This window comes from Lonchura striata, chromosome 6, assembly GCF_046129695.1.
Source record: "Lonchura striata isolate bLonStr1 chromosome 6, bLonStr1.mat, whole genome shotgun sequence".
Taxonomy (NCBI): domain Eukaryota; kingdom Metazoa; phylum Chordata; class Aves; order Passeriformes; family Estrildidae; genus Lonchura; species Lonchura striata.
Window position 1 is genome coordinate 48,693,551 of NC_134608.1, and position 106,490 is coordinate 48,800,040.

At 37.6% G+C, this 106,490-nt stretch overlaps 1 protein-coding gene across 1 annotated transcript; it reads right to left on the bottom strand.

Annotated features, from left to right (window-relative positions):
* Positions 1–13,522: 13,522 nt before the first annotated feature.
* On the bottom strand, positions 13,523–103,321 carry OTOG (otogelin). The gene is made up of 55 exons (XM_021525661.1): positions 103,295–103,321; positions 103,146–103,200; positions 101,874–101,964; positions 94,795–94,887; positions 94,416–94,570; positions 93,894–94,012; positions 93,314–93,519; positions 91,625–91,755; positions 90,663–90,769; positions 89,645–89,754; positions 88,803–88,928; positions 87,549–87,657; positions 86,681–86,727; positions 86,075–86,220; positions 81,524–81,656; positions 80,367–80,544; positions 78,415–78,539; positions 77,471–77,683; positions 75,719–75,884; positions 75,131–75,205; positions 72,617–72,660; positions 71,963–72,116; positions 63,096–63,203; positions 58,886–59,024; positions 58,516–58,650; positions 57,292–57,438; positions 56,563–56,682; positions 55,618–55,734; positions 54,601–54,757; positions 53,591–53,617; positions 50,761–50,928; positions 48,450–48,728; positions 41,282–41,399; positions 40,526–40,605; positions 36,407–40,116; positions 35,603–35,771; positions 34,626–34,762; positions 33,354–33,443; positions 32,806–32,989; positions 30,016–30,236; positions 29,015–29,153; positions 27,914–28,108; positions 26,831–27,043; positions 26,030–26,134; positions 25,579–25,689; positions 24,262–24,363; positions 23,666–23,764; positions 23,275–23,315; positions 22,600–22,675; positions 21,928–22,106; positions 21,032–21,136; positions 20,505–20,624; positions 19,652–19,697; positions 14,988–15,067; positions 13,523–13,723 (listed from the first exon to the last, which is right to left on the bottom strand). The coding sequence occupies exons 3-55, from the start codon at positions 101,923–101,925 to the stop codon at positions 13,523–13,525; spliced, it is 10,407 nt and encodes a 3,468-aa protein (XP_021381336.1). The 5' UTR covers positions 101,926–101,964; positions 103,146–103,200; positions 103,295–103,321.
* Positions 103,322–106,490: the final 3,169 nt, after the last annotated feature.

Consider the following 106,490-nt stretch of genomic DNA (forward strand, 5'->3'; position numbering starts at 1 on the left):
CAGCATTCCTCCCTCACCGCTGACACGTTGCTCCCACTTGGCCGTAAGCCGCAGGCTAAACCCTTTCGTGCTGTGGAGTTTGATTCCGGCAGGAGGAACAGCCCAGCTCACGTGCCCCTCTTGGAAGTGCACAAGGCTGCGGTTGAACATCTTGTTTTTTCATTTGCTATAGACATTTGTTCTTGCAGCTGACCATGTGCAGGAGAATTTGCTCATGTTCCAGGAAAGGACAGCTGCACCACAAATTACCTTAAACCTCCTTGCTCCAGGGATTATCTGGGTACAGTGAAGTGTGTGTATCCTAGGGCAGGGGTCTTTTCTTACTATAAACAGAGTTATTAACCTCTTATTTACCAAAAGTGTTCAGTAATGGAGACAGTTTGGATATCAGTAGTGACTTCTTCCTGGTAATAATTTAATAATTTCTTGGAAAGTCCATCCATTTGCACTCACAGGCTGGTTTTCTTAACTACTTTTTTTTTTTTTCTGTGAATTACATCTACCACTAGCTACCAGTTCTTAGGGGACAACATGCACCTGATAAGGAGATAAGGATGACTGCATGCAGAACTGATGGCTCCAGCCCCTCTTTGCCATGTTTCCTTCTTGGATCCTGCTGCAGTAAGCTCACAGAAGTCTTCCAGCACCCTTATTGAGCTAACTCTACAGTAACTATGCCAAGCTTGTCTTGGCTTTCAGCATACTTATCTTGGCATTTTCAGGAGACAAAGGAGCACCATTAAAGCCAAAGACAACCCAAAGAAACATTTCCACCTCTAAATTTGTAAGCATCCCTCCAGCAAGACTGCAGCTACAGAAAGAAATCTAAGTGCAGGCAGCAAGCACTGTCACCAGCTGACTGCTGAGCTCCAGGTGAGGAACCAGCCAAGGGAAAGGCCAAGACAAAGCTGTGGATACAGGTCCAACCAACTTTTCACAAATCTAAGTTATGATGAAGACATAGCTCTAGGGACGTTCAAGACTTATATTCCAGCGATTTGAAATCAATTCCTTTAGTCTTCTGTTTTTCTCCTTTTATGCTTTCCCTTAATGCAGACATTTTCAATGCAAAGAGGCTTTGCACATGTAGCTCATGTAAAACTGATTTACCTGCCCTTGGCTGAGATCCATGTACTACCTTTTCAGTCCTGCTCTAAACCCAGTTCCTGCACTTTGACACTGCAGCAAATGCTCTGCTACTACAAACAGCCCTATCCATTCTCAAGAGCAGGGGTCCTGGCTCACTCCCCTCCAAGTTCTGCTCTCTATTTAAAGCATCACAATAAATGAGAAGTTGACACTCATGCACAAACACACTCACATGAATCTATGAGTAATAAAGCTGAACCAAGAATTAAAATAATAGAAAGGGAGGTCCTTTAGTGGGATCCTCCCACAGAGAGTTCCCTGTTTTAAGATCAAAAATGCATTTGTGCAACTAAAATAGGTATCTTCAGTCTAACATCAAAAAGAACTTGAGGGGAAATTTCATGCATTCTCCAGCTCTTCATTTGTAACTGGATGCCAATAAAAAGGTTTGGAAGCACATGCCAATTGAAAACCTGAACTGTAAGAGATACCGTGCAAATAAAAAAAATACTAAATTGAATATACACTCATATCTTTTCATAGGCATCTCTTTTAGTGTGCCTATTAATCAGTCTCAAATTTTTTTAAAGACACCTAAAATCTCATCTGTAGACACCAACAGACAGCCAAACACAGGATAGATTTAGGAAGACATTTTTTAAATGCAGAAAGCACCCTAGCTATATCCTCCTCAAAGTTAGAAATTAGATTCCAGCTGTCAAGACAAAAATTAATGACATCTTCTTTTAAAAGAAAAAAAACAAGCAAACAGACAAAAAAACAAACTATAAAACAAACCCCAAACCAATCCTACTCAGCTTCTTACCAATGGAAAAAGCTGTCTAAAGTGGTTTCCAACATTTTTAATCATAAGCTGCCCTGATAAAAGTGACCCTCCATGTTCAGTGCCACAATGTGATTTGGCAACAAATAAACCTGTACTTAATTCTTAGGCCACTCTTCCATTCATAATACTCATTAGCCATAACTTTGAGCTATTTGCATACATTTCACAGTTTCAAGATCTTACCTAATAAAAGTAAGGCTATGATTTATTTCATCAAAGCTTTTGCAAGTACAAGCTGTAGCATCTTTCTAGGAAGTGTTTCCATTTGTTCCATAACTTTCACTCTGATTCCAGGTTGCATTATCACTGTGATGTTTTTATCTAGGATGTATATTGTATTACACTCCTAGGAGTCAAGGGTTAGATATTGCTGGGAAAACTATGCAGCACAAATTCCTGAAGTGTACTGGCAGCCCACAGCCACATCAAAACCAGTCTAAAAATAAGTCAATTTGCTTTGGTCCAGAAAACAAAGTACCAGCACCAGCTCATTGAAACAATCTTCCTTCCATGATACCAAACAAGCCAGAATCACTATCTGCCAAAGAAGAAAGCACAAATCTTGCTCTCTGGTATAGTAGTAACTTATGAACTTGAACGCATATTTGAAAATAAAGTGTCAGCTGTGCCTCAGATGTTAGAGTGTTAGTTTGTTTTTATGTCATCACAGAGTCCTGTCTCCAAGTGTCTTAGGCTGTTTGTAGTGTCTGTAAGCTGCACACAAATTTCTCTCTCAAGATATCACAAAAACCAATCTGGTAACCACTAGATCAGACCATTTCTTTGTCTCTTAAAAAAAATCCCAAGCAAAACCAAAACCAAACCAGACCTCCAAAAAACAACCAACAACAAAACAAACGACATTTGTTTTAAAGAATGCTAGTATTCTTTTGTACCATGTGAGCTAATCTTCAATTTTTCTCATCACTGTTTTCCACTACAGCATGTAGAGAAGTCCAAGACACTGAGAACACCAGCTGTGTTTGCATTGCTTTGGAACAGTTTCCTTTTCACTGGGCAGTATGGAACAGGCAATATCTTCTGACCTGGAGCAGATGTACCCACCACCCTTGCCAAAACTACCAACAACTCCATTCTTCTACCACCAGAGCAGAACGTCTGCAAGGAGACCAAGCTGTATCTATTCTGCCTTTTACCTTTTAAAGACTTTTTCTCCTCAGGTAAGTTGTACTGGTCTAACAGGGATCAGCCAATGTTTTTCCAAACAAAAATAAATTTATCATAACTGATTTGATACACACCATAATCTGGGGATGGGGAGGAACTATCTGCAACCTGGCAGTCCTTTCATGGTGGATCAGATAATTCAGAAAAGAAGTAGTATCTTATACTGTAATGGCTACATTTGAATTGGAATCAGTCTTTGTACAATCTTCGTGTACTTTAATCACATATTCTCAGACTTTTTTTGAATACTGCACTTGTGAACTTACATATTACTTGTGAAAATACATATTTCCACTTGTGCTGGAAATATTAATTGATCAGTCCACTGTTTCCCACAAGCCTCTATGCTATAAAAAGCCCACATCTCTCATTCTGTCAGTCTCAGTTTCCCTTTCCCTCTGTACAAGAAAGGACCCCCCAAACAGCTGGCACAGACTCCCATTTCCACATACTGTATTTCCATACAAGGGCCCAAAAGCAGGGAGAGGACAGAATGTCCTCAAGCTCCTGCAGGAAGGGGAAAGGCTGTATTTCACCAAGGAACATATCATGTCCTCCACCCAAGGCAGAAAGGGACATGAGACTTCAGCAGCTGGGGGGAAATCACTGTGCCTGAATGAGACTGGAAACCTAAGGGAAAGGGTTTCCTAAGTCTTCTGGGGTGAGGGAGAGGGAAGAGATGGAGATTAAATTTATTTTTCCCTCTCCTAGAGACTTTGGAGTTAAGAAGAAAACATTTGTTCAACTGGGATGACAAAGAGCCTGAAGCCATGCTGTAGGTGCATTTGTTCCATTAAGAGGCAGTTTCATATTTAAGAAGCAGAAGCTATAGAATGAATAATGACTTTTATTCCCAGGAAGGAGCATCAGGAGGTTAATGACCCTCACAGACAGCTCTGGTGGAAAACAGTGGGAGAGGCTCCTCACATGCACATCCACAGGGAGTAGAGCCCTCACACTGAGGCAGCCAAGGGCAGAATTCACCTTCCTGATATCCCTGTGGTTATCTCATTAATGTGGTGCAGCAAAACAGAAAAGGTGCCACTTACAACTTCCAGAAGAGTCATTTGAGGAGAGCCTGAAGCACACCTCAGAGCCCATTTTGAAATACTCACCTTTGGATTCACCAGCATCTGACAGGACCCTCTTAACCCAGGGACACAAGATGCCACCAGGCTGCTCAGTGACAGCAGGGCATCCAGACCTTCCCAGCACATCCAGCACATTTCAGCAAGACAGACTGACTGGGGCTCTCCACGTCTCTCAAACAGTTAAACAAATCAAGACTCAACAACTCCATAGTGTTAATTATATTGTTTTCTGTTAAAACAATAAAATGTGGTACACTTTCAGTCTTTCTTAACATGCATTAGTTAAGGAAAGAAGGCACTGTGCCACTACAAAGCATCTGAATCCACAGAAGAAATTCCTATCAAAATAGCATCTCTCAGCTTTTATCTCCTTGCCATCACTAGGTCTAAAACAAAGATCCATTTTCAAGTGTTTAGACTCTCTGAAGAGAAAAAAAAAATAGGGCTGAAAGAGTTAAAGTGTTTATTGTGCTTTTACACATTTTAAGATATCATCTTTCTACAATGGCAGTAAAATCAGCATGTAGCCTTAATTTTCTATGGTTGAACCTTGAACGTGAATCATTATATTACAATGTACTTATTGATTTCAACAGGAAGAGGATTAAGCCCAGAAAATCAGGTTAGGAACCTGAAACTGGACTGAGGAAAATGGAATTTTTCTGGTACTAAAAACTTCTTATGTTATGTAAAATACATTAGAATTTTAAAGATGAGATTTGGCCATTTGGAAAATATTCTTAACATCTTGAACTCAGCAGAGATGTGACAAGGTCAGTGAACTGAAAATCCAATTAGTAACCAGTGCTTTGAATAAACAGCCTATTACTACACTTATTAGATGTCAATATCTGATTTTATCTATTTGCACAAACATTCATATATAATATGAAAGGTGCTTAAATGTAATATTGAACAGGTATAAAGAGAAGACATTTGAACACTGAGTGCTGCTTTTTGGCCACCAGTATCACATATACCATTGGATGCATATATATGCATTATATATATGTATATAATATAAATGCACACAGAATACACACAGTGTAGAAAAACTTCAAGTACAACCAGGACATCAAATTGAAATTTATTTTTCATTTCCCTGTTTTTATGAGCCTTTTCAGTTACCTGTTTATTGGAAGTACCAGGCTAACTTAGCTATAGGTGCTTAATTTATGGGAGGGCAAGTAACATAAATTTCAGCTGCACATCCATTAACCCTCAATATATTACTATTTGCTAGAGCTGGGGACAGAAGCCCACCTCCCACATAACTTACCCAGAAAACCTCCCTTGTAAAAATTCTTATTTTGAAAGTTTACAGTTTAGACAACCAAATAATTTGGACAGAAATTTTCTGTAATGGACATTATCTTCCCTAAGTGTGTGCTACCAAATATTCCACCTTCAAAAAACATTTCTCAGTTACTCTAAGGCTTTTCTTGCATAGAAAACAGCAGTATCTCAAAGACTGCTGCAAAGCTCTTCAACTACTTTGAACTTCAAATGACCTAGTAACAAAAACAAGCTCTGTAAGCACTGAGCAAGTCACATACTTCGGTGAGTAGGCACACAAGTCACTGGAATTTCCAACTTATTGCAAATACTTAAATCAGAATGAGCTTTGCCTGAGAAGAGAAAAAATAATTAGTTAAACTTTAGCAAGAACACAGGGATGCTGGTAGCACATTGATGGAAATCACTCCTGTCGTACTTTTATTCTTATTTGGAGCAGTTTGGGGCAAACATAAAAGGCTGATAAAATATTTTGAGCTATACAAGGAGATTTGAACTGGAATATGAAAATACTGAAAGTGGCAAACCTTTCATCAGGCAAGAGAAATACTGCAGCAAGCATAGGAAATTAATCCAAACTCACAGTCACAAGGCATCTCTCCCCGTGCTCCCCTTCCCAGACAGCCTCCAGCTACCTGAACACTGGTGCATCAGTGAATCACAGAATCACAGAGGGGTTTGGGTTAGAAGGGATCATCTCATTCCAACCTCCCTGCCATGGGACACCTTCCACTATCCCAGGCTGCTCAGAGGCCTGTCTCACCTGGCCTTGAACACTTCCAGGGATGGGGCATCCACAACTTCTCTGGGCAACCTGTGCCAGTGCCTCACCACCCTCACAGTAAAGAATGTTTGTCCTAATATCTCATCTAAATCTACTTTCTTTCAGTTTGAAGCCATTACCCCTTGTGCTGTCACTCCATTCTCTCCATCTGTTTTGTAGGCTCCCTTCAGGTACCAAAAAATCACAATTAAGTCAACTCAGATCTGTCTCTCTTCCAGACTGAACAAACACAAATTTCTCAGCCTTTCCCTGTAGGTGCTCCATCCCTCTGATCATCTTTGTGGTCTCCCCTGGACTCACCCCAGCAGGTCCCTGTCCTTCCTGTGCTGGGCCCCCAGAGCTGATGCAGCTGCAGGTGGGCTCTGAGCGAGAAGAGGGGCAGGACCCCCTCCCTGCCCTGCTGCCCACGGGGCTCTGGGTGCAGCCCAGGACACGTTTGGCTCTCTGGGCTGGGAGTGCCACGGCTGGGTCGTGTCCAGCCTCTCACCCACAGCACCCCAAGCCCTTCTGGGCAGGGCTGCTCTGGATCTGTTCATACCCAGCCTGTGCTGGTACCAGGGGCTGTCCTGGCCCAGCTGCAGCCCCAGCACTTGGTCTGGTTAAACCTCATGAGGTTGGCATGGACCAGCTTCTCGAGCTTGTCTGGGTCCCTCTGAGTGGTCTCCTGTCCTTTGCATGTGCTGACCACACCACTCAGCTTGGTGTCATTGCAGATTTGCTGAGGTGCTTTGATCTATCCTTGGTGGGTCACAGGCTCTTCTTTGTCACCCCACCCCGTGTCCAGCTACCTGGCTCTCTACCAACCCTTACACAGGGGGAGAAACAATTCTCTTTACTTCCAGCCCAGCAGTGCTTTGAGAGATCAAGGGAAATAGAGCTATAGGGTTCACACTGCTTTAAAAAATACACAATGAGGGGTGGTGCACGCCCAGGGAGAGCGATACTACCAGAGTACTCCAAGCCACAAGACAGAAGGAAGATTTCTTGTTAAGCTGCAAAAGTTGCTTTGTGGAAGAGCAGATGGCACTAAGTTGGCACAGATGGCATGAAATAATTTAGGGTAAATTGCAGTCTAAGGTAAATATATACAAATACTTTAATTCTGTTTCTAATAATTCCACTGTTAATGGAGTTAATCATATGGTCACTTGGGAATAAGCCATTTGCACTGAATTCAAAAGTTAAAAATTTCCATATGGAAATAAGCAAACATTTCACTACCCACTTCCACCAAGTAATTTCTAAGCCTTTCCAAAGTCAAATTAACAACGTAACCAACAAACCCACAATTTTCCTTGCGTTTTGGCTCTCCAAGGGTTACATGACATGTTTCCAAGGCTCTGAGGCACTGTATTTTACTTGGGAGCAGGCACAAGATAGTGCTGGGGGAACATCAGAGAAGGCAAGAGCCATGAACACCCCAGCACCTCTGTGCTAGCTCCAACCTAGCCAAAGAGGAGGAGAGTGTGGGTCAGGAATGCTGATACCCAGCTTGGGGCACCTATTATCAAAAAGAAGCTTGGTGCAGAGAGCAGAATATCGAAACTCCACAAAGGTGACACCCAGGGCATCTCATCTTTGGGCACAACCACCACGCTCTCCCCACCAGCAGCGAGGCTTCCACTCAAGGTACAAGGCAGCAATAACAGAGTTTGCCACCCATTATTCAGTCATGCATGAAGTCGAGCATCTGAAAAATGTTGCTGCGTTCTGGAAACACGCTGCTCTTACTTGATATTGCTGTATAAGCATCAAACTATTTTGTTTTAAAAGCCATGGTAAATTTATGAATGAAACTGTGCAAGAGGGATTTAATGAGAGATCCATAGCAAGTGTTCAGCGGTCTGGATGTTGCCTGCCACCAGGGTAGCATGAAATCATTTGATAATTAGACCATGGCCATGCAGGATTAGCATACCTTAAAAATATAGGGCTGCATTATTTTTATTTATATAACAGATGGATATTTTAAAAGGTCGTGCATTTTTTAATGAATGCAACATCACGCCAGTGTTGACAGAAGATTTGGAAGTGCTACAATACGGTCAAATCTAAAGCCTAAAATTGATACCTTCCCTTCCCCCTGTGTTCCAGACTTGGAGCCAACAAAAAAATGTGCAAATGTTGTAAATTTCCTTCCAGAGATCAGCTTAAATGCAGCATTTATAGGGCACTAGGTTATATTAACTTTCATTTCATGTCAATTACAGGTAATTACAAGACTCTCATATTAGAGCTACCTGAAGGCCCTACACTTCTCCTTTAGCCTTATGACACGTGAATAAGATAGGAGAGAAAATTCTATTGCCTCCAGGAATCCTACACAAGGGCTGCACTCAAGCCCACTGCCATCAGTAAACACAGAACAAGTCAGTTTTCCTTCATTATCAAGGGAGGGACTTTTTTTCCCACCTCTAATGCTGAAAATCCCAAGAGGCTTCCTTAGGTACTGACTCGCACTTTTCACCTATACAACAACTTCATGATGATTGGGCTGGCCAGTCCAATCTGAGGAGAAAAACTCTTAAATATTTTCATTAAAAACATGATCCCTCATCTCATTTCTACTCCTTTTCCAGAGCAGAGATGAAAAGGATGTGAGTCAGGATCTAAGATATTGGTATTTCAACTAAATATTTGAAAATAAGGAAGTTGCCAGAAAACCATTTTTAGCACTTTAAGGATTTTAACCAAACATGGTGGGGTGTTTTGTTTTGTTTCTCGTTCAAAGTTTACTCAAGTAGATACAATAAGCATTTATTTATATTTCCTAGGGGGATTTCACTATTTCTGAAGAATCACTTTACCTTAAATATCTTGAAAGCCAAAAGCTGAGAAAGCAAGTTCACAAACCACCTGCGGATCTAAAACATTGGCAATAATGAAATGTATATACAACAGAAATATGTTAAAATTCACTCACCTTGTAGATATTTTCCAGACAACAGAAGACATTGTCATGGAAATAAAGACATGACGTCTTTGCAAATTCAGCTGTGCTTTTCCATCTTGAAGGTTTGGCTGATGACGATGTCTGTCTTCAGCTCTACAGATACAGGGATAGTTTTATAGCTGTTATATAAAATAAATACAGTTGGAAAACATACAGGAAACACCAAACAAGACAAATTACAATCAACTTAGCTTCATACAAATCAAATATTACCATTAATCCCCTCATATGAGGTGGTCAGATATCACTATGTTATCAGTATAGCTGATTTTTGATTCTGTTGAAATATCTGTAACCATAAGAGATGAGTTTAATTCCAACTAATTTTAATAGTCCAAAAGTGAATTACCTAACCATATTTACCATCTGGGTTCTCTCCACAGTGAAGAGGCAAGATGGTACATCTGGAGGATAAATCACCATATCAATCTTGGGCACTTATTTTAGGATGGGTTGAGTCACTCTCTGGATGCAGCTCTCTTTGGTGATGGATGAAGCCTGGACACCTGAGTTAATTCAGATATCTATGTTACAAACAGCTGATGTGAGGTGATATGATCAAAGCCTTGGTCAGAAGTCTGTGCAGAAAGCAGATCTGAGGGGGTGGCAGACTGTCAGGTACTATTTCTAAAGAGGTTAGATGTCTTCATCACACTAAGAGGGGATTTTTCCAAAAAATCACCATCTGCATAACAGCTGTTACCTCGTTTTAATTATTCATAGCTAGCCACTTGTACGGGGGAGAGAGATGGTGGTGTGGGCAGAGATAATAAGGGTGAGGGCAAAATTTTTTGAATTATTTTGGTCTGACTTCATGGACTGCATACTTGAGAGCTGTCTGAGGGGGTGTAAGTTATTTAACTTGTGACTAATAGTTCACATTAAACTGCAGCCCAGCAGATGCCAATATCTCAGATTAATTTACCAAACCATCAGGCAGTCCTATCACTAATTAGAGGAAGCATTACTCAAGAGGCCATTATCCTGAGTCCAGATCATGTACTAATAACCCCAGAGAGTGAGCATTTAGAAAACACAATTGATATAATTATATTTCACCTTAAAGGTCTTTCTCAAGGGCCAATATCCATAATATTCAAGAGTCCAGCTGCCAAATCTCATCTTTTCCTGTGAATCAAGGCTGGGTAAGCTTGCTTGAGGTAATGCAAATAAAATGTTTTTTTAAATGAGATAAAAATGGGCAATCAGCACTGTAACAACAAACCAATGTTTCCATACTCAAATACAAAACATTTTATTCAAAGATGGAAAACCACCTAGTGTTAGGAAGGTTTTAATTCCTAGATTTAATGAAACACAAGCCTGTAATATTTCCCTTCCTTTAGGAATCAGTTATGTGAAGAAACTCCATGCATGCAAACACATATAAGGAGACCATGGTTATTGGGGTGGAATAAAGTTCTGTGACTTTCAAAGAAATGGTGAGAAGCCTCAGTTTCAAGCAGGTCAGTTTCAAGCACAGAACTTAATAAAAATAAAATAAAATTTATTTAGGGTTCAGTCATAGTTACAGCCCAAGTACCTCCAGCATGGAAGGGCCAGATGAAATCCACATGGAGGTCCCTTTGGCTTCCAAAGGTGTGGAAGTACAAAGAGGGCACATCTTTTTCCAGCTGAGCTGCTTTGTGCAAATGCAGTGTAAGGTACATACAAGGTAAGGGCCTGGATGGCTTTGAAGAAACACAGATAGGCTGAGGATATGTGAAGAAATTTAACACGGAGGCAGGATTAAAGTAGCTTCCCCTGCCCCGTCAGAGGCAGTTTGGATCTTTCCCGTTTCTGCTAGCATAAGCTTAAAGCCTGCAAAAGCAGAAGTAGGGACTTAGCACAATGTTTATTATTTTACTACTGAAGTAGCAGCAGCAGCAGTGTTTGATTATGGCTACCAGACACACTGCTGTCAGCTTTCTGCTCTCTGCCTGCACTAACTTTTCTCTTCAACCAGGAGCTGAAAGTTTGGATCTCAAATGCTTCTCAGAGTTACTGCCTTGAGCTGCTAGAAACAACAGGCTCTCTGCTCAAGTGGCAAGGGAAGGGACCACACTGCAGCAAAGGGAAAAATGTTGGTTGGTTAGCCTAATTCCTCCTCTAGCTCTGTCCCTCATGGTGGTGTGTGACACTTCACACAATTATCATCTCAGCTGAGAGCAAAAGAACCGTCTCTTATTAATTCAGCATCTGCCAGCTGGTAAACTAAGGAAGGTTGAACTTCTCCTTTGAAAATGCCAAAGCATAAATTTTACGCACATGGCATCAAGGATTTAACTCTGCTCAATGCCTTGTAAACAGCCTTTTTTTTTCCTGGATTTCCATAGGATGAGCTTCTCCCAAATTCTGTCCCTTCTTGCTATTTAGAAGACAGCTTTGAAAAAGGAACATCATCTGCAAAGTGAGCAAGGACTGCACAAACAACAGGTAGTGCTTAAAGAGACATTTAGCCTAGGTACTGAAGAGTGATCATCACTACACAACAATTACTCAAAACACTGTCCACACACATTGCAGTCAAATTGAAGGTTAATTTAGAAAAAATATGGAAAGGGAATGTGCAGAAATTCACGTTCTTTTCCCTCTGTTTTTCCAGGACAAACAGTCTGACAGTGTCAGAGTCGTGTTGTTGGAGTTTGATGAACAAGCGTTTTCCAATTTTTCTTTTGAACAAAATTACGTAAATGAATTTTGCTTTTTTAAGGCTCAAAGTGAACTGTGATGAAATCAGAGAAATATGTAGATCTTAAAAATCCATGAGCAAGTCTTCCTCCTTGATGTACTACTTGTGATACCAGTTAACCCTGAAATTACCCATGTGCACCACTGAAGAAAAATATTTGTAAGTATTGTGTGTTTCATCACATGGTAGTAAGCTGCTCCAGCAATGATAGCAAATTCAATTGTAACAAAATAAGACTTCCTGTTGTTTATTAGATATTGTAAGAATGAAATGTACAGTATACAAAATTAATATCAAAAATGTTCACGATTGATTTTAACAATGCATTCTTCTTTGCATTTACTGCAGACAAGCAGCTTCCAAAGAGGGGTGCTGAGATCTATTTACTGAGATTTCAAGTGTATCACTGCATTCTATCTACGATTTTAATCTACAAAACAAAAGCTACTGCATTTTTGCTTGATATCAGTGGCATTTGTTAAAGAAGAACAGAATAGTAACATCAACTTAAAGAAAAAAATCAGTTCATTACAAAAAAAATTAATTTTTCAAGTTCATAAAAATTGCTTTTGAAATCTCAAACCTTACAATTGTACATTTTGAATTTCAAGCACTTACATAAGAAGTTGCATCTACTATACAGGTGAAAAAGATTTTCAATTTTGTTTTCCTTTGAGGCAGATACATATAATCCTCATTTTTCTTTTTCCTAATGAACTTTCACATCTTTAAAATGTTAAACAATGTTCATTCTCCTAAAGAGACAATTTAAGTATGTTTCATTTTATAAGATGAAAGTTTTCATTTAAGTTATATCTATACAAAGGAATAGAAAATGGTTTTCATTTTTCAATCTGTATTTTCAGTTTATGTCATATTGTTTAGCAGAATGATAAAGTGACTAATGGCTAATCTAGATAGCCTAAAGACAGCAGATCTGTTCCATAAACACATGCTTGCCATAATGCTTTTCACTACAATATAAAATACACTAGAAAAACTGAAATGATTCACAGGGAATGTTACATACAGTTATCGGTATGAATAATGTTTCCCTGACTAAAAAAAAAAAAAATAAACCCTACATTGAATTTCTTTTACATGCTCTACATAGCAACAGGAATATGATTTAAACTGAAAATTGTTCTCATGTTGTCCAAAGAATTTTTCTTAATAGACACTAAACATACTTGCACAATTACAATGCTTTCAAAACAGTGACCTGCTGCCAGGCAAGTTGGGCAGTGATGTAAAACTGGAATGGGGGCTTGACAAAGTGTGGATCAACCTTCCAGAACAAAACAGATGGTGCTCTTTCTCCTTAGATGTCACTAATGTAAATCACCTTTTATGTTGGCACATAACACAAGAGCCTTTAAAAAATCCCTGTGAATGAAGACAAATCACAACACAAATGATGCAAAGCCACTTTTCAGAAATTTAGGAGAATCCAAATGTATTTGTGGTCTTTTGCAGTAAACGGGTGAAATTCAGAGGATTGACTATTATGGTTTTAATAGATAAACTACTATAAAATTACTCTGCGAACAGCTGGGCTTGCTGTTTTATTTCTTTTTTTTTTTTAAGACCATTGGCAAGAGCATTCTGTGGGCTCTTGGATGGAGTAGCTGACCCAGGTTGAGTTGCTGGTGCAGTAGAGCTGCACAGTCCTCCTCTGCAGCCCCAGCTCCCTGCAGCACTTGCAGAAGCGAGCGTAGGTGTTGATGTTGTAGTTGTAAATGCTGGCAGAGGGGCACTTCCCGTCACACGAAACGATGTTCACCTGGCAACACACACAGGCAGAAATTAACAAAAGGGACTTAGGGGTTCTCAAGGAGTTCTGAGGGCATCAGGCACCCAAAGCCAATAGCAAAGCAGTGAGAAATGTGGATGTATTTCCTCTCCCCACTTTAGAAAAATCCCACTACGTCTGGAAATAACCTCTGAAGTACACTGCCCAGACAGGTCTCAATGTCAATATTACTGATGTTAATTATGATTTTTCTGTAAATTTCAGTAACAAATTTGCACTATTTTAACAGACACAAAGAAGCAATTTCAGTTTTGAATTTTAAACTATTCATAACAACCTTGGCTTGAACACAGCACCAAATGTTCTTTCCACAGCTCCCTACAGTATTCATTTCAGTGATACGCTGGTGCAATGTTGCTATACTGGGTATCAGCAAGGAGGAATAAAAGAACCAATCCTTTGGAAAGCCGAGGGGAATTACTACTAATGATACCAAATGTGTAATATTGACTGTAAGACAAATAGGCTTAAGAACCTGATAATTTTTTTTCAAATTTAATAGTCAGGATTTGTGTTTCTGTTCAATGAAAGACTGAGAATAAATTTCCTGGCTGCTCAACAGCTTACTCTACTAAATGTACTCTTGGAGTCATTTTAGAGGCTACAGCTGTTTCCCTACTCTCTTTTATTACAGCTTTTCCAGACGCTCTTACACATCTCACACGAGACATTTGTCTGCACCCTTGCTGCTGCTCTCAGCCTCACTGCTCAGCAGGACATGGTTGGTGTCCTCCAACACTAAATCCTTTGATAGACACACAGATAGTGCCTCATTCTTCCTTCACATTTCACATTGTGCTCATGCTGCTGCCTAAAAAACAGCTTTCAGGACCTAGATTCCTTTCTTCATGAAGCTGGCATTTAAACACCGTCCCTGGGCAGATGAGAAATTACACACATCTGCAGCCGTTTTAGCTGTAGAATATCAGGGCAAAGTTCAGTTATAATAGTTAATTTGCATAGAATAATTGCAGCACAGGGTGAAATAAGACTAAATCAGCATGCACCTAAATGTACGCAAAAAAATAACAGCCTTCTTTTTTATTATTGAGAAGATGACTGCTGAGAATGTAGGAAAGCATTAAAACAGCTCTGTGAAACACAGGAACCTCTGCTTCTGAAACACAGATGGAGACAATGGCTTTGTGGAATCCGAGTTCACTTTCTTCCTTCTTTTTAATATCTCAAAATTTTTCTCCCCTGCTGAGAGAAGCCACAATGGCTATTGACTTACTGGTGTGTTACTCCTGCAGTCATTCTTGCGGATGGTCATCCTGACAGTCACCTTCTTACAGAATTTACCATCTTCCTTACCTGCAAAATGGGCATAGATTTAAAAATATCAGCTCATATTTCTAGCATCACAGAGACAAGAACATGCCTCACCATTTAATGGGTTCAAGAGACACAGAGAAGAAAACAGCCAGTACATCACTGCACATACACATCTTTGGTTAAGCAACATTAGATGCACATTGAATCACTTTTAAGATTATTTCATTCATTAATGTATCTCTTTTTATCTTTAATAACTACTATAAATGGTTTATTCTTCACTCAGTAGCCTTTTATGAGTAAGTCTACTGTTTTTAAACATTTTTGTAAAATTGATTGAATTCTCTGTGAGAAGACTTGCTAATTATTCTAACTTGTTAATGATACCAAATGGTATCATTATCAAAAGGTAAATTTGTTAATAAATTAAAGTATATTTTCTATGAAATAAATACAACAAACTTTAATAGCAGCACTTGCATTCCGGTGGCATAAACAAAGTATAAACAGAATTTAAAATAAATACATAACAGAATACATAACAGAACCTGATGAAGAACAGGGCTTCAGGGGGACTTCACATTTCTGTATGTTTTTATTAAATCAAAGAACACAGCTGAAGAAATGAAACTTTTATTTTAATTTTCATTAACATTATTTCCACAACTTTTCTCGTATGAGGCACATGGATCAAATAAAAGAGATCACAAGAAATCACAAAATTAAATGAGGAGTTAAATTTAATTTAACAAAGGAATGCCAAGAAGCAAAACAAAGATGTTCAGTGTAAATTTCTGTTGTGAGGGAACAGGAAGAACATTATCTTCTGAGGAGGACCCTCTCTGTGCTGATAAACCCCATCTTGTTGCAGATCTGCAAGAGAACAAACAGCCCATTCCATTAGAAGAGTTTTCCACTGTTTCACACCAGATTTTACATGCCATGATGCAGCCCCACAATGATTCTCCCCTTACAGAGCTGCGTTTTCTTTGAGCCAAGAAATCCAGAAATGTTGACAAAAGGGAAATACTGTTAGCTCCAGAAAAGCAAGGGTGATAAAGGATTTATGGCTTTGAATAATACCCAATATTGAACTGTGACACAATTTACTTCTTGATGCACAATATCCAGCTCCCTGCTCCAATCACTGTCAAACTAGTAATACTGCTTCCTAGAGAAACAGATTTTAAATGTTGTTTCCTTGGGGGTTTTTATTGAGATTTTTTTTTTGTTTGGGGGTTTTCTTTCCTTTTTTTAATTATGTAAGCCTGGTACTCTTTCTAGACATAGCAGAATTTTCTACAACATGACAGAAAGGAGAGCAATAAATCTTCTTGGAAATAAATAAAAGCCTACAGACAAATGCCTGGCTACTGCTTGACTGTCAATAAATTATGTTTGCTTAGGGAAAAAGTAAATTGAGAAAAATAAAAAAATAAATTGTTTTTTAAAAACCCCAACTCACCGTTATTTTGTGTTTTTCACAGTTCTTTTCATGGTTCTTTCTTCTTTTACATTATACATGGTGTGTAGGGTGGAGAATTCAGTGCAGCTGTGACTATGACTTCATCCAGGCTATGGTGAAAGTACATCATATCTCATACAAAATAAATATAGAATGTATTTCCATGCATGTATTTTAAAATCCAATGCTTTTATAAAATGAGTTTTACAACAAATATACATTTACATGAACATGGGAGCAAAACACAGGAGCATTTTATATATGTCATAATATAATTAGATTATTTTGCACCATCTGTATGGTTGAAAATCCTTGCTTGGTTTTTGGGTTGACTCATAACACTGTGGTCACTTAAAGTGACAGCTATATGAAAGAGAAATACAGATTTTAATTTAGTAGTCCTGGAGTCAGAGGTGTAGTTTAATGTAGGATGTATCACTCAGTGGTGTACAAAATTACAGTCAACATAATTTCACTTACAGATATGGAGGGTTGTTTTCACAAAAAAATAAATGCCAAAACAAGCATGTTACAATTCAAAGAATTAACATGCTTTATGAAAAAGAACAAAGATAATCTCCAATTTTCATGGGCTAAGCAGAGGCTTGCTGTTTTCAGTACATTGTCCTAACCATGGATGGGAAAACAATTACTTGCTTCTACTGTACATGGCACTGGAAGCAAAACTGTTTCTACATCATCTGCAAAAATGTGGCTGACATAACAAGCTTTAACAAGCAAAGCAATTAGTCTCTATGTTCTAGTGCACTGTAAACATGATGGAATTAGTTTACTCTTTAAAACACAGCAATTTCACACATGCAGCAAGCTAAAGACTATGCAAGTGCTCACTACCAACAGTACATTGTTGGCTGACAACAATGCACCGCCCACACAGTGCAAAGTGAAAAACAAACCAAAATGGGAGCCACTCTGAACAACCATGAGCAGCTGTGCTACACTGCAGCTTTGGCAAGAATTGGGTAACAAGAGGTCTGACACTCCTATCAGGGAGTACATTGTTGGAAATCAACAATGATGCTGTTTGGGTTGGTCCTACTTATTTCAGGAAAAGGTACCTGTGTGACAGCCAACATAGGCTGTAGGAGTGACTGGGCTAACAAGGAATGGGAGGAGCACTGACACTGAAGAACCTGGTGGGAATATTACACATTGAACAGAGCACGTGTTACAGAGGATTTCTGGTAGTATGAAAACATTTGGGAGTTACTGGATTTTGGCAAACAGAATTCAAATTTAAAATGTCTGTATATGACAGGATCACAGAATGGCTGAGGCTGGAAGAGACCTCTGGAGGTCATCTGGTCCTGCTTCTCTGCTCAGGCAGGGAAGTACCACATCCAGGCATGACTTGCATTGTTAACCTCATGTTTAAACCAGGAAGGATCTGGTCTGCCTTGGTATAACCAAGCCAATCTGGTATCCTGAGTCCAGTATGTCCTTTGGGGCTACAACAGAGAAATAGCATATTTCTTCTCTAAGATTTGATGGAGCTCCTGGCTCTTAATTTTCAAGACCAATTAAAATTAGAATTGAAAGTCACGATTGTGTCTGATGGCAAAGTACTTCAAAAGAAAACAAAACACTGATAATCCTTCTCATAAAACCTCTCCCACAATTAGAACTGACTGACAGCTCTCATAGCAGTTTGCCTGGAGTCAGAACGAACTACATGATTCACAGAGGTTCTGTGTTGTGCACGAACACGTGTGGTATCAAACCTCTAGGAACGTACTTGGGAATGCATCTCAGAAGTCACTGGTTTCTACAAGGGTTGAATTTTACCTTGTGAGGCATGCCCCAGGTTAATTTACTTTTGTCTTTAACAGTTAAGGAGCGTGGTTAAAATTTTTCTCTAAGCACAGCAGCAAGATCTTGTGCCCTGTTGAAAAGCAGCTTAATGCATATTTAACTGCCCTACTAATTTGTTCAGAAGCTGATTTATTTGGCTGCTAGGGCACTGAAGGGCAATGTCTGATAATCAAAAACTGATCTCAGAGTGCCTGTGGAGAATTTTCCACAGAACTAGGTAGGCCAAGTGCTTGAAATACAGGTCCACCAAAGGAAGAAAACTGGATATTATCATGCCCCTATGGTGGGAGCAGAGAAAAATATAAACCTAGGTAAATCTTGCACAGTTTCCATAAACTTTTTGCCACAAAATGTAACACAAGTCAGTAACACCAAAAGGCACCTCCCAGCCAGCAGCACATAACCCACTGCAGTGACTGTGCACATGGTACCATGTCAGGTAGTCAGAGCTGTGCAAGCTCCATCCCACCCAGCAGGAAATACCTGCACTTTTTTCCAGCTCTCTCCTACACTTTCAGGTCACTATTCCAGCCACTTATGCAAATTAAGTCAGATAGTTTTCATTTTTAAATATTATTATATACTAATACTACTTTTTACAGTGTAAAAATCTCCTTTTCAGTTGCTTCTAATGCTATCAAACTTCAGCCTAAGGCCTTCATGAGATCAACCAAAATGTTTCAGCTATGTACCAATGTGTTAAGAAAAAAAGTATTTATATTTTCTTGATGTCTATTAAGACATAATATCTTCCAAACATATTCTGTAGAGATATTTTTTCTGTTTTTTTTTCCCCAGAGAATCTTTATTAGCTCACACAGATAATCAAGAAAGGGGAATTTTAACATTGTAGAATCTTTTAAAAGATACTGCCTGAAGGCTTTGTAACTGTTAATTCCTATATTCATTAGTTACAAAATGAACTTACAAACAACATAGATCAATCTTCATTTCTACAAAATATGAAGATATTCTTGTAGTTGAAGCACTGTTTAAGGTGCCTTCTCAAATACAGTACCTTTTACTTTACTATATGCAGTACCTAAATTTTTGAGGAGTTTTACACAAGAACAAAAAAAATCCTCAAGGTAGGAATTTCAGTGAGCTGACAAGCTACAATCGTTATCAGTGGAGTAAACGTTTCCATGTTAAAGTGTTTTCTTTTGATTTAACTCCACTATTTTCAGTGTTATTTACATGAGTAAACCTGGGGAAAGCACCGCCCTTGAGATGTGAATCAAGCTTTCATATGGAAAATAATCCACTTTATTCATAAGGTAACAGATCAGAGACTTGTGAGGCAGAAATTGTCAATAATCACTTACATGTTTTGCAGCATCCTTCTAAGAATGGCACAATATAACCTCCAACCTGACCAAAAGATAAAATGAAGAGGAAAAACTTGATTTTTTTAATGCTTTCATTCCCATGTATCTGCACTATTAGAAATATATTTCAGATAAAGCTCTGCATCATTGCAGACAAATGCACATTCTGATAGTTCTGAGGAACCAGCCCACTGCTGTTTTTGAGGAAGAGCTACAGCCACTCAGTTCTTGCAGGACTGCGCCCTGCTAGTGCAACATCATTCACCAAAGAGAGCATCTTTCTACCCACTTGTAAATGTAGAACTACAGAGAGCAGTAAGAAAATTCTCCTTGCCTTCATTCCCTGGCACTTAGTATAATCTCATTTTGAAAATTCATATAGAATTTTTTGTTCTTGCTCCAAAACTAGTTCATAAAACTTCATATGCCACTGTAGAAAAGATATTCCTGATTTTCAGACAATCTTGCCCCTTTTTTTAAGTGTTTTTGATCATTATGCTGAATCACATTGCTATACACAGAAAATGTTAGAATGGGGAGGTCCAGCCCAGAAAAGCATCCAAGTTGAGACAGTTCTATGAAGACTTGCTTGATATTACAAACCCCAATTAGAAAAAAATATTCTAAGAATCAGAAGAGGTATGTCTAGCTGTGTAACACAGCAGCTTGGTGACACAGTAGTCTGGTGTGTGGTTATACCTTTTACCTCTAAATGTCTGGGAAAAAATACACACACTACCAAAATTAATAATTTCTCCCTTCTTGAGGAAAAAGCATCTTTTGTCATGAAAATAAATCTTATCATGCAAACATAAATCACAGCTAGAATGAAACTGTCTTGTACACTGACCTTCACACATTCAGTTTCATTGAAGGGTGGGCATCCCACTGCAGAGGACACCAGAACTGGTCCTATTGCTGTGTTGGTGCATTCATATCTGATGCAGTTTGAAATCCAAACAGCGCCAGGCTGGCAAAAATTTTAAAACAGAAACTTTACTCAGCAAAAACAGTATTTTAAGTATTAATTTTAAAATTTCATTGAATGAGATCTCACTTGAATCAAGAGTAATACAGCAAAATATGATTTAGATGCATATTCTGTTTAAGGCCAGTAAAAAATACATAATTTTACGCGGGTCCTAAAATAGTCTAGTTGATTGTAATTCTCTCATATATATCAGAATCCTTTAATTTTTGTTGACAGTTTTATGGTTGAGTCCCCAAGAAATTAATATTGTATACATGCAAAACTATTCCAAGTATTTGGACAAATAAAGCTCTTTTCTGCTCATTTTTATGGCAAGATATGTACAATATTTCATAATTTTTTGCTTACTTCTAAATATTTTGAGAGAATAAAATATGCAAACTCACCTTAAAACTGGCAACTGTGCCATTGCTGAAAGTGTGGAGACAAGACAAGTTCTTGCAGCTACCACAGCAAGTGGTTAAATCTTTTGGAGGCTGATAGACTTGGTTCTGCCAAAATTAAATAGATTACTCCTTGTATGAAAGAATTTTGCAGATCAGTGTTTTACTACTGTAACAGACAAATTTTTTTCAGGTATTTGATTTTAGGGATATTTTTAAAATAACTTCCAAACCCACATAGCTTTTATTGGCACTGCACATCCATGAGGCTTTTATAAAATACATTTGGTCTTACTTGAAGTAAAAGGGAAGGAGTTCCAAATCTGAGAGAATTAACTGATCTTTTACCATTTTCAAATGTGACAGCTTACTTCAAGAACCACTGAAATCTTAACTTTTTACACATTAACCATTAAGTAATTATAAAATCAGAAAACAATTCTGTATAATATTCCCATGGTAATGCATTATATCTTGTAAAAAAACAATGTAACTTTTGCTTATTTTATAAAGCTGTTTTCACTGCATTTAGAATTATTCTTCTATTCATAATTATTCTCTTTCTGATTCTTATTCAGCTAATGTCTGCCAGGAATTTGTACCAGTTTGCACATAATTCAGCTGAAGCTCTGCAGGGATGCAAGGAGGCAGCATGCCATTAATCCAAGGATGCATTCACTATGTACTTTAATGTGTGTAAGATTTATGCAGCAGAGAAAACAGTGGAGAAAGGGAGATTTTCAAACTTCCATCAGAATTGTGACAGCATATCATTAGAGGGAGATATCCTAATTACTCTTTCCAACTTCCTCTATGACTCATCTGCTCAACAAAACCCCTCACAAAGTAATTCAGGCCAACAGCCACAATATACAGGTTTAAATTTCTGAATTCCTTACAGCTTTGCATTTGACAGCACAGTCTATGGAAGATGTGTTTATTTTGTAGTATTTAGTGGAGGGATCAACCACATTTGTACAATAGGAAATATGGCAAATGCCATCTGCACTGTGCTCCACGATCCTCTGCCCAGGAAGCAGCACACCTCTCTCATTACTCAGGCAGACTTTGTCTCTCACTGCAAGAAAACACAAACAGCCTTCTCAGGACAACCAGCTTGGCATCAAAACTCCACTAAAAACATTTCAAACAGTAAAACAGGAATGTAAAAAAGTTACCCTAGCTGTTTCAGAATTATGGGCCACGTTTTCAAAGAAATCATTAACAGTAATCTAATGTTCCACTGCAGTCACCCAATTTTTTCAAATATAGCTATACATGAAAACGAAATATATAGTATTCTATTAGCTGCCCCCACATGACAGTGCAGGCTTCTTCAACTGTTTTATTTTGTAAAACTACTTCAGGATAAGAAATGTACCTAAGAAATGTCTATTTCTGCCCACTAATTACCGAGGACACAGAGGAGAATTAACACTATTTGTGAATTAAGTAAACTAATCCTGTCCTCTTCAGCGCCATGCTCAAAGTGGATGCCTGATTTTTAATTCCTAATTTCCCTTAGCAACTTGAAAGGCTATTTCTTTGAATTAAATTATTTTCTGACTTACCACATTTGTACATCACACAGTTACAGACATTTTCTGTACTGTTCTGAAACAGTTCATCTATCTGAAGTTTCTGTCCCTACAGGTATAAAAACAGGAAAAAAATATGCATGAAACAATAGTGGCTTTTCTTACTTATATGATCTTTTTCTTTTAAACAACTTTCCTGCAGAATTTGGGTAGCAGTATCTCTTGAAGGTTCTGCTTAGCAGCTCGAGTGCCTGATGTATGTTAACATATTCACCATAACAAATAATATTAATTATGATGCTTGAAAGCATTTAGTTCAACACTTGAAACTCAAAACTTTATCCTGACTTATCCTGTGTACATGAAAGCAGTCCTACTCTACCAATATATTGGGGCAGAATATGGTAATAAAAAGCTCTGGAAATATCAGAGCTGATAGTAATTTCAGAGCTTTATTCATAAGGTAACAGATCAAATGCATAAAGCTTTGGAAATATCAGGGTTGTAAAGTAATTTTATTCTGCAAGACATTTAGATTACGTGGCTTCTTAAAACTGTAACTGTTCAAAAATAACTCTAAAGTAGTTTTTTTAAAAAGAGGTGATGCTGTGCCATTTCCTATTTCACTGATAAAACTATTAATCAGATACTAAAAAAGAGATTCATTCAGGAATTATTAGGAGACTAGTGACAAGATAAATTTCATACCAGTTTGCACTGAGGTTTGGGAATTGTTTCACAGGCACATTCTGAAACAAAATACAATGTCAGAAACAGTAGGTTAGCAATTTATATGTCATTTGCTTACAACAGAGCAACAGAGAGAATAAAAATTCCAGATATAAAAGTCAGCAAACCCAATACAGTAACTCTTACACCACTTTCAAGATGGTAAACAACCCACTTTGGACAGACAGATTCTGTGGGATGCAAGAAAAGCAAAAGAGGCAGATTAGGAAGTTCTGCAGCATGAAATGACTTTTCTGTATCATTTGCTCATGAGCAGTCCACAATGGTGTAGTTGGCTGAAACCAAGGGGCCAAAGCTGTTGTCACCTCTCATTATTTAAGGCAGCTTTAGTGAAAATCAGTGATTTTACCACATGTCCGGAAGGGGCAGCACTTCTCTGGGCTCCACACTTCCACCAGAGACATGCCCAGCATGCATCTGAATTCAGGACAACGATGTATCTCACAGACTAAAATCAAAGGAAGGAAAGAACAATAAACACAATGCTGTGTTTTTTAGATGAGTGGAAATATTAATCAAGATATAGTAAATGACTTACAATAAATACATTTGAATAACATCTTTGTTTACAAGACTAATAATAAATATTTGACTGTTAGATATCGATTGATAAGAGTATGGAATACAGAATACTCTAGACAAGTATTTAAATATTTTTATATATCCAGAATTTGAGGTCTGAGACTACTCACTTATAGTTTCAGACTTCAAACTCTGGAATTTTAAAATTATTAAAATCTGGATATTTCATGATACAGATACCAGAAAATGTTTTGCACACATGTTTAGTTTTACAAGTAAAGATTATTTGTTCAGGATTACAGATGATAGCTTGCTCTTACAGCAAGTGAAGCTGTACCTCTAATCCACCACTTTGACACTGAAAAACCACAAAATTTCCCATGTTGTCTGTTATTTAAAATATTAAAATCAAGTCAAACTTACTGCACTGGTATGTAGGGCAACACCTGTCAGTAGTGTTGCCATCCACAATGAGAACTTCTCCTTCTTGACATTTGGGAATTTGATCCGAGCAAGCCCCACATGCTGGAAAAATAATTATTTAAATCTAAAACATTGGAAGAAATTTTACTACTGCCTAGTAAATTTGCTGTAAGCTTGTCCCATATAAAAGAGAGCAGAGGTGCTCTGCATTCACTGCTTGTAGACCCTATACAAAAGGCTAATTTTCAGTGCAGCTTGTCTCTCTTTCCTTGCTTCTCTGCTATAAAGAATCAATACATTTTTTGTGAGCTAACATGATTTTTCCTCCTTCTCCTATTATGAAAAATTTTGCTAGGTCTTCTCTCCTATGAAGTCATGCTGTTGTTTTTTGAAGGAATCTTCAATCCTCAACAAAATGCATCCCCCATGATCCCAATGTTATCATCCCACTTGAACACATGATAGCTACAACAGGGACTTTTCAATATGTACAGTGCAAAGACTCATTTTATCAAAAAAGAGTCAAAAGGGGACCCTGCAGATAGTGAGAAGAGCCAAATGCTGCCCATTGCTAATATATGATCAAAGCAATCTGATTACTATAAATAACAGAATTGTAATTCACATTTCCAATTAACACTCAATTTTTTTCACGTGGAAGGTACTTCCCTTCCTAGATATCTGTTCAAAATTAAAATAAACTCAACAGCACCTCATTATCAAATTATTATCAAACAGAAAACAACTGCATGGTAAGATTGAGCTCATACACTAATGGCAGAAGTGCCATTTTATTATTGAATTAAGTCATGAAAGGCTAAAATCCAAAAGACTAAATAATAATAAATAATAATAAATATGCATAATACTCTGATATGAGATATTTGTCATCAATTAAGATGGGCCACAGCTGAGACAGCAGGATATAGGGAATAAAAGCTTATATCACTTCAGTCTTCTTTCAGATAAAATATTTGTGTATCTAAATAAGTTCACACTGCATATGGACAATCTCAAAATCCCTGAATTCCTTCATCCACCACAACTCCTTTACTTGACCAACAAGGAATACTACTCAGTTGCACAAAGCTGTTCTGTGACTCTTGATGGTTGTTGGCACTTTTAGAACATTAATTTAACTAATTTTAGGTTGTTGGCATATTTTAGAAAACTAATGCCAATTTTTAACTACTTTCAAGCCTTACTATGTTGAGAGACCTAAAGGAAATACAAGGAGTCCTAACTGGCAAGATAATAATAGACATAATTGCATATGCAAAACCACATTCATAATCTCAACCAGTCAGGCTACTGTACCACATATATAGGAAATGCAGCAGGTATTCTCCACCCGAGCAGCAATTAGTGTTTGATCATCTTGACAGCTTGGTATCTGCTCCAGAGGCTCACATTTTCCTGGATCACATTCTGAAAAAAGGGCAACAGATATATTCCTTTGATGAAGCTCAGCATTCCTCCTTTGTTGTGCTCCCAAAGAAAGGCAGCATGGAGTAGAAAGGTACTACAAGCTCTAGAAAAGATTTTACCTTGTATCCCAAGATTTTGCCTGATCATTTAAAACAAGATTGCAACACATCTGCTCAAACTGAGGCACAGACCAACCCCTGAGCTATAGACAAAAGTGAATTTTATAAATGGCCATACTAACAATGGTATCTACACTGCCATTTTCCTTCTGAGTTGATCTATTTAGTTTAATGAATGTCTTTTGCAGAGTGCAATTCTTTACCTTTCAAAAGAAACGTACCACAAACATAGCTGGGACAGCAGGATTCTTCACTGTAGTAGGTGACCAACTTCTCCAAGCTGCTACACTCAGGGATTAGGAGTTCACAGAGACTCTGATTACAAACTGTCACATAAAGGAAAAAAAGATATGCATAAACTATGCATTTATAGGTTGAGTAGAGCAGTGGCAAACAAAACTCCGAATTATAGACATATGATAAAACACAAAAAACTCCCATGAGACAGGATTCAGAAGTGCTCATCATTACCAACACCCTCCATGGAGGCAACCTTAAACTAAAGCTGAGTCACTGTAAGAATTAAAAAAACAAACCTCCTCTAGAAAACTCACTGCAACACCATACCAGGTGGTCAAAACATAAAAATTCCTTGCAGCTTCATTTTGAAACTTTTTAAGGTAAGCAAGAATTAAGTGAAAAAAAAAAAGATTTTCTATAATTTTTACCTCTCACTTTAAGAATTAGATAAACAATCATCTGATTTATTTTTCCTTAGAATTATCCAGATAATTTGGTTGTATTTGGATATTAAAAATAAAACAATAATCTCTAAACTTGAGGGAAACACAATTCATATTCAAATAAACAGAGCTATTTCAGTCCTCCTCCTATCCTCTGCTTATACCCCGAAACCTACTGGATATTGAGCCAAACAGCTTCTACAATTCTCTACATCATCTGTAAATTCAAACCAAGGTAATTTCCATTTTCTTCAAAAGTAGCATGTGTAGCAGGAAAGCAAACCTCAGAGAAAGGACTTTTCCAGTGGGCAGTATTCACAACCATGGAGGAATACTTACTACAGATCTTCTGAGGACAGCATGTCTGATCATCAGGAACAAGCAAGGCCACTTCTGCAAATCGCTGACACTCCAAACTGTGGCTCTCTGAACAGTTGTGCTCCACTGGAATTATGGTCTCACTGTCAACACACTTTTGCATACAGCATCCACTCAAAGAAGTTCTCCAGATCTCACCCACAGCATGAGGTTCTCCTGAGCTGTCTGTACAAGCTATGTCAGAAGAACAGAAAACAGAGGTAATTCCTTTTAAATTCCAATTTTGATCACCATTTTTTCCATAGAGGATGTGGATCTATGAAGCATAAAAAACCCCAGAGTTTTAAAGGCTTGATTGTATCCATCACCCCACAAAAAAAAAATGAATGAGGAGACAGTCTGTGACTGAGTTTATACAGGAAATCAAGACACTCAACACCTTCCAGAAGATCCAGACCTCAAATTTGTTTTGTCTCTCCATTGCAAGGCCAGTTACTTAAAATCCCAATCCAATCCTTCATTTTTAAAATAACAATTTGAAAAGAAGTTACATTTGTATTTCACAAATGTCAAAACTATTATTAATTTACATTGCTTTAGTAGTCTGATATACCATAAACTGAATTTTTAAGGTTCATGTTGTTAGGGAGAAAAATTGTTCCATTATTTGGTGTGATGAGGCAGAATTGCAATGAAAATAAATATGAATGCTGGCAGGACACACACATGTATTATTCAAAATGTGTAATTAACTGCTGCTGTATGCCATTTGAATGGGTATCAGAAGGTTGGACGGTTGGCAAAGGGCTTGGTTGAAAAGGGCTTGGCCAAGACTAACATGCTTACAATAATTGAATACATAAACTTAAGCAAAGACTTTGAAGAGCATCCTCCAGCTGAGAGAAAGTGAGCAAAATTTTGCATTACAAGGGCATCCCCTGCTTGCTCACCTGCACATTTACTGTTTACTGAATATCTGGAATTCTCAAATGAATTAAATATTCAAAACTCACACAACACCAAACCAGAACTCAACTTATGAATAATGGAGTGTCTAAGCACCAACTTGCAGATAATAAAGAAGAAAATCACATCCAAATATACCACATTTTTCTTCAGGAATACAGACAGCAGTATGAGTCTGGTGAAGGAGGGTCCCTCCAGCACAGACACAGCCTTCTGTCAGCACTGAGCAGGAGCCTGAGTCCAGAGGAGCCACCTCTTTATTCTCACAACTCTCTGGAACCTCACAGGCAGCTATGCAAGGCTGGTAGGAGAAGTTTTCAGAGCAGGGGAAGGCTAGGAAGGAAACAAATAAATCAGACATTATTCCAACTGCAATCGCATGAGGCAACACCTAACACATTATTGTCTTCTTGTCAACTTCCTGGGCTCGCCAGTTGGGTTGGATCTACCAGCCTGAAACACCAACACAGACCAGTTACCAACATAACAAGTTAAAACATAAGGAATCTGCAAGCACTTCTACTCTTCTTCTTGTAATAACATTTTCATCAAGTTTCAGTTTGCATTTTGGCAGCCGAGTTAGAAACCATGCAACAGTGTTGACACAAAATAATTTAAACTTCAAAAACACTTTCAAATACTACACATATCAATCATAGAGCGTTTTAATACCATTTTCTCTGGCCACTGCAAGTTATTCAGAACGCAGAGTGTTCTGAATAACTTGCAGTGGCCAGAGAAAATGGTATAAAAATAAGTGGGATGAGTCCCTTCACGATGGACAGAATACATCTTTACAGCTATATTTTGTAAGAGCTCCTTTTAAGAGTTATTGCTAATAAAATCCATAAAAACTGAAGATTTTTTTTAAAAATTGGCTCAAAACCACAGACCACTTCTTATGTTATCACTTAAGGGGGCTTTTCCTAGGTGATCATGGACAGCATAAGGAGATGCTGTGATCCAGCTACAGATCCCATTTGGCCTTACATTTGTTACTGTGGGAGAATTCTGCTGCCAGGATACACTAAGATCTCAGGTTTTACCCCTTACACTCCATCAAATGTCAAAAGTGTTTCATTTCTCTAATCCCATCATCAAAGGCACAGATTTCTGCAGCAGCATCAAAGTACATGAAGACTCAAGAAGCACTGGTATTCTCAACTTATAATAACCCTTAAATTAGGCAAATTTTGTCTCTGTGAACAGCAGAGGTGGGAATACAAGCAGAATACTTACGGCAGTAATCAGAGCTCCTCCACTCTATGCAAATATTGAATTTGTTGCACATTGCCACGTAGGCAGCTAGTGAAATGCATGGATTTTGTATGTACTCAGTGTCTCGAGCCCACATATCACAGAATTGCTCAGGTGAAATCTAACAAAAGGAAAAAAGATAAGAGATGGCACCTTTATAGAGGCTATGCTAGGTAGGAAAGACTGACCTTTAGAAATATCCACTACAAAGGAGACAGGAGTTCTTGGTTCGTGGTAAGCCTTCATTTGTGTACAAATATAATCTAATAGTATTTTACAGCAAGACTTCCTGAACATTGACATTATACTCCTTAGTTTAATCTCTTATAAGTGCCAAGGTAAGAGGTAATACAGTTTTTCTAGTAGAGGGAACAATTATTTTGTTCCTTCTTACCTTTACATTTTTACCTATTTTTGGTCTCCTCTTAATCAAAATCAGCTATATACAAAAGGTCAAATGGTAAATGTACTCATATGACCACAGATAATTTATTTGCACATCAGGAGTTTGTTATTTGCTTTAGGCTTGCTTTCAAGGGTCTGTTTCGCCCTCTCACATCTCCAAGCTGGAACTCTGTCTCTAGAGCCTTTGAGAATGCAGGTTCTCAGATTACCTATTGCAATTTTGGACTTGTTAAATTACTGAAGGCTTAAGGATTAATTAAATCCTAAAACTATTTTCTTTTACATTTTTCTACATCTTATTGATACAGTTGAATTTCCTGTGACTAATTTACGAATTATACAGTATTTCAAAACTAACAGAGGTGAAATTCTGAAAGCTATTTATTTCAACTCTCCTACCAAGCCATACTCTTCAATTACTTTTACCTTGCAACTGTAAGCACACACACAAAAAAATGCACATCTCATTCAACAGATATGGTTACATGTAGCCTCACATTAGTGAAATTGCCAAGTATACAAAATTATATCTGAACTGCAGATCTCTCAAAATGTAAGCTTTGAAATAGTTAACATACATAAGGGTGACAGCTGCTGAAGGTCTGGTTCAACACCATTCTTAAGCACTCTGAGCAGTCCATGACTGAGCAATTAGTTTCCTGATGCCTGTCTTCTCCGACATACTTTAACGTGTCTGGCACTTGCCAGCTGTCTATAAAAGTCGAAGGTGAACTGCTTTGGCTTAAAACTGTCCTGTTGGGGAGCATCAAGTCATTTGCCAAGCTTCTATCACAAAACCCTATGAATTAACAGAAGGGAAAAAAATATAGCAGGTTAACACATGTGAAATATGTTTGAAATTCAATAAATTCAAGAAAGTAAACATCTCTTCAAAATCTCATACAACATGACAGTATCACAGCCTACAACAGATGTAAAAAGTCTTTGTTAGGATCAAAATACACAACATTCAGAAAAAATGAAGGAAAACAAAAGTATCACTGAATGGAAATCTACTACATATCAAAGAGCTACTCAGAAAACCCAGCTAAGACACTGGAAGTTTTCTCCTAAGCTGCACAAACACTGAACAAAAACACATCTTAAAAAAGGTTGCAAAGCACCTCCATATATAGAAACAAGTTAAAACTGTAATTATCAGAAAAGGGAATAACCATAAAATGTCAGGATGCTTATGTGATACCAGAAAGCAGCATCACATTTTTCTTTCTGTTTTAAGTAAAATAGTAAGAAATTTTGAAACACTTTGGAGCAAAAAGAGCAACTTAACATGGATGGTGACTGTGGTCAGCAAAGAATATTCAAGTATTGCAGTAGTCTCCTCAGAATATCCTTTAAAAACCAGCAGATAGAAAAAGTAGGATGATGGATCAGTCCCCAATTCTGTCTTCCTAATCAGTTTCTGAGACTTTTGTATCTGGCTTCTAGAATGTTTTCTTCTGTTGTCTACACAAGAATGATCCTAATTCTTTATCTGTTCAAATCAATATTTGTGGATTCCACCCCTTTCTAAAGAATTGGTCTATTTTACCATTTTTAGCAATTTTTGATGACAATCGGTGATACAATAACAGGCATCCAGAGACTAAAACAGCTTCCCAAACTGTGTCTGATTGAACCTTTTGAGTCTGTATTTGCAACACAGACAGGAAGAATGTGATGGTTCTGAAAGACTTCAAAGGATTGCTATCATGTCAGGGACATCTTTTCTCACTTCTCTTACACATTGACAAGGAGATTTAAAACAGCAAAACTTCACATTTTTTCTTGGCAGGATCCAGTTGCAACTAGAACTGACATGCTTTAAATCTTTTTCAACAGTTTTGCTATAGAAATATCCATGTTCCCCTCCCATCCCAGCTCTTCAACAGCTGCCACATTTGCCCAACGCTTGCACTGTATAAGACACTGTTGATTCTGGATCCTTCCAAAGGACAATTTTGCTACAAACCTGTAATGGTCTTCTCAGTTTTAGCATTTCCATGAAGCTGGGAAATCAAGACCTACCAATGCTGCAGTTCAGCTAAAAGATATCTGAGAAAGTATGCTGCTTGTATTTGCACTAACACAGCAAGGAGTTTAGGCTGGACTAATTCACTCTGAAAAGGTGCAGAAAAATGAGCTCATTTGGGGCAGGCTCTGGAAGTGGCAGCAGGCAGCACCATGCAGGCAGACTTATACAGAGAACCTCCCAGTCAGAGGTGAACACCAGAAACAGAACACATTCCATCTAGGAGTTGTACTTGCAACATCATCCACAGAAGTGGGTTGTCATCTAGTCAAAATGCCTTGTAAACCAGGAATGTAATGTTCCCAATCCTCCCTACCACAGTAAATAGGTAAAGGCAAAAGATTCTCTGGATAACTTGAATCATGCTTATTATAAATATCCACTCTTTATTGTCTTTTTTCTGTTTTATCTACTTACAATACCAATTAGCCAAACAGAGTGAGAACAATACTAAAAACAGAAGTTAGGACAAGTAAGAGATAACAATCAAATTTCAAAATGGCATAAATTCAAACTCTGTTTGTGAGAAGCATATTTCTGTCAGCAGGACTGGAAACTGGACTGAGCTATTCCTGGTATTTGATACTGAGCTACAGGCATTTGCCCTTTCTGAAACTGGAAAGATATCCACTGTAATTATATGATCTCCTTAATCCTGATTTCCAGCTTCAATTTACATCGTAAATTTACAGATAAATTTACAGATGCAGCTACCAAAGTGGGGATTTACATCACCAAATATATACTTGCAAAAGCTGCAACACCACCAGATTATTCAAGGCTGTACTTTTTGGAAAAAAAATTAAGCAGGGGAACTCAGACCTAACAGTGCAGTGCACAAAACAGACATAACATAGTGCAATATTATTAAGAAGTGCTCTCTACAGTATTTTCTGCAACAGTTAAACCAAGATTAGTTCTCTGAAGTTTATATTTCCTGGGAATTGTGACCTTTAGAAACTGAAAATAGCACTTACCACTTCCTATCAGATAGCTATCAAACCCTAAATCTGTAAATGACCATATTTGAAATCATGGACTTAGACCTGTCTTACTTATTTGGGTTTGCTAGCTGCAATCATACCTGTGGTTCAAACAGCTTACAGACAGAAGCAACACTGTGGGCAAAGAGTGATGAGAGGAATAAACACAAATGTAATTTCAACAATAAACAAAATTAGTAATAGATTAATTTTAACAATATCTTAAAATTTGCAGTGATCTGCAATACATTTTTGGGACAGATCCTGCAATAAATGATTCCTATAATTAGGAAAATGTGTCTCCCTAGCAAAGCATTTGAAAGCCTTTATTTCTTGCACTACTCTATACTTACCACATAGTCCCAAAGCTCTTGGTTCTCTGGTACTATTCAACTCAATAATCATCACACCTGTGTTGTGAAACCACTGAATTCTGATTTTTGTTGGGGTCTCAACTGCATACTTGAAGCCAGAATCTTCAACTTTGTATCCATATTTTCTAACAGTAGGCCAAGCAGATCTTGAATTTACTGTTATCTAAATGACACAGAGAAGAGAGGTTAATGGTCTGGAAGAAGAACTAATGCCAGACTTTTGACAGTTCAGGAATCTAAGTCCTAAGTAATTTCAGAAGCAGTCAGACTTTCCTCCCTAAAGATAATACAGCTACCAAAGGTATGAACAATTTACAGTGCTCTCGGTCTTACCTTGTTAACTGCCCTTGGATCACAGTTTGGCTCTTTGAATTTACCAGGAGAAATTTACTGAATTACAAAATTGGAACAATGAATCATATAACCTATGGTGTTCTTCTCTCTTCCTCGGTATCCACACGAGGAGGTGACTGACTGCAGAAATAAGGTGTTACCTAAAGGAAAATAAAACCCCTCAAAATACTTACTTTTCTGCTTAAACGATTGATAATAATTTGATTTGATACATAAGTTAGGTTCAACATTGCCAGGCACAAAGAAGTTGAATTCGAATTACTCTGTGGAGAAAACAAAAATACGTCATCCATAACCATGATATGCAAAACCTAAATACATTGGTTGCTTACTGGTTTTAGGTACTAGGACATTAAGGATTTGGGAGATTATACTATTAAGAGAGGAAAACCATTGGTGGTTGCAGTTTCAAGTCAAAATGGAAGAGTTTCTCTGGATAAACAAACAAACTACTATGACCTCATTGTTTTCAGCAACTGTGCTGTATCATACAAACTTGTAATTAAAACAGAACTATAAGTTTTTGGGGGAAAAATATGGTGGACTAGTAGTTTGGACAAAAAAATACAACCTACATATCTGAAGGTCAGCAAGAATGAGACGGGAAATGATGAATCTGTATGATACGTACAGCACAGAAATAATGGATCAGGAATAAATGCATGCTTCCCTACATAAGGGTGAATAAAACATAAAATATTGAATACAAGAAGAAAACAAATCTGAAAGTCACAAAAACATCGTCTTCATATAATTCATGTTGGACTTCTGAAATTAACTTCCATTAGGTGAAACTTGGAAGCAAATTTTGCAATGGACATCTATATAGGCATCAAATGACCCAGCCTTCACAGGAGAGACTGGAGTTAAGGCTCACAAGAAATGAACTTTTCATGACAATAGCCAACCCACACTACCCATTAGACAGGATCCCCATTAGGCTTTCTGTCACTCCTCTGTCAGACACTTGGAATGCACAGGGTGGTCCCATTCAGTCTGGCATTGCTACAGTCTTTTATGGCTCTGAAGATGGGTGTTTCCAGTCCAGGTCTGTCCATATGAACATAGATAAAAATCCTGCATTCAAAGAGCCTGGTGGTATACTGGTACAACTGTGGTGGTGTCTGCAGTAAGACAGCACTCACAGAAGTGACTAATGATGTAAATCCAGTTAATCTCTCATCACCTTGTCCATATCACAAACACCACAGGATAACATGGACCTTCCTCTCATCTTCCAGCTATTTCACAAGGAACTATGCATTTACAACCAGGTGTTAAAATGTTATACAATTCATAAGTATTGTGAAATGCAAGCACAATTCATAGATATTGCACAGAAGTAAAGAATAACCACAATATAAAGTATTATTATGCTCTTGCCTTTCAGATACATCTTATTAGAAGTACCAAACACCTTTTGTTAGCTGATAAATGTTAGTTACCATTCTACAGTCAAGGACATGGATGGTTATAGTTTCATCTGGAGTTTGACTAACAATGTAGGATGCTTCTTTGAATAAAGCCAAATGCTTTCCATCATAGGTTACAATGCTCAGATCAGAGAAAATGGTGCAACGACCTAAGGGAAAAAAGGTAAATGCATTTTCTACCTTATTTTAGAACAGTAAATCTTACAAAATGTAAAGATAAACCAATGCATTTTATAAGCTGAACTAGCTTACTAAGAGGTTCGCATATGCAGCACATGTTTTCACATATTTGATACTGATTCATCTTTGTAAATGGGCAGCATAATCAAATCCTGTATATTTTCAGAGGGACAACCTGCCATCAGCTATCAGCTATTTCCTTACAGTTCTTGCCAAAAAATATTTGCAATTTTTAGAAACCCCAAACTAAAAAAAAATCATGAGTGACAGCAGATCATGCCAGATCCATAGTCCTCCTGTAGTCTTATTCCTAAGGTGAAAAGTTGCATTCTTCCTCAGTCTTGTTGCTAGAGCTTTTGTGTTTCGGTGAGCTTGGAGTTCTACTCCAAGTTATTTCAAATTCTAAAGCCTAAGCAGAAGTTCCAATTGCTAACAGAGTTCCCATACGTCCAACAGAAGTAGTTAACAGTCTAGGAAATCTTTTCATCCTGAAGTAGTTAATAAACGAATCAAAAAAATTTGTACTGATTAGGTGTCCCCTGATTTGACAGATGACAAAATGTGTTTAAGTCAGACCTAAACCTATCCACTGCAGATACCTAATGCTGAGTATGTTAAAAGAGAATTTTTATTTTATTTCCCTGGATGTAAAACTACAATTATAAATTTCCTTTGACAATGAGTAACACAAAAATATGCATCTTCTACTTCTATGCTACGGTATAGAAGTGTCAGTTCTTACCCTTCTCACACATGCATTAACCTGTTACCTGAATGCACTTCAGAAGTACAGCAGAATTAAAACTTACATGCACATTCCCACTTTGGGCAGCATTTGTCACCATTTGTTTGAGTAGCGAATCCTAAAACTCCACAGCTGGGTTGAGTAGCATTGTATGGGCAATGCTGTGACTTATTAACCTGGATCAGCTGTCCATCCAAGCAAATGTGTTTTATGCACTCACTCTCGGTGATTGGCTAAGGCAGATTCAATAAAAGACAGAGGTTACCATTCATACCAAGTTAGTATCACAATATTATATATTTTTTGTTGAAAAAGGGATTCACATTCTTCAGGCACGGAATACTTGATTCCCATGATGTTGATGGAAGTTACAAGCACCTTTGGAAACCTGACAATTCTGAGGATAGATTAACACTGTTGTCCTATAGTAAAGATGAGAACAGCACTACTGAATTTTTAACTTTACAATGAAAAAAGTTGAGAAGGGAAAATATGGATGGAAACAAGCAGAAATGATAACAGGGGTGTCTGGAAAGATATACTTTAAAGAAGGGCAAGGAGAAAAAACACTGACACTGGACAGTATGAAACACCTTTTTTGTGAAAAAACACATTCTTGTAATAGTCACACTCAGAAAACTGAGGCCTGAAACCCAGTGTGATATAACATTTCAAAAAAATGTTATGCATAGTGAAGTTATCCAAGGTTTCAGGTATAATGAATAACATAATCAGGCTCCTTTGTTTGATACAGATACTTTAAATCCTAAAGATCAAAGCATGGCCCAAAATTTTATTTTTTAAGCAGTATGTAGAAGTAACTAAGGCATGTTCCAAAGCAGGCAGGTAATTATTTGTATCTACTCACTGTACAAGTTTGAAGAGTTGCTGTTTCTTGAGGCAACATAAAAGGTGACGCTGCAGTTCCTGCCATGGCTTCAGCTATCACCAGTCCATCAGAAAATGTTGTAGTCAAGCCATGAAGTGGTTTGGTAGATGAAGTAAATGGGGAAAGTGATGGACTTGCTGTGTCATTTGGATGATCATGTACCATTAGCAGTGAACTCACAGAAGGTGTTTGCATCTCAGATGTTACTTCAAATTTTGAAGTCTGAGCAGTACTGACTGATGATGGAGCTACAGAAGAAAACATTTTTGATTCAGCAGGTGAATGTGCAGTGGACAGAACTGAAGCTGTGTTTGTGAAATATGGAGAATAAAATGTCTGGGATGTAACAGTAGCACGCTGAGTAAGGACAGATTGGAATCCTGTCGCTAACTCTGACTCTTCAGACTTCACTGTGTCGAGGGGCACGGCTCCTTTTGCTTCTGAAGTAAGAGAAGAAGAGCTGGAGATGGGCTCTGTGACTGCTGCTGCTTTGTCTGAAGCTGCTGACGCAGTACTGAGGTTTTGCCCAGCACTGGTTATCACTGGAGAGCCTGAAGCTGCAACTGATGAATGGGCCTCAGTGGACAAGGCTGTCCTTGGTAGGACCATGGAGCTGTTGGTGGTGGCTGAAGCTGTGACCTGCTTAGGCAACACCACAGCTTCCTCTGTACCACTTTCCCCTGATGTGGAACCCAACACAACAGGAACTTCTGTTGCTCCTGGTAGCAAAACCCTTGAAGAGGTTGACTCAGAATCCAATGAAGGTGACACTTCAACTGTTTGTCTTGAATCAAGGAATTTAGTAAATGAGGCCTGATGTGTGAATTTTAGATCTGTAGCCGTCTTTTGTGTGGAGAATGAAGGAAACGGTTCTTTTTTAATTGTTGCTGAAGGAGAGGAAGCAGCAAGCACTTCTGGTGAGAAAGAGGGAAATCTGGTGCCAAAAATCAAGTCAGCTGTTTCTCTAGCTGGGACCGTAGGCTGCAAAACAGAAGTTGTTGATACAAGTGGCTGCGTGACTGCATCAGTTAAATGCAAATGTTTTTGAGTTGGTAAAATAACTTTAGTAGGACCTACTGAGGTAGGTAACATACTTGAATGAGTGCCTTCAGGTAGTGAGGTCTTTAAAGATGTCAGTTCTACTGTAGCTTCAGTAATGCTAAAGACAGGTTGTGGCTGACCAGGGGATTTTGTTAGAGATTCTGCAGGATACTGGTGAACTTGGCTTGTCAGTGAAGCTTCAGAGGTCTGACGACCAAGTCCTGTAGTCTTCTGAGTAGAAGAAGGTGGTATAGCAGTGGTCCTTGTGGTCTGTACTGAAGGTTTAGCTCCTGGAGATGTCTGCAAGGAGAATGGGCCTGCTGAAGATGGAGGCAGGGATGGCTGAGCTGCAGCTGCTGGAATTTTCACTGTTTCTGTTATACTTTGGACTTCAGGTTTTAATGCTGCAGAAACCATTTTAGTTTCTACTGAATATTTTGGTGTGGTTGTTACTTCTGGTAGCAGTTGTGTTAAAGGTGAAGAAACTAATTTATCTCCTAGATACTGCAAGGTGGAGAAAGTGTAAGAAGGCTTTGTTAGTGGAAGTGAAACAGAAGGGGACAGAGAGGATTTTTCTTTGCCTGTCACTATTTTTTTGGTTGTTATGAGCTGACTGCTGAATTCAGAGGTTAGGGAGAATGTGGCATCAGTGATATTCACTAGTGATTTTTCATCTGGTACTGTTGTTATTGAACTTGATTGTTCTAATATAGAAGATAAAATAGATAAAGTTGGGACTGGAGAGGTCTTTTCTGTTGTTAACATAGATTTTTGTATAGTTGTTCTAGGATATAAAGAGGTTATTTCAGGGGATGTACGCATGGGACTGAGAGTAGTCAGCGATGCCTCTTTTCCATCTGAGGGTAGTGAAGGAAGAGAAATGTTTAAAGAAATTAGAGAACCTGATGGTGAAAAAGACAAAGCAGATGGCTTTCCAGTAGAGATGGTAGTAATACTTTCTACTTGTGATTTATCAGGCAGTGTTGTGAACAATGTGGTTTCAGTCCCACTAAGGAGAGCAAGTGGAGATCCAGTGATGGATGATGGTGATTCTCTTTCTGTAGCTACAAAAGGAGCTGTGGTGGTTTCTTTGGTTTTCATTGCTGGTGTCGTAACACTGCCTGAATATGATGGACTGCTTGTCTTCACTGTACTTGAAACCAGAGCTGACTTGTATTCAGTAGATATTTTTCCAGAAAACAAAGTTGACTTTGTTGCTATTTCAGGAGGGGATGTTACCTTAACAGAAAAAGGTGTCACACTGCTAGTCTCAGCCAAGACAGGATATTTAGTGTGTAATGTAGTCAGGAGCTCTGTTGTGTTTAGAACCATGTGTAAGGGATATCCTGTAGTTGAAACAGTTCTAAATGTTTTTTTTAATTCACCTGAAGCTGGAGAAGCAGGAGTAGGAGACGACACTGCAGGTCTCTTTGTAGAAAGAATGAAGGACTTTTCAGTACTAGAACTAGCATGTGGTAAATAGGGAGGGAAATAGGAACTTGATGTATGCTCCACATGAGATGTTATTTTGGGGATTTCCTTTTTATGAGTTGTAAATGATGACCATGTTGTTTCTGATGATGTCTCTTGGGTTTCTAGAGTTGTCATCTTTGGACCTAGAGTTGTAGTGAAAAGGACCTCTGGAGTACCAGTCAGGTGTTGAACCATTCCAAGAGGAGGTTCTTTAGTTGTCTTTCTGACTGAAGTAGGTGGTGTGGATGTTGGCGAAAGTGTAGTCTTCACACTCTCTTTGGTTAAAACAGCTGCTGCTTCTGTTGTTGCTGAGGACACTGGCTTTAACAAAGATGAAGCAGTGAGTATAGGAGAAAATGGTTTTGCTGTAACATTAGCTACTGTGGTAAAAGACTGTTCTACGCTTATTTTTGTCCCTTCTGAAGGTCCTGTTAAGTTTACTGGTGGTATATATGAAGGCACATCCAGAGGCAATGTAGAAAGTTGTGGCACATATGCAGTAGTTTTTTCTGTTATTGATTCAAATGAACTGGGTGTAAATGTTGTAAGCCCTTCTGGTTTTACTTGTGCTTCTTTCGTGGGAAGTGTTCTTGTGGCCATTTCTGATAACTCCATTATTTTAGTTTTGACTGGCATTTCTGTTGTTCTGAGTATAAGTGGTGTCCCAGTAGCAACTGGTTTTCTCTCTGATTCTGTTCTTGTGGTCACTGCATGTGTAGCAGTTGTTGTCTGAGGTTCTGTAGCCCTGAGGAGTTTAGTGGAGCCACTACTGATCAGCTGTATCCTTGTGGAAGCTTCTGAACTGACAGCAGATGGAAACAAAGGAGAAATGTCAACAGAAGCAGACAAGCTTACATTAGATGTTGCTGTCCCAGCCATTGCTGTAGTGCTTCTCCCAGATATCATTTCTGTTGATGGTGAAGAAATATTTGGCCATAAAGTTATGGCTGGAAGCGTTTTATTGGATGTAGTAGCCAAAATTTCCAGTTTTTCTGTAGTTGCTGTGAGTAGCAATTTTGTAGCAAGTGTTGTTTCCCTGTCCTTTGCTTCAGGTACAGGAAATGAAGTTAACTCTTCACTGATCACTGCCAAGCTTGCACTTAGTGTTAAATGTGGAACTGATGGTGTTTGAATGCTGAGAAGCAAAGGTGGGCTGTCATCTGCAGGTTCAATGCCTGAAATCAGACACAAGAAAACAGCCTGAAATTCATGAATAATTATAGTGATAGAGCCAGCAGAGTTCTAGGTTAACTCATATAACTGATCTTTTCAATAGCCTTTAAACTTCTAAAACTCATAGACAAATTTAAAAAAAATTAATTAAATCATTTGCTTAACATCTAGTGTTACTGAAATGTTTTATGAAGAAAGAACATCTTTTTTAGTTTAAAATTAGTTTCATATTTTTTAGGAAGTAAATTATTTTAACTAAAACGTATGCTTAGTGAGCTCAAGGTTCACATAGCTAAGGCCACGTTACACAAATGTAGGCACTGATATTTGAAATTATGACTAAAGAGAGGATTAATTATTAAGCTAAGTCTAATATATGATATATATATATATATAAGATTTCAAACATACAGTCTTCAAAATACACGCATCTTTGAGTTATTTCGTCCAGCAACATGTTGAGAGGACAGGCAGGGATGCATCCTTCCACTCTAAAAGAAAAACAATTAGCAGTAACTAGTCAAATAGTATCTTCTGGATCAAGCATTCAGTTTCAGGAAAAGATTTTACATATAAAGTATATTTAAGCAGACAGTCTGATTCACCTCGTGTACTCCTTCCAAATGTCATTGCCATGACTTCCACTCCCACTCAGATCTAAGGGAAAGCATGAACTTTGTGACACTCAGCTTTTGAAATGAACAGTCACAGATTCAAGAGTGAATACTATTGCTATAACACCCAATATTTTTACAGGTCAAAATCTGAGTGTCAGTTTTTACCAGATTTAGCACAAATTCAACTTTGCAGTGGAAAAAGTAAGGCCAGATATAGCTGTTGCAATGACATAATGGAAAAGTAAGGGCACAAGTGTTTGAAACAAAGTTATGATAACCTCTCTTCATTAATACTCTATAATACTCCCAAAATGAAAGTTACAAATATAGCAGTCATTCCAGAACCAGACAGTACACTAAAGGCTGAAATGTCACATTTATGTGGCTACAGCAGCAGGTTTTATTCCATTTCTTTCCTCTTTCACTTACCTCCTTACCCAAGAACACAGTCCTGCTATGTGAAGTGTACATTGGGCCCTCGTAATCCTATTATCCTGCTTAAGTGTCTTGCCTAAATTACACACTTTTCCATAAAAATACAGACACTTACTTTGGTACTGTCTGACAGTTTTTTCCCAAAGGGTCCCTGCATGTCTTGAAGCAAGGGCTTGTGCAGGCATCATAACGCCATTCACACGTAGAACGGGACAGAAGCTTAAATTTGACATCTGAAAAACAACAAAGATATCTTATTCTTATATTTCTTTAAGCACTCACAGATACATTATCACTAGGAGGCATGCCTTGCAGTGTTTATTGAAGGACTTGCAAGTCACATAACAGAAACACAAATTCAAATGCACCCCAGCCATCCCCCACCTCCACGCAGAACAGTTTCCTGCCCAATGCTGGATTAGCCCAGTGGCTCTTCCAGCACCTGCAAGATTTGCAGGATATATCTGGATTTCAGTCCCTGCACTATGACAGCCCACCCCAGCCCTTCTAACAGCAGTCAGGACAGGGCAGTGACATTTCCTGCACAATCATGCCTGCAGAAGACAACCATCATCATATATTAATCCCCTCTAAACTGGTAAGCTTGAGCTCAGAGCAATGTTGTTCAGAGCCTACAGAGTAACTGCTCTTAAACAATGCTTACATTGTTAAAGACAATCTTATCTTAAACAATGCTTACATTAAACACCAAGAAAAAATGCTAATTACTTAGAAAGAACTTCCATTTTTTTTTTTTAAGCATTTTCTAAGTTTTTCTGATCTTTGCTTGACTGAGATACTCTTTTACATCTTCTTGAAGAGAGTCAAATTTTCTATGAAGATAGTGAGAAATTTTTATTCCTGCAATTTAGGGAATCTGCACTTTAATTATCTTTGTCATTATTAACTAATAATATCTTCTCTTAAAATACAAATAATTCTCTTAAAAATAGAAATCAAACTCAGACAAAAAGGTGTGTATGTTGCCATCTAGTGTTACCCTTCCTACATCTCATTTTATCCAGGAATGTAATTTGTTACTGCTTTTAAAAACACAATTCTTATGACAGTAAAATATGCATTTAGTATGTTTCACATAAGTTAAGTACATGTGACTGATTTCTTCTGTGACCTCTTCCAGTGACACCAATATAAGTTACATAAATCTAATGGACGAAGGGAATTTTTGCCATATATTTCGGTGACTGATGTATGAGGTCTTGTATGCATGGACTTGTTGAGTGGTAAGGTTTAAGGACAAAAGAAAATACATAGCAGAAATACAAGGTTTAAGGAAAATAAAGATATATGGCAGAAAGAAAAAACACATCAGAGACCTGTTGGCACAAGCAATCACCAAAAGTAGTGAAAACAGTCAATAAATCCAAGGTGAATGCAGGAAATCTCATTCATTAGTCTACCCTAGATTTGATATGGAGACAAATCCATAACTTTTAACTCTGGTCACAGAATACACCATTAACCACAGAGTAAGTTTCAAACACAATAAAAGTACAAGCTTGCAGAAGCAAGACTGCAACTTGATGAAGAATGACAGTTTCTCAATTTAGCAGAACAGTGGCCAAGAATTAACACGTCCAAGTGCTGGGATTAACATACCATCTCCCATTCTCCAAATGAATGAGACTTTTATGAAATAATAGACACATTTTCCTCAAGATTTCCTAAAGACTAAGCTCACAGAGTTTGGTGGTGTTGCATGCCTTGGTAGGGTGAATCTCCACATGAATGCATAGCATTTGTTGAGTGTTTCGTAAATGCTGCTTTCAGTCAAGAATGAAGCCATGTTTGTTCACAAATTTTGTCTCTACTCCTACAAAAACAACTATGGACAACTTGAAGAACTTGTGAACCTGGACATAAATAATTGCTTTTAAAGATCTGTAGAACCAATGGACATATAATTTTCCAGTCAAGAGACTGCTGTACCAGTGTTTTGAGTGTGCAAACCACATTTAAAAACACACCAAATCACCATAGCAGGAGTTAAGTATTAGTATGAATTGTCTTCCTTTTTCTCAGAAAGTTTTCAGGATGTCTCTGGAAACCCATATATCTGTGCTTTTTTATGAATTGTGGGAACATTCTTTAGAATATTAATAAAATCTTAGTTCAATAATTCATACTATTTAGAGTTTTTCACTATTGTCAATCTAACTTCTGGAATACCTGAGCATCCCAAGGATCAAGCCTCTGTAAAAGAAGACAAAATAAAAAACAACACAACACCTGCTCTGCACTGGTGCAGCCTCACCTCAAGTCCTGTGTGCATTTTTAGTCACCACAATATAAAACAAGGACATTCAGCTGTTAGAGAGTGAACAAAGGAGCAATGAAGACGATGGAAGGGCCTTGAGGGGAAGCCACATGAGGCGTGGCTGAGCTCACTTGGTTTGTTCAGCCACCTCCACCACATGCTTCCCATGTTTTTAATACTTAAATTCCCTCTCCAGTAACCAGTAACACGAGCTTACTGCAGCCTGAGCAACAGCAGAGCTCTGTCACCACAGAACAATGATTCACAGCTTACAGACAATGAATCAAACTTCTCGTAGCAAGCACATGGTCCTCAAAAGGATTTGTCATGGCATTTGGAGATAGCCATGTGTCTCCTTGTCAAGTCTACCCGCATTTGTCTCCTGCTTGGTGACACAGCAAATCCTCCCCAAAATGGTGACTGATGCCCTGGGTGATATGCCAGCGGAGCCCACAGTTCTCTTACCCAGCAGGAGCTGAGCTCATCAATGTGCAGAAACCCCTCGTGGGAGCACAGGTATGAACATGGCCAAAGACAATAGATTAAAAAGATATTTCTCAACTCCATTGCTTTCACACCTTCTTGAACATCAGAGAAGCATTTTCTTCCCTGTAATTTATGATTTTCTTCTTCATGGTTTCAAAAATAAAACTGGGATGACAACAGCAGTTGCTACCATTTAATGAAGATTTTTACTATTTTATCCCTGACAGACCACAAGGTTCTGCTAAGGCACAAACACCTTTCTTAGGTCACTTCTTTTTCTGACTTGACAATTCTTACTGTTCACAAGTCCACCTGACCTTCATTTTGTATGCTGACTTTTACATCACAGGGACAAAATTTGCTATTGTTAGAATCTCTGTAATATGAACAATTCCAAGCTATGCTCAAAAATGGCTGTTTACGTAAAAATAAAGCCTAAAATTTGAAATGTTCCAGTGTTAATAAGAGGTATTTAAAATAAAGGTCTAAAAATTATTTTAAAGAAATCAAGTATCTAGATTTTCCTTCTTACCTGATGCTTTTTTTTCTTTTTTGAAATTAAATGCAAAATTTAAAAAAATCTAGTAAGTATAAAAATTGCTTCAGAATTAGTTCTATTTATAATGGAGGCAAAACTCTGCTTGGTAACTTAGATTGCCTGTCTCCTCAGTTACAAGTTTAGAAACATGAAATCCTATCTACCCACTTAACACACACAAATGAGTAACAAACCCTGCTCATGACTTCTAAGTTTCTGCAATGAGAAATGTAAGCAAACATCACTGGAAAAATTAAACTTTGTGCCCAGCCAAAACATCACTGGAAGCAAACTGCAATTACCTACCTCGCATCTGTGTATGGTTCAGTTTACTATTACAATGTTAATGCAATTTTTTAATCTCCTCCAGTTTACTCAGCCAAAAATGGTAAGTCAAATGTTTGTGTTTGCAGTAGAAAAAGGGAAGATATTATTGTCCAGTAACCTCAGTCTGACTGCAGGAGCTACCAGGCAGATGTGTTCAGTGGTACATGTGGGACTTGCAGGTACAGCAGCAGTTGCTCAGCATTTTCAGCCCCAGGGCCCACGTCACAAACTTCTGGGCCAACAAACTCAAATTAAACTCAACAGCAACTCGTTATGAGTGAATCAGGACACTCCAGAAAATTAAGTCTACTGATGGAAATGGATAAGAGCAAATTGATGTTAAAACAGTCGGTAGGATCATGTGTAAAACTAACTTAAGGTAAAAAGATGGTTTTGTAAAAAACTTTTTCATTAAAGTTAATTTAATTTTCAGTTTTGCACCATGTTTCTGAAGGTGACTGAGTTAATTAAAATACCAAGATTAAAAGTGCTCTGTATCAAACTTAAACATTGGAAAATGCCTCTGTGCAGCGTGCCTATACTTAGTGCATCTTGATATTTTAATTTTAGCTGAAAATTCTCTCTAAAACAGTCATTATATTTACAGTAAGTTAGCTATTACAGCACATAACTAGCATTATTAAATACTTTGTTGCAGAATTTATATGGGGCAAGTCACATTTTCATAACAGACATAAAAATAACTCCTAGTGATCTTAAATGGGTGACAATTATATGAATGATAAAAAGTAACTTGTTTGAGCATATTATTTTTAAAAGGGTAAGAAAACAACAGCTATGCCCATAAAAAGGTCATAAATTTCCTACATAGACTGATTTCCCAGAAATCTCAAATGGGAATTGATGGCTCTTACGTGACACCTTTGTGTTTGTCCCTCTGGTAGGAGTAAGAGTGTTCTTTCTATAGCCTGAATGCATACCAGTTCATTTGCCAGCAAAAAAATTCCTAAATGCAAAATGTATTTTCTTGCAAATAAGTACATACCACATATCAAAATTCAGTTTTCTACTCAATTTCCTCAATGTTTGTGGGAACAGGACAGCAGAAAAAGCAAATTATAATGAAAATAACCCAGTTATAAAGCTGAAGTGACTTCTCATGGCAAACACTTCCCAGTCATGGTGCATCCCAACGTGACAATATTTATTGCCATGAAACTGGAAAAAGTGACTTGTCAGCTGACTTTAAACAGATATGAGTCTACTGCTCAGGTCACTTTAAATTCTTCCTTTTGGATGTGCGTCACAGAGCACGAAGAAGTCTCATGAGGAGCTTTCTGGCCAAGGGGATTTACTGGGCCTATTATTCTGCTCCTGATATTTATCCTCTGATTCCGCAGGAATAGCTGCTCCCGGTTCAAGAGTTTCTGATCTAATATGCAAAGCATTTACAATAGTCAGCAGGAAACCCAATATGCTTTTGCCTGCGCACTCTGGAGCTGGTGTAACTTTTCCATTAACTTAAACAAATGCTGCTGTATTTTTAGACCATGTAATTACCCTACATCAGCAGGCTGGCCCTTGTGAAAGTACACTGGAGAAAGATTGGAGCCCTATGCTCCTCTGCTTATAAAACTCTGAAACCCAAGCCCTCGGATGTGGTGATTAATGAAATACCTCTTGATCATTTGATCTGATCCCACTTGCTGAGGTAAATTGTTTTAGTTTTCCATTGGCATAAATAGGATTTTTTGGTATAATGACTGGAGGGTAAAGACTTCACACTTGAAAAGACATACCATTCTGTGTTAATGGATGACCACTGAGAATTGGAACATGCTTTAACCTTCTTCATTCCTCCCTCAAAGATAAAAGACTTGGGAGATATTTTTGTTATGTCCCAAAAAAGTTCCTTGCTTGAAACGCTGTACGAACATCCTGGTAATAGCATTAGCCCTCTAATTCTGCCGCTCAAAAACCTCAACAGCTCTGCGATTACAAGCATTTGTCAAGAGGCAGCAGGCATTTGGTAATGACAAAATCTGTCATTTTTCTCAAGTTGGAGTGTGCCAGTCAACAGCTGCATTAGGCTGTCAGCATAATGCACTGCAAAACATCGGCAGATTCACAATGACACCATTAACACTTTAATTCAGTGTTTTGATAACAAGAAGCTCCACGAGGCATACAGTTGGCCTCCTCTGTCACAGGAATCAGAGGATGCTTCAGGTTTGTCTGTGCCACAATTCAACACGGTCACTGTAAAACAAGGCCAGGCCATGTTTTATTTGATACAATATTTCATTTTCTCTCTTTGCTTGTAAAATACATTTCAGTTTCAGGGAATGAACAACTGATTTTAAAACATGGTATTTCTAGGAACACTTATTAAAATACTTTTGCTAAATAAATAAATTATGCATTTAAAACTGCAGCACAATAAAAAAGTATTAGAACATAATCCTTTGCAGTGATTTTGGAATTATATACGCTACACTTGGTTTCAGCAAGTAATTGTTGTCACTGAATTTCATAAATGAATATGTTTGATGTATCTAATGTGTTAAAGCAAGTAAAAACTAAAGCAGAGTTACATGAATAATCTGCTTTGCTTTATTTTATACACCAATATAACTTATTGTATGTTTTTCCTGACCTCCAAGGCCACCTTCATTTCAGTGCATGGTTCCACTTGTTTAAGAATATGTAAAAACTGCAATTCTTATTTCTTTTTCTTACTGATCTATAAACAAAACAAAACAAACCAGAAATAGCTTGACTGACATTATTTTTCAGTCTGGTTTTGTTATCAGCTCTAGTAGGAGCAATATCTGCAGCCAGCTCCTGTGAAAGCATCCTCAGAGTGAGTATCTTCATTTCTGATCCTAATGTCTCAGTGGAATGGAACTATTATGGGAATGGGAATCTCACAGGTAGGTAAAAACACCCTCGTAGCAGTCTGTCTTGTATTCAAAAGCTGCATCTATTCAAGAAACATTAGGGAAATTAACATCTGCATCCCCAAGAAGGGGTGAGTACCTGCAACTAGATGATGACTGAAACATTACTGGTTAACATCCCAACAGACACAGCATCTCTGAGTGGGTAGTGGATAAAAGACAAGGTGTTTTTCAGGAGAAAATGAGGTTTGAAAGGTGTAACCTACAGGCCATGTCCTTAGCACTGGATGGAGTTGCTCCTGAGGAGGCCACAAGGTTAAAAATGACAATTCACTGCACAGAAATCTCTCTCCTGGCAGCAGACAAAGAAGAGAAAACATTGTCCACACACCTTAAATTTTAGAAATCTGTTCTTTTATATTCCCTTTGTGAATCCATTTTTCTGAGCATGGGTGTTCTAGAAAATTCAAGAATTTTTTTACTACCTCCACAGCAAGTATTGCCCAGAAACTGTACACTAGGGTACGTATTTCCAAATCCATTTGGCAAATTTAAAAAAAAAAAAAAAAGTGTGTTAAGCTATTTAATGGCTTTTAATGAGAAAATAGACTCTCATCTTCACTACAATGCTCAGGGAAAAATATTTTGAGCCTGGATGTCCCAGAATTCCCACAGCTCCCAGTAATGTAGGGGAGAAGTAAGTCATCTCATCACCTCTGAAAATAACACCTTTTAGCCTGGATTTGCACAGGGAGAAATCTGCTGTTCATAACACTCAAATATAATTACCTACCTACAAGTTTAAAAAGGGTTGACAGTCTGAACTCCTCTGAATGATGGTACTTCAAAAGCTCAACTGAAGAGGCTGAAATGTGGATGAAGAATCCTGGTTTTGCAAATGACTCAAAGGAACTGTATCCCGACAGCCATGTATTCTTGTGAATGACAAACGTAGATCTGTTGTGAAAATCTTCTGATTTTTTCCATTTAGAAATGACAAGAGTATTATTGGAGACCATCTGAAGAAAATAATTTGGTCTCTCAGCTGTTTCTAATGAAATCAAGCTGGAATCTGAAAAAAATAAAACAGAAGAGAGCTCACAGAACTTATTTATCTGCTGATATATGCATAATAAACCAAGTTAATTCTGATGTACTGTTACTGACTCTAGTAGCATGAGGAATGAAAATTTGCTTTGGCCTTACCAGTGAAAACAGCCTGAATCTTGTAATAAAATACACTATGGATTGCCGAGTGCTAGATTGTGATAATTATTAAGTTTTCTAAATACTCTACAAATTCCAACAGCAATACAAAGAGAATGAGACATTTGCCCACACCAGGATAAAGGAATATAGCCCTGCAGTCAAGCAGAACTTAATTGACAGTCTTTACTAAGCTATTTGTTTAATAAAAACTTTAACTCCATCTCACTAGGTTTAAAAGTAACATTTGCCATCAGGAATTGATAGCTTAAAAGCTCAGCCTTTCATTAAAAATAAATTAAAAATCTGTATTTTGCATTCAGCTCTGTAGCTCTCCCTCTAAGAATGTTACAGCAAAGTCTTTTTTTTCTGGAAAATGTTCCCTCATGATACCTTACCCTGCAGTACTTCTGATTTCAAGCAGCCTCTGTGCAGCCAATTGCAGGGCATCAGATCTTGAGCCTGTTAGAGGCATCTGTTGTTCACAGAATTACTTCATTCTGTTTTGCTGTAAACTCTGCTAGTCTCTTGAAAACAGCCATTAATCTACTGTAAAATCAACTAACCCTCCAGGACTGGATAGCATTTCTTTTAAAAAAAAAACACTTGGAAAACAAATGATCTCTATTAAAAGGATATATTATCACATTCTGGCATAACACTTCTGGAAGACCACCTTGTTTTCCGTGCATAAAAGCTTCAGATAATCTGAAAAACCTAGCAGTACTAGTGAATGTCTTTTTATGGATTGTCTGTAGCAAGTAGCTCTTTGATAAGTAACAAAGGACAGTCAGTGTGATTTTTAACACCTGCTGTATAGCCAATCAGTGCATTAATGCCCCAAACTCTCCATTACCCAGGCATGCCTGAAACTGCTAAGACATACATTTTGCTGAGGTACCAAAGAGTCATGAATGCCCTATAATAATACATCATATCGATTGTACAAATTCCTCATGATCAAATGATGAAATGCCATTTGCTCAAACTGGACCATAAGGCACAAATTCTATTTTCCAGGTTAAATTCTGAGCAAGAGATTTTTATAGAGGAACAGAACAGCAGGACTGACCTTCCCTTTCCAAACATAAATTGAACACAATGTACAAGTGCCTCAAAACAATGACTAATAAAAGAAATCTATCCCCAGCTATTCTGTTACAGGAGCTCTTGTGTCAGTTCTCCAGACAGAAGTATAGTAATCAAAGACTTGAATTTTTTAAGTGATACAAAGCCACCTTCAGGCTGTCCAAAGAGCTCATCAGGGGACTCTGGTCAGTAAAACCATTGATACCCAAGTGCTCTGTGGGCATTAAAGCTGTGTGTGCAGACAACTTCAGCATTTAATAAATGTCACAAATGCTGGACATACTCTTGTAGGCTTTCTGCACATGTCTGAAGGCGTGCAACATATCTTTCTTCTGATGAAGAAGGAAGTTTCCTCCAGGGGAGCCTTAGGCTGGGACCCAAAGGAGACAGATTTGCAGCACTCACCCTTACAGAGCTCAGTCAGTGCCAAAGGGCATCTGTGCGTGTGTGTGTGGGCAGTGAGTGATGCTGGCAGAGCAAGGGAAGTGGGGAGCACTTTTCTTGCAACATTTCCCTCCCATCCTTTCCCACTTCCACCAGAGGAGAGGTAAAGGCAGGAACACACAGATTACTGGGCTGCAATACCAGTTTGGTGCTTCTGAAGGCTGGAGTGTGGGGAGGCAGCTGCTTTTCAACTCCTTACAAAGCTACAATCTAAAACCCACCAAAGAAAATTTTGGCAGACATTGAAGTGCATATTCAACTGACTGATAAAGCAAGGAAATTTTTTTTGGACCCAGGTCTATTCTTAAAGACAAGGGCAGAATTTGCTCTGTCTTATTTAAGATGCTAGGTTTTTATGACTTTACCATGTGCTTTGGGTTTATAAAGTCCTGAAGTCAGCATAAAGCTCACTACATGCCCAGGAACAACATCATCTTCTTTCACGGGGAAAACAATGCCATCCACTGATTTTGCTGCTATTACAAATTTTCCATCCAAATAGCTGACCAGTTTGTATGGGCCTTTTCCCAGAGCTGTGGAGAAAAAAAACAATTATTTTTCAAATGTCACAAATGCTTGAGCTCTAAGCATTACGGCAGAGCATGTGAAGAAAAACACACCTCACCACTCTGGGAAGAGATCTAGGTGCTATGCACTAGACTTGAAAGAAAACTAAAATAAATCATTTTTAGAAAATATGTGTTATAAAAACTATCAAGGATAACTGCTTTCAATTTTCAAGATTCATGATCAGCTTCTCCTTTTTGTCCCTCTCATATGCTTTGGTTTCATAATGACCTCATTGAAGTTAGTTGACCCCTTGGTTATTTGATTTAGGATCCTTCTAAACTATTTATTTGTATGGTTGAACTGACTATACATGTCTTACTACTTTTTAAAACCTATTTTATTAATGTCCAAAGCATGAAGTACAGAGAATAAAAGTTTGTTGTCAACAAGCATCAAAAAACTCCTTGAACAGTGAAGATACAAACATACCCACTGTGAAGTAAGACAGGAAGAAATTAGCATCATAAGCTAATGGTCATATTTTATCTATAAGTTTAAAAAGCAAAAAATATGCAAGTTTATTTCATAAACCTTAAAATGCCACACCTTCTCATTTAGATCAAACTTTACTGCAGAAAAATAATTTTGAGTTTATTTTTAAATGTTTGAAACTATTTTTGTTAAGTTCCCTGTTAAAATTAGGCATTTTATGCCTTACCTGAGCAGTTCACCTCATTACCATTTTACCCACATGCCAGGACATGGCAAGCATACATCTGAGATAGCTGCAGCTCTCAGCTGGGAAGTTAATAGCATTGACTTCTAAAATCTGTTTCAACTGGTTCAAAGTCTGGACTGCAATTTGCAGCTTGCCTTCACACTCTGGTTCTCCAAAACTCTAAGCGTTATTAAGGATTTTGAAATCCTAAGGAAGCTGCATTACAAGTAGAGCTTTAAATTCTAATGGCATGAAAAGGTAGCCAGTTAGGATACAGGTCCATGCCCACCTAAACATGTACAAAGATATCTCTTAACCTTCAGTTCAGGGAGTTGAAAAAACATGTTTTAAATTACTACTTAAAACATACACTGCTCTGGAAATATTCTTATATGTTTAAATACCCTGTCTCAGGCCCATCTAAAAGTTGAGAAACCACAGTCACCAGCTGAGGATTTCCCTCGACCAAAGACAAAAGGCTTCTGCTTCTAGTAGGACTGGAACTATTTCATTCTGGATTCATCACAAAGTGAATACCTCTTTCTGATCTATGACAACTTTTTAACCTTCCTGTCTCCACAACTAAGTAATTCTGGGTCATCCTACTAAAAGTTACGTAGACAAGAAAATATTCAGCATGGAGATTATTTTCTTTCGCCCACTGACAGCTCTGAAACATGTGTTGAATACCAATGAGCTGGATTAGCAAAGAGTACAAAAATTCAAAGAAGGAAATATACAATAACCATTTTTATTTCAAGGCTGGTCTCATGCACAAATCTCCACTATTTCCAGTAATTTCTGCCAGTGAGAATTCAGTAACAAATAAAGGTAATAAGACACCTTAAAAGTATCTAGCTTCACTATCACCACAGCTCTTAGAGGCACTGCACTTTCAGTCCACCTGCACTAAGGTTGTCTATTATCAGACTGTACTTCTTTTACAAAACAAACAAATCAAAAAGAAAACATAAAACCTTCAGTCACCTCTTACATTCAACTATCCTTTATTTAAATTAATTGAAAGTCTTAAATGGCAATTTAGATAAAATTCCCATGCATTAGTAATTTGACTCCACTCAAAATCTTTTCAGTAGTCAGTGTATGAGGAAAGGCATATTTCTTGGCCATATTTTTTGGGCCTGGCACAGTGCATAAATCTGTCCTAATTAACTTGGTCTCTTTCTGAGACCTTTCCAGGAGTGAGCTGCTGCAATATTGATCAGAAGACCAAAATGCTCCATGCCATGTGGATAGACAGGCTTCTACATGGGCTTGATAAAGAGTTACAGCATCAGTAGCAGGAGCCCTGAGCCTTCCTTACACCAGATGTGCCACATCTGCTGTGCAGACACGGGCAGGGTGATTTGGAAATAGTCTGAATATGGACTACAGCACCCTGGGCAGGTTCAAGGCATGGTCCAGCACCTTCCCCAAGGTTTGCACACCTCGCTGACAGCCACTCGAATGCAGCAGCAATGCTGGCTGTTCAGGAACTCAAGGCTAGGTCAGACAGACCTAAAAGGAGTGTTATTCCCCTTTGGGGACAAAAAGTTATCATAATTTAATAGCTACCTCCCTCTGGAGGCTGCACAGGAGCCTGTGAGTGATTTAACAATCCACTGGGGTCTGTTCAGCTTTGAACTGCACTGCTTCTTAAGTAAGCAGTGCCACTAGCACTTTTCAGTTTATACTCTATTAATTACTTAATGATTTAATTGTTTAATCATCATCCATCGCGGCAAAGAAAATTAGTTAGACACATGTTCTTGGGAGAGGTCCAGTAATTATGAAATTAAAAGCTTTTGAAAAAGCAAAATAAAGCAGCAAAACAATCTTGGCTAGTTAAACAATATAACACTCAAGAAATGTTTTCATTAACACAATTGTTTTTATAAAAGGTTCTAAGACTTACATAAAAAACCCCAAGATGCTATTGATATTTTTTCACTTCCTTTAGAACTCACCTTTGTTGAAATATTCACAATCATAAGCTAAAAAAGATAAAGAAAAAAAATACAGTTACAGGCATTCTATAGATAAACAGGTTTTCTATTCCCCTTTACAATTAAGATGTGAGCCAAATGCTTGGCCAAAGTTGATCATAGACAAACATTTATTAAAAAGTTATTGCCAAATATTTACTGTACTTTAGATAAAATCCTAATTTAAACTACACATGTTTAAAGAAAGCATTGCTTCTCAGCAGGAAATACTGAGCTTACATACCCACAGCTGTCTTTTTGTGACCTCTAGTGGCTATGGCTGAGTTTCACATTAAGCCGTACCTTTTCTATCAAAAGTTAAGAGTAATCCACTCACTCTGAGGCCAGTTTGTGACCCCGAGCAAGCTGTACACTCTCTCTGTACAACTTCAAAGTTAGAAAAATGCTTGCTTCATTTTATTCTTTGCATCTCCCCTTCTTTTTTCCCATCTTTGGGGAAATGACAGCCTCCTGTTAGGCATTTCCATTAGGTGTTAGAGAAAAGGACCTACATTTTTTTTGTAAGTTCTAAGAATTGTTGGAGAGGAATCCCAAGGTAATGACTATGTTCAACTTAAAAACTTACTTGTTGTTTTTCAGAAGACCTTTATATTTCATACTTGCTCTGGGGACTCTAATAAGGCATGTGTGTTTACTAGATGTTATTAAGAAGTGAAGTTTTCCTGAAGATGGAAATCACTTGAACTCCTAACTTTCCATCTTAGGTCTGAGGGATGCATTCTGTACCCTAATATAGACTTCCCATGACTTCTCCTTTCACATCATAGGAGAAAATTGATTAAAAATAGAAAAGCACCACTCACAAACACAGCAAAAGAACATAATCCAGCTAAACTAGAATGAAATTGGGGTGAGAGGCACCAGTGAAGCCTGGATTTAATTCATGGCTCCAGGTCAGCTGGTGTGGCTGATTTTTCAGGTCTGGCTGCCCTGAATGCAGGGCAGTGGCAGTGCTGGTTGAGCAAACTTACGACACACTCGGGGAGATCTCCAGTCCACAGCAACTCCGTGCTGGCAGCACTGATGGGCATAAGCTGAGACACTTGTACAGAAACACTCACAGTCACCACCTTGGTTGCAACCACAGGTGTCTGTCAAGCAGTTGGAGTAAAACCAGGTGACGTCAATCTGGAAATGAAAATATCGCTTATCAAAAGCACTCCTATAGGAGCTGCCAACCAACACCTCCACACAAAGCTATGGATCTCCCAAAAGGCAATACATCCAAATTGGATGTATTAAAGATTTCACTCTCAATGCTTTCTGAAACATGAGAAAAAATGGCCACTGGGACACACCATAAAATCTTGTCCAGCACTTAGCAACACAATTAAATCAATGACCCATTAAGAACAGGCAGGTTAAGATACTGACATGGGCTTGTGTTTTGTAGTGTTTTGTGTTATCTGAGCCCTAAAAAACTGTGAAAACCTGTGAAATAAAAGACTAAACTGCCCACTAATCAGTAAAACTCAGAAATTTTAAGGAAGTCACATACACATAAAATGTAAAAAAAATCAAACTAGATGGAAAGCTCTTCTTTACATGTGAGTAGTTGATATTCTCTTCATATTATCAGACAATTTCACCCAAGAATTTGTTATTTTTCCTTACAGTATCTTTGAGTCTTGTCTTAAGTGACAAAATTTCAAAGAAAATTGTCAATGCTAATCTTCTTATTGAAATGTTACACACTCTACACGGATTTACATTTGAGTAAGTTTTCTAGGAATGAGTTTTTCCCATCCAACACTGCCCACTTAATACATTTATTTATGTATGCATGAAAAATGTGTGTGCCGTGTAATGCATTTCAGGAAAAGCAAGCAAGTGGTATTCTTACACAATACTTGTGATTAAAAAGAAAATATGCAAAATTAGGTGTATTTTTGTCTTCATTAATAACAGAGGGCTTCATATTGAAGAGTAACATTTCTCTCTGGTGCTATGTTCACTGCCACTTGTTTATACACAGGACTACAACTCACCACTGGGTGGCAAGCCTCAAATGCTTCACTTAGCAGTATCCCACATTCCTTCTTGGCAAATGGCTCTCTAAGGGGGTTCAAACTGCATGGATTTCGAATGTCAGAGCTGTCAACACACTAAACAGGGAAGAAAAACTAAGGTGAGAAATTTTTTTCATAGCCACTGTGTTTTGAACTTGCAAAGCATATTTTTGTGCTTTTTATTTTTCTAGGGAGATGCAAAATGCGAAACTAAAGTAGGACTAAGATATAGAATGAAAAGCTAATGCTAATGAAGAAGAAATGGAAAATCACTTTCTGAAGAAATGTTCCACTGGTCTGAAAGCAGCAGAAAAACACACACATACTTATGGGTGTAATCAGACGTGCCAGAGAGTCCCAACCAGTAGTATTTACACCTGAACAATCTCACATAAATAACAAAGATCACTCAATGTGCATTAGGAGTGTCAGAAATCAGATCTTTTTACCTAACTACTAGGAAGGCACATTTCTATGAACACCACTAGAAACATTACCTTAGAAAAAGTGTCTCTAACTTTACAGCATATAGAAATTTTTCCTTGCCATTGCTTTGGCTGTACAGTTAAAAGTTTCCCAGCTATGAAAAATCAGTTAAACTGTCAACACACTCTAAAGTGAGCTCAAAATTCTTCCATTATACAAAAATACGACTACTTTACTGTTCAAATGTAATGAAAACATTCAAAATATTGTTACAGAATTTTTCTTTACTCTTTAAACACTGCAGCAAAAAAGGTGATTGTTTTCTTTAACAGATTATGACAACTTTAAGAACCACTGATAGCATCATTTGTATTGCTGCCTGACTGTTTCTTTCAGGAATGAACTTCTGATTTCATTCAAGATGAGTTTTATGATGTAACAGCAAGAAAAAATATTAGCAAAATATGCAAGTAAGCACATTCTCTTTTTGCCATGTACCTCTATAGCTGTCCAGCTGTTTCCAAATTCTTGTGAGTTTGTTAATTCAAAATTATCTGGAGTCCTCAGTTCATTTACTGTCTTCAAATCAAAATTTCCACACAATCCAGTTAATTCTCCCTAAGGAAAAAATTATATTTACACACACATATATAAACAGGTATTTTCACAAGATTAAATACTCTCAGTCACAATCATTTTCAAAACTTGCAGCTTCAGCTGTTTCATTATAAATTTATTACATTTTGATCCTTTTTCAGCTCAATTTCAATCAAAAGAATTCATCTTCTCAGTCAAAAGAATTCATAACAAAGCTATGGAGGATATTTGATTTTGGCAATGTCACTATTATGCCCTTTCAGTTACGTATCCCCAAGCCTTTAAAAAAGGAGATTATATTTTTCTTCAGAAAAAGGTGTTGTTAGCCAATTATGTGTTTTTTTTAAGCCTCAGCAAAATAATATCTGCTTCAGTCATGTAAGGAATGAGTACTGAAGGAAAACTTCATCCCAAAGATATTTGTCTCTGTTGTTACAGGAGTTATACAGAAAAGAGTAACTAACAAAAAAAATTAAATGAGAATGATTATTTTCATTGACAAGATAGCTGAATTCTTCTTTAATTTATTTCTAACAGACATACAGTTGATTCTCTGCATAAATATATCTTATTTAACAAGATATAAAGACCTCAAAGAAAATGGCAATAAGATTTTTGACTTCCACCTACCTGCCACTGATGACCCATCTGCACATGAACTGTTGTTCTCTGATCCCAAAGAATGGTGATATGTTCATCAGGAAAATGAACAACAGTGAAAAATCCAGCTTTCCATAACTGCATTTTTTGTAGGCCATCTATGTAACTAGATAAGCTCTGTTCAAAATAAAACAAGGGAGCTAATAATGGAAATAATATCTTCATAAAATGTTCACTTGACAGGAAATGAAACACCTAAATAAAATTTAACAGCATGGTTCTCAGACACATCCAAAAATGACAGAAGGCCACAGAGGGAAAAATGCTTATGCAAAATGGGCCTGGATTTTGAACGTGAACTGTATTGTATTTTTATGATTTTCCACTTTTAAAAGTTGATTTTATATCAAATTTGAAGGATGGGTAATGGACTGAATATTAGAATGCTAATGATTTATCTGGGAGGTAGATGAGTATTCTTAGGACTCCTGATTATGATTTTCACTAAGTTATAAGTAATTCTGTCACAGTCATGGTTTTTTTTGATTATGCATAGGTAAAAAAAGATGCATGAAGCAGCCTCTGGAAATAAGGAATTGTCCAAATATGTCCCTAGGTCACAATCTTATTTACATAAAGCATTTTTCTCTCAATCCACTAACAATCAGACTGTAATTTATTTGTAGCACGGACTAAGATGTCCAGTTTAATTACACAGTATCTCAAACTTCCTTTCTATAGTCAGTCTATAAACGGTAAATAGTACTACTAATACTATAATTACTAATATACTAAAATACTAAATATTTACAGAATAGAGTTTGTAGTTTGGCCAAAACAAAAATGAAAAAATGAAATTGAGTGTATACTTCACAGGGGCTGTAATTTGTTGGGATTTTTTAACTGTATAGAAATATTCCTCCTATACACTCCATACCTGACTAAGCTCTTAGTTCTAGTGGAATTAACAGCGAAACTCCTACTGACTTCAAAAGACTTGTATTTCTCCTAAGATATTAAACAGAAATTAAGTCTAAACAAGAGAGCTACTATTATCTCCTCTAACATTTCTGTCAAATACAGACAAGATTTTGTTTAAGGTTTCCATTGAACAATCCAGATGTGAACAGCATTCACTGTAAAGATATTTACACCTCTGCTACTGAAATGGCACAGTAAGTTTTTGGTTATGAAAGTAACACCCACAGAAGTACATATGCTGCTTTTTGACCAGCAGTAAAAACTGAAACTTACTGGATTCCCAGTCTCATCATCAAATACTAAAAGAGATTTTCCAACATTAATGAAAACGTTTTTTCTGCAAATGATTCCAGTGCTAAAGCAGTCAATATTCTCTATAATGACAGAAAGAGTGGTTGAAGAAGTTCCCTGAAGAAAAAAAAAAAAAGTCAATTTTTAAATATACGTATTGTTACATAGTTCAATTAGCAGAAACTGCAGAGTATGCTTATGTTATGTATGATTCAAAGTCTAAACAGTGCCAAAAATGAAAACAACAGTATGTAGGACTCAGCAAAATACACAAACAGGAAATAACCACAATGGTGGATTTTACCAGGTAGTGTAAATCCAGTTGTAGGGAGATTTTACACAAAAGTCTCACCTTAACCAGGTAAACCTTACAAGTTCCCACAAAGTCAAAGGTGAGCCCATCGAAGGTCCTGTAGTGCCGGTCCCCGTACGCCGTGCACATCGATGGGCAGGGCTGGAACGTGCACTGGAACGACCCGTGCTGGCAAATGCTGAAAAATGCACGACCAATAATGGCAATATCAGCTGCAAGCCCGGACAAATGATTACAGCTATTGCACTGAGAAGCAAACAAACAAAAGCTGGGCAACTGTGAGGAGTGTGGACAAAAGCATTTTGAAATGTTGACTAGAAGCAGGACACATCAATTAATTCTCTGGGGAAAAAAAAGTACTTATTGAACTCATATAATCTAAGTTTTTTCTTCCATGAGAATTCAAAGGCTCCAGAATATACAGGCACCACAACAAGTCTCAAAAATCCCTAAAAATACAACCAAGAAAACCAACAAAACAAAAAACCCAGTGCAACATAATACAATTTATTCTCTAGTGCACACCAATAACAAAGCAGAAAATCTTCTTTTTCAGCTTCTCACTAACAATTTTTTCTGTACAAGTTGAATCTTAAAGTGAAAAAGTAGCATATCTTGCTATTACAGTCTCCATGCATTCTCTCCTTGAATAAGAATTTCACCAAGAAAACATTATAGTAGCATTATTTTGGTGTTTAGGGTCCTTAAAAGAACCATGTTGTTGGACTTACTCTTTTTCCAGATGTCATCACTCCCAAACACCAGCCTAAGAGTTTAGGAGCTTCTAGAACAGTTCAAGTTATGTCTATGGCCACCTTAAACATGGAAGGGTTTTCACCACACATCTACAGAATGACTGTTCAGATCTTGCTGAATTCCCTTTGCAGTGTAATAGAAGAAGTGGATTCTCTTTGCATAATAGGAGGTTTTGCAGCATTGCATATTATGCCTCTTTCTGAATCACCCTCTTGCAATCATTTTCAGAAACTACATATAAGTTTTATAAATAATTAATAGAATTTTATTTCCTGCATCCACAAGCAATCATTAAAATCTCATTTTTAGGTTCCCAAATGACCCAGACACTTAAATTCTCCTTGATAAAGACAGCAAGGCTGATGCCCTGGCAGAGCTTTAGTATAGATAACTTTATAAATGTATGTTAAATTAAATACAGCATGTGATATAATTTTGGTACATGCCTAAGTTTACTTTAAAAACTATTTTTAATTTCCTTGTTAAATGAACACTGAATATTTTATAACTGAAATCTTAATGTGACTTACAGAAATACTGGGTAAATCTCTAACATTTGACATCTCATATACTGAAGCAGCAGGCAGTTAGAAGTTTTCTCCCAGTATAAATTTTTGTCAGTGTAACTTTTCCTTCATATTTCTATCACAGTGGCAGTATACCACTTTTTTCAGAAGGGCAGCAAATACAAAATCTAGGCAGCTCCAGCTACTGGTAGCATCAAATTTCTTCCAGTTCCCTTAGCAATTAACTTGCACCTACATGGAGCCACTGTCCAGGTTTTCCAAGACGGCTTATCCCATCACTGATTTGCTCCACTGCTTGCATTTTGCTTCACTACATGTATCAATACACTAAGCAGGTGGCTAAAATAAGTTAAAAATACAGGTGAGAAGTGTTTGCTGTACCAAAGCACAAGGAAATAGCAGCAGGACTTGCTAACTGCAGTCACCTCAGAACAGTACCAAAGAAAGGAACCTCATCAAGCTGATGGAGAGAGAGGCAAACAGAAGAAATTGTGTTTGGACTGAAAGACTAAGTGCTGCTTCTCATGTTCTCCTGAGACATTAAGTTTTAGTTTCACTCTTGGCCTATTCAAATCCTTCTCCATATGATGATCTCTTAAGGGCCTGCAGAAACATTTCCTAGCATATAAAGCCTAGGGAGATCCTTTTCTTTTTTTTTTCAGGAACATATTTTTTAGTCAGAAGGAAGGGGTTAAGAGATACACAATGTCTTTAAAGTTCTCTACACCAGTCATGTCTCATACTAAGTGAACTAACATTCACTTATTAGGATCTAGAGAATCCAATTTGGAAAAGCTGAGCTATCAGAATCTTCTAAACTTCAAATAGCTTTTTATAGAGCATATTTCCAATAAGCATTTGTTAAAAAACACAGGAGGCCAAATTCAGCAGCCCACAGAGAGTGACCAGGAGTTGCTCAGTGGTCTCAACTTGACGACAGCAGACCAGCACATCTACTTGCACAGACCCATCTTACCTGGCACAGCACACCATCAAAATGTTTCTCTGATAGCCTCAGCACTAGAACATTTTGTGTCTAATGTTGCCACTACCTGCTAAATATTTCAGGTACTTGCCCTGAAAACAAAACTTGGTAAACCTAGAGCCACAGGTCAGACCGACCCCAGAGCTTGGGCTGAAAGATCCTGTCAGTTCACAGGTAGTTTTGCCGACTTATGAAGTTACTTTGTCACATCACTGATCAACAGATAGATCAATATTTATGTTGCTAACACTACACCAAGTATGAGTAAGATGATATTTAGTATCAACACACACTAATTCAATGCACCAACCCCACTATATGATGATTTCTATGAATGCCTAAGTGTGTTTGCACAGAAGCACTCTCATCCTTTGCACATTTCCCTTAACACATCAGCTACACCCCTGCATACCCACTCAGCAGACTCAGATTTTATACACTTTGGCTCAAGCAGAGCTTGTTGCAGACTCCCCTCTGTTAGTGAACCACTGATTGCCAAAAAGCCATTATCACTTAATGTGCCTCTGCTTCTGGATGTGGAAGACTACAAAAGCCATAACAATGTTATGGGTTTGTGCATGAATTAATTATCCTGGCCTCAGGAAAAAAAAAAAATTAAATAAAGAGAAGGTTAAATGTCCAGTGCCTTTCTGCCTGCATTGCTGCTGCCTTTGGTGAAGTCTCATACAGATTAGATGGGATAAATTAATTCTCTCTGATGCAAGCAATCCCACACCAGGTCCAAATGGAGAGGCCTTTGGAAACAAGGGGGTGAATAACCCGGGTCGCTTTACCTGCCTGCCCAGTGGAGATGCCTTGTAAGTCGCTTCACCAGTCGACCAAAGGGCTACAAATCTCTTCTAGAGCAGCTACTGAGGACCTGACGAGAGGCAGAGGAAGGCAATCAGCACAAGGCTGGAGGGGGCATGACATCCAGACAAGGCAGAGCCTGGTGCTGATGGGACAAGCCTTCCCTGGGCTGGGCTACCCTGAGCTGTGCTGGCCAGGAGCAGCAGCTCACCAGGGACACCAGTTAAATGCTCCTGGTAAGCTACGAGGAGGGCACAAAAAGAGGGAGCTGCTGTGCTGGGAACCCAGAGGCTACACCTGTACCACAGCATCGTGGTGCTTGGCAGTACAGCTGGTTTTTCTGAGGCTCTGGTATGACAAACCACACTGCTTAGTGCCAGCCTGCAACACTCAGCCTTGGCCAGAGAGGAAAACAGGCAGAGATTGTCGTGAGATGAGCTTGTTCCAGGATCAGGTAGGTGGGGTGTATTTTCACACTCCTGTGAAGCTTATTCAATAAAACACTGAAAGTGCTCAAGGAAACCTGGCAGGGTATGTGCTGCATTTACAACACTGGATGGTAAAGGGAAAAAAGGAATAGGTGCCTGTATGTGTTCAAATGATCTTATCAACCCTTTCCTATTGGAATTATCCCTTTGAATGCTGATTGATTCATCAGTTATCTACACACACAAAATCAGTGACCAATTTGTCGGATTCTTTGCTCAGTACATGATGTTGTTCAGTACTCCCCCTAATTCAACATAGCAGTGGATGCAGATGTAAGGACAGAAGGTTACATTCTGGTCTTTAAACTGCTCAGATTCAGTGCTAAATGTGAAACTGAATAAGTAAAAAGCTTTCAAAAATGTCACTCAGGTAATACTTAAAGGATTTTACCTGTACTTTAGGAATACTAGCCATAACCTTGAAAATTAAAGAGTCATTTTCTAAATCAAGATTTTTAAAAACGGAAAAGATCCCAAATAGCTACTATTTTGTTATGTAAAGTGCTTTGAAACAACAAAATCTGAACCAGTTTTAACAGCTCTTTGAAGAAATGTAAATACAAAGTCAAAGTAGATGTTTAGATAGTCTGCTGTGAAATTTATGATTAAAACAAATGAAGAAACAATAATCAGCCTACAAACACAGAACTAAAATGAACTCACTTAAATAGATCTCCACTTACCATGTATGACAAGAAGAAATGACTTTGTCACCCGGAAAATATTCCTTTCCTTTCCATGAGCATGGACATTCATCTGCATCCAAGCACATATCCCCATGTTTCACAAGACTATCAAATAAAAAGAACAAAAAATATTCATCCAGCAGCAGTACAGCTGGTATCTAGATACAAAAATATTTTCCTAAACTTTAATGTTGCTACCAGTTTTGTTAATGAGATGCAAATAATATTTAAAGTCTTCTGAAACTGAAAAGGCACCATTTTGTTAATAATTTTGTATGAGCAATTTGATATCTTCCTTTCACAGGTACCTGAATATTTTATCTTTATTTAGTGCCAGCACTTTGGGTACTAACATTTTAATCATTAACATTCTAAGACTGACTTATGAATACACAAATTTTAAGGTCAGGGAAACTACGAATTTCTAGAGATCCTCTAAATTTCACCAAATTTCTTGTAACTCAGCCAATTAGACTGCATTTGACTCAAGCCAAGAGATAATCCATGAGTTGTGGGAGCCATCACAGCCCTTGGTTCTAGTGGCATGTACTCACTCTCCAAAATTTGTGGCATATTTAGTCTAAAGTTTTTTAAATGAAGATTTCTTCTTGTCCTATTCTTTCCTTTCGCTGACAGAGTTTTATTTTATTACAGTTTTCTGTAGCTGTAGTTACACCTCGTGCTCCATGAATAATTTAATCAATACCAAAAGAGCTATCCTGGCTGCATGAAATTATTGTATTAATTAATTAATTAATATTTATTTCTGCACCTTTATGCAAGCAATTACAGGCACCTTCATGCAAGCTATTACAAATATACTCAATTTTAGTGGCAGAAGTATCCTCACAGTCTTCAAAGGAGATTTTCATTATATCATAGCTAACCATATGCATAGCTGTTCACAGTTCAAGATTAATGCTATGAATTTGCGTGTATACAGAACTCCTAGACAAGCAGATAAAAATGGAAAACTGTTAAAGAAAAAAGAAAGTGAAAAAGATTGCTGTTATAGAGAAAGAACAGAGGAATTCTTGCCCAGAAAGACTAAATAGAGCAACCATTTCTAATTTTAAAGTAAAATGTTTGTGGCTTTTTGATAATATTCAGAAAACCTGAAATTAGATAAAGAGACAGAGACATCTCAAGCAGATTCTACAAATAAAGGTCATGAAATACACCGGAAGCATTGATCTATTTTATTAAATAAGCTAACATTTTACTGAGCCCAGGAAAGTTGCACTTCTTCTAAAAACCAATTCATTTTATTATAAATATTGTCATGCTATTGGATAAGCAAAGCCATACCAGTATGGGACCTGAGAGTCCAATAACAGATAGAACAGCTGTGATGACAAATCCATCTCTCAAATGAAAGCTGTGAAACTTGAACTCTTGACAAGCTGCAGCAGTGTCTTTCACTCCAACTGCTGCAGCTCCAAGTTGTTTTGATCCTGCCCCATTCCATACAACACAAGAATCCAGAGCAGCTAATTTGCCAGTTCCATTGTAAAAGGAATCCTTAAAGGCACCATGGAGTCTAGGGTTATCCTTGTTTCTAATGTTTGAAATGTATTCACAAATAAACAGTCTCTTCAAATAATACTTTTGGGCAGACAATTTTTTTTTTTTTTTTTCATGAAGGTAAGTTTGTTTGGTATCCCAGTACCTCACTGTAGCAATACAAATTTTGTACAGGTTTTTTTTGTGTTCCTAACAGATTCATTGCTCCTGATGTTTAGCACTGTTATTTAGGCAAGATATGGCACTATGGACAAGATGTGACAGGTGTGAGGCACATCCATGACAAACAGGGTACCAACAATGTTCTGTTTCCCTGCTAGCCAAAAGGAAACATTTCATTACTGAATTTATTACAAGACATTATATTTGCTCATATTAATGAGCTGGTAATTAGTAACATTTGTATTTTACTAATTAAATTGTACAGATTTGTAATTTGTATTTGACTTAGACTTCAGTGTGTTATGTATCAGACAGAAATTTACATCTCTGTAAGGCTTATGAACGGAAATGTGCAGAACACCATAAACCCTCCTCCCCCATTAAACTGAAAAACTAATTTTCCTCCAGGGTAGCTGAAGTGTTCTCTGTAATCCATACTTATTTCAAGCATTGTGTCACTTGGAGACAATCAACTGTGAGACTGAAATTCCCACTGGTTTAAAGCTGCTCAGAACTGAACAGGGCACATTCAGACACAAAGAGATCACACTGACAAGGTAACACTAAATGCAGGTTTTTCCTCATGTTATTACACTGGATTTAAAAAAAAAAAAAAAGTGATAACAGCTTTCTCTCTTGTAAAGCCAAGCAAATGGATAGATTTCAATGATCTAAGAATTCACCACAAATACCCTACAGAGAGGCCTTGCACTGCTCCTCTTTGAAGTATCAGACATTTTTCGTGATGCTTATACTCACTGTCCAGCCTACAATGAGCTGCAAAGGCCCACTTCCCAAAGGATGACTGTCTCACTTCAGCCTGCTGAGCATTCCCTTTCTTTATTATCTCATTATTATCTAGAGCTTTCTTCATTCACACCTACAGAAATATGTAAATAATCTTGGTAAAGGCACCATTAGAAGTATTGTTGTCCATGACTCAAACACTTCTTTGCTTCTGCAAAGATCCCAAATCTGTACCAAAACAGTAAAATCTCTCTCCCAGCTTCCAGCAGGGCAGTTTTCAATAGTCTGTGCCTTGCACAAGCTCTTGCCTTGCTCTCCTGCAACAGCCTAACATCAACTGATTTATGCACCCACAAGTACTTTTGCTGCAACATGAAATTTGCTCTCTGAAGATTTCACAGATCGTCCTACAAAGGCCTGTAATAGAGTTTAAGGGAAGTAAAAAATGAACAAAATAAACAGAAAACAAGATAAATTTTGAGAGAAAAATCCAACAGTAGTAACATTACTGTAGTACCTAATGCCTTCATCCACTCACAGTCTCAACAGGGAAAGTTAATATATTCTGGCTGTTTTCTGTTTCATTTGGGTAGCTCCTTAAAATCTCTTCTTCCTCTTTCCACTGGTTCATTATACCAAAATATTAAGTAATTCTGTAGAATGCTTGAAGGTTTTCATTATTCTCATCTTTCTGTGTTACCAAATTATTTTGATGCTTTCACTGAGATAGTCAGTTTCTTTTGCAGCTTCACACAGGACTGGAATCTTTCCTGCAATCAGCTCTACCACCAGTACCAGAATTTCAGAAAGTAACTCTGAACATAATGGAAGTCTTCCTTTGAACTAGGTGACAGAGTTCAATATTTCTCTTAAAAACAAGTCAGAAAGCAGAAAGTCATATGAAAAGGTGCTCCAGAACCTGAATGATACTGCTGCAGTTTTACAGTCAATTAATTCAAATACAGAGGAAAAAAAAAATAGATATTTATTTGCAGTTGGTATAAACTATAACATGGGAAACAAGAAGGTTTGTAAGAATTGCAAGAGAAAATAAGGAACTCAAAAATATTTTAAGGAAATTTGCAAGTCTGAAAAACAGGCAAGTATGGAAAAGAACTAGATGGTCTTGCAAGGGCACGGCAATAGATGTTTTCTTTGGAAATGAGCTCCTGCACATTTAGCATGCTGTGTCTACTGCCATCAGAAGTAGAAACCAGCATAAAACCTGGTGTGGATAAATATTGGTTCCTGAAACACCCAAACACAGGAACATTGATGCAGTCTTTGTAAGAGAATTGTATTTTCCTGAGGAAATAGTCAAGTGCATAGCCATGATGGTGTCCCTATGGGGCTAATCCTTATTTGTCTGGAAAACATTAGATCTCTACAGACCTCTCTGAAGCTCTGCCTAAACTAAAAGATTAAAAATACTTAGCCTGATAACAGCAGCAAGGCCATCCAGAAGTGGAAGGTTTGGACAGAAAACAGGTTTTATTTTCACACTGATAATAATAGTAAATTCTGATTTTAAACTGAGAAGCAGTAGGTCTTCTGAAAAATTATACTAAACATGCACCAAAAGCACAGGATTTTTATTTAATCTAAGGAGGCTTAATTTAATACATAACATGGTCAATGTAATTATATTAGTAAAAAGTAGTTTTCTAAAAATATTTGAAACTCATCTGTATTCTTCCCATCTTAATTTTTCATTAATAGAGTTGTTTGTCCATAGGAACATTCATAAAACAACATTAACTGTTTTCTTCGTGAAAATTAGAAACTTATGAGTTTTCTTTTTTTTTAATAAAACCTTCCAAGAATGTGTTTCAGCTTATGTGTCACTTGATACATACCACAGAAATACAATGATAATGGAGACAGTTTTAGAAGGAAAATCTGGTATGATATTCCTTAAAGACTCCATTGCAATTACAGGATATTACAGTTTTCAATTTACTAACTCTTTATTCATCTATTTTATGGGAGCAATATGTGATAAAAAAAAAAAAAAAGAGAAAGCCATAAAAATTCTAATTATGTTAAATTTCCAAAAATTCAGTAAAGTCAAGTTTTTAGCACAAAATATATACTTCTGTGTCATAAATAATAAGTTGCATCTAGAGTGTGGGGGTGGGAGAAAGGACTGTCTTTGTTTTTCCTAAATGTACATAAGAAAAAATTTGTCAGGCATTTTTCTTAAAAAGGTGGCCCATATAGTTGCAAACAATTAAACATATAGTGCAAGGAAAAAAGAAAACTACAATACAGTTGCCTTGTTCTTGAGATTCAAACACTCACAGGCCATAAAAATAAATACACCTACTTGGAATTATGGAACACACTATGTTCTTAGTTACTTAGTTACTCTTAAGTGATGTTCCTTTCTTTTTAAGATCAGTCTGTTGACACTCAATAAAACATCAAGTTGGGCATTGGATGTTGCTGAACAATGAGAAACTGAGTGACCTGGATTTACAGATAACTACTGCTAACAGCCAGCTGAGAATTAACTTTTTATTCTCTTGCAGTACTAACATTGAGAGGGAAATAAAAAAAAGTCAGTGAAACAAGGAGAAAATTACAGTCAGTTTTATAAGCATGATTAGGAAGAGAAGTCTGGCTACGATTTAGAGTTCAAAAAAAGTAGTAACGAAAATTTTGAAACTGAAGTTTCAAAATACTGCAAAGTCAGCAGACACTGCTTGATCTAGGTTAACTGCATAATGGTTGGTTTAACAGCTTTACAGAGGGAACAAAAACACAGAAGGGAAAAATTATGAATATCTAATAGGTAGATGTGACAGAAGCAATAAAACACATTAGTAATTGCATTTGGGACAATATGTATTTCAAGCTATTGACATAACTCTCAGAATTTGTATTTATTATTCATATTTAGAAGATGGTGGGTCTTGGTTTTTCCAACAAGAAGGAATTATTATGAAATAGACATGAAAAATGCTAAATATTTCAGCTAATGGAAATATGAAGGGATAACATGATCTAAAATAAACACTGATGTATGTCATTAAACAATCTGAGTCAGTCCACACGAAAGCACCTATATTCAAAAATCTGGCAGGGCTCTTGTCAGAATTATAAAACCATTTAGGTTGGAAAATACCTCTAAGCTAATTAAATCCAACCACTTAATACCCCCACAAAACTATACATATTGCAAATACAGCACAAATTTTATGCTGTACACTCTATAAAGTACAGATCAGTTAAATCCAACTCATGCTGCAGTCAAAGCATAAAATCCTGTCAATGAGGGAAGTGGGAAAACACGAGTAATTCCTTCAGGAAAATGTCTGCTTTTCTTGACAGCAACACTGAGAGCAGGCTGTAAGCAACAAGGAATAGAAACTGTTTTGGAGATCATTACTGGTCTGACTGGAAACCATGGAAAACCAATGGAAGAGGAAAGGAACAAACCAGCATATGTCCATTTGAAGCAAATGTCACACAGCATCCAGAAATGTAGAAAGCTACTTCTGTTTATTCCCCTCCTTCTCCTTCACTCTTCTGCAGCCTGATTAAGGATTCTGTCTCCATGTCAAATCATGCACATTTGTTATCATTAAGGAGGAAAAAGAATTTGATTCATAGAAACCCAGAAGCAGAAATTGTAATTCAAATATTGTACTTGAAAAATATGCACTGATAGTGTATTACATATTTTTTTGAAAAGCAACATAGAAATATAGAACATTTCCCTTTAAATGGTGACAGATGAAAACCAGTAAGAAAAAATATAAATAAAATCTTAAAAATTACTTAATATGTCAGGCAAAGTAGGGTGAATCAATATTAGGAAGTGAGTTTCAGGAGAATTAATGTTTGATTTCAACAGCTTCTAAAATAGACAGAAAGTATATCATCAATTTTTGTACCATAAAAACTGTAACCCATAGAATGATCTCCTGTAAATTTAGATATTTACTTAAGCATGGTTACTTGCATCTGATTTACTCACTGCAGAGGAAAAAGAATGAAGCACAGCTGCACTGTAAGCACAAAAAAAAGAAGTAATGCTAGAAGTAGTGAAGTATTTGAAAGAATATTTCAGCTTTCACATACTAGAAAAATGCACTGCAAAACAAAAATGTCACACCCTTGAAATCTTAACATAATTTCTGTGAAAAGATGTTATTTCCTTCTGTGATAAGAGGTTTTTTTTTTTTTTTTTTTTGTTAAGCACCTTTCAGGGTATCATTGAGGAATAATCACCCCGCAAAACAGATCAGAAAGCTTCTTCCTCCTCAAAAAATGTACCTTCCTAAACAGGTTTCTTAGTTGTGACATATTCCTGTACTTCACTCACTTTTGAAACTATTTTACCTAAGTCAACTAATCAAACACATTAACTGATTTCATTGCTACTTAAATCAGCTTAGCTTACATGTAATTAACCAAGAAAAACCGATGCAAGATCTCAAGCAGGAACAAAAGCATGAATAAAGGAATGAAACTTATTATTTCAGGTAAAGGACTAATGTTAAGATCAAAGAAATTCCATGACTGTTTTACCCTTTTAAAGTGGACAATGTCACCTCAGTTTTCTATTTCACCAGTAAGAACTGATAGCCTAGAGAAGGCATTTCCAAGCTGCATAAATTCACAGTGCATTTGAATCCTGCACTGCTTGAAAGGACATGAACACAGGATGAGGTACTGTATAAAGGTGGTGGTATTTTACCTAATTTTCTCTTCCAAAAATTTAATTTAAAAATTTTCGTGCTGTACTGGCTCTGACTTTAAATTGCTCAATCTGCAGCATGAATTATTGTAGTGCAAATTTAGTGACTGACTTAAAGCATTAGGGCTCTTCATATTCAGTTTCTATCCAGCTTCTATCAAATGAATCTCTTACTAAAAACTCCTAAACAATTAAGATTCATTATCTCAATAAAAAACCTGCATAGTTAATACACAGCATAAGTCTCTTGCTTTTCCAGAAGCATACCAGAAAACCACACACCTTTAGGATCATCTTAATTTTTCCTAAAGCAACCTCAAATAAAAAAAAACATATAAGCAATATAGGACACCTAGAGCTGAATATTTAAAAGACACCAATTTTGACAAGTTGGTAAGTGACTTAGTAGATTTCTACTTCATCAGTAGAGACTGACATTCCTAATTCAAACCTTAGGCTTGTAATACTGTTTCCTAGCTCTGCCTTAAGCAGCACTGAGGGTAAAATCCCAAAACACAAAAAAAGTCCTCAAAAAGAAACCCAATACAAAAACAAACAAAAAAACCCAACAAAACAAAACCTAATAATTTTGTGCTAGTATCTCTACAGGCAATATACTGTAGAAAAGAATACAGTTTGCCAAAATTACAATAAAGACAAATCATCTTAATTTTGTTTTTTTGTCCTTAGGAAATCATAACACTTTGCATCTTACTACCATATAGAGTTTTAGGATCACCAATGCTTTACACTGATTCTTCCAATGCTAAAAAAATCCCCAAACCGTTTACAGTCTAGACCTAAATTCCATCAGGAAGCAGTAGAGATCACAAGCTCAGAGGTTATGCACAGCAAAATAGAGAATATAGTGTTGCTGAAGGTAGCCTTGAAGTGCCAGCCTGGTCCAAGAGGGTGAATTTTTGCAATTCTGAAAATATCTGCCTCCAGTTAATTTCCAATTCTGCCTTAATACTTTTCAGTATGGTCCCATAGTGTGAGTTCCATTAATTACAGGTTCCATTTAATATCAACCATTTCACATTTCATGTTTCTGAGTATTAAAATAAAATCCAAAAATCCTGAGTAGCAATATTTTATCATGAGATAGAAATATCTACACATCACTCAGCATGAGTGCACAGATGTCAGCTGAGCTGTTTCAACAGTTCAAATTATTTCAGAGTTATAACACCAAAAAACGTCAGGCTATGTGCTTAAGAAATTGAATTCCATCAAGACTAGCATAACTTAAACACATTGTTATTTTTATAATCCAAATTCTCTCAACAATACAGTGCTTGATTCAAAAACAGCTCATCTGTACATTATCAGCATAAATCCCCAAGACTTAAAAGATCCTTTTGAAGGAAAAAGTACTGAAATTTATGCCTGTGAATAAATAAACTTATCCCCCTCAGCCAAATATTGAAATAAGAAGTTAAATATTTGGAAAAAAATCTAGATAAAAATTATTCTACTGTAACAACACAGATTGAATAAAATTATTTCATTGCCATTTCTGTATTCTTGGTTTTTTGATCATATTATTATGAAGTATTTAGCTCCACTTGTCACTTGGTTTAACATTTATTACTACTTTAACAGCCAGTATTGTGGGGTAAGCCTTCACAAGTTTGATGCTCAGCCTTGGAGATCTCAAATGGTACAGGTAGGATTCATTGATCATGTTTTTGGCACCAGAAGATGCAGATCTGTCTGTACTCACCCTGGTGGGCAGACACAACCTGACACACAAGGAAGGTGTGCTGGGAAGGTGAGGTTTAGCAGCTGATTCTCACAAGTCCTCTCTCTGCTGAGCTCAGGATCCACTTGTGGATTGCTGCAGTTAATATAAATCTGTCCAACTGGGCAGCTGTGTGCTGGGGGGAAAATTGACAAATGCTTTATTCTTCACACCTGAAATTTTGTATTCTGTAAATGTGTGCTATAAGGATTTGTAACATAACAATTATGGATGTGAAATATGGATGGAAATAATAACATCCAGCAATACTAGTAACATTTAGTTGCCTCTCCTCATATTACTTGAGGCAAAGTTAATCTTTGTTTGCCCTACTGAAAATCTGCTGTTTATCATGCAGCTAAGCTTATCTGCATTAGCATGTAAAACAAAAAAATTAGTGTTTTAAAGTTCTAGGGGGGGGAAAAGTTGTTCAGATCTAACAGTATTTTGAATAGTAGGCTGCTAAAAAAACAGAAGTATTACTGTCAAACACACAAATAGATAATTATGGATCACCTCCCAGAAGTTAGTGCAATGTGTACAAATTATCTTCTAGTTCAGAAAAGGGGTTCCACCAAGACTGGAGAAAATTTATTCATTGGGCTTGAAGTATCTTTTCCCTCTCTCTTCACTCACCTGTTATGCTGTTATCACAGTTCATTACGCCATTCCTGCAATGGCTGCAATAGAAATACACAAAGATGTACTGAGAGCCAGGAAGATCTAAAACATTTATATATTCAATTTAGCAATGCAGAAAAAGTCAATATAAAATAATTTTATAAATGTTTGCGCTGAACATTATAACTGTGGATAAAGAGTGCATTGTCTTAACTCATGAAGAACATTAGTTAAACTCCAAACTTTTGCTTTATGCATAATGTTATTAGGAGTTAAGATGCATGGACTGACAAAAACACTCATACACAAACATGCCCCCATACTGCTCCCCAAAACATATTTTCCCTGCATGAAACTGTTCAAAGCTGTGCAAAACTCAGCCTAACAGGATACTGTATGCAGGGAAGCACTGAGAAAACTTACACTGTCTGCTCCTTTCTAGTTTGAGCCAAAATAGTCCTGTACTTTTCTAAAATGGTAGCAGCTCCTATTGCAGCTCATTGTCAGGGAAAACTGTGGCAGTGCTGGCTGGGTTTCAGGCCCTGGTCTTCACTAAAGAACCTGAGGCTATGAAATCCAGCACTATTTTCCCATTCTTTTGCAATGGCTAAAACATCTCCAGGACTCCTATGGGTGGTCAGCAGATTCAGAATCAAATTCTGTATGTGCTACAGCCTCCCTGTGAACACATTTGGAGTTGTGTATGGATCCCAACGCCCTCCAGGAAAAGCACTCAAGGACTGCACAGAATCACTCGGGTGAGAGGAAAAGGAGTACCAAAGGGAGCTGAGAGGGAGGCAACTCAAAGGCTGGTATAACATCAAGAAAAATATTTTAAAGAACTTGTTGAAAGAAAGAGAGTAGAAAAGCTATTCCATAGAGAAAAAAATCCAGTATGAAAGTGGGAAGTTTCAAAAATGAAGCAATTAAGAGGAATATAGGATGGAGAGAATATAATAAAGATGGTCATTGTTTCTAATAGAAAGTGACAGAAAAAGAAAGACTTAATTACATAGTACTTTTTTTCCAGTTCATCCATACATGTATTCCTACATGATTCCTAATGTATTGCTTAGCACAAGGCAATTCACAGGAGCTGACAGTCTGTACCTCTACATATGAAAGCCCTGCCTCTCAACAGATCTGTATATAGCCTTTTAAAATCACCTCCATCAAAAATTGTGACTAGATGGAAGACACAGATCTCTAATTCCAGCTAAAATTGAAGTAATTATAAACTAGTAGATTTTAATTTTATTCACGAACAAGCTGCCAGATTCCAAGCAAATCCACTGATATCAACATAACAAGGATTTTTGTCTACAGCAATTTTTTAAAAACTACATTTTTGGACCATCACATGATCTGCATTCAACCATATATCCATCACATGGGTCAGCAAAATTAGCTGAACTAGACCTTTGAGGAGGAGGATTAAAGATCTACCAGGAGTAGCCCCTTCTCTTGGCTGCCAGGGCTGTTTGGCACATTTTGTAAACATAAACACCTTGGGAGGGCAGGCAACAGTGCACCCAGCCTTTGCAGGGCCTCATATGCACAGTGGGTTGCCTGGCACACTCCAGGGAATCTGCCCTAAGGTAAAAAAATAAGCTAACTTGGTAAGTAAGATATCAATTGGTAATAGCCAGTATTTATGGACTGCTGACAAGAAGTTTGTGTGTGCTTGCTAAGTGCCCACACTGCAATGGGAGTCTGACAACACCAACCTCTAATGTGGCCTCTGTAACAAACTAAAGAACTACACTGATCTGCCACGGACATGATTTGGTTTGCTCTGCTTTTAATTAAGTGCTGTAGCAACTGATACGGGCAGTCAGAGCTCAGATATTATTTCTGAAAGCTTGTTATTTCCCGAGCTTGTCATCCACATTACTTAACCTTCTCCAGACAGAAATAACTGTTGAAAAGGACGCAGCTGGCAGGAGCCAGGATCACCTAACAAACTTTCTTCTTCGACATCATGACTGTGATGATGCAAATGGAAGAGCAAGAGGACAAGAACAAATGCCAAATGTAAGGAACAATAACAGAGATGCTTATTTATCATTGGCTGAAGCTTTTTGTGTTGTTTCTTAGTTGATAAAAGCCACGTTGCTCTTTTACAATGATTCCATACTAGTGGAAGACAGATTCTTAATTCTTCATAAATGGATTTAAAATCTGGTAAAGGGAAGGAGAATAACAATGAAGATCTATGGACAGTCAGGAAGTGTCCGTGCTTTTCTGGAGCTGTCCACATTAGTATGAATATAAGAAATTAGTGTGGCTTTTCTTTCTGTTTTGCACTTCAATGTATTTCATTACAAAACACAGCAGCCTGGAAAGCCTAATCTCTAAAGGATTTTTGTCAAACACAGAGAAAACTGATGCAGGTTTATTCTGTAGATTTCATTTAAAAATAACTAAAACAACAAAAAGAAAACCCAACAAACTAGACAAAATTTTTTGATACAGCTCTTAAAAATATGACACAATTTAGTCATGTGAAAACACAATTTTGTATCTTACCATTTGCCTAAAGATGTCATAGCATTTTCTCCAGGGGGATAGTCAATTCCTTGAAAATAGCATGGGCACTCATTTCTGGAATAGAGGAAAAACATGTAATTGATTAACCCAAACTGAAAAAAAGAAGATAAATTCCCATTGATTTAATTGCTGTTCAAATTTCAGTTGCTTTGTTTGCTTTGGTGAGGGCTTTTTGGTTAGCTGATGGTTTTGTAGTTGCTCGGGGGGTTTTGTTTTTTTTTTTAATGCAAAAAATTGATCTCAATACTGCCATGTAACTCAAGAACACTTCAAACTAAATCAGTAGGAAAATGGAAGCTTATGTTTTGTATCTTTTATATGCCAAAAACTAGACAGAAAGTAGCAGTTAAGAGGCACTGATGATGTTGGATGAGTGGCCATGTTATAGAAAAGCCATTTTTTGAACAACACAGACATCAGTTCTGTAGAATTCTGAGACCCTGTCAAGTTTACAGATCTGTATCATCTACAAGGGTACAAGATAATTAGTTTTCCACTCTGACTTGCAAATGTGGTGGTCTGAAACCACCCGGTGAGTGTGGCTATCAGAACCACAACTTCACCCACCTCTGCACGCATCGCTCGGTCCTGGCATCCAAATACATTCCAGAGGGACAAGCACAGCCTTCAACGCAATCACTGCTGCATGTCTCTGGCACAGACAGTGCCTGGCAGGTTCTGCCACAGGTAGATACACAAGTACTGTACTCCTTTGTGTCTCCACATGAAAGAGCTGTCCAAACGAAACAAATCTCTCAAATTACGGTGCAAGAGACTCAAGGACCTCCCAACAGTTTTCTGATAAACATCGCCATTCCTCTGTTCCCAATCACATTAAATTCCACTAAAATTGCTATCTTGGCACTATGCTGTGTAAACTACACAGATGTAAATCCACAGTAATAACAAGTGCAATGAGTCTGTGCAATTAATCCAGATTTACACTGTGGAAACCTAACAGCTGAAGCTTTTTTGCCTCTAACTCTGAAAACATTTGGTAGTTGTGCATGGGCTTTTGGAAATGCACAGCACCTTAAAAGAAAAATCTTAAAAACTTCAAATAAAGCACGTATACGTTGTACAACATCATATTACATTTTCTTTTATATATATTTGTTTCTTATTAAAACTCTACTAAAAAAACACTGAAGCTCTTGAAATACTAACAGCCTCACACATTTTAAATGATACAAGCATGACTTTTAAAATATACTGTAAGAAAACTATCCTTGTTTCCAAAAAAGTAAAATAAAAATCAAATGTCTTGAATGATTCATTCAATCACAAGTGTACACAGCCATTCATGACCTAATAAATACAAACAAGGCAGCCTTGTCAAATACACATACAGATATTCCAGCTTGAGATGCTTAAGCTGGACCAACTTAATCTTCTTTATCATGCATTAAAACACATATTATTACATGGTGTGATGACAACTGATAAATGTTAAGTTCTTGAATGCTCCTTAGAAAAGACTCTGAGACTTGTTTGTAGAGCCAGACCTACATCAGGGGTGTCAGTTTCAGGTTGTTTGACAGGGTTTCCAATTCCATATTTTTTAAAAAATGTATGTGAGGTCCCAACATGCCCTATCAATATCTTTTGCATTACAAACATTTAATATACACTAAAGAATTTAATATTATCCTTTGCTTGTGAGGATTTACAGAGTAGTTAACAGACATCACCTTTATCTATAAAGATACATATATTCTATAATCTTCTATTAATTTTAAACTAAATAACAATACCAAGTTTCAACACTTGCTTCAGCACTTTGTGTATTTCAGTGTCACTGACAGTAAAAGAATAAGCCAAGAGATTGTCAGACAGCAGAAGCTGACAATAATCCAACAAAAACTGCTAAATACTATCTTCTTCATCATACTATCAGTCTAATTTAAAGAATTAGATAAACCTAGCATCTACAAGGAAATGAAATCTATTCATGCAGTTCATTAATAATATCTATATGGTATGAGATATGCAATGTCATATAATAAGGACTGATCTATTTTCAATTCTGCATACATTTGAAGCCCTCTGACTACTTAAAAAAGTATTTATAATGTTTCCTAAGTCAAAGAACTACAGAAAAGAAATTATAAGGGAAGAATCCTGTAAAAACACTGGTACTAATTCTGTCTAGACAGAAAATTCTTTAAAAAAAGAACAAAAATAACCTTGCTGTGCAAAAGGTCACACTAGAATTAATCCTTCTCTCATTTAAAAGATTGTATTGATTTAATTTTATTTGCTGATTGTCTACAAAGTCCTCAGGCAGTAAGTATTTATTAGAAGAGACAGGAAACTCACCACAATCTGGGACAGCTCCTCTGAAATCTACTACAATTCCAAACCTTCGGCAGTGATGAGCGTAATGGGCCAGAGCAGAGCAAAAACAAGTCTGTCCACATTTGCAAGTGTCTCTTCTGCACTGCTCAAAATAGGGAACAGGACTCAAATAGGGGTAGCATGGAGCAAAAAGATCTTTCGTAAGGATGCTACAAGCTTCCGCTGCATAAGAGGCTACACAAATAACAGATTAAAAACTGTTTCAGTGAGGGAGTTTAAGAAGACTCGGAACAAAAAGTGTCTTTTATACAATGCAACCAATCATGGTTATATACTACTGCCACATCAATCTCTTTGATATCTATACAGCTGTACAGAAGGACTAAAATTTATTGTCCCAGTCTGTTACCATGAATGCAGCTTTTTAGCACTTTGTATTGTGTAAATACCCAAAAGACAAGTGATGTTATAGCAGGAGACATGACTATTCCCTAGCACTGCTGAAATCACAGGCAAACCTTAATATTCTACCTCTGTGTCTTTACAACTGTTTAGTGTCTAATACAAGAAGTGGTAGGAATTGGGAAATAGATGTAACTGATGACTTGGTGACTGTCTGTGGTCCTCATAGCATCAGCTACCTGCATATTATCCCAAGTGGATATTCCCTTTCAGCTAATTCTATACCCTGGCAGTGTGTAAGCATCTTTCTCCTTCCAATTTTCTTCCATAGTAGACACCTAAATCAAGTATTTAGGTTTTTTTCAGCATTCTTAAAAATGAATACTACAATAGTTTTGAGTCTCCATCTTAACTAGCAGCATCACCAATCCAAGACATTCTACCAAACTTTAGTGCATATCTAAATTAACACAGTGTAACTGCGAACAAGAAACTAGGAAAATGGGCACAGATGTATTAAGTGGAAATGCATTTGTCAGTAAGAATTTGCCCTCACTGCCCACCTGCCTGCAGATGAACATCACACGGATCCACCTGAGAACTATCATGCACGAGAACACACACTGATGAAGTTTTCCATGTGTTTCCAAACAGCTCTGGAGTGCTCTCTGTTACTCCGACTGGAGATCTTTTGCAAAGCAGAAGTCAATCAGAAAAGATACAGTGAATTTGCAGAATGATCTCAGTTCTTACACCCTCTGATTCAAGCTCCTCTTTCACTATTCCATATCCTCGTTCACTTGCCTGTAAAACTGTAATCATAAGTTTCCAGACTCATATTTTCATATTTTAGCAGATAGAGGCCCAAACAAAAAAAAAAAAAAAACAAAAAAACAAACAAAAAAAAAAAAAAAAAAAAAAAAAAAAAAAAAGAGGATATCCTCTAGAGACTTTATAAGGAAGAAAATATCAAAACTGACCAAATTCCATCCTTATAAGAGAGCAGGAAGCATCACTGTCCTGATAGTCTGAACTCTCTTATTTGTCCTTTTGGTTCCTTAGTGATATCCAATCCATTTTTAATCTCCCCTCGACCTATAGTTTCCTGTCTGCTGCTGTCTTCCCAAGGTCTTTATTTATAGGAAAAAGAAAAAAACCCAAGCTTCCAGGAATATAATTGCAAAAGCAACTGAAGAGACACCTATGAGCCCTAGGTAGTGGAAGCTGAATGATAAAGACTTTGATCAAAATTACCAAGGCACAGTACTGTTGTACAGAGAGAATGATCAAAACTGTGCATTTAAATATGAAGAGCTATACTTGAGGGAAAAGATGGCACGAGGCACACAGTCAGGAGTATTGCCACTGCTAAAGCAGCTGGGAATTGAGGTGCTGCGAAAGACACCACTGCCTATGGCAAGTCTCCCAAATCTGCTCTGGATCAGGTTGTTTGTGTTTATACCAAGATGCCTTGATATCACAGTTTGTGCCATGTCTGAGAATAATTTGTAAGTCCCCAGGTTTAAGGGCTGATTTTACATATATAACTATTGTGCAGGTTCTCATTTGTGGGAGAGCAATCCAAAGACTGTCATCAAAAGTAAGCTACAAAACTACATGTAAAACAGAAATATTTTAAGTACCTTTACATAAATAATATCTCTTCATTGAGCTGGTTCCCATGTATTTCTTAGTCTCATTATAAATAATAATCTGATAATGCTTTTTAATCTGTAACATAGAAACTTTCCAAAATTCCACTGGTATATTTGTGTATCTGTCTTTTTAAATGGGAACTATAATGGAAAGCTTTTCCATTTTTCAATTATTTTTGAGTTAGAAAAATTGCAGCTGTTCTGAAAGCATAAAATTCTTCTATTATTTTTTTTATCCTCTTGTGTCCTAGATTTGTGTTCTTCTCCCAGCTCCATTAGGCTACTCTAATCCACTAGAAGCCAGTTTGTTCTTTAGTGTCTGTGAGACATATGTTGCAGAGAAAATGGGCAACCAGCAGCTTTGGCTCTGGTGCTTGGGCAGCTCTGCATCACAGCAAAGGGAAGCCCAGGCAGCAGCCAGTTCATGTTGCTGGTCTGCAGGCACTGAACAATGGAGGCTCTGTCAGAGACAGCAGATTAGGGCTCCGAGGAGAAAATAGGAGCTGGAAAGCTGTCTACAAAGCTTTTGTAGACAGTCTTGCATGGAGGCAGAAAGTTCTGTTTATAGGCCACTCTATTTTGGACATTTTTCTGGTAAAATAGCCCTTGTGCATCATATATATTTCACCAAAATTTTATATTAAAATATTTCAAGCAAAACCAGGCTTGATATCCTGTAGCTAAAGCTACCAACTTTTTTTGTTAGCAAACAGAACCCTACTATCTATCTCACTAATAAAAAAACTTCAAAATAAATTATTCTTGGTATCTATCCTTTCAGCTTCAGTACACACTTGATCCATCACTCTAACTACAGATATTCATATAGTGGCAGACAGAAATCTTGGAGCTCTGCATACAAAAAATCATCCTCTGTGTTTCCATTGAAGGTTCCACAAAGGCCCACGGTGTCGTCCTTCCATCGTTCATCCACTTGAAGGTAAAGCCTCAGTCCTTCCCTGTCATAGAGGATCTGTAATCCAACCTGTGTCTTTACTTGCAGAAATACAGAGGACAGTTTCCGTATTTCAAATAAGTCTGGGGAGTAAAAATAGAGATTGTTCAAAGGCAAGGGAAACCTGCTTGAAATTTACATTTTGTTTCTTGTCATGTCACTGATGTTGGTTTGTATCACTTTTATCTAAGTTTTTTTTTTTCTATTAAGGCTCTATTTTCCCCCTAAACATTGATTTCTCATGAAATGTTATATTGATTCAAACATTAGGAACCAAACAAGGAACTTGAGACTCACCACATGTTTAAAAAATGCATTGAGAATTCACTGAAATATCCACAAAGGTAGACTAAATGAAATAAATGTAAAAATATAAACATTTCAGAACATTTTTTATAGACAAGCTAATCCTAAAACCAGGAACAGGATTCCTATGTTAAAACATTTTTTGTGAAATTCCCAAAGAGCCAAGGCCTTGCAAGCATCAAATCTATTAATGATTTGCATATAAAACCCTCATTAAAGATAACACTAAATCTCACAGACATCTATACCTATGCAGAGTGCCAGACATATTCTGGACAGAGAGATTTAAAAGCTCAAAGCAAAAAGAAACAAAAATAATTTTTTGTCTGAAATTCTGTAGCTCATCTCTAAGGGGCAGAAGGGTCCTTTCTGCCTAAATTTATGTGAACTGCTTACAAAAACAGGAGAAGAAATTACTCAATTCAAGTATCAGAGGAAAGAATTTCTCCTCAGGCAAGAACTAAAAAACCTTGCAAATGTGAGGGATGGCATTTTGACTTGTTATAATAAACAAAATTTTAATGTAAGAAACAACTAGCCTAATGCAGATACTGCACAATTCCTTCCATTAGTGCAAAAAGTTCACCAAAAGTTAATTTGTGAAGCATTTCATAAGAAATAACAATATTATCACTAAAACACGCCTTTTAATTTCAGTACGTTAGCAATACTGACAGTTTGACAACGTGTATAAATGTAATTGAAATATTGCTCTAGTGTTTGACAAGAGTTATATGGTCATGTATTACTCCTTACCATCTGCATAAGGCAGGTTAATTTTGTACTGGTCATAGATCAAAACATCTCCTGAATGAGTCAGGGTCACTTGTCTCTTGGGGTCCTGCTTAAGAACAAGGCTGACAGATTGGATACATGATCCATCCTGGTTCTGCAAGTGAGAGAAAGAAAATAAGAAAAGTTATACTTAGTGGGGATAGAAAAGTTTAAGATTATACCCTGCTTCTTAGCAGAGTGAACTTATAAAATGTGCATCTTTACAGCTAAGAAAAATCAGTATCCTGAACGATTTCCTATATGTGTTTAATAAAGACATTAACATGCTATGAAAAATCAGCACAGAAGTGGGGTTTGGAAAGAAAAATTTAAAAAATCCTTGGATAGCTCACTACCAAGACACACAATTCCTGAGACACCCTGAGTTGATGCTCACTAACAATGCTGCACTATCTACAAAGCAGTGCAGCAAACTCCAGATTTGTACTTTAATGTGTTCTGTTACATCCAGGTTCTTCTAAAGCATATTTTAAGATATACATTTTTTTTAAAGCAAACATTAAGGAAAAACAGAAACATCTTTTGTATCATTATTTAAAACAACACTTAACAGCACATCATTTCTGAGGGGAGTTGTAGAATAGAGCATGCTCATAAGCTCTGTGGATCAAGAAAGGCATCATGTAATACCACAATATCCACCTGACTCAGCTTGCTTATTGTTGCTACCATTGCTTATTCTTCTTTGCATTTCACTTCTCCAAGTCAAAATGTTACATAGAAAAACACATGAGTATGAATACTGTGTTGCAGTCCGGATGAAGCATTATTTTAAAAAATCCTAGACTGATCCTGTTTACTTTTTTTACACCCACATTCTTCCGTGAAACTTAATTTTCAACAGTACCAAAAGCAGTTAATTAACTGAGATTTCACAACAAATACACCTCCATTAAGTAAAATGGAAACAAGTCAGAGAGGTGATTAACAGAATTCAGTTACAATCAAAATTTTCAGGACAGGACTTCCACTTTCCAGAGTAACTACAGGTACCTCGGCTTCCAATGTCAATATGGAAAGAATGCTTGTTAAAGATGTACATTAATTTTCTTAACAGGATTAATTTGATCACTATTTTTTTTAAAAAAAAGTAATGTTCTATCAAAGAGAAGCAGGCACGGAGGTGCATCAAGAGATGACCTAAAATTATAAAAATAACTGGAGATGTTTCATCAGCTCAACCAGCTCTCCTGGAGTGACAGTGAAGACAGACATCTGCCTCGTGAAATTATGTGCTTGCTGGTTCTCCTCTTTGCTAAGAAATTAGGTTTCTGTGCATTTCATTCACAATGGCTACAAATGGACAGTATTGTGAAGGTAAAAATTAAAAAATGGCAGGTGGCACGAAGAGCAGAGGAGAACCAAGAAAACAACCCTCCATAGTATATACATTAGTACACAGTATCAACAAAAGCTTTATTATTCCTTCAGGCTTAAACTGAAGGAGAAATTCTGCCTGACAATTGTTCTCTGTTCCAATAGACTGTTTCTTTCACAGCACAGCCCCTGCCAGCTTTTGGCAAGTGTTTTCACAGGAATGGCCATTTCTCTCACTAGATGCTTTAAAAAAAAAAAATTCTATATTGAGAAGACCTTCTCATCATGCAAACTACAAAGCCAGTAAGGCTGTCACCTGAAACTCAGATAAGGTTAAGCTGTGCTGATCACTTGACTGATTCTCCTTCCAGAAAGTGCTTAAACAAAATTTCACATCGTTTTGAAATAACTTGTTGCCTGATGACTGTTTATGTCACCAACTCTAAGGCTCGGTATGACTGGATTCTTTGTGATTCAGAAAGCTAAAATCTCCCCAGGTATTTTCTTTCCACATTTTCTAGTCTGCTTGAATGAGATAGGAGTGATAAGGTTTTTTTAAAGAAGCACATAAAATCTCAAACCATCAAGAAATATGAGATTCCACATTACAAATCTTTTAGCTTCCCATTTCAATTCATTAATTTTAATAAATGGGTAAAAAAAGATAATGGAGGGTGCCTAGGGAACTGAAAAGCAGCTCCTCTGCCAAGAGGTACCAGCTGGTTGATAATTAGACACTTGAATAGCTGCACTGAAGCCCCACATTCTTGCATTATACTACAAAAACTGTTCTCACTACCCTCTTACCACCTGTACACTGATAATTAAATCAGCAGCACGTAGCCCTGGGACATATCCCATAATCCTCTGATTACTCACCTGATTGTTAACATCCAGAATGCTTTACTCAGACCTCTGTAAAATCCATACCTGTTAGGACTGATCAGTTACCTTTGTTAAAGGCTGAGTGAAGTATGGAGCTGAACATGCAGTAAAAGCCAAGAGAATATGGTTTTTTCACCTACAAGCCACCTGGACACAGAGACACCTTAAGCAAAGTCATCAAGTCAGGCTGAAGAAGAATGCAAGAGTTACTGCAGGGCACTGCACAGTCTCAGCAGTGAGGCAGAAAGCCAATTAGCTTGGTTATTCCTTTCCCCAACAAAAATTAATCAGACAACTAAACCAAAAAGCATAAATCTGTTTTGTCCACAGAGAGAAGTGTTCCTAACACAAGGGAATGAGACACACAGACATGCTCTGCCCATTACCACAGCAGATACTTGTGCTGTTGATGGGCTTTCCCATAAAAAACTTGTCAGGCTGCAAGGTACCCTGTTGTGAGTCACTTTGGCCTCAACTCTCCTTTGATAAAAAAAGCTGCCTAGACAGTTTCTCTGGGGGTTTCCTTTGCTTTTCTTCCTTGATATAGTACAGCTACAATACACAGCCACCTTTCTCAAGCTTCTTGGACTCTGCAAAATTCTAAGACTATGACACCAACTGAATGGATGCATGCTTATGTTTTGTTTCACAGCTATTCTTTTTATTTTTTAATTGAGGTGATACTAATTTAATCAGCTCCTCAGGATTCCAAGGTTATCACAGAATGAAGCCAGCCCAACTTACTAAAATAAAACCAAGCTAACTAAAATATTCACTTGAAGTGGGGAATTGTAACAGCAACAAAATACATTTTGAACAGCCTCAATCTTCCTAGAAACTGGAAGTACTAGCAGGATCACAAGAATAATGCACACAGAGGTTAAAATCTAGAAGTTTTTAAAAAATGTGCATTCCTTGCTAACATTTCATTTCACAGCACTCATTATAACACTTCTATCTCACAGAGCTAAAGGCTCTAAAGTTTAGTGTTATACAGCAATTTTATTTGCTACCCAGGAATCCATTTTTTCAATAGTGGCAACTTCTAGACCCTGTCACATACATCACCTTTATCCTGATATGGTTCTCCTAGGAATCACAGAAGAGATTTATTTGTGGATCACCAAATTTCAAAATATATTTGGTCCCTATTCAGTTAAGCTATATTTCTTACCTTCCAACTTCTACCACTGAGATGAGGGGACTCCCTTCACTCACTCTCCTATCTCTTACCTGGATTGCAAATAAATAATTTCTATTATAATGAACTTGTCACTGCAAATTTATTCTAGGTTTCTACTTAAGTCTTTTCTGTCACCCAGAGAAGTAGGTTAAAATGCAGAAATAGAAAAGTACCAGAAATAGAAAAGTACTAGAAATAGAAATATGCCTTTAGAAAATGTAACATGACAACTTATATAACCATTTCATTTCCCCATGGAAATCTCAAGTGCATTAACAATAGAAACTGCAGAGAAGAACAACTCCAGTCTTTAATACAAAAGGACTTACAGAATCATACATTTACTTAGAACACAAAAGAAAACTAATGTAGTTACCTCCACAGAAGTACAAAGCAATGGCACAAAATCTGATTTACGTCAATTATATATTAATGTGGGCCTAACATATATAGATAGTCTATAATTACAGCAAAGGCACATTTAAGGCTATATACATTTCAAATACCTGTACAGTTGCTTCTAAATAAAAATTATTACACAAGGCCATTGGAGACAGAACATAAATCAGGCCAAGATACAAACTCTCTCCTACTGCAAGTCCAGGAGCTTGGTAATCATGACTTTAATACAAATATGGGCCAAATCCTGCATGCACATGTAGAACTCAGACAGTGAGAAAAGCCTGATTCCAGAAAATATCCAAGTTCAGCCACCTGCACTTCCCATACCATGTATGTATTTTTAGGACCTATTCTACCTTGACATAACTCCCTGAAAAATATAAGCCCTATCGAGACTTAAAAAAATTAAACTGTAGTCAAAAACCTCACCAGTGTTCCACACCTCACACATAATTTTATAACCATGCTCAGAAATGCACATACAAAGTAAAGGAAAGAATGGGTCTTGGACATAAGGCAGACAACATATTTGGTGATGCTTGTGTACAGCTTCAGAAACTTTCAAATATAAAATAAAACCACCTTTTGAATTATCTTTACTAGCACCATTAGTATCAGCTATACACATGCACAAGCTTGTAGCTTACTTTTCTTTGAATGCTTTTTTTCCCTCAGTTAATAGACCCTTCAGGATATAAAGGTTACGAGAGGACTGCAAGTCCTACCTGCCCACAAGGAGCATTCTGCAAGGATATGGTGAACGTTCCAGACGTGCGGCTCTTTGCCAGGATGTACTGGCAGGTGGCTTGGAACGTGTATCTGCGCCCATCAAAGGTCATGAAATGAGTGTCTCCTGAAACTGAGCATTCAGCTGAAAAACATCATAAATAATGCACCTAAATCTCTAGTAAAACCAGCATATTCTCCACAGTTATTGCTCCTGTACAGCTCATACACTCTGATGCATTCTATAACTTATAAAATTCTATTTATATTACAACCAGGTATTAGGAACCTAAACTTTTCCTTGCTTTTGTTATGGAGATCCTACCTGATGCCCAGCCAAGATGCCTGAACAACTCCTCCCCCAGAAGGAGGCAATAGTACCTGTCATCTCTATATTATGGATATTTGATTTGTGGCTCTTAAAACTGGTTTTCAGAAACATTAACACATTTAACTGATAAGCCAAGCCATTTTAATATTTAATCTACTGAGTGTGTAGATTGAAATAAAAATGCAAATTATATCATGAAACATCATGTTAACATCTAAAAGTAATATTTAATGAAGAATGAACTTATCAAAAGGTATTCAATACTTGAGCATACCTGGACATGTAAAATTTGTACAGATCCACTTTCCTCCACTGCAGGTGCTGAAATCAAAACAAAAAGTTTTCATATTTTTATTCTGTGAATTATACAAAGCTGTCCCTCAGCCATTCTTCCTGCAATCCTTCTCTATGGAATGAGCACCAAGTGTCTTGAGTCTTACAAAAGGCTACAACAGAGTTAGCTCTGTCTCTATGGCTGGGAGCTTGTCATGAGGACATGATCATGTGAAAATTCATCCATCCACCCAGTGTCACTATGTCTTTTTAGCTCCTTAATAACCATTAGAAAAGTTAAGGATTAATAACAGTGAGAAGAATAAACACAAGCCATTTGAATCTTATCACTTTTATAAGAGTTGTTGGGGGCAGGGGGGAAAGTTGCACATCTGCAAGCTCATTAATTTTCTTCAGTTAAGGTGATCCAATAAAAGGCACTTTCTCTTCCTACAAATTTTACTTTCCAATTCATAAAATTCACTTAAATTCCAAAACAGCAGCTTAATGTCATAATTACATTTTTATGTCCGAGTGAGACACTGCAAACAGGAGATAAAGTCAGCCTAGTTCTCCTGTTAAGATTTTGAATTCTAGATTCTTTTTATTTTTAAGGGAGAGTCCAAAGTGAAAAACAGCACTAAATATTACAGTATTCTCTGCAATATTTGGCATTTTCTCTTCTTCCACATTAATAGTTTAATAGTTTATCTTTACTTTAATGGCAAAACATACACAGAATAGAATTTTTTTTAATGCAGAAACAGTACTTCTCAAGTTTATCCAATTTCTAACTGAAATAGGCCTTGAAGAAGCTGTTTCATATGATCATTAAAAGATTTGGTTCACAATGTAGTAAGAAATGTTACCAGTTATTACATTCTTCATAAACCACTGAACCCATTTCAAAGAAACTTCCATGGTAGTCACAAGGACAGTCCATAGGCTTGACACACAATTCATTTTCATAAATTAAGCCTAGAAGAAATAAAGAAACAAGAAAAAAGTGCAATATCCATGACAATGGCTGACAGAGTACTAACAATTATATTCAGAACCAACACCAATGGGCATTTCTGTATAATGAATCTCTAGATTATTTGTTAGTAATTTTTACCAAAAGAAGTGCATTTGAACTATGTTACATAAATTTTATTATAGGGATCATGTCACTAAATTTCCTGAGATACAGTAAACACAGTGATAATAACATATTTAATTACTGGGTGAGAGGGAAAGAAAACCACATACACACAAAATTACAAACCCAAGCATACAGGCCATGGTGCTGTGAGTACCTTTGGCTTATTTTTTAACACATTTACAAATCTTTGCCTATATGGTCCTCAATTTACTGATTTTTCCCTTTTTTCCTTATTACTATAATTATTATTTTCTTACCAGAGGACCAGAAAAAATAAAAGGTTTTACCAAACCATAATTTATGACAAATATTATTAAACTTATAAGTAATCAGGGTACATATAAGAGGAAGAACTTGAAGATCCATTTTATAACTCTATTTGTCCTCTTTTAGATAGAATCCTGTACTCAACAGAAGCCAGTAACTAGGAAAAAACTGGGTATCAACATCTACTTTGGTGATGCGGGCAAAGTTTTACTACAGACCACACTGCTAAGTACCTGACTTCCCAGAATCGTACAACAATCTAAAAACCTCATTATCAAAACCTGTTCCTGGCCACAGGAATGAGTTTTATCTGTGTCATGGTTTTGAGCTTTTCTGAGCACCCCAACCAGGAAAAAAAAAATAAAACAAAAAACCCCAAGACACCACAATAATCCTCCCCCAACCAACAAGAAACAATCAGCAACCACCACAATCAGGAGGATACCTCCTCTGTAACAGAGCAAACCCTGTTTTTCACTGAAATTGTGTAACTCTACAGCTAGAATGTGGATCTAAGCTAAATCCTATTCCTACTTTTTACAGGGATGAAAAGGCTCCTGTCAGTAAGGAAAAGAAGGTCAGTTACCTGCACTGTTGGCACTCAGTTTATAAAGAGTTCCTGCTTTTAATCTAGTCAGATCAGAGAGGGACATAGCCTTGGGGAGGAGCAATCTGTATAGAATCAGGTGTGTGGCTGAGGAGCAGAACTCACCATCTGGGCAGTAGCAGCCATCAATGCAGTGAAGCTCACTGCCAATGCACTGGGGTTGCTGGTGACATGAAACAGGGCAGCAGTTGATGCATTCACTGTAGGTCAAGGGTTCAGCACAGGTAATGGCTGAATTACAGAAACAGGCAGAGAAATGAAAAGGTGTAGAGCTACTATTTTCTGGCATGTCAGTGAGCATCTGTTCTCTAGATAAACACTGTCTAAAACATTGGCTTTCCTAACACACAGAATTGGTACATATTCACATTCTCTCCATTAAAGGTGCATTAAGAAGGAATAATCTTAAATCACATTTTCTGACAGCAGAGCTATTTAGATTCTCAGACCACCATCAGAAGCAGTCTGGGCACCCATTAAGAGATTTTTTTGGAACCACAGTGGAAATCTTCTGTCATGGATGACAAAGTAGTTTTGGTCCTGTGTATCAGGCAGGCAACCAAATTAGATAACCTCTTTCAAACTTACATTATGTGACCTGTAAAATGAAGTCTTATACAAGTGCAATTTAAACTTATTTTTAGTACTGGCAACACACATCTTGTATATCACAAAGCCATGAAGACTTTGGCAATATTTAAGAAAATAAAATGGTTAATCACCTTAAAGAATCACATTGTAAAAAACTTCAGTACAAATTGCACATATTAAAGAGAAAATCCATTGCATTTATGTAGCCTTGAAGCGAGTTTGACTCACTTAATCACTTCATTACGAATTATATGAGTCCAAAATTAGAGAAAGGCAAAGAACTGAAGCTATGAAGGGCACCCTTTTCAAAACACAAGGACCAAGCAGCATTTCCAAGTAGAGGAGCATGGCATTACCACACTGCTGGAAGTGCACACGCCATCCATGAAGTGGCTTTCCTGCGTGGGCACACGCTCTGGCGTACTCAGTGAGTGCTCGACACCAGGTTGCATCATCAGCTGCTGACCTTACACAAATAAGAGGTGACATATGATTTTGTACCTCCATTCAAACACACACTCACAACTTCATGAATGCTCCTGCACTGCACTCACCCATGCCGTTTGAATCTACTTTAAAAGTGTTCTAAGGTATTGTGCTGTTGGACTAGGTTAAAAGTCTTAAAAGGATAAAAACTTTCTGCCACCCTTGAAGAGAGGTCATCAATATAAGTATTAATACTTTTGTGGCCCCTTTTTCCTGAATAAATCCATAAATCCACAAAAGCCAGAAATACAGCAGTATAAGGAGACTTCAATAAAGATGTTAATTTTTACAGTAGTAATATCCTGCAGAAGGCTCACAAGAAGGAAGAGCAAAATTTCTACTAGTGAGCCACCAGGGTACAAGAAATTTAAATTATCTTCTGACCTGCCTTATTTTTTTTTTCATTTAACTAGTCAAAACTGCTCAGACCAGTAGTATAGCAGGTTATGAAATTTTAGTATAAGTTCAAATGGTTATCAAATTCCTCTTTTCAGTGGATTACCATACAGCTTTTAGAAGCCAAACTGGCCCATTGACTATGACTTTTCATTATGGTAAGAAGGCTTTAGAATGGCAGAAAGCACCTAAGGATGTTGCACACTCAGAATCAAAACAGATTATATATTCAAGGGAGATAGACTAACACAACTGGAAAATAGCTGAGCCTGACTTTGATCCTTCTTACACCAAAGAAAACAGGAACAATTTCACAGTGGTAAAACCAGAACAAGTGAGAAAAGCAAGATAACAGAACAATGTCAGATAAAAACATACTTTCCGAGAAAGTCATAGATCGGTTCATTTAACATTTATAATTCATTCTTATAATAAAAGCACTGTGGATTTTTTCATAATAGCTTTGGAGTTAGCCAAAAAACATTCACTTACATGCAGAGATCATTTGTGCAGCTTGCCATAAAAGAAAGAGGACTCACATACTCATGACATTGTTTAAATGGAGGATGTAACAGGATATTACACAGAGCATATGCCCTCTGAAATGAAAGAGACAGCTGTTGTAATGAGATTTTCAAAAATAAACATAAGCAGAATAAAAGAGAATGCTGTGGTAAATCATAGACATCTGCCTGTGTCTAGGAATCACTTTCCTCTCACCAAATAGAAGCGGACTTTGGCAATACATTGCTCTCCATGTCAGAGTTTCCATGACATTGAATCTTTCATCCAAGGTCATAGCAGTGCCCAAAAAAGGCATAGATAATTTTGCAATAAGCCAAGACAACCTGAAAAAAGCCTTCATTTTAATGGAATTACACAGTAAAAGGCAAGAGAAATAAACCATAGCTGGCACCAGCTTTAGTTTCAAAGCATTTTAATTTAAGGGTTATATCCTGAAAATTCTAATTAAAAGGAAAAACTACTTCAAAGACATGGAAAAAAAAAGCAACAATAATTCTTTTTTTAAACATTGGCAAATAATAACAGAGCAAATAATGCTCTGACTCTGGTTTTGCTTCCCTGCTTCTTTCTGTCCTTCCTATGGATAAGTTCTAGAAGAATGCTGTATTTTACAACTTGTGACTCATTCAGCTTCATAGCCAAACAGTTCTATTGGCTGCTATGCTGACAGTATCGTATTTGAACAGATCAGTAATTAAATACAGAAGAAAGGGCGGGGGGGGTAGGTAGTAGGGTGATGAGAGGACAAGGGAAGACCTGTTGCAGCAAGCATTTTAATTACTATCTCCCAAAAAAGATGCAAATATTTCCAGTCCCCTTCAAAGCTTTAAAAGTTGTCAAATTATTCATTGAAAATTCAAATTAAGTCAAATTCTTGCTCCAAATAGAATCACCAGCTATGTCAATAATCCTTTTGTGTTGATGCAAACCTGCAGAGATTCATGGCTTTGTGTCAGGCACGGTGGTTCACTGAGAAGAGATTTATCCCAATCGGGTGCTCCTTGTGGAAGATTTTCCTGCCAGCTCTCTACAAATTCTGCTACATCATCTGTCAGTTTTCCTAGACAAGACACACACAGTGACTTCAAAGAACAACAGTGTTTCTATAGGATTTCCCAGGGAAACATTTCAATAATCAAAGCACATGAAGAACAGAACGCCTAACCCTTCCTACTACTAAGCAAATCAGCTGAAATCAATCTGGTCCTTTCAGAAGCAAAAAATACTTTTAAAAGGAACTAGAGAAGTGGGCTTTCAGGTGGCAGAAAGCAGATTAGTCGAGCAATTTGGCAAGGAAGGGATTTAAGGGAGAAGGACCATGCCTGCCTTAGTCCATCAATGGAATAAAGAAAAAAATATTTAATTAAAAGCTGAAATAAATTTATAAATAATACATAGATCAATGCTGCTACTTGATAATCGAAATCCCAACAGGGAGTCCAAAACCCAAGAAAGATGAGGCATTCCTGGGTCATTGAAATGGAACAAAATTGTTGTCTGAATTAGCCAAATATGAATGTGATTCTTATTTAAGTAGAAATGGCCATACTGGGGTTCAACCAGCTAATGCATCATTATCCACCTTGGACAGGTGGTGACATTGATTACTGCTTGGATTACCCACAAATGCTTATCTTGCCACATCTTTATTACTACTGCTCCCCAAGGCAAGTGGATAAAGTTGATGCACAGTGAATTCACTCACTTGTGCCACAAATACAGATTTAAGGGATGGAGACACTGAGAAAGGTGAGAGGAGAGAGAAAAGTCTCTAGGGAAATGACCCCTTGATCTTGGTATTAGCATAAACAACTCGACTTAGTGAGTAAAGTATTAGTGGGGGTAATGACTTAACAGGGCAGAGCTGGTGCCTTCTGAAACTGAGTGGAATTCATGAACAACAGAGGAAACCACATCCAGTCTGAGCTTAGAAGGAGTGCTCCACAGAAATATCCTCAAGTTCAAGAGAAGGAGCCAACAGTCAACCAGCCCAAAGCAATGATTTTGAGAAGTTTTTACGGGTTCACTTGAGATACTTTGTAAGGGACCTGATCTTTTCCCTGCTTTTTTTTTTAGTTCTTACTCATTATACAGATGCTTTCACTTACTATTTACTGAAAGCCAAGCCTTTTGGAAGGTGTGTGAAATTGACAAAGATCACTGATTATTTCTGAAAGCATTAGCACATATGAAATGCCAAATCAAACAGGATTTTACAGTTTTTATTAATTTTATTTACTAATTAATTATTTATTTCCAATAGCAATACCTCAGGCCTCCACAGGCTGCAAAACTTCTAAAAGGGCAATGAACATTTAAAAGCAGATTTTACCTTTCAGGTCCCAGGAAACTGAAGTACAAATACCATTGTAGGTAATTGAGTAAGAATTAAGCTTTAAGATCTTCCTCCCCAAGATCCCCACCTATATTGAAATTGGTCCTCTTCACTAAATATCATTTAGCAGAAGTATTTCCATATTTTATTTTCCATTTCAAAACATACCCATCTTAGATTCAATCAGCATTACAACTGAAAACTAAGCAAAGTGACATTTATTTCACCAGAAAACAAAAAACAAAAGCCACATTACACAACAGGAAGTATCTTAAATACTCACCATAACTAGTTTCCAGATCATCCTGCAGAATAGCATTATTGTTTCCACACAGTCCCTGGGTTTTACCCAGGTACTCTGGTGCCATTTTGATGTACACTGCAGATGTACCATCCCAAGCCAGGGTAAAGGCATACTGGTGCCTGACCAGGAAATATCCAGCTAGTTTCTGGATGTGTAAGTTTCCAACAACATAAGGTAATTTTACTCTGGAATGACACAGAACCAAAAATAATATTACGTTAGAATATGTAAATTTAAAAATAAATTAACTTCCTGATGCCTTCCTCATACAATTAAATATCCCTGATGTAAATATTAAATAATTCCATTAAACCAAATGAATTTGCAAATAACAGCAAAAATCATGAATGCCAATGATTATACTTATTTCTATATACCACTAATTTTGGTATCACCTTTCTCAGACATATTTGCTCTGTAAATGGAGAGTAATTATTGCAGTTGTGGTCTGGAAGTTTTTTCAGTCTACCAAGGAATAAGTTTACATCTCTGTTATCAAAACGGTACCATGGTATTAACTCCAGTGTATCTACAACATTAGAAACATGTCTGCAATTACCCAAATCCTTTATAGGTGACTTCACTGCTCATCTTTATCTGTTCATCTCCGGAAAAGAATAAACTAATGGACCTTTTGCAGGAATAAGGAGAAGAATGGCATTCAGGATCATTATTCACCTGCCAAATAAAATCACAAAATTAACATTTTAATCCAATTCTTTGTAATAAACTTGTAACATAACTAATACCCCCAAATCTGCACTCAGCATGGGAACAAGAAGTTTGGTCCCCCTCTTGTGGAAAAAAACTGAACAGTGTTTTCATAGCCATGGTCATGGAGTGGTCTTTTCACAGCTCTGAGTGAACAAAGCAGGCTTTGGAAGGACAGAAATTGGTCTTATTCCAGCTGTTTACATTCTATGCTATGGTAACACATAGCCCACATCATGTTACAATCACATCCAGATTACATTTTACACTCCCCTATTATCATCTCGAGTTATTTTTAATCTCCTAAAATTAATACATTATTAGCATGTTCAACAACAGTTCAAAAGAACACAGAAGTGCCATTCCCTACCTGTATGGAAAAGCTCTGTTCATCTAATTCAGCGTGTCTCACAAGGGCATATGTGGATTTCCCAGAAAAGTAATAATAGAGTCCATCAAAAGTTTCAAAATTATATTGGCCCCATGTCCTGCATATATGATCTCTTTCAGCACCTGTGTTGTACACTAACAAAAGGAGAGTCACTTGAGACACAGCACTGGTTTTTTGATACGAACAGGAGTTGAGACAGGGCAGTGCATGCGACATGCTGTGAAATATAATGACATAAAAGACAGGAGGGAGAAAATGCTACAGCATGAAGGGAACCTTTAGGCAGACAGTAGTCATTGTAGCTGTGGGAACATGAGTGCAATCCCAGAAACCCAGTCAGATTTCTCTCTTTACACACCTGTCTGGCACCGTGGTCCCGTCGCATTAAATCGACTGCAGTTGCACAGCTCCCTGTACACACACTCACCTCCATTAAAACATGCAAGTGAATCTGAGTGGAAAAAAAACAAGGCATGTAAAAAATAAATTCTGATAGTTTTCTTTCTTAAGACTCAGTTCTTTCACTGAATGTAACTCTGAGAATGACAGGAGTTGTTCATTTTGCATTAAAGTATCCTAGGGAATCTAACTGGCCCCACAAAAATTAAACAGTGTGAAGGCTTCAACCCAAGTTATACAGCCAGATCAATAAATCCATTGCACCTTTAGAGAAGCCAAATCAAAAAGTCTGTGACATCTGTTAATCTGACATATTTTCAGTCCCCTAAACAATGACTAGAGAGGTGAACAAGTACTGCACCACAAAGAAGCCCAGAGTCTACATCCACACAAATGTAACACTCTGTGGGTAAGCTCTGCTGGGTGGAGAGCAGGCTGCCTTACAAACACAGATGTTCTGACCCCAGTTGTGTACCTTTACCTGCCTGCCCTCCTTCCATCTCACAGCTTCCAAGTACACCAACCACAAGCATTTTCCATAAAGGCACAGATCCCTGACTTGCAACGACAGCCTTGGGTTTGGGGGAGAGAGTTATTGTTTTATTTTAGGGGTTTTTTGGTTTTAGTTTCTATTTTCCCTGCAAAGATCCCTATCAAAATACAAGAAAACTTTCAGTCTAAAGAAAAATGTACAACAAGTAGAAACAAAGTTTGCTGTTACTAAATTTAAACTTTATGATTAAATATTTTTTTAAAACTGTGATCCATTTATTTATTTTGCTAGCATTTTCTCCTATAAAACTTGTTTAGGAAAGGATTTTAATTTCAATAATTTACTATTATGCAATCATAATAGTTTTTGTACTTTAGAATACAAGCTGAGACTGCTTTTGTTGCAGAAAGCAGACAAGTTGCTCAGAAGAAACTGCTCCAGGAAGATACAAACTGAAGGCTCGGCCTTCTTTTCTTTAGTTTTACAAATATATAATTCTTGAAAAATAATCCTAAAATGGTTTGTGTTAGAAGGGACCTTAAAGATCACCTTGTTCCAATCCCACTGGACCAGGTCTCTCAAAGCCCCATCCCACCTGGCCTCGAACACTTCCAGCGATGGGGCATCCACACCTCTGAGCAACCTATTGTAGTGCCTCACCACCCTTATATTAAATAATTTCTTACTAATATCTTATCTAAACTTACTCCCTTTCAACTTCAAGCCATTACCATTTCCATTTGTAATCACAGTATAAATACTGAGTAATTATTTGAAGACTTTCAAAATGCCCAAACAATTAATTTTGATACCCTTGCTTTCAACAAGCAGACTCCCACCCTCCAAAAAAAGCAAATAAATAAATAAATAAATAAATGCTCAAAAGAACAAGGCAGGCAGACAAAGTAAAATGCAATGCTTCTTTGCCTGCTAGCCCAATTATCCTGCTCCTTTCCCTGCCTGGCCAACATCAGGTCAATAAAAAATAATGCAAGCACGGTGCAGAAACATCCCTACTTACCCTGACTGAGCTATCTCATTTACATGCTCACAGTGACCAATCTTGTCAATAATGCAAAAGCCTGTTCCTCTTGTCAAGAGAGGCAGACATTGATCTCTTTCATCTTGAGTGTTGTGAGACCTGTGTAACCAGAGCTCTGGTCTCTGTTCTTTGCTTCTCTAAGATTATGCCCTGTTGCCTGTCCAGTTACAATAATGTGCAATTAGGCTGCAAGTCATGTTCCTCTGAGCTGTAGAGGAAGTTAGCCCCCTTTTGATGTTTCAGGTTGAATGATTTTGCTCTAAGCATGGCTCAGGTAACCTGCTCCAAGACATGTTTGTTCAGACTGTGCAAACAGTCAGCTGACCTGAGGACCCTTGCTGTCACTGTGAAGGATCTCCCTGGCTCTCTTTTAGAGAGAGTGTTAGCCAAACCTGAATCAAAAAATAAAATTACTCCATCACAAGCATTTTCTTCTTTATTAAGATCTCTTTTGTCTGTGTGTGTGTATGATTCCAAGAAAATATTATAATCACAGCTGTTGTGTTTGTTTACATCCCTTTTTAAATCATTGTTAAGTGTCTTATACTGCATAGAACACCTGTGTGCAAACATTACTTATCCTTAAGCAGGTAATGAGTAAAGCAGGTCACATTTAGTGCTCCTACTACTGTAAATGTGGCCTTCTTTAATCATCCCATTCTGATCCATTAACACAGAAATACTTCCTAAATTATTCAGAATAAATATCCTCTAACAAGGGGCTCATTCTAATCTTTGTCATTAAAGGAATATGAGCTGTCCAACTAAGCTAACCCATACAACCACATCAAAAGTTTATCTCTCCCCTAGAAATGTGAGAAACATTTTCATATTTGCAAAAAAGGAAAAGACACCAAAGCTAACTGAAAGTTAAAATTAGGGAGACTTACAGAAGAATATTTTGTCCTCCATTAACCTGAAAGCAACACCTATTAAAAACTCCTCAGCTCCTCTTTCCCCATTGAAATTATGCCAGTTGACTGCACTGGGTTGGAATCTGAAACTGAAAACTGGTGAGAATTTTCTAGCAGAAAACAGTAGGCCTAAGTGGAATGATTTGACTCACATAAAAAATAATGGCATTTCTAATGAGTGTTGCCACTAGAACCTGCAGATCACCCTAATAATTCCACCATTGCTGTGATGAAGCAACCAGCCTCAAATTCCTTCTTTATCAAATACAATGAAGACTTGGGATCATCTTGTAACACAGGTCTGAATTCTTTTCTGTTGTTTCCAGCTTAAATACCCTAATCTCCTGTAACTACTGACTAGGCTGCAGCCCCATGGGTAGGGTTATTTTAGTCCCTTGAGCACATGGCCTCCTTTCCAGTTCATCCCACTTTTAAATTTTGCTATCAGCAGTAGCAGAACTTTGAGCCCATTATGTATCACATCCTTTGAAAAAGTGTCACTAATCCAGCCCACATCACTGCAAGGGGTTCTGCAGAGTAGTGTCCAAGCTTCACACAGAGACATTCCTTTGCAGCATCATGATAGCTGTTCAAAGGCATCTTCATCAAAATGCACATGTATTTTTAAATATTATTATTGATGCAATGTATTTTGTGGCTTTGCATCTCTGATATGGTGCACACTTAGATTTATCTGCTTTCTTGCATTACTTCTTCTCCAATGAATACTTAAAGTCTCTTGAATTTATTTCCGTTCCAGTTGAACTCTATGTCCTGACTTGCTCATCCATGATTTGTTCTTCTGATCCAACATGCTCATTGGGAGTAAAATAAGTAATTTCTATAGTGTGGAGCCCTTCAGCATGAAGTGAGATAGAGTTACTAAAGAAATGCTCTCCTCTTGGAGCAAAAAGAGGTAACTGCAAAGAAATATCTATGTATTCCACACAAAAGATAAGATACTAAATCAAAGAGACATCTAAAATAAAGGGTTTTTTCACTTTAATTCAGGAAAACATCCATTTTGAAACACTTGATTTTTGCTTTAACTATCACATTAATACAAATGCTTGAGCTCAGGTCCAACCTCACAGCAATACACCATTATCAGCAGTACACTACTAATTCTTGAAGATTTGTACCTGATGTGTACCATCCTATGAGTATTTTTCTGTAAAACATTGAGTACTTAGTGCTACTATTTTTTCTACTAGTTAAGAAAAAAAATTGCTTAATGCAAAATAGCAGACAGGGGTTTCCTTCCAGGGTATTCATTGCTAGATTCACTTGGGAAGAAAACTAAGTATAAAAGAGTAATTTTGAGATCTGAAGTGATAAAGTTGCTTAAGCAAGATAGATACAAGATCCAGCCCATGCCTTCAGTTTTTATGATTTTGCCTAGATATCAACTTTGACCCAAGCAGCTTTAGCAATTTGAGGTCATTTACAGAAATAGATGGGAATTATATTTTTTAGAATTCTTTAAAAATTTTAAAGACATTTTAAAGTAGCTATGTAAGACTTGAAGAATAGTTCAGTTGAAGAATCTGGAGGTAATCACAGTATTAAAATAACCAATTCTTTAAAAATCAACAAATGTTATTCTTGAATGGAAAGGTGAAAAAGCAAAGCAGATCCGGACACAATTGCAAGAAAAATATATTAGATTTAGAGCCACACATAAAAGAGTAGAATGCATACTTAAAATCTAATACTTAAATCTTTGCTGTCAACTTCCTTGAAATTCTGTATTTTGTAACTCTGCATAACTTCCACTGCATGTTTCTCTAGGTGCAAGTTTCAGGTGTTCCTTCAGCTATGGGAGAATTAATACAAGTATTTCCTGCATTCCTTTTTACTCTTCAACTTCACAGCCTTTGAAAGCACCTGCCTGCAATGGCACAGGTTTTCCCTGGCACACAGACTTCAGCAGGATGCAACACAGCCCAGGGCCAAGTGCCTCCTTGCTCTAGGATGTAAAATTTTCCTCTCAGGGATTCTGAGGTGAATGAGAGGGGTGCAATTTTAACCCTTCAATTTTAAGAGCCTTTCAGTTAGCTGCATATTTTCTGTTCTGGTACATTTTCTGAAATCAGTTCTCAAGCACACACTGTAAGGGACAAATATCTTTTATGATTTCCATGACTCATGCCTGCTACAGCATTTCAACACAAGAAAAAATTGTACTGTTTACAGTGTTAGAAATTCTCAGCAGTAGTCTGAATACTTCCAGAAATAATTTGGTTTACCTGTTCCAGGTTCTTAATATGTGGTAGCTCAGGAGTTTCCTGCTTGGTTTTTTTTTTTTCATTTGTTTGTTATTTTTTAATTTTGCATGAATAAGATTTGTGTGGAAGAAAGCTAAAAGTTTAACAGCTACATAAACTACACATTAACTTCAATTATTCTGATAGCATTTCAAATCCTGTGTTCCCTGTCTACAAGAAACTAACACAGAACTTTTTCTCTTGGTATTTGCTTGTGCAATAGCAAATTTTTTGTTCCATTGACAGACAAGACACGACATCACTTTCTGAAGTGTTTTCAATTGACTAATACAGCACAAAGGTAAAGAGATCTCTTGCAAAAGTCATGCATTTGCTCCATATAAAGCATGCTGGTTTATCTTTATAAAGTTACAGAATGCAAAAAAACCCTGATATTGCAGGAAGAATTGACTGCAATATAATTTCATTATAATTCCAGTTCTACAAGTATTTCAAAGAATAATTTTCTTAGAGACATGGCTAAAGTAGAGAAAGCAGCTGACAGGCTACCTTGTTGTTTTGATTTGGGTTTTTTTCTCATTTATTTGGGTTTCCATTTGTTCAGGTTTTTAAACAAGCAAGGTTTATTATTTCATATATTCCCAGATGTTTGTAAATCCCACTCCATGGGTAGAGATACCACAGCTTGCATCTCTCTTTAAATTGGAAAGACCAAAAGGAAAACTATTTTTCTAAGTACTAGGAGCACTGTACAAAATAGATCAGGTTATTCTTTTGTTCTGTTTTTTAATGAATCTTTCACACACAGACAATAGACTCCATTTGCCACACACTTTATTGTGATTTAAAAAGGAAACTTCCAAGCCTATGCATTCCACTGTTTAAGAGTTCAATAATGCTGATTTTATTTGCCTTCAAGTATGGGCAATCATTAATAATTTTTAAGGTGTGTCTTCAACAATATTGCCTTTCCAAAACAAGTGCATCAGAAATGGAAAACTCAAAGAATATTTTCACCACAAAAAGACAAATTAGAAAGAAAACAAAAACTTTGTACTGTTACATGTACAGAGAGCAATAAAACCTAATTCTTGCCATCAAAGCTGCATCCTCCTCTAGAAGCTTAGCCATGTGATGAGTTAGCATGAGATGTTTGTAACTATTTTGTTCTCCCTAGCTCCACATTTGTTCTTCCATTTCTACTAGTCCCAATTAAAGAAATTTTCACTGGGCAAAGACTAAACCTAGGAAAAAAATTTATTATGACAACAAATTTCTCAGCATGATCTGCATATCTTCTCTTTGTCAAGTATGTTATTTAGTATAAAAAAAAAAAAAAGTGCATAAATTCTTGGTCCATAAGGTGGTGCAAGCCTTAAAACCATTTTATCATAGACAATCTATGATTTTTCTCATATACTGAATAATATTCATAGGTAATAGTTTTTATTAGAGTTACATTATGCTTCTCTAAACTCTGGTATCATTCCTCCATGTTCAGCTACACACTTCCCAAAAGCTTCTGAAAAGAGTGTGTACTGAAAACATTAAAAACTTTTGGAGATGACACAACCCTCATCACAATTTCTGAGTCCATCCCACACATCATCTTGCCTTTTGGGCTGTAAAGCTATGGGATTCAAATTGAGACAATTCACTATAAGCTATGTCCCACATCCAATGCAATCAGGCTGACTGGAGAGAAGGCTTGCAAAACTAACTAAAATTACTCTGAATTCTCACTTTTCTTCTTTGTACAAGACAAGCATGACACAGACTGTTCTCAGAGTTAACACAGAAAATCTTTACCCTTCAGCAAAGACATTTTAAGCCTGTCCATTTCACTTCTGAAAATAAGACGAATCAAAAAACCGAAGATGCACATTCCTCAAACAAATGCACTGCAAACTGGTGGCCAAAAGGACCTTATCCTGCTAACCCATAGATAGTACACACAAAAAGCACCTGCAAGTTACCTCAGCAAAAGTAAACAATCTCCAAGCACAACAAAGGTACAGGACATTCAAATTAATGGTGCCTAAACATCAATCCACATTTTTGGGTGTATCACTATAAAAGAAGACTTCCTTTCTGAAAACTCCTTATTACAAAATCTGCAGTTAAGAACAGTCTTTCAAATTATTGAATCAGAAACAGGTATAAACTTAAAGCCAGGTAAAACTCCATGACAAATTCCTATACTCCAGGGTACCTTTGGGACCAAACAAGGTAGAATCTCATTATCCTTCAAGTTTGTATTAGATATTTTAGGATTTTTTTTTTTCTTCCTAAGAATGATTAAACAATGCAGAAAATAAGGGACAAGAGAAGTCACTTTATGTAGAAATATAAATAACTTACTGGGTGGTCCACATTTCATACTGTGAATTCTCCTGTTTCGAGACAAGGACATTGTTGTAGGTGAAGTGTTATAAACTGCCAATCCAGACTCCTTTCAGAAAGAACAACAAAATCAGAAGTTATAAACAAGACACCTAAAAGTCTCTTCAGTCTGTCAGTAAATTTACCATTTTTAGTAAGATGATTGCTTTGTATTGTCTTACTATAAAGGTCTCAAAAAACTCCATTGTAAAGTAAAAAGTGTACTCTACTCAAGACACTACTCCAATGTCTTTTTTCTTCCTCCTAAATATACTTTTTCTTGGTGAAGATTCCTGCTCAGCAGGCTAGCCCAGAAATAAACAAAAAGTTTATTACTATATCTTGAATTCTTGGTGGGAGAACCTAAATCCAGGAGCATTGACTATTATTGGTGGTTGATTTGGTTATACCTGTTTGCAGTTATGTGGCATTTTTTCTTTGCTGAGCTTTTCCCAGAAAGAGCAGGGAGAAAGCAGAGAGAAAGTTGAACCCTCTGAGGAGCCACGAACAAGGACAACAAAGCAATCCTTCCTTTTCCCACCCTGGAACAAGGGAGCGGGAACCACACACCCTAATTACATTTCAGCAACGTGCCATGAGTGACACAGTCGAGTTGCCAAGACAAACCACATCCAAAAACTTGAGTGCTGAGCTGTAATGACCCGATACTGCCAGCTCGTTTACCTGCAGCGAGAAGCAAAAAGGCTCCCACAAAGCAATTGTTGCTGATGAGCCACACCAGACCTCAGCTTTTCCTCAAGCAAGGCTGCTTTGTACAACACATAACTTCTTGAACCAGCTAAAGCTCTAGATACAATCATACAACATTTTCTCACTGTTCTAACACTGAACTTGTGTTCAGGATTGGCAGTTCTCGTGGCTGGGATAAATACACATTCGAAGGCAAGTCCTGAAGAATTACCAAGGGTAGAACAGCCACCCAAGATACAGACAGTATCACAGCAATGTACAGATACATTATTGAGGCAAGACACGAGAAGTCCATTATCCTGATGACAAGCAGAACTGTCCCGCACCGCCAGTCCCCCTCAGAGGGGTCTCCCCGGGCAGCGGCGCTGGCAAGCCTAGCACCACCCGAACCCATCAACCTCGGGAGCCCTGGATGCAATGTGGTGGATGCTCTCTTTCCGGGGCCCGCCCGGCGGGGAGCTGCTCACGGCAGCGGCCCGGTGAGCCCAGCGAGGTGAGCCGTGCCCGCCCGCCGCTCCTCAGCCCGGCCCGCATCCTCACCTGCGGCGCCGCGCCGGGGCCGCCCCCGCTCCGGGCTCCCGCGCTGCTGCCTCGGCTGAGGGGGAGAACAGAGCACGGTTAGCTCGGCCCGGGCGGCACAGCCACCCAGCCAGCCCCAAAATCCCCGCTGGGTCCCGGCCGGCTCTTACCTGGGGAGCGGCAGGTCCCGGTGTGCCGGGAGCTGCGCCCGGACACCCCACGGAGACAGGGCTGGAAGGCAAGGGCGGCAGGTTAGTGATAGCCCGGATGCCCTGTCCGCCCGGGAGGGCGGACAGGGCATCCGGGCTATCACTAACCTGCCCGGCCGGCGGGACCCTCACCTGGGCACAGCCAGGCGCACAGCAGCGCCCCGAGGAGGAGCCGGGTCTCCATGCGGGCGGCAGCGGCTTCCCGCGGAGCTGCGGCCGCTACCTGCGCCCCGAGCTCATCCCGCCCTCCCGGGCGGGGCGGCCGGGGCGTTTATGGTTTATCCACCGCCCACCCCCACCCCCGGCCCGGCCCTGCCCCGGCACACATCCCGGACACCGCCCCCCGCCCGGCAGCGGGCTCCCGCTCCGCCGCCCGCTCCCCGACATCGCCTCTCCCTCCCTGACCCTCTTTGGGCGCTGGCCTCGCCGCCTCCATGCATCCCTTTCCATCTGTCCGCCCTCCGGGGTTTTGGGAGGTTCGTGTGCCGCTGTCTCGGCAGCAGCAGCAGCCGGGACCGCTCCACTCCGGGGCCAGCGGAGCCGGGGATGCTCCCGCAGCTCCTGCGGATGAGCAGGGATGGAGCGCTCAGCTCCGGCCAGGAGCGGCAAATCTTGTCCGTGCTCAGCGCGGAGCAGTGGTCCCACCGAAAGAGGTGTCAAGACTTGAAGGCATAAGTGAAACATAAATTTAGTGCAGCGTGCATATAACGTGTATGGATGATTTCCATAGCTTCTGATTACTTCTTTTTTTTTTTTTTTTTTTTTTTTTTTTTACTATAAATTCACACTCTGGAGCTCTCTCTGGAGGCTTTTAATCCTCTTCTCTTTTCTTTCTTTTTTTTTTTATCCTTTATGTTTAAATGTGCTTCCTTCCATTATGTTTTCCCTTGTGTCTCCCCCTATCACTGTTACCTTTCCTGTTATTTTCCCTTCCCCTTCTGCTGCTGTCTCTCTCCCCATCATTCTTCAGGTTTGCATATCTTATGACAGAAGCTCTAGAAGCTGCCCATACCAGGTGAGAAACTGTCTCAGATAAAAAGGGGCCTTTTCTGACTGCTTTGCGAAGTCTGTTAACAGTAAGTCATTAAAAAGATCTCTTTTCTGCCTTTGTAATTTGTCCCTGTGGATTGTATTTCTTGTGTTTCATTTCTAATGAAATGATGGAAAACTAGTATGTTTTCACTGAGAATTCTGTTGCCTTCTGTAAGTGTTGGAGGGAGAATGTGCTTGAGAGAAAAAAAAAAAAAAAAAGTGAGGAATAGAAGATATCCTTTAACTTTGACACAGCCTTCTCCAAATAACCCCAAACAAAATTTTACATGTGCTATCCTCAGCCTATATCTGCTCTGAGTGCAGCATTTGGTGCACTTTCACTGATCCAATTCACATTAATGGAAGTAGAGAAAGCAGATAAAAGCAAGAGGGATCAGGTTACACAATACACTTAAATGCATTTCTTTGCCTACTAAATGAGCTGCTCACTTTGTTCATTTTCCCTTTATGCCACAAGTAGTAAACAAGAATTGGAGCTAATGTAGAACCAATTTAGATGCAATTTTATTTCCTCCTAGGAAAGACTTCATTATCGAAAAATACTAAACAGTCATAATTGTACCATCTTTTAATATATGGTGAATTTGAAGCTGAAAACCTCAGAACAATCTCATAAATTTATTGATTATCCAACTTCCAGTTTTGGAGCATGAGTTAGCCTTGTAGAATTGTTTGCTTTGTATTTACTCACAGTACAGCACAGGAATTCATGCAACAGCAGACTAACAGCCCACGAAGTTTGTCATCCTTCCTTTAAATGATGATTTGGAGCAGTTTTCACACCAAGTGAAGTTAATTCCACAGTTGTTTACTATGTGGAGGAGTTTCTGACTCCTGAGAAATTTATCTGTATTATCAAAGCCAGTTACTTTCTTTCAAATATGCATAACTTTGAGCTTGGATAAGATCTATTCCTGTAAAGCCTTCTAGAAACTATTGATAGATATCAATGATTGTTCTAGACTATATGTAAACTTAAAGGTGTGACATGCAGGGTTATAATGCGTGCTTCAAAATTTTTTGTCTCCTTTCTCTTTTCAAATACAAGATAGTTTTATTTTGCATGTGCATGGCAGAAATTCTGTATCTCAGTGTTTAAGCCTATATCTGTGTGGAGAGACTAGCTTTTTGGTATTGTATGTATTCCATACATATGGAACTTAGGCAAAAGTGATTTATGCATTAATAGCTGCAATTTTAAGAGAAAACTGTTTTCTGAAAATGACTGTATTTATTTGTATATAGGCTTAATATGTACTCCTCTCATATTCCTGACACCTGATGTAAGAAATGGGCAGTGTTCATTAGCTGAAATCTTCCAACACAGCTAAACCATTTGAAAGGGCCAAGAGCAGTTTCTAATGAGCCAGTATAGCTTACAAAAGTAATCACACAGAAATTATAAAACAGAACACAGGGGATTGTATGGCAGTATGGATTTTTTTTTTTTTAAATCACGCTTTTATATGTATTCATACAGGTTTCCACTCAGTTGGAAGGAGGAGAAGTGAGTTACCTGTCCTTAAGCAAACCCTGCTTCTCTCTGGAGTAATACGATTAAAGGTGATTCTGCGTGGAGACCAAGACACTTGGGTGAGCAGGCGTCCTCCACTCACTACTCCCCTGACTGGGGAAGTCTGTGGTCTTGAAACACAGTAGGGAAAGCGGGAGAAGCTCAAGACAAAATAGTATGAAAGAGTTTAGTCTGAAATAGGCTCCTTTTCAGGTGATGCGAGCTTGATTCTTCTGCAGTTACAGCAGCCACGTCAGAGGCTCTAATTGTAAGCAACAACATTGTGGGAAAGGCTGGGGGAAATCTGATTTAGACAATGATGCATTAGCTTCACTCTGCTTACCTAAAGCCAAAGAAGCTGAGATTATTTGCCGTACAGCAATTTATTGAAGCAAATTTTTTCTGTTTGGGCTTAGATTGCTTTAAGTTTGGTTGTTTTGTTTTTAACCCGGGCGTTAGTATGCTTTAAAGTTCACATCTTCGTGTTTTCCTTAACTATCAGTGATACTGACATGCATGGAATAAGTACAAATACAGGAGAGAAATCGGTACGGGAGCCGAGTGCCGTTTGAGGAGAACCGATCGTAAAAA

Excerpts from the sequence above, each read along its gene's own strand:
- OTOG (XM_021525661.1), bottom strand. The coding sequence starts at position 101,925 with ATGTCCTTGTCTCGAAACAGGAGAATTCACAGTATGAAATGTGGACCA. Across the intron at positions 29,154-30,015 it reads TCAGCAGCTGTCACCCTTAT|ATTTCACCTGAGCAATTCTG; the intron begins GTATGTTAACTA and ends TCCTTTTGTTAG. Across the intron at positions 26,135-26,830 it reads CTGTCCTCAGAAGATCTGTA|TTTGTAATCAGAGTCTCTGT; the intron begins GTAAGTATTCCT and ends TTTATGTGACAG.